The sequence below is a fragment of the Hippopotamus amphibius genome, chromosome 1, assembly GCF_030028045.1.
Source record: "Hippopotamus amphibius kiboko isolate mHipAmp2 chromosome 1, mHipAmp2.hap2, whole genome shotgun sequence".
Taxonomy (NCBI): Eukaryota; Metazoa; Chordata; class Mammalia; order Artiodactyla; family Hippopotamidae; genus Hippopotamus; species Hippopotamus amphibius.
Genome location: NC_080186.1, coordinates 16,706,078 through 16,845,299, shown reverse-complemented (window position 1 = coordinate 16,845,299; position 139,222 = coordinate 16,706,078). Strand labels below are relative to the sequence as shown.

At 55.4% G+C, this 139,222-nt stretch overlaps 3 protein-coding genes across 3 annotated transcripts; 2 read left to right on the top strand and 1 right to left on the bottom strand.

Annotated features, from left to right (window-relative positions):
- Positions 1 to 13,409: 13,409 nt before the first annotated feature.
- On the top strand, positions 13,410 to 14,255 carry LOC130852974 (uncharacterized). Its single transcript, XM_057734063.1, has one exon. The coding sequence runs from the start codon at positions 13,410 to 13,412 to the stop codon at positions 14,253 to 14,255; it is 846 nt and encodes a 281-aa protein (XP_057590046.1).
- A 10,681-nt stretch (positions 14,256 to 24,936) lies between these two features.
- Positions 24,937 to 125,903, top strand: HSPG2 (heparan sulfate proteoglycan 2). Its single transcript, XM_057699025.1, has 97 exons — positions 24,937 to 25,095; positions 59,007 to 59,142; positions 60,492 to 60,536; positions 66,527 to 66,636; positions 66,739 to 66,797; positions 67,099 to 67,259; positions 68,834 to 68,962; positions 69,143 to 69,397; positions 69,489 to 69,608; positions 71,645 to 71,776; positions 71,902 to 72,046; positions 72,140 to 72,291; positions 72,387 to 72,533; positions 73,937 to 74,100; positions 74,612 to 74,791; positions 74,888 to 75,084; positions 75,176 to 75,323; positions 76,041 to 76,168; positions 76,510 to 76,596; positions 76,685 to 76,743; positions 76,912 to 76,979; positions 77,882 to 78,022; positions 78,144 to 78,320; positions 78,460 to 78,639; positions 78,755 to 78,873; positions 79,516 to 79,627; positions 79,798 to 79,911; positions 80,011 to 80,138; positions 80,515 to 80,601; positions 81,103 to 81,152; positions 81,466 to 81,560; positions 81,878 to 82,018; positions 82,409 to 82,600; positions 88,497 to 88,589; positions 88,913 to 88,993; positions 89,246 to 89,476; positions 91,157 to 91,270; positions 92,456 to 92,583; positions 92,722 to 92,808; positions 93,813 to 93,871; positions 94,062 to 94,229; positions 94,383 to 94,493; positions 96,522 to 96,622; positions 96,721 to 96,901; positions 97,990 to 98,115; positions 98,263 to 98,415; positions 98,495 to 98,637; positions 98,963 to 99,098; positions 99,180 to 99,334; positions 99,554 to 99,704; positions 100,440 to 100,609; positions 100,696 to 100,837; positions 101,261 to 101,412; positions 101,589 to 101,724; positions 101,822 to 101,973; positions 103,106 to 103,241; positions 103,377 to 103,528; positions 103,902 to 104,040; positions 104,132 to 104,283; positions 104,885 to 105,020; positions 105,137 to 105,288; positions 105,496 to 105,634; positions 106,251 to 106,402; positions 106,617 to 106,764; positions 107,840 to 107,991; positions 108,405 to 108,546; positions 108,877 to 109,028; positions 109,427 to 109,568; positions 109,684 to 109,824; positions 110,133 to 110,267; positions 110,520 to 110,701; positions 111,270 to 111,465; positions 111,717 to 111,896; positions 112,207 to 112,467; positions 113,632 to 113,836; positions 114,367 to 114,464; positions 114,882 to 115,148; positions 115,904 to 116,013; positions 116,216 to 116,363; positions 116,446 to 116,562; positions 117,199 to 117,310; positions 118,065 to 118,209; positions 118,298 to 118,397; positions 118,524 to 118,633; positions 118,757 to 118,865; positions 119,458 to 119,556; positions 119,963 to 120,184; positions 120,476 to 120,720; positions 121,065 to 121,236; positions 121,329 to 121,451; positions 121,538 to 121,594; positions 123,307 to 123,382; positions 123,471 to 123,549; positions 123,662 to 123,732; positions 123,936 to 124,019; positions 124,431 to 124,534; positions 124,684 to 125,903. The coding sequence occupies exons 1-97, from the start codon at positions 25,033 to 25,035 to the stop codon at positions 124,854 to 124,856; spliced, it is 13,206 nt and encodes a 4,401-aa protein (XP_057555008.1). The 5' UTR covers positions 24,937 to 25,032; the 3' UTR covers positions 124,857 to 125,903.
- Positions 125,904 to 126,272: 369 nt separating this feature from the next.
- On the bottom strand, positions 126,273 to 135,506 carry LDLRAD2 (low density lipoprotein receptor class A domain containing 2). Its single transcript, XM_057734017.1, has 5 exons — positions 135,425 to 135,506; positions 133,055 to 133,492; positions 130,145 to 130,276; positions 126,627 to 126,788; positions 126,273 to 126,502 (listed from the first exon to the last, which is right to left on the bottom strand). The coding sequence occupies exons 1-5, from the start codon at positions 135,504 to 135,506 to the stop codon at positions 126,273 to 126,275; spliced, it is 1,044 nt and encodes a 347-aa protein (XP_057590000.1).
- Positions 135,507 to 139,222: the final 3,716 nt, after the last annotated feature.

The window sequence follows — 139,222 nt, the reverse complement described above, 5'->3', positions numbered from 1 at the left end:
ATACACAGTCACTACACGGGGGCCTGCACACAGCAGGCACTCACTCAGTGCCCTCGAGTGCACACACACGCACACACACACACGCACACACGCACACATTCAGCTGTGCTGGACCCACTGTGGCTTGTCCTCAACTGGTTGCTGACTCACCCATCACGTGGAAGAGTGCATATTCCTGGAAGGCTTTCAGCCTCAAGAAACAGACTCCATTAAAGCCACTCCAAGAAAAAACAAACAAACAAAAAACAAAAACAAAAAAGAAAAAAAGCTACTCCATTAAAAGAGACTTAGGGTCTCTTTTAAGGGTTTTCTCACGTAACCAGAAGGCAGGGGTGGGGGCGGGCAGGTGGGACAGGTGCCGACTGGTTAACTCAGAGGCGCAGCGATGCCACCGAGGACCCAGGTTCTTGCCATCTTTGTGCTCTGCCAGCCTCTGCGAGTTGGCCTCTCCTCTTGGGCTGCCTCCTTCATTGTTCCAGGAGTGGATCTGGAGACAAGGATGTGAATGCAGGTGGCTTATTTTGAAGGTGATCCCAAGAAGCCCGTGTAGGGGGAGCAGGGAGGTGAGACAGGAAAGGAAGGCAAGGAAGTCAACACGGGTGTGTTAGTGGATGACTGGGGCCCGAGCCACCAGGAACCCTGGGAGCCGAGGCCTCAGGGTTTTCCCATCTACGTGTGCAAAGGTTGCATGCATGTCTTCCCACACACATTCGATCACTCACACATATCTCCATCATGCCCAGGGCCTGGTGCGTGAGCACATGCTCAGAATGTGCACCTCAGCTCCCGCATGTACGCACCCCTGAGCACACACACAGCAGAGCACACACACGCCGGATTCACATACACGCTGAGAGCATGCACTCCACCTCCCACCATTACAACAAACAAACATCTCTCAGTCTGCTCAGGCTGCTGTAACAAAATGCCATAGGCTTGGTGGCTTAAACAACAGACATTTATTTCTCACAGTTCTGGAGGCTGGGAAGTCCAAGGTCAAGGTGGCGGCAGAGTCCCCTGTCCTGGTTTGCAGATGGCCGTCTTCTCTTTGCATCCTCCCATGGCAGAGAGCAGAGAGCAAGGAAGCAAGCTCTCATGTCTCTTCTTACAAGGGCACCAATCCCATTCATGAGAGCCCCATTTTCATGACCTCTTACCTCTCAAGGACCCTACCTTCTATAATCATCACATTGGGGGTTAGATTTCAACATATGAATTCAGGGAGACACAAACATTCAATCCAGAACAATCTCTCTCACTGCTTCATACTCTGGCCTTTGACTTTGGCCTAGCAATGGCTAGGGAATTAAACATTTCTGACAAGAATTCCACCCTGAGGAGCCCCTAAAGTGGAATCGTTGGCAGAAGTTGCAGTGCAGGAGTGAAGTCTAGGAGCCAGAGCAGCCCCGCCCTGAGTCACATGGGAACTCTCCAACCCAGGAGGTAATCTCTCAAGTTACCAGCAGGCGATGCCCGAGAGCCACGACTTGTCTTTTTTCCTAGCAGCTTGCCTGGTTTACGTTAAGGGTGTGTTTGTCTCTGGGTGTGTTTGAGGGAGAGGACTGGTCAGAGTTTCCTCATGGAAGTTTAGCTGAGTGATGAGTGTACTCACCACCAATTCTAGGGACAGCCTTACTCAGGCTCCAAAGCCCAGACACAGCACTGATGCTCAATTCATGCCAGATGAATGGATGAGTGGATGCATGGGTGGCTGGGTGGGTGGATGGATTACCGGGGGAATGAGAAAGAGAAGATGACCCAAGAGAAAAAAAGGTAAAAAGAGAGGAATTGAAAAGAAGGATTGACAGCAGGCAGATCAGGATAGGATGGGAAGAAAGAGAAATGCAAGAAAGGTATGTGGCAGGGAGAGGTCAAGGCGAAGTGAGTCAAGGGGCCAGTGTTAAATCCGCCAGCCTTGGGGCCTGGGCCTGATGTGTCTCTTTTCCTAGATGTGGCCCATTGCTGCCACTGCCATGCTCCCCATCTTTCTAGGCCAGTTGGGACTGGTGCCTTCCCCGGGAAGGGCTCCCTGAGCCCATGGTTGGGATCTGCCCCTCTTGCCTTGACACTGCCACATCTGGGCCTCTCTGGTCTGTTGGGCTAAATATGGGCAGTGGAGTCAGACAGACCCAGGTTTGGTTTGAATTCAAGCTCAACCATTGTTGTGTGACCTTGACCAAAATACCTGACCTCTCTGTTCAGTGTCCTCAGCCAGGGTAATAGCAGTAGGTGTCTCACAGGGATTTTTTTTTTTTTTTTTTTTTTTTTTTGATAATTTGAGCAGGTAGGACACTTAGCACAGCGCCCATAGGAAATGCTGAAGAGAAGGTGACAGTTATTGCCCTTGCATTCTAGAGAGTCCCAACCTCAAATGGTCTGTTCCATCATTAAGTTGTTTGCCTCAGTTTGGGGTTCAGGAGATAGTGTCATCAAAGTGAAGAGTGAACACCACTGGTTGTAAGCTCCCTAAAAACAGTCATCTTTGCATAAATCTTTTTTTTTTATTAATTTTTTGACCGTGCCATGCAGTATGTGGGATCTTAGTTCCCTGACCAGGGATCGAACCTGCACCCCCTACATTGGAAGCACAGAGTCTTAACCATTGGACTGCCAGGGAAGTCGACATAAATCATTTTTTGACACGTAAAAAGATATTTATTTCAGTGTTGCTTGAAATAATCAAACATAACTGGAAACTACCTAAATGTAACATTGACAGGAGAGTGGATGAATTGTGGTATATTTGTAGAACGCAGTACTAAAGAGTGAAAATTGTTGTACTCAAGCTCCATGTATTGATATGGTTAGATCTCAGAAGCATTTCATTGGGTAAAAAAAGCAAATTACAGAATAATGCATTCACTATAATGCCGTAACATACATAGCATTTGAAAACACACACATCAGTGATAATGTGGGATACCAACGCATGGGAACAGGTTAAACATGATAGCCAAAACCAGCAGCGATGTGGACGGTGACACCCTCCAAGCAGGCAGGGAGTAGGGTTGGCCAGGGCTTCAGGTGGCTTCGACTGTATCTGTAAGCTGGACTTATTTTTGAGTTCCTTGAACATGGCATGAGGCTGAGACCGTCTCTGCTTTGATCTCCACAACAAATACCATGAAGAACGTGAGCTCGGGGCGGCAGGGAAAGTGCCCCCACTTACCCAGCCTTTGAGAGGCAGAGCTGGCAGCAGTCTCAGGGACAAAGAAGGTGCTGAGGAGCTGGGGCAGAGCAGCTGAGCTCTGCGGGCCGGGCAAGCAGGGTAGGCTCTGGCCCACTGGACTGAGGGCTCAGCCTGGGCCTGGTAGTGGCTTGGGCCCAGGGGAGGTTTCCTGCCTTCTGGCCTGTTTCCTGGTGTTTTCCTGGTGGGGTCAGAGGTTAGGGCTGGAGCCAGTCTTGCACAGGGTCTGTAGCAGGAAGTGGAGGCCTCCAAGCTGGTTCTGCTCCTGTTCCCACAGCCCCAGTCACCTCCCATCCCAACGCAGTCACTCCAGGGATGCAGGCAAGAGGATGGACACCCAGTGAGCTCCAGTCCTGAGGAGACCCCAGGCTTCTCCACAGGGGACCCCAAACACAGACTCCAAACCCTACGGGGCAAAGGTGTCCCAGGACTTGGCCTGGCAGTCATTCATTCTGCCCTTCCTTCCTTCATTCAAATAACTCAGTAAGTACTGGGGCCTGCCCTGGGCACTGGGGAAACAGGGGTGAGGAGACAGCCCCTACCCTCCAGGGGCTCCGTATCTGCTTGGGAGGTAAGACATGTAAATAGACAAGCACCTAATAGACATTCAATATATGTTCAGGCTAAAGTAAATGAAAACTATCTAATAAAATATCGGCACTGGGGACTTCCTTGGTGGTCCAGTGGTTAAGAAACCGCAGTCCAATGCAGGGGACGCAGGTTCAATCCCTGGTCAGGGAACTAAGATCTCACACGCCTCAGGGCAACTAAGCTTGCATGCCACAGCTAGAGAGAGGACCAAATACCACAACGAAGATCCCACGCACTGCAACTAAGACCCAAAGCAGCCAAATAAATAAATATTTTTTTTAAAAAATCAGCACTGGAAGGGCTGCTAGAGACTGGCCCCTGAGGCCCAGAGAAGGGCTGTGATTTGCTCAAGTCACAGAGTGGTCCAAGGGTACAACTGAAGCCAGGATCCAGGACTCCAGATTCCATCCAGGGCTCTTTCTGCTGCATTCCATTCCTGCCTTTTTTTTTTTTTTTAAGTTGATAATTGTGAAATATTTCAGGCACACAGAAAAGTCTAAAGAATAGTACTATGCCCCTTGGGAACCCACCACCAAGCTTTGTCACATCATTCCAGTGGTCCCTGGCAACTCCCTTCCCAGCCTGAACCAGATCCTCTCCTTCTCTCCGGGGACGTGTTTCTTTCACGGGCTCCACATAAGAGCTTTTTTAAAAAGGGGCTGTGAGTTGTTTTCTGACACCAATCAATTCTCCAATTCTCTGACACCCACCGGGTCCCCAACAATTCAGTTCAATTCTAGCACCGTCTCCTTGGTATCTCCCATACGTTACAGGGCTCAGTTCCATAAGACTGCCTCCACTTCGGATACCAGTGGCTGGTGGCCAGGGGCTACCCCTGTACTTTTTTTTTTTTTTTTTTTGCCGTGGTGTGCAGCTTGCAGGATCTTAGTTCCCTAACCAGGGATCAAACCCAGGCTCCCCAGCAGTGGAAGCATGGCGTCCTAACTACTGGACCTCCAGGGGATTCCTTACCCCTGTACTCCTGACCTAACTGCCCATAAACTGGGGGTTCACACCACCCCCTCCTCAGGTTTGATAATTTGCTAGGATGGCTTGTAGAACTCAGGAAAACACCATACTCATGTTTACCAGTTTATTAGAAAGGATTCCAATGAACACAGAGATGAAGACACACATAGGGTGAGGTCTGGAAGGGTCCTGAGCGCACATGGTAAAGACTCAAGGATGCCATTAACGAGAACAACGGGCCTGGAACAGGCTTCAGAGACCATTCATTTCCATCTCCTTTCCAGTTGGGCAAACTGAGGCCCAGGTCATTCAGCACATTAAGAACGCAGCTGGGCCTAGAACCCAATTTCTTCATCTGTCAAATACAGAACAGCCAGTATTTAATGGGAGCTTACAACACGCCTAAGGATCAACCTTCTGGGGCAGGTATTCTTATTCTCCCAGTTTCCAAGTGAGGCAGTCGAGGCTCAGATAAGGGAAGTAACTTCCCCAAAGGTCCTATGTCTGGTAGAACGTGCACAGAGCAGGATCTCAGTGCTGAGCTCCTCTCTGGGAAGACAAAGACTCTACCTCGCAGTGTTATTGAAAGGATCCAGTCATCTAAAGCATAATTACAGGAAGGGAAACATTGTCATCAGCTGCCTGACATCTTAGTGGGGGCTGCAGGAGGAAAGCGCCGTCATGTGGAAGGTGACCTCCGTGCACCCCACCCCAGGTGAGAATCAAGGAAGCAACTTTGTACGGTCAACCAAGAAACGGAAATGTCGACTTTGGCATCAGCAGCCCAAGGAGGGGGAGCCCTGTGGAGGCGGGTGCCTCCGAACGCGGCGGGGGGAGGAGCTGAGATGGAGAAGGGTCTCCCGAGAGCTTCATGGTGGGAGGCCCAGGCCCGGGGAGAAAGGAGGCCAGCAGACACGAAGAACTGAGTGATGGCCGTTTATTCCATGTCAGGCTGTTTTCTGTCCTGTGCTGTGTGTTGTCACCTCCTGTCACCCTGCACCGTCAGTCAAGTCTGTCATAGGTGGTTTGGGGCACGGATGAGGAGGGAGTAGTGGTCACCATGGGGGGGGGGGAGGGCCCAACTTTGCTGAGAGAAGATGACAGTCACAGAAGAGGGGGCTGAGAAGTGGTCCAGAAGCAGGGGTTCAGAATGAGGGGTGACAAGAGACTTCCCTGGTGGTCCAGTGGTTAGGACTTTGAGCTTCCACTGCAGGGGACGTGGATTTGATCCCTGGTTGGGGAGCTAAGATCCCAGATGTCACGAGGCCCGGCCAAAAAAAAAGAAAAAAAGAGTGAGGGATGATAAGAGGCCATAACAGCCCCTTGGGCTTCCTTAGGAGTAGTGAGGAAGGCTCTGAACTTCCCATGGCAAGTGGAATGGAGGTTTGAGCTACTTTATTTGATGATTAAAGGAAAAGGTAACCCCAGAAAGCTGGAGGACCTTGGGGTCCACATGTTATATGTGGAAAACCCTTAGCACAGTGACTCCACTCAGGAAATGTTTAATCTGCAATGATGGCCTTGGAAGCAGTAGGTGCAGTGGTTAGTGGGCAGGCCTGAGCCAGATTGCTTGCATTCATGTCTTGGCCATGTTCTTTTAGGTGAGTTAAGTCACCTCTGCCTTTCAGTTTCTTATCTAAAAAATAGAGGTGGTGTTAACATCTACCTTGTAAGGTTGTCATGGGGAGTAAATGAGTGAATACATATAAAGTACTCAGCACAGCCTAGTAGTCAGGACTTCTCCAAAGAAACAGAATCAATAGTAAATATATATATATATAATAGTAAATATATATATATATAATAGTAAGTATATATATATATAGCAGTAAATATATATATATATATATTTCTTAGTTTTATATGTCTGTGTTTGGGCTACTATTGCAAAAATACCATTGACTGATAGACTGGGTGGCTTAAATAACGTTTATTTCTCACAGTTATGGAAGCTAGGAAGTCCAAGATCAAGGCACCAGCAGACTCAATGTCTAGTGAGAGCTCACTTCCTGGGTCAGAGATGGCTGTCTTTTCACTGTGTTCCCAAATGGCACAAGGTGCAAGGATGCAATCTGGGGTCTCTTTTACAAGGGCACTAATCCCATTCATAAAGGCTTCACCCTCGGTGGCCTAATCACCACCCAAAGGGCCCAGCTCTAAATCCATCACATCGGGGATTAGGTTTCAACATACCAATTTGGGTGGGGGACACAAACTTTTATATATACACATACCCATACATATATACAGCAATATATATAATGCTATGTTATATTACACTATATACTATAGTATATGTATAACACTACTGTATATATATACATATATACACTATATTATTTTTATATTTATATATACATATACACAGTTATTATTAGGTATTGGCTCATGTGGTTATGAAGGCTGATAAGTCACGTGATCCCCTGTCTGCAAGCTGGAGACTCAGGAAAGCTGGTGGTGTAAGATGTTATGGAAAAAACCTGAATGAACTGTTTGGCCAATCCAATAGTTCAAAGGCCTAAGAACTGGGCAGCTGATGGTGTAGATTCTAGCCTAGGTCGGATGGTCTGAGGACCAGCAGTACCAAGGGCAGAAGATGGATTTCCCAGCTCAACTAGTTAAACAGAGAATGAATTCAACCTTCCTCTGCCTTTTTGTTCTATTCAGGCCCTCAACGGAATAGATGGTGCCCACCCAAAGGGGAGGCTTTACGCAGTCCACCAATCCACGTGCTAATCTCGCCCAGACATGTTAATCTGTGTCCCTCACAGACACACCCAGAAGTAATGTTTAACCAGGTATCTGGGCATCCCATGGCTATCTAGTCAATGCATAAAATTTCACACAGCAACACACACAGCAGCTGGGACCCAGGAAACATTCAGTACATACGGATCATTATTATTATGGCTCCATGGGTAAGGAAACGGAGGTTCAAAAAAGTTAAGTCTGGGTAAACAACAAGGTCCTACTGTACAGCACAGGGAACTATATTCAATATCCTGTGGTAAATCATAATGGAAAAGAATATGAAAAAGAATGTATGTATGTATAACTAAATCAGTTTCCTGTATAGCAGAAATTAACACAACACCTATAAATCACCTATAGGTGATTGCAATACTTGTAAATCACCTATATTTCAATTTTTTTAAAAAAGGTTAAGTCATCTGGCCACAGTGACATGGCTTCCATGGTGTGCTAGTGACCTGGGGGCTCAAAAAAGAAAAAACCCAAACCCAAAAAAGCCCTGATTTGTTGCATTTGCCAATTCCTGTGTATAAATGTTCCTACCACGGCTGATTTCAAGCTACCAATGGTTTAACAACGAGTTCACTAGATTCTAGAATATTTCAGAATTGGCTTTTGTGAGCCAGTATAAGCGGGCTCCCACGTACCCCGACAGTGCACTGTGCCTGCCACATGGGGGCCTTTCGTGAACATTAGCTATTACTGCGAGTCCGCTGAGCCAGAAATGTTCCCTGGGCACCTCCCTTACCCACATTTTACAGAACAAGAGATTGAGGTTCAGACAAGTATTGAACTTACACAAGGTCACAGCACAAACCAGGTATTGCTTTCCAAGTCCTCTGTCAGCAAGGGTGTATATACATCCTTATATAAGCCTACACATGACATCATCCCCACCCCCTTTAAAGGGAATTTCCCAGGCCCCATAAAGATGAGAGTCCTGTTCCCTCCCAGGTTAGCTGTTCTGCCTCAAAAGCCCCGAGGCGGCTTGGCAGGAGGGCAGGTCTTGTTGGCTGGGGCTCCTGCCAAGCCACGCCTGCCCCAGCACTCCTCCTGAGCTCAGATCTGTCCTGGCTTGTACCTGCCGCCCTTGGGCTTGGGGAAGTGCTGTTTTGGGAGCTGGTGAGCAGCGGGCCCATATCCTGGAGGGTGTTAGGGGATGAGGGTGTGTGACTCATTGTGCTTTAGATGGAAGGCTGCAGCCGGGGGAGGGCCAGAATCCAGCCCAGGAGAGATGTTCAGCCCTGCAGGCAGGTTGGCCCCAAGCCAGATAAGAGCTCAGGTGAGTCACACCGACAAAAGGTTGGGACAGGTGTCCTTCAGGCAGGGTGGGCTCTTGGCTCTAGCTGTCCCCCTGGACTGAGAGGGACTCACAAGCGTGGCTGCCGAGTTGCTGGGTTTGCTCCTTGTCTGCGATGCTTCCAAGAGCCATGTGGCTGAAGGAACAGGGGACACTCTTCCCACCATCTCAAGGCCGGTGGCGGGGATGGGAGAGGAGGGGTTAATTGCTGGATGGCAGGGGAGGGTGTAATGAGCAGCCTGTGCACTAATGGAGCAGGGTTCTATGGTCTCTGTAGAAGAGGGGCTGTTCCCTCTGTTCTTGGGGAGACCAGGGGGATGAGATGCCCTTAAACTCTTTAAGCCTGGTGTGGGCAAAGGGCCCCTGATGGTCTTGGTGGGGCACAGGAGGAGAGAGGGATGTGGGTAGGACTGCAGGGAGGGGCAGTCAGGTGAGAAGGGACAGAGTGGGAGGGGCAAGGGCTGATGGAAAGCCCCTATTTGCAGTTGGTTTGGCAATGCAGCTAAGGAGTCAAGGTTGGAGGTGGCCCAGATGGGGCAAATGTGGGGGCCGCTGTGGCTGGAGATTGTCCAGGGAGGGGCACGCCACCAAACCAGCATTCCAGGACCCTGGCATCCATCCTGCAGTGCTAGGGGAGAGGCGGCTGGCCTTGGCTGGGGAGGGTGGAGGATGGGTGCTGGACCCCTCCCAAAGCCTCTCAGTTCACAGGGTCACTTACTGAGGCCTCTGAGTGAGTGGGCGGCCTACCCTCTTCCTCACTTCTAGTGCTTAAGCCTGTAGACTCTGGAGCCAAAACATGAGGTTTTAATTCTGGCTGTTGGGTGAGTTTGGGTAAGTCTCTTGCTCTTTCTGAGCCTCAGTGTCTTCATTTGGAAAGAAAAGTACCTACCTCTTAGGGGTGCTGGGAGGATTAAATGAGAGGGTGGATGTGGTGGCCCGGCCCTGACAATGTCAGGTTCTTTGGCACATAATAGGTGCTCTACCACTTCAGTCTCTCAGGGGTGGGGCGGGCAGCTCCCCATACCCTCCCCTTCCTGTGTCCCTGGGCTTGGAGTCAGCTGGACCCCAGCTGGCCAGGCCTGACTCCAGGCTGGGCCCTGAGAGCCCAGGATCTAAGGACAGAACCACCCCTCCCCCCACCAGGGAAGGGGGCCTTTAGTCTCCTTGACCCCACTCTGGCCTCCCAGCCTCTCCTGGCTCTGAAGGCCTCTCTGGCCCCCAGAGGACCTCAGGATCCCCTGGAGTTGGGGAGGCCAGAGAGGGACATTCCTAATCTGATGGGATACAGGCGTTCTGGGAAGATGGAGGAATAGCACATTCCTCCTGAAATAATTGTCCAGGAGCTATTTCCAGAGGCTCTTAGTGCCCAGGCCAGAAATGGCCAGCGATCTCTGCGCCTGGGTACCTTCAGGACAAACAGCGCAGAGGTCCAGCCCTCTTGCTGGCTGTCTGGCCGCCTGCCCGGCCCCCAGCCCAGAACAGAACCAGGCCTGGCTGAGGCCCCACAAAGGAATGGTTGCCGCCACTTCCCTGACCCCCTGGGTTTCCCTACACCCCTCCTCCTCCTTCTCAGGGGTCCCTCTGAGCCCCATTCATGCCCCTGTTTCAGTGGCTATCACCACCCCAGCCCAGGGCAAAAGGCCCTTCCCTCTCAGAGATCATGGCTGGGGAGTGTCCAGCGGAGGCTTCTGTGTGGATGTGCTTTGTGATCTTGCAGCCGATCATTAGGAAACAGCAGATAAACCCAAATTGGAGAACATTCTCCAAAACAATTTGCCTGTGCTCTTCAAAGCAATCAATGTCATAAAAGACAAAGAAAGACTGAGGAACTTCCAGGGTGAAGGAGACCAAGTGACCTGAAAACTAAAGGCAACGTCTGATTGTAAATTGGCTCCTGGATTTGGAGATACAGCTGCCATGGAGAACATCGGAAGGAATTATCAGTAAATTGTGGACTGTATATTAGCTAATAGTGCTGTATCAGGGTTAACTATCCTGTATTTGATAACTGGAGATGTAAGAAAATGTCCTTGTTCTCCCAGCTTGTAGGAGATACACGTTGAAGTATTCAAGAGAAAAGGCTGCTGTTGTCTGCAGCTTACTCTCAAAATAAGAATTATCTCTGTGTGTGTGTGTGTGTGTTTGTGTGTGTGTGTGTAGTCATAAATGTGGCAAAATATTATTAGTAGATTCGAATGAAGAGTATATGGGAGTTCATTATCTTATCATTAAGTTTTCAGGAAGTTTGAAAATTTTTCAAAATAGAAAGTAAAAGTATATTTTCAATACTTGCAGGAAGGAAATGATGGAGGGCAAATACCATGAGATCTCAAAGGCGGATCTTGTTCATTCATTCAACAAATATGTACAAGATGCCCCCTATGGATCAGGCCCCAGCGAGGTGGGAGGGGCACAGGAGTTCTGAAAGGAACTCTCAGGCTCTAGCCCATCACATAGTAGAGACCCAACGCAGGATTGCTGATAACATGAGGAACAGGCGAGAAGGGAGGAAAGACAGTGCTGTTATGTTATGGGCCACTCAAAGGGACAGCACTTTAGGGAGACTCGATAAAAGTTTGCTGACCCAACGAGAAAAGAAAATTGATGCTGACCACAGCCAACGAGAGTTATATCAGGCCCGGCATGGAACTTCCTGACTCTCAGCATAATGAAACACTAGCAAAACAACAGGGAACACTGGAAAACGTCCACCCCAGCCTCACTTTAAAAATAGGGCCCATCTGTCATGGAGAGCTTAATGTGGTACTGGCTCTGAGGCAGGAGCCTGACCAAGATGACCCCTGGAGGCCTCTCTTAGCTCCAGGATTCCATGATTCTATGACATGGCCAGCAGTCTGGAGCGGAGGCATGAGGATATTCCCCAGTGGAGAACAAGAGGAGGGCTAAGTCATCGACCTCCTGAAGGTAGAGAGAGTGGGATAGGGCCCTTATGGCAGATGGGGCCCAGCCAGCCAGGAAGGGAAGAGAAGGGTGGGGCCCGTGGGATCAGCACTCAGTCACCTCCCGTATTTGCAGAGAAGGAGATGGGGCGGTGTTGGACTGGGGATGGAAGAGGCGAGAGTCTGGACATTCCACGCGATTCAGACCCAAAGGACAAGGGCAGCTGAGGGGCCATGGGCTGGGAGAGGGGCAGGCAGCTGTTTTCTGGGTGTGACAGGCTCAAATGCTGCTCCGTTCTCACTAGGCAGAAGTGGAAAATTAGCATCAAGCTGGCGGTAGTGGGGGAGAGAAATCAGGGCCTTCCTTCTGGTAATGGGAGTACTGGAGACCTGACGGACAATGGGACCGGGGGTGGGGCTCCACTGCCCAGGCAGGCCCAGGGACAGGAGGCGGGGTTAGATGGACCGCAGGCTGGTCAGGCCCTAGTTCCTGTGAGGTGCCTACTTCTAGACCAGGAGGAGTAGGAATCCCAAAGCCCCCTTCTCTTGTGGGATGGATAAGGAGACCCCCCTTCATCAGAGAATGAAGCCAAATATCCTGGAAGGTTCTGTCTCACAAGCCCAGCCCCACTGGTAGACTGACATCACCACCTTGCCCTGCTCCTCATTTGGGATTCATAGAGTCAGATCAACTTTGTTACAGGGTTAGCAAGCGCCCCTCTCCATCTGGTTTTCCCCATCGGTGCCCCCATCCAGGCAGACCAGACAACAGGTGTGGTGGGAATTCTTCATCAGTAGACTGCAGGGGAGCGGGGAGCAGGCAAAGTCACCCCGACAATGTGGCATTGTCTTTGAAATGTCATCAGACACACTCCAGATAGTAACTTGGCCCCCACCACTTATAAGCTGTGTGATCTGAGGCAAGTCACATCATCTCTCTGAGCCTCAGTTTCCCCATCTAATAGGAATGGAATAGTAACTACCTCCTTGATTTGTAGTGAGACTTACATGGAAGGCACAAGCAAAGGGCTGGGCAAAGAGAGAGGGCATCCACTGCATTGCTTCTAAGACATATTTTTTAGTATCAGGTTGCATTGTCTAGTGGATGATTAGCTATTTGATGTTACCTCCAAAGAATGTGTGTCTCAGTGCCTGGAATTTCACCATTAGAAATTCAGTTCTTTGCCTTTGTGGTCTTCTGGAGTCCCTGCTTAAAATGTGAATGGGGGGAATTCCCCGGTGGTCCAGTGGTTGGGACTCCCTGCTCTCACTGACGAGGGCCCGGGTTTAGTCCCTGTCAGGGAACTAGGGTCCTGCAGGCCACGCAGGGCGGCCAAAAGAAAAAAAAAAAAAAGTGAATGGGAATTTCAGAATGTGGGCTAGAGCGAAAGGATATGGAGACTGCCCCACCTTTTTTTAGGGAGTCCTCTGTCCTCGATTGTTCTCAGGGTCTTGCCTTCCTCCCCATCTCTTGCCCTTTGTGCTTTGTGAAGAATAGGGTGTCTTTTTTCCAGTTTGAAAATCCCTGGGCCTGGGAGAAGGATGGGGAGAGGGAGAAGGATGGTGTCGGCCCTCTGGAGGCAGAGGGAATGCCCGGAGGGAGGTGGCAGGGAGCTGACCCAGCTCTCTCCTCGCCAGGCCCGGGGAGCCAGCCTCCAGGTGAGTTCTCAGCAGTTCTGTAGCACAAAGTTTTGTCTGCCCAACCGGGACGATGTCTGGATGCCAAGTGAGCCGTTCCAACACCTGCAGCTGCTTGAACCATCCCAAAAATGTGTCCTTTCTGGCCCAGACTCCAGGCTGGTCCCACAGCCCTAGCGTGACCAGGGGTAACAACCTCAAGCGCTCTCGTACACCGAGTGGCTTGGAGGCAAGCAGCAGCCCTTCAGAGCAGTCTGACCACGCCGGCTCCCCCAGACTTCCAGCGAGGAGAATCTGCATGGGCCAGCCCTACAACTCCAAGTGCGTGGAGACGAGCCACTTGGCAACGTGCCCCGAGGTGGCTAGAAAGCCCACTTGTCGTGGTAGACCCTACTGCCTGCTCTGTACAGATCGACCCTCGGGTCCCTCTAGCCCCACCTTCCTGGACCAGCTCATCAAAGGCATCAACTACCTCAACAGATCCACCAGTGCCTTCTATACCAACTGCTCTAAATCATCCCTAAGCCTGCCGAGGCTTGCAGCCAACTACCTGGAACGCGCCGCCAACTCCACCCAACTGGACCACCCGGACCACTCTTTCCCCCGTAGTTACTCCAACCCCAGCACCCGAGTGGCTGCCTTCGACGACTCCTGTGCCAGCACCCGCATGGTGCCATCCCGCAGGGGTGCGCATGCTTTGCAGTGCGTAGATGACTCCGTCGACACGAGCTGCCCTCGCGCGCTTCATAGCAGGAAACTCGCTCCCACGCTGCCGCAGAGGCCGGGGATAAGGCTGCCTGAACTTCCTCTGTTCAGCAACAGGATCTTTTCCCTAGGTCATCTGCCCAAGTTCTGGGAAGCAATCCGCTCGGGCTGGAGAGCCCCCGAGCCCATCTCTAAGCCCTGTAGCTGGTGGTGACATCAACACCAACCGTGACCTGGGCACACGTCCATCAGGCCACAGTTGTGGAAAATAAATTGTCTGTGGCAAAATGTTCCTTCTAAGCCTCTATTGCAGGGGAACAGCCGTTTAGATGGGGGGTTATAAACCGGAGGGCCTACAGGGCCAGGCAGGTGAAAGTGAATGGGTGTGGGGGCTGGGTGGTAGTAGGGAGTGGTGGAGACTGTGGCTGGGTGGAGAGAGAGGGGATACCTGGTCTAAACCCAGCTCTCAGATGGGTGGAAGCCAGGAATCTGATTTTCTGTGTGTCAGGAACAAATTGAAAAACATCCTAGTGTTTGAGGGCTGAACAAAAGTACTTGCAGGCTTAATGTGGGGCCCACAGATCTGAGTTTGGAACCTCTGATTTATACCTTGAATGAGTCACTGGGGAACTTCCTAGCCTCCCTTAGCCTCTGCTGAGGCTGTTCATTCCCAATCCCTGTTCATATTCTTTTTTTTTTTTTTCTTCCAGGATTGTTGTTGATTTTAGCACAGCCCCAAGTGAGCAGAAAGGTAAAAGCAATGTTGATGAGGATGACAACATTGATAGCAAACCCTCATAGAACACTTACTATGTGGCACGTGCTGTTCTATGTGCTTTATATATATTTGTTCTTGTAAAGATGTGGCTTTAATGACCAGGGTCCTGGTGGACGTAGAGAGAACCCTGATGGCTAGTGTGAGATGCGTTGGAACAGGCAACCAGGGATGGTTGCAGGTGGAGGGATGGCCCTTCCTGGGAAATCTCTGAAGAGGGTGGTCTGTGCAGGCCAGGTGAGGGCTGGAAGGGTCAGAATGAGATGGTCCCAAGTTTCTTGGTGGGAACATCTAGGAAAATGTTCCCTGGGCCACCGACGGCTCCAAAGCTTCAGAGACTCAACTGATTTGGGTGCTGAGGAATCAGGCCCTGCAAGGCACCCAGTTATTCACCATCCTTCTGCCTAAGGGACTCTGGAGACCAGATTTTAGACTAGTTTTGCCACCAGCCTGCCTTGAGACCTTGGGGACATCACTTCCATCTCCAGGCCTCTGTTTCCCCTTCTGTAACATGAGTGGGGTCATTTTAATGGTCTCTAAAATCCCTCAGACTTGAATATTTTTGAGTCTCTCCTCCTAGTCCCAAGCCAGGCCTGGAGCTTCCTGAGCTGAGAATTGAGTGCTTCTACCCAAGAATTCAAGTTTCCAGAGTCCTAAGCCATCTTCCCAGGCTACCCAGGGGTTCAGGCTGCAGGGCCTGTTTCTCTCTGGTTCTGAATCTCAGACCCAGTCTTTTCTTGCTGGAGTTCTCCTGTCTCCTTGGAAATATGGGGGCCAATAGCAACTCACAATGTGGAATGGGGCTGACGTTGAAATAATGCAGAACCCAGAGGTCAGCAAGGTTCCATGGCTCTTGGAGGAGGTGGCCTGCTGTGGCCTAACTCTGTGGCCAGAAAGAGAAGGTGGCAAGCCTGAATATCCATGAGATCAACACGGTGGTCCCAGGGCAGGAGGAAGGAAGGAGGCACAGAACCCCTAGGCCATTGAATTCACCTCCACTTTTATTGCATCTCTGAGGACTGGGGAGATCTTCCCTAGGTCCAAAGCTCAGCAGTGCAGCACACTCTTTTCTCTGTCTCTTACACCCCTTCCCTCCCCAGGGAGAAGACTTTGGCCTTTGTCTAGTGGGTCCTCAGGCCCCCAGTGACCCATTCCCCAGGTGAACATTCACAGGAATATAGCTTGTTGGGGTCCATTTTGGCCAAGCTCAAGAGATAGTTCAGGAGTGTTCTGATTCCTGAACCTTCTCGCTGGCCACTCAAAGGCATGGCCTTCTCGCTCTAGGCCCATATTTGCATTAGAGTCATCCTTGACTCTCCTGGAGATGCCCACCTTCAAAACAGTCCAATTTCCCCTAATCAGAGAATCAGACCCTTGCCTAGGACACTGATCTTGTGGTCCCAGTTCTGGCTCACAAGAGGAGCTCAAGTTATTATACTGATGTTGATTACAGGGCTTTGTGCGCAAAAGGTGCTCGGTAACCTTGACTATTATTATCTTAAGAATAATTACAGGGACATCCCTGGTGATCCGGTGGATAAGACTCCGTGCTCCCAATGCAGGGGGCCCAGGTTTGATTCCCTGGTCAGGGAACTAGATCCTACATGCCGCAACTCAGAACCCACATGCCACAACTAAAGATCCCGCCGCAGCAACAAAGATCCCAGGTGCCACAACTAAGACTCGGTGCAGCCAAATAAATAAAATTTTTTTTCTAACAAAAAGAATAGGGACTTCCTAGGTGGCGCAGTGGTTAAGAATCCGCCTGCCAATGCAGGGGACATGGGTACAATCCCTGCTCCAGGAAGATCCCACATGCTGCAGAGCAAAGAAGCTCATGTGCCACAACTATTGAGCCTGCTCTTTAGAGCCCATGCTCTACAACAAGAGAAGCCGCCGCAATGAAGTGTAGCCCCCGCTCACCGCAACATCAAAGACCTAAAGCAGCATCAAACACCTAAAGCAGCATCAAACACCTAAGGCAGCATCGAACACCTAAAGCAGTCATAAATAAATTTATTTTAAAAAAAAGAATAATTACAGTTTCACATACAATGAATGTTCAATAACTAATAATATTAATCATGACAGCCAACATTTATTAAGCTCTTACATATACTCCAAGCATTGTTTTAAGTGTTTCATGTGTATTAACTCAATCATCTCACCAATCCTGTAAGGAAAGATTGTCCCTGTAGTATAGATGAGGAAACTGAGGCACAGAGCCATCAGGTACAAATGATTATGATGAAGATGGTTACAGTTATAGAACACAGTCGTTCTTCAAAAAACAATTGAGGGAATTCCCTGGTGGTCTAGTGGTTAGGACTAATTGCTCTCACTGCTGGGACCCAGGTTTGATCCCTGATCGAGGAACTAAGATCCTGCAATCCCTGCAGTGTGGCCAAAAAAAAAAAAAAAAAAGGTTGACATTCATTATAGGGTACTATGTGCAAAGCAGGCACTCAATAATTATCTTCATGATTACAACATCTTGGATGTAGTAGGTGCTCTATGAATGACAGACTCAGTGCAGAGCTTTGTACATAGAGAGTGCTCAAGTTTGAAGGTTGAAGATTGGATTGTACCCGAAAGGGACAGGATCCCTGCACTGCCCTAGCTGTTACTCAGGGTAGAAACTCACTGCTCAGGATTCTCTCCCACCAGTCACTCAGCCCAAGTCCAGAGAAAATAAGGTTCTTAGTTAGAGAAGGCCTTCTGCTCTGTGTGGCCATGCAGAGGCCACAGGAAGTCCCCCATGTCCACTGTTCAAGCCATGCATCTGCAGGGTCCATGTAAACAGGAAGCAGGGCACCAGCTACAGAACAATGCCAGAGCCTGCTGTGCTGTCCATCTTGTGTACTAAGCAGCCTACGTATCCCCGCAGCTGCGGGTGGCCGAGGAAAGCCCTTCACGCCTGCAGACGTATATCACTGTTATTGAGCACCCACACTTTGTGTCAGGCATGCTGCCAAGGCCTGGAACATGCTCACCACCCTCTGCTCCTTGCAAGGCTAGGTTATAGTACTCATTTTACAGAGGGGGAAACTGAGGCTCAGAGAGAGAAAGTGACATGCCCAAGCTCCAGCAGCTGGTAAATAGCAAACTGGGATTCCACCCCAGGGCTCTGCCCCTCATCCAGTGCCCTTTCCATCCAAACTGCAGTTTCTTTCTTAGTATTTATCAAACAGATTCCAAGAGAAAGAGTGGTAAATCTTGGCCTGCAAAATATGCAGAAATTTAGACAAAGCAAGGATGGTATTTCACCCTGGAGGTTCAGGCTGCCCCCAACACTGGTGTTCTGAACAGGGCAAAATTAACGTCAAATATGTTCGTCCCAGGAAATAATAAACAAAAGAGGAGATTTCCTCAAAGCCCACCCATGGTCTCAATGACTCAATTCACTGGTCCCTGCATCCTTTGGTAACACTGAGTATAGGTGCATGATATTAGAATTCCTTTTGTATATTTAAAAAAACAATCTGATGTGGCTCTTTTCAAACAGGTAATTTGATATCATGATTCTATGATTCTAGAAAATAAATGCAGCTTTTTGTGTTATCAAGGTGTGTTTTGGAGAGACACACTCATCCTATTCCTGACCTTCACCCCATCCTAACCTTTCCTCATCTCTGAACCTAACCCTCTAAGCCTTAGCCCACCCCAGCCCCCATCCCTGAGGCCCACTTTATCCCTTACTATCTCGTCTGCCTGCACATGACTGGTACTGCTTGCTCTACAGAGGAAACAGAAAACTAGGAGTGGGCGACCCCCTTCCCGCCAGTTGCATCCACATGGCCCTCTTTTAAGCTGAAATCTCGAGAGAGGCAGAGCTTCAGATGTGTGCTCTACACGAGTTGGTACCACCATTTTTGGCAAACTCTTTTAACAGCCTCCTGAGCCCCTCCCAACAGGGCAGGAATTTCTCATGAACAATTGAACAAAGCCGGGAACTCGAGGGAGAAGGCACAGGACATTCCAAAAGGATTTCTCTCAAGCTCCAAAAGACAACACGTGGGAACACTGCAGAAGGCTCATAGCCTAGCAAAGAAAAGTTTGAAAGGGACGGAAAATCTGCCCGGTGGGAAGGGCAGTGCAGGCTGGAGGAAGGAACAAGGGGCCGGGGGTCAGGAGGCCTGAGTAGGAGGCCTGCCTCTGTCACTCATGACCCTGCGGAGACCACCCCACCACTCTAGCCTCAGGTTTGTGGTCCTTAAAAACTGAGGGAACTATAAAAATAAACCCACAGGTGCATACATTTCTGCTCAGAGCAATGCCTTATGAATCACAGAGACCTGGAGGCAGCCCAAATATCCAGCGATAGGATAGGGTTAATGGATAACAGTGTGCTAATGAGACATGATGCCAAATAATTATTAGAAAAATTATGTGCAGGGACTTCCCTGATGGTCCAGGGGTAAAGAATCCGCCTTCCAGTGCAGATTCACAGGTTCCATCCCTGGTTGGGGAACTAAGATCCCACGTGCTGAGAGGCAACTAAGCCTGTGCCACAACTACTGAGCTCACACGCCACAACTAGAGAGCCCGCATGCTGCAAAATACAGAGTCCACGTGCTCTGGAGCATGTGTGCCACAACTAGAGAAGAGAAAACCCACAGGCCACAGCTAGAGAGAAGCCCGTGTGCTGCAACAAAGAGCCTGCATGCCCCAGCTAAGACCTGATGCAGCCAAAAATAAAAATAAATAGAAAATAATAAGTAAAAATAAATATTAAAGAATATATATATTACATGCAAAGTCAATATGACTGCTATTCAGAGTTGCTGGCCTGCAAATTGCTAACGATTACCATCTGCAATAAAGAGCTCACACCAGAATGTAAATCTCTGTGCTGCTTCCAAAACAGACCAAGTATTCCGAGAAAAAAAATAGCATCAGCTGAGCTAAACAGAGTGCTTACTGACACAGTTGATTTACACTCTGAGCAAGCTTCTTATCTCGTCTCGGGCTGGTAATACACAGTTTGGGGACTGGCACTGGTCCACAGAGCCTTTTCTAAGTAGCCCTGGTCTTGATTGACACATAGAGCTGTGTTTATGAAAACGTTAAGTGAGAAAAGCAAGACAGGAAATCATCAGCATGTGCTGATCACAGGAGATAAAATGCCCCATGTGTGCCGTGACAAAGGAAGGAAAATGAGCATTTATGGAGCTCCAGCTACGGGCCCCCACCCAGACGTCTTCCAGAGCTGAAGCAGGGGCGTGTGGGCAGGAATGTGAGGGGGTGTATGGAGGCCATAAGAATTCCAGCCTGGCTGGAGGGGTGTGGTGGGGGTGTAGGGGCTTGAGTGACAAATTCGAATTACAGAGACCATGTATGGTCAGCTCAGGAGTCAGGCTCTGAGGCAGTATTTGCAAAGTGTGTTGTGAGAAACACCAGTCTTGCAAGATGTTAAAGGGTTTTTCCAAAAAACAAGTGGGTTCCAATCTCGAATCTGTTGAGGAATGCTGGGTTAAGCAGAGTTGGACAGGCGACTTTACCGGAGACCAGCTCAAAAACTTTCCCGTGCTGGTGTCCCTTGAGATGGCTAAAGTGTGGGAAAGAGTACAGTGTTCTCAAACTTCTTGACCAGGGAACCCCCTTTCCAAGGAGCATCTCAGAGGGCAGGTGATCTGTGAGGCACAGTGTGGGAACCCTCCCCTGTGGGCCCCAAGGAGGAAGCTCAGCAAGAAAGCAGTTGACGATGACGAGGGGTAGTGGGGAAATACTAGGAGGGGGCAGAGGGGTCAAACTTGAGGTCATTTCCAGGAGACTCACTTCTGCCTGGGCAGAGCTGAGAACAACCCAGTGGGAAGCAGAACTGGGAACAGCTGAGAATGTGGGCTCTAGAGTCAGACAGACGTGGACACGAATTCTGGCTCCACCACGCGCTGACTGTGTGACATAGGCAAGCCACTTCACCCCCTGGGCCTCAGTTTCCTTGTCCGGAAAGGGCAGGAGTAAAATACCCTCACTTTGCCTACTGCCCAGGACTGTGATCAAATGAGATTCAATGTTGATCAGACCATGAGGGGAGTTTATCTCTGCCCCAAGTACAAACCAGAAAGGGGACATTTACGCCTTATGCTCTGCTTGAACCAACTTGTTCTTTCATTCAAGTAAAATTATTCAAGGGCCAACTCTGCCAGGCGCCGTGCCCTTCACAGGGGAGATGGTTAGCAAGAAGACAGGAAACAGATAGTCATGCTGTCTGCCTTCACGATGCCTCTTCATGTTAAGTGGTCTTCCCAATTATTGCAGTGGTCAAAAGGGAGGGAGGGAGAAGCACAGGGGAGGGAGGCTGTGGGCAAGCATAGTGAGGGACATGATCTAGCCTGGGAGGACGGGGAGGCTTCTTTGGTGACATGAGGTTTAAGCTGAATCCTAAAAGAGAGAGTAGCAGGGTGAAGTGGGGTGGGTGCCAAGTGAGACCAGCACTTAAGGAGAAGGGATGGCATGTGCAAAGACCACAGTGGGGGAGGCGTGTGGCTGGAGAGCTGGCCAGGACTGCATCTCCCCGCCTTGCATGTCACCCTCCGTGAGCTTACACTGCCTGCTCACAACTGTGTCCTCCCCCCCTCCTTCCTCTTCTCCGCATCAGCTCCTCGTTCCCTCTCCTCCATCCCCACTCCCTTTCACACCAATTTCCTGTTCCACATTCTCACCCAAGTACATATCCTTATCCTGCTGGCATCTGTTTTCCCACACAGGCAGTTGGAATTCTTGTGCATTACAGATATTTACCTTCATTATTGAATGAATGCAGGGCCACAGCTGGCCCATGTGGTGCCTTTGCTCATATTATGAAAGGTACCCACTTGGGGCAGATGTAGCACCGCAACAGGATCCCATTGGCTGTGTATCCTTGTTCAGTGAACAACCTGCCCAACCGTCCACTGCAGTCCTGAATGAATAAAGGAATACAAGATGAGTGAGAAGCTCCAAGGTAAAGAAAAGATTTGGAGTGGGAGTGGGAGCCAGGAGAAGCTGAGTCCTGTCAATTTTGTAGTGGCAGACAGGTGACCCACAAACTCAGATAGGTGACCCACAAACTTTGGCAGGTAGGTAACCCACAAAGACTGTACTCCCCCTTCAGACTAGAGATCCTAGATCAGACTAGATTCTAGAAGTCCCCCAACTCCTGTTTCTCAGAAGTCAAATCGTTTGACTGCTCTTGCCTATCCAAACTCTTATCTAAGGAACCTTGTGTGAGACTTGAGTTGTTTCTCTCCCAAAGAGTGTGACCAGCACCCAGAGCTATGAGTACATACAGTGCGTTTATAGGTGCCTCTTGGGCTCAGCGAGAGCCTGGAAAGCCTTGCCTCTGCTCTTCTTCTAAGCCATATGAGGAGATAGCCAGGCCCTAGACGAAGCAACTTGAGAACATTTACTAAAGATATCAAAGACAGCAAAATAAAACAGAGCTGGCCAAATCCCTTAGTGGGAAGGAAAGGATGCAGAATAAATAGGGGGATGACCAATCCTCAGGGTAGGTGGAGTTACTCTGGAACTTTCTCAACAGGCCATATTTCCAGCCCTCCCCGTCAGTCCAGTTCCTTCCAATTCAGTCAGCTTTACCATCTCTTTCCCCAACTTCTTTTAGGAAGCAAGACTTATAGCTCAGATTTAGTCTTGACCAAATATCTACAAAGAGTTGCCTGTTCTTCTTTTCCTTTGCTTATGAGCAAATCATCCAAGAAGCCAAGGCTCTGGGACTTAAAGGGCCAGAGGTAGGGAACACTGAGGCAGCTCACAAAATCCGATTTGTCACGGATGCTGACCCTCCACGGACAGGCAAAACCTTGGAAAAATCCTGCCACCAAGGCTGGCCACCCGCCAACTCTGAAGTCAGTGGAGTTTTGTAGTTTTCCTCATCACACAGGGAGTTCCCAAGTGCAGGACCGTCCTCCCCTATCAGACTAGAGACCCTTGGGCTGGGGGCGGCATCTGGCCTTCAGACTGAGAGCAGCACTGGGTGCAGAGACTGCTCCTCCATCAGACTGGAGCCCCCTGAGGGCAGAGTTGTGTCTCCCTCTTCAGATCAGAGCTCATCCAGAAACAGTAACAAGAGAAACGACTACCGCTTATTTAGGGCTTACCGTGTGCCCCAAACTGTTCTTTTTAAAAAATAAGTATATTAATTCATTTTACTCCTCATAACAACACTGTGACGGAGGTCTTAACATTAATCTCCTTGTCTAAATGATGAAATGGAGTCTGGAAAGGTTGAATAATGTGTTCAAGATTTGTCCACAGTGAGGTGGTGGAGGCAGGATTCTCCATCAGACTGAGAACAACATGAGGAAAGGGACTATATCCTCCCTTTTCCCTCCATCAGATTAGGAGTTCACCAAGGGCCAAGATCAGGCATCCCTCCACTGTCTACCCCTACCTCCCTGTCTGGAGCAGAAACAGAACTTACACAGCGTCTGGCATCTGGGTTGCAGCCAGGAAGTTGGCCGAACCACTATGGATGTAGTTTCTGCCCCTTACAGCTCTCAGCTGGTCCCCTAGATATGCCCCACAGGGTGGAGAAGAACCCAATCTTTGGAGATGGGACATTTTTCTGGGATGGGAGTCAGGATGCCAGTATTTTCTTAATCCCCCAGGTGCCAGTCAGGATGCCAGTGTTTTCTCATCTCCTAGATGTGAGGCTCCAGAATGCTTGGGAGCCTGCAGGCCCCTATCACAGGGAACATGCCTTCCGGAGCCAGGCCTGGTGCCGCCTAATGAGCTGGGCATTTCCTTCTGACCACAGCTCACCTCATTCCTGGCTGAAAACTCAGCCATGAGTCTCTGGAACCTAGCAACTCTCACAGGAAACAATGGAAACTTCAGTTTTTATTCTCCTCCCTTTATCATTACTCAAAAGGTTTTCCTCTAAGCCACACACACACACACACACACACACACACACACACCCGTTTTCTCTTCATCCATCAGCCTGGGCTGCCCTGGAAATTTTCAGGCAAAAAGGGGACCATGGCCTGGGGAGGCCTGCTGCCATGGTCGTGTGTGCTGTCTGTGAGTCTGTGTCATCAGAGATTGTGATTTACCTCCCAAGCACCTGTGAATGGGCTTTGGCAGTGTCTGTTTGTGTCTGGGCCTGGGTGTGTGAGTTGGTGTGTCCCTGGCACCGGGGCTGTGATTTACATGACTCAAAGTTGGTCTGTGAGTGATTTGTGTGGAAATTGGTGGGTGTCAGGGGTAGTTCAGTTTCATATTGAGGGTCCACTGTAAGGCACTGGGGTAGGTGTGTGAGAAAACTGTAAAAAATGCAGGTGCTATGTATGTGAGAAATTATGTTGGCCTGTGTGTGAACTGTGAGACCCTGCGGGTTATCTGAGCATGAAAACGTCCTTGCGCTTCCTGTCCTGGGATTCACATATGTGAGCGTGTGCAAATGTGACTATGAATGTGAGCAGCTGAGTGTGTGTGTGTGTGTGTGTGTGTAAGTTGTGTCCGCTGCGTCCTCACCTGTGGCGGTGAAGGTTTTCAAGGGATAGAATGATCCTTTGCGTCGGTGAGGACTGTTAGCGTCTGAAAACTGGGTGAAGAGAGTGAGCGTGTGCAAGGGTCCGTGCACCGTGGACGGGCATGTTAGTGCGTGGAAGTTGCGTGTGCAGGTGATCTTGTGAGCCAAAGCTGGCGTGAGCGTGTGCGACCGTATCCGAAAGGGGCCTGTGTGAGCGCGTGCTATTCTGGAGGGTCCTGGAGAGCTGCCCGCGTGGAGTCACGTCTGCGGAGTCTGCAAAGGTGTGAGAGCAGATGGCTTTAGGGAGCCCAGGGTCGGTGGCGACGTGCGGGAGAGGCGTGCACGTGGAAGGAGGGCGGTCCCGGGCGCAGGGCTCCGGCCCGCATCCCGTCCCAGACTCCAGGCCGGGTTTGGCGGGGAGCCGGGCTGGGCCGCGGCCCGCGCGGAAAGGGGGGCTGAAGGCCCAGACAAAGCCCCAGTTGGCTGCGCGGCCGGCGGGGGAGAGCGCAGCCCTCCGTCCGGGGGCGGTCCGGGGGCGGGGCCTGGAGCCGGGGGGCGGGGAGACCCGGGGCGGGGCGTCGCCCGGGGGCGGGGCGGGGCGGGGCGGGGCGGGGCGGCCGCGGGAGGGGTGGCGGTGGCTGGAGCGGGCCGCGCCGTCCCGAGGACTCTGCAGGCTGGTGAGCGGGCGGCAGCGGGCGGGCGCCGAGCGAGCGAGCGGAGCGGAGCGGAGCGGGCCGGGCCATGGGGCGGCAGGCGGCGGGCGCGCTGCTGCTGGCGCTGCTGCTGCACGGGCGGCTGCTCTCGGTGAGTGTGCGGGGCGGAGAGGCGGGAGGCGCCCCGGGCCCCGCTCGCCGCGCCCGCCAACTTGGCGGGGGCGCCGAGGCTGCGCGGCGGGGACACTGGCCCGGGACGGCGGTGCCCGCCGGGGACCCCGGGCCGGCACAGGCCAGCGCCACCCTCCGCCGTGGGGCTGTCCCGAAGGGCACCCAGGGGACCCCGCGTGACGCCGGGGGCGGGGCTGGCCCTGGTGGGAGTCCGTGGGTCGCACGGCCACGTTGCCGAGTCTCCGAGTCGCTCTGGGCATGGCCCGGCCTGCCATTCCTGGGGGCCAGGCGGAGAAACTTCGGGCAGGGTGGGAACTTGGCAGGGCGAGGACACGCCTTTCTGTGCCAGCTTGGAACAGGGGCACTCAGTGGTGATGGGGTCCCTATCCATCCTCACAGGAACTTTACCACGACGTCTGTCCCCTTGGGGAAGCTGGTCAGGCACAAGTAAAGAACCGTTCTGGACACAACTGAGTCTTGTGTGGAACACCCACGGGCCCTGGAGTCCCACAGCCCAGGAATTGAATCAATCTCTGCTCTTCACTGAGCAACTGTGTGACCTCCAGCAAGTTGTTAACCTCTCTGAGACCAGCCCACATGCCCAAGGGGAACTCGGAATACATGGCCTCAAAGTGCAGGACTGGGTGGAGTATGTGCAAATGTGCCTGTTGCTGAGCCAGTTTTTAGTGGACAGTCAGTGGATCTGTTTCCCCAGCTTCTCCCCAGGTCTTCAAGGTGCAGGGGAGGCCCGCCTCTACAGCCCAGTGCCTTGCTCTGAGCTCAGATGGGCCCACGCCAAGGGAAAGAGGACACTTCGCTGGGAGAGGTTCTGAGGACCAAGTTAACCTGAGAAGGGCAGGGAGGGGTCAGTGGGCAGGGAGCTGTTGGCAGATGTGGATGGGGCACATCTGGGGAGCTGGACATGCGTGGTGAATCACAGAGCTAACTCACCCTTTTTCAGGTGGTCCTGGCCCATCCCTGTCCCCTGTTTTCAGAGCCAAGAGAGGGACTTTTCTAAGCCGGCCGGTGTTTACCCAGTGACTGACTCCGTGTCCTCGCCTTGCTGTCTCCCTCTCACCTCTGCCCTCCTGAGTCACTCGTTAACCCTCACCCCAGATCTGACCCCTCACCTCTCTTGCCCCACCCACCCAGCACCTCTCCTCCCCCATCCCCATCAGGGCAGCTTCCTTAATCCTCTGTCTCAGCCTCTCATCCTAACACATCCAGCAGGGCCCATCCAGTTGCTCCCCAGTCTTGACCTGAACTTGCGCTTCCCAACACTGATCTTTACTTTTCCAAAGAGCAGGCACCAACCTAGCACATGGGATGTTCCTTTTCTGACCCTCCCCCAGCTCTGCCCCCCCCCCCCCATCAGGGGTTCTACCGTGGCAGGAGTGGGGAGGGGGAGAGGAGCTGTTTGCTGCGTGTGGGAGGAATTTCCACAAAAATTCCCGGATTGCAGCCAATCCTCATTCACTCGTTCATTCACCACATCTTCTTTGAGCAGCATTCCATGACCGTGAGCAGGAGTTCAGGGTTCATTCATTCAGTAGATACTCGCTAAGCACCTACTGTGCACCAGAGCACCCTGCACTGGGGGATTATGGGTGAGGAAAAACAGGCCCTGGCTGCACTTTCCCAGAACTGAGATGGGTGAACAGGCAGCTCTGATGCTGTGGGATTACAGCCTCCTCAGCAACCACACCGAGGTCTTCATGGTCCCACCCTGGGCTGAGGATAAAGGGCTGGAAAGAGCTTGGCCTCTGGAGTCTTACAGACCCAGGTTTAAATCCCAGCTCTGCCACTTCCTAGCCCTGTGATCTGGGACAAGTTCCTTTCTCTGAGCCTCAGTTTCCACATCTGTAAAATGGGAATGAGAAGTTTGTTGTAAGTTTTAAATAACAGCTGGTGCCTAGCCCTGTGCCCTTGCCAGCCTCGGGCTCCTTCTCGTCTGCCACCCTTTATCTCTCCCGCCTTTCAGTTCAGGTCCGCAAGCCCATAGTGAGTGGGTGCGGGTAGGACACAAGGGGAGGGTAAGGTGGTCCTTAGGAAGCTCAAGACCTCACTGGGGGCAGAAGACAGAGGAAACGGTGGGCTGTGATTAAGTGTGGCAGTACTTTCAGTCCGGAGGAGGTGGGGAGGCTTGCTGGGGGAGGGGGCCAGGCCTGGGTGACTCAGGGCCTGCCTTGGCCTGCTCACCCCCTTTCTTCCTGCCGGGGCCTTGGCCCTTCCTTTCTTGGGACCAGCCCTGCCAAGAGACAGGATTCTTGAGGGTGATTATGGTGTTTTCCAGCGCTGAGGAGGGAAGTCACTGAGATACCTGTTTCCTGCCTGCGCTGGGTTTCCTTGCTGGGGAGGCTGTGGGCAGGCGGGAAACGGAGGAGCCTCCCCTTCCCTCAGGGGCCATGTTACCTCAGCCCTCCCCTTGACACAACTGGCTGCCCTGTCCTCCCCTCTTGCTCCAGACCTGCCTCCGGGAGGGGGTTGTGAGTATGCCCTGGAGAGTGTGCCCTCCGGAGGGAGGGTGCAGGTTGTCCACAGAGGGAGGTGGAGGCTGGTGGGGGCAGAGATGGACCCCCACCCCTACCCCCACGCCCCACCCCAGCTCCTTTTGTGTGGGGAGTCCTGGCCCCCAACTGGCTTGGCCCGGGCCTGTTCTCAGGCTGAGTGCAGGCAAGTTAGGATCTGTGGGCCTGAGGCCCGGCCCAGGAGATGGGTAGAAGGAAGGTGGCAGAAGGTGACTGGGTTTAGGGCTTGCAGTGGGGGGGAGGGCGGTCTTGAGGTGCCAGGCCAGACAAAACAGTACGGGTAGTTCACATTTATAAAGTGCCCACTGTCTGCCAGGAGTGAAGTTTGTCAACACATCCTCACACGTTGTTCCCTCGCTCAGAGCCTCCCTGCACTGCCCGTGTTGCTCGGGTCAAACCCCAGCCCCTGCCTTAATGTAGCCCCCAAGGCCCTACAGATCTGGCCTCCCCAGCTCCCTCTCAGTTCTCTCCTCCTGCCCATTTTCCCCTGGCTCACTCACTCCAGCCACGCCAGTCTTTGTTTCTGGACCGTGCCAGACATGCGCCCACCTCAGGGCCTTTGCATCTGCTGGTCCTTCTGCCTAGAACGCTTGCCCCCCCCAATATCTGCGTGACCCTCTGCCTCACTTCCCTCAAGTCCCCGACGACTCTGTCCAGTGTTCACTGTCCCCTTACACTGCTTTGTTTTCTTCTTTTCACTACCTGATGTGTATTTATTTATGTTTATCTCCCCCCGCCCCCAACTTAAGCCTCATGCGAGCAGGACCTTATATGCTTTTGTTGACTACTGCTGTATCCTCAACACCTGGCAGGTAGTAAGGTAGTAAGTGCTCCGTAAATACGTCTGTTGAATGAATTAATCTGTAACTACTAGTATGGCCCCCATTTTCTAAGCAGAGGAGATTGAGGCACAGGGCGATTGTATAACCTGCCCAGCGACTCACATACACTTTACTTGGTGGTACCACAAACCAGGCTTTGAAGCCACACGAAGCTCCTCACCACCCCACCGGCATCCCAATCGCTTGTAGCAGGCAGGCGGTAGGTGTTGATAAAACTGTCAGCACTGACATTGATTAAAGAACTCAGGTCCTAGGTGGTGCAGGGGCTTCCTTGCGCAAGGAAGAGAGGGTCTGGCTCTGGGGACAGAGGCCCTCAGGATGAGCATTCCTGAGTGTCCACGGGGCCTCCTGGGTACACCTGCCCTGGAGGGAGCCTAGAAAGACTTAGCTCTAGGGCAGTCATTTGTGGATTACCTGTTCATTTGTAGGTTTGTTCATTAATTTCCTCATGAATATTCCCTGAGACCCTATAGGTGTCTGCATTAATCCAGAGGCTTTAAGGCCCAGGCGGGCCAGGCCGGACTCTACCCTGTGTGGAAAGTAAGGAGGAGGAGGGCTAGCCACCCTGCATGGTGGAGGCTCCCCTGGCTGTTCCCTTGGGGCTGAAGGTTTAGGGTGAGTCTGCAGAGGCTTCAGGGCTGCCTGGCCTTGGGGCAACTCTCAGAAGGGAGGGTGAGGGGGCCGCCCAAGATGTGGAAAGATCTGGAGCGATGATTCAGAAACCACTTGGAGGCCAGACATATGGGTTCTGGACCCTCAGACCTCTTGGGACATGCGGGAAGGACTCCCAGCCCTGGCCTGTTGCCCCTGCCCCAGTCCAGTCCCAGCTGTGAGGGCTCGGGCTGGGGGAGGAGGGGGCGAACGTGGCCCTGTCCCCCAGCAGCCTCCCAAGGATCTGCGGAGCCCCCTGCCCTTCCTCCCAGGGCCCACCCCAGCCTTCCCCCCCATCTCACTCCTGCCAGGAAACAGGAGGTTAGGCTGAAGGTCCTGGCCCTGCTGGAATGTTGCCCCAACTCTGGCCTTGGCCTCTTTGGCCCTGCTGCCCCCTCCTGCTCCCAGGGCCTGGCTGGGGCCTGCTGGCTGCCCCAACGCCCAGAGCTGGCTGACTGAAACCCAGAAGAATGTGTGGAACTCGCTTCGCGGGGAGCCGCCAGCTTCACTGCCCAGCCTGGTGGCGTCGGGTCCATGTCAATAGCGGCCTTGAGAAGGGAGTGGCTCGTGGCTGCTGGGGGTGGCTGGGCCAGGGGCACCATCATGAAAGTCCCAGGAACAAGGCGGCTCTTTGAGGCTGGGGAATGTGGGGCCTTCAAGTCTCAGCCACCCCCAGAACCCACCCTCCCCTCCTTTCCTTGATGCCCATCTGTGCCAGCGCTGCAGGGACCTCAGAGCATCCCAGGGTAGGGGGTATCCATGGCATCCATGAGATGTCCTGAGGACCAGCTCCCGGCTGCCTACCAGAGCCCTGTCCCTGAGCCACAGAGGAGGGTGCCCTGTTTCTCTGTTGCTCTGGATTTTAGGATGGTGTCTGGCACACAAAGGCTTGCAGTCTGTGTTGAATGAATGACTGGACAATGATGTATGTGATTAAATAGTCTGTAAACTAAAGTCCCCGAAGTGTTAGACTCAAAATTCATTTCATAAGTATTGAGCATCTCCTAAGTACCTGACCCTGTTCCAGGTGCCAAGTTTGCGGCAGAGAACAAAAATGCCGAATTCCCTTTTCTCAAGTAACTTGCATTATAGCGGGTGCAGGGAGACAGACAATAAATGTAATATGGCAGGTGGCGGTAAATGTTTGGAAGAGAAATTAAAGCAGGGAAGAGGATAGAGAGTGGTCTGAAGGAGGTGAGGGTGTGAGCCCTGCAGGGATCTAGGGAAAGGGCACTCCAGGCAGGGGCAACAGCTACCACAAAGGCCCAGAGGTGTGCTTGGTGTGTCTGTGCGAAGCAAGGAGGCCCATGTGGCTGGAGCAGCAAGGATGAGGGTTGGTGGATGCAGCCAGGGGCTTGACAAGGGAAGATGGGGCAGAGCCTCAGCCACGGGAAACACTTTGGATTTGCTTCTGAGTGAGATGAGAGAGCACTCTAGTTGCCGTGTGGAGAAGACAACGTGGGGCATCAAGTTCAAAAGCAAGGAGGCCGTGACCCAGCCTGGAGACTCGTACCAGGGCAGTGGAGGTGGGAAGACAGGGTTGACTCCTGAGTATGTGTGTATATATATATATATACACACATACACATATATATTTTTTTAGCTTCGTTGGATCTTCATTGCTGCGTGCAGGCTTTCTCTAGTTACAGTGAGTGGTGGCTACTCTTTGTTGTGGCACACGGGCTTCTCAGTGCGGAGGCTTCTCTTGCTGTGGAGCACGCACTCTAGGCGCACGGGCTTCAGGAGTTGCATCCCACAGGCTCAGTAGTTGTGGCACTGAGGCTCCCTAGTTGTGGCTTGCAGGCTCTAGAGCACAGGCTCAGTAATTGTGGCACACGGGCTTAGATACTCCACAGCATGTGGGATCTTCCCGGACCAGGGATCGAACCCACCCGTGTCCCTGCATTGGCAGGCAGATTCTTAACCACTGTGCCACCAGGGAAGTCCCCTGACTATATTTTGAAAGTAGGACCGACAGGATTTGCTGATGGACTGGGTGTGGGGGTGAGGGGACAGAATGAATGGACAATGATGTATGTGATTAAATACAGAAAGAGAGGCATCAGGGATGTCCTTGCAAGCTTTGGCTTGGGCATCGGAAAGATGGAGCTGCCACTGAGGTGGGAGAACTCCAGCAGGCGCAGGCTTGGGAGGAGGGTGGAGAACGGCAGGTGACGGAGGTGGGGGGGACGGCATGGGGGTGGGGACAGTGTTGGACTGCCTCACAGCTAGGGCAGCTCCCCACCCCCACCCCAAGTTGGAGCCTGTGCCTTGGCCCATAGTGGGTTCTTGCTGAGTATACCTTTGTGGGGCTGCAGACACGGATCCCTTGGAACCCCCCAGCCTAAGCTCATAGCTTGTACGTTTATGTGTTTAATTGGAATTCATTGTCTTCCCCATCTGGAATGGAAGCGCCATGAGGGCAGGCGCTCAGTTTTGTTCACTGCAGTTTGCCAGAGGCTAGGCTGCTGGGCAGTAGTGGGGGGACACTTACCGAGTGAATAAATTAATAAATTGAGGAAGCCAGCCAGGAAGGCCCAGACTCCTTGCTGAGGCTTGGGAAGGGGCTGCATCTGGTCCCTGGACAGAGGGGAGCTCTTCTTCCCAGCCAGTGTTCTCTGCTGAGACCTGGAGCATGTGGGACATGCCCGGGTGCCCACCCTGCATTCTTCTTTGCCCTCACTGGACTTGGAGCCCTTTTCTCTGGGCGCTGAGGTCAAGGGAGAGGAGTGGGCTCAGGAGGTCCTGCCCTCAAGTCTTGGCTTGGCCCCACTGGCTGTGTGGCCTTGGGCAAGTTGCTTCATCTCTCTCAGCCTCAGGTCAGAAGTGGGGATCATGATGCCCGTTTCCCGGGTGACTGCGAGGCCAGGTGGGTGCACCTCACACAGTGCCTGGAATGGGAGAGTGTTTGACGGTCAGTGGCTGTAGTCTGGTTCCTGCTGAGGGCACACCCAGAGTGGTGTGACTCGGGGTTCCCAGTGCCCGGCATGACACACCTTCTCCTGATCACAACTGCTGCCATCTGCTGACCCAGGCCCTGCTCTGAGCTTGTTGAGTGAATGACCGACTAAGGGATCCTCCCTGCTCCCTCTGCCTCTCTTTCTCAGTCCGTGAGCCCCGGACGTAACTGCATCTGATCTGTCACCGGCCCCCCCTTCCCCCACTGAGGCTGCAGCTGCAGGACATAGTCCACCCTTCCACCCTGATTGCTCCTTCCTGGAGGGGGAGAAGGGGGGGCACACCCCAGGGTGTGGCCTGGGAAAGCCTGGAGCCTGTGAACATGTTGTCCCCTTCCCAGATGTGTGCAGTTGGTGGGCTCTGAGCAACAGGAGGTGTGGCCAAGTGGCTCCCATGGGTGCAGAAAGGATGTTCATGCATCTTAAGGGGAATAGTGGAGGGGGCTTCCTGGGATTCCATCCCAGCCCCACCCTCCCTCAGGTCCACTAGGGGAGGCAGGACCTTGCCCAGGGAGCCCTGGGAAAACCTGTAGCAGGTCCGTTGCCAGGGTAGTTGGGGTTGCACAGCTTTAAACCCGGCTCCCACGGGCTCTCAGAGCAATAGCAGGACTAAAGGGAAAGAGGCGCGCTACTGCTTAGTAACCTCTCCCCCAACCCTGGGTCTTGGCCTTGGGCTGCTGGGTAGGGACGTGCCCCTTCCCCAGTAGGATGGGTCATGTCCAGGTGTTCCATTTCTTAACATTTGGCGTCTTTTGCCCAATCCCAGGCTGTGGGGCTGGGGAGGCAGCCTGAAGCTGGCAGGGGGAAGACTTTAGAGGCGGCCTGAGGTGACCCCACGGATGCTTCTCATGGGGCGGGGCTGGGAATTCCCAGCTGCCTCTGGCCCCTTCCCAGCCCACCTCCAGGTCCCTGCCCCCACCCCCCTCTCCCCCAGCTCCCCAAACTCACCCCCAAAGAGCCAGCTCTTCCCCCCCCCCAGCTCCTGGTTCTGGCCTCCACTCCTCCCCCTCCCCCGCTGACTCATCCCTCTCCGTGTTTGGCGTTTCCAGTTTTCAAATAGTTGGAAACTGGGATCATGCCTCTTCTTGGATCCCTCGCTGGGCTGAATTCTCTGAAATTCTGGCCTCATAAATCCTAGCGCTTGTGGCCTCTGTCGCTTAACAGCTCTTCTCTCCCTCCTGCTGTTTGCTTTCCTGTGACCCTTCGGCCGGAGGAACAGAGACCTAGGCGTTTCCTGAGGACAGACCCGTCTCTGTCCCCTGGGATGTCCAGGGTCTCCTCCCCAGGGACCTCCGTCACCCAGATCATCAGCCCAGCGCACCTTCTAATTAAAGCTGCCGCCCTCTCTTAGGCAAGCCCTACACAGGGCTCTCTCCAGGCATCGCTGCATATAATCCTTTGATGTCAGCATTATTATCTCCATTTTGCATCTGGGGAAAATGAGGCACTGGGAGGGGGCGTGGCTGGCCCAAGTCATTCGTTCAGTACATGGCACAGCTGGGAGTAGAGCCCAGGTTGTCTGACTCCGCATTTGTCATCCCTTCCTGAGTGGGTCTGGCCTGTTGCAGAGAGAGAGAGAGAGAGAACGATCTGGGAGGACTGGCATAGTCATGACAGGCTGCCTGGAGGAGGTGGACTGGGCTGGCCTTGGCAGAGGGTACAGCAAGCTGCGTATCTGCCATGTGGGCTTATCCAGCTCCTACTTCTCAGACTTGGGTGCCTTTTGCCCCTTGGCCTCCAGCTCAGTTTAGTAATAACACTCTCCAGGGAGGTGGATTTGACTCTTCTTGGGATTGAGACCCTTGGGAACCTGGATCCTTCTCAGTCAGGTCCCAAACTTCTTTGGGGGCCTGTAGGTTTGCCCTGTTTGGAGTTCAGTGGATTTTTGCTGAGTGGGGCCCTGTTCTGAGCCAGCCCTATGCGCATCTCAGTAGTGGTACAGCTGGGAGCAGAATCTATATACAAGACCCAAACTGTCATTTAACATCTTTGTGCAGCAGAGGAATCAAGAATTCCTCCATCTATTCATTTACTCACTCATTTACTGCCTGAGGACCTATTGGGTGCCAGACGTTGTGCTAGTGTTGTGTCTGCATTTTCGGCTTTCCTGCATAGTAGGGGTTGTGCCTCCATTTCCCAGATAAGAAAAAGCTCAGAGGAGAGCAGTGACTTTCCCAAGATCACACAGCCAGGTGCAGAGGAAGGTGGGAGCTGAATCCAGCTCTGTCAGTCCTCCTGGAAGAAATGAGAGTGGTGGTCCCTGTTCTCCAGAGGCTCTGGGCCTTGTTGGAGAGGTAGGGCTCACGAACCGTCATCACCTAGCACATCTCCAGTCTAGACAATAGCGGGTTGTCCGGGAAGGAAAAGGTCAACTTGTCATGAATTCTCTGGAAAGACTTTCTGGAGGAAGTGGGGCTTCAAGACCAAGGAGGATTTGGCTGGTGGAGGAGGAAGGCATCAGGGGCAGGGGTCCAGAAGTTGTCCCCATCGTCCCTAGATTCGCATTGTTGTCAAGTGTGTGAGCAGGAAGGCCCTGGCCTGCTGCTGGAGTCATTAACACTGGGAAAGAATGAAAGGAAGTCACCAAGATAGCTGAGGTGACATGCATTCCAGTCCCTTGCCCTGTAACTGGTCAGACCAGGAGACAAGAGGTCAAGGCATGGGCCTCCACTTGGTTGCCCGCCAACTACTGACCCTCTTCCTTGGACCTCACTTTTCCTACCTACAAAATAGGCTCCTTTCTTGTTTCTTGGACACTTGCCAACTCAGAGGAAGGGGACGTTGAGTTCTTGGAGAAAACTGTTAGCTGGTCCTCAAGACTTGGTGGTAGCTACCATGTAAAGCCCGCCATCTCACCAACCTCATGTCTTCCTTCAGTGACTATCTGCCCATGAGTGCCAGGCCCTGGGCCAGGGAAACAGATGAAGGAGAAGGCTCCCTGCTCCCTTAGACCTTCCTGAAGCCTCACCTGTCCTCCCGTGTGGACCTGGGGTCACTCCTGCAGTGGTCTGCCCATATCAGTTCACCTGCTAGTAAGCTAAGACCCAGGGGCCCTGTGCGTGTCTATGTAGCGGGTGAGCACTAGACCAGGAGTCCCAGGATTCCTGTACTCCTCGCCCTGGAGGGTGTGATCCGGGCATAACTTTCTCTGAGCATAACTTTCCCCAGATGCAAAATGGGACTGTTCACTCACTCATTCATTCAGCAAACATTTGTGGAGCGCCAGCCGTATGCCCAGCCTTGTGTTAGGTTTAAACACGAAGCGTGGATTAGAGGAGCTTCTAGTCTGATAGGAGAGACTAGTCAGTAAAAGGGGAGGGTCATTCAATAAAAGCAGGCTGCATGCAAGGAAGCGTCTTCTAAGAGTGTGGGAGCAGCTTTTCGGGGCCACACGACCTCTGGGAGATAGCTGGGGTCTTTGTGACTTTGTTTCAGCCCCCGTTTGCTATTCTAGTTACCGTCTGTTTCCCTGCAGTTAGCTTGTGGGAAGAGGGGTCTTGGGGAGACAACCCCTCTGGGTCAGGGCAGGGGAGCAAACCCACAGGGCAGAGGGGAGAGCAGGCCGGTTTTGCCATGCGTCTCGGATGAGCTCATGGTTGTGGAAAATGGCGAGGCTTATTTATCCTGAGTCTGGTTATTTTATTTATTTATTTACTTATTTATTTATTTTTGGCTGCGTCGGGTCTTGGTTGCGGCACGTGGGATCTTTCATTGTGGCACAGGGGCTCAGTAGTTGCAGCACGAGGGATTAGTTGCCCCACGGCATGGGGGCATGTATGATCTTAGTTCCCAGACCAAGGATCAAACCTGGGTCCGCGGCACTGGAAGGCAGATTCTTAACCAGTGGACCATCAGGGAAGTGCCCCTGAATCTGGTTATTTTAACTTAGGATGGATGGAAGCTACGGATGGAGCTCAGACTTGAGGTTCTGTGGCACTGAGTGAGGTAAACGGGGAGTAGGCCTGAAGCTCCTGCTTTCCACTTTCCTTCCTCTTCTCACTCTCCCCGCTCTTGCTCTTCTGGGGAGCTGGAGGGAGGCAGAGGTCTACTGAAGCCTGGATTTGATTTGAAGAAATGGGAAGAAAGGGTTAAGTCGGCCTGGTTTCCCACCTCCTGGGTGGGAGGAGGTAGGGAGGGGACAAGGACCGGGATGGCTGGGGCAGGAATGTGTGATAAGATCAAAGCTTCCAGCCTGCCTGGGCCTCACCTAGGTTTCACCTGAGCAATTGAAGGGAATACTCTAAGTGACCTTCTGGGGGAGGGGGTGCAAGTCCCACTCTCCAGCCTTCAGCACTCCAGGAGGCCCTCCCCACGTGCTGGAAGCCCCAGGGGCCACCTTTACTTGGCACATCCGGATCTGGGGACACCCTGCCTACCGCCCCCACCCCCACTTGCTCTTTTACCCCTGGGGTTTCCGGCCGGGACTCGAGGCTCCTTTATGTGGCCTGGTAGCCCCGCCACCTGTTGATTCTGCAGGTTATGCTTTGGGACGGTGTCATGGGCAGTGGGTGCAGCCCTGAGTCCTGTCCTAGCTCCATTACTCATTGCTGTGTGACCCTGGGCCGGGGACTCAACCTCTCTAAGCTTCAGCTACTAGCTGGGAATGGTAATACCATCTTTGCAGGGTTTTAGTGACGATTAGACATCATGTAAATCACCTTCAGCCAGAACAGGCAGTTGATGTATGACAGGAACTATTATTTTGTGATTTTCTTTTTTCTGCCTTCAAGACGGCCCCTGGTACCTTGTCCTGAGTCAACCTTGGGGCTTGGTCTTGTTCTGCCTCCCCCTGCGCTTTGAGGAGGCTCCAAACCCCAGGATCCATCCTCTCGGCCAACCCTCTTCACCTATGGATCTTCATCATTTTGGGAGGGGAGCAGGGCAGGAAGGGTTGTGAGTGAAGAGGGCCCAGATGCTCCTAAGGGCCCTCCAGGCACCTGCTGGGCCACCTGCCCTAGTGATATCAGATTAGGCCTTCCTGGTCCAAGTCACCCCTCCCCTGTACCAGGGGCCTCAGTATCCCAGTGGTATGGCTGGGAAAGTGGCCCCAGAATTCCTCAGGTGGGAAGGGGCCTGGAGCTTTTGGCCCTGGCCCTGGGGGTGCCATGCTCTGCTCTGGTTAATGATTACCCGTGTGTTAAGAGAGCAGGTGAGGGGAGGCTCGCCCTCCAGCTCCTTAACCACTGGTTGCACCTGAGGTATGTCAACACTTGGGTGTTCCCTGCTTTAATGTGGCAGCCTTGCTCTCGGGCACACGGGGTGGTGGGAACAGGGAGTAGGGGCTTGGAATCACCGCTAGACAGGCAGCCTGTGCCCCTGAGTCCTACGGAGAGGCTTAGGGCTCACAAACTCTGGGTGAAATGTGAGCTAGGGTATAACAGGCCCTGTGGTTCGGCACCAGCCATGTGAGTAGACCCTACAGTGATACACCAGGTGAGCAGGCCTCTTCTAGCACCAAACCCCTCCTTCGTTCCTTCTCTCCTGGGCACAGACCCTGCAGAGGTGTCCCAGCTAGAAAGTAGTACATAGTTATGGCTTTGGACCAGCTGGGCTTGGATTTCAATCCCACCTCTGCCACCTCCAGGCTGTGTGACCCTGGGCAAGTCACTGTACCTTTCTGAGCACCCATTTCCTCATCTGAAACAAGAGAATACTAAATCCCTACTTTGCAGGTGTCAGGGAGTCAAGGTGTGGGAAGTATTTAGCTGGGCAGTGGTAGCAATTATTACTATTATAGTTTTTGTTATTAGGAGAAAGTGAAAGTTGAATCCCAGTTTTGGGTAACCAGGACAACACTGGCCCATGGGATGAGCTGGAGGATTTGGGCCAGGGGAAGGCATGGGAAGAGCCCAGGAACACATATGAGAGGGTATCCCAGGAACATGTATGAGAGAGTACCACAAGAGCACATATGAGAGGGCTGGAAGGATGGTGAGAACAGGGCTTTGGCAGGATCTCTGTGTACCCCAGGCCCACCTTGGTCCTCCCAGCCCTCGTTCCTCCCTAGGCTGGGTCCTGAGGCTGGTGCTGGCCAAGAGTGGGGGAGGAGGGAGAATTGTTTATTTTGATAACATTAGGGCATTTTCCCCCCCTGGCAGCTGCTATTTTGAGAGCCCTGGAGAGCAGGGGCTATGGTTAAATTAGGTAATCTTGCTCCAGAAGGAATGTGTGAAGCAGTCAGGCCGAGGCTGCAGGGAGAGGACAGTTGGTTCACTCCATATAAAATTAAACTGCAGCTTGGAAAAGAGCAGCTCGGGCCGCTTTATAAGGCGATGGAGGGGGAGGCTCCTGGACGCTGCCACTGGGGGAGTGGAGGTGATGGCGCAAGGCCTCTCTTGGGGGAGCCTGGGCTTTTGCCCAGAGGCCTGGCTGGCCCAGTAGGGGCCAGCGATGGGGCTGAGGGGCAGGGCTGTTGTGTCCTCAGCTCCAGGCCCCTGGCTGCCACTGAAGCTGGTGGGGATTGGGGTGGTGTGATACATGGGAAGGATGGATCTACAGACATGGCCTCGAATCCTGCTTCTGCCTTGATTTTTTTTTTTTTTTTTTTTGCCGTTTGGCCACACCGCACAGCATGCAGCATCCTAGTTCCCAGACAAGGGATCGAACCTGCACCCCCTGCAGTGGAAGCGCAGTCTTCACCACTGGACCTCCAGGGAAGTCCCCTGCTTCTGCCTTGAGTCCTAGCCTTCTGTGCTTGGGCAGGCCCCTCAGCCTCACAGGACCTCAATATTCCTGGGGTGAAATGACGATTCCAATCCCCTAGGGATGGTTCTCAGGGATTAAATCTCTAGAAGAAAAAGTATAGCTAACGCTAATTGAGCACTGCTGTGGGCAAGGTGCTGTTCTAGTCCATTTTTGTCCTCATAACCCAAAGGGTGGTCCACACACCAGCAGCTGGGGCCTCACCTGGGAGCTTGTTAGAAATGCAGAGACTCAGGCCCTACCCAAACCTACTGAATCGGAATCTGTGCACTAACAAGATCCCAAGATCCCCTGGTGATTCCTGGGCATGTTAAAGATGGAGAAGTTCTACTTTACATACATTGTCTCATTGTATCTTGAAAGCCACCACCATGATGTAGGAATTATCATTTGACAGTTGTGGAAATTGGAGCCTAAAAAGATGGCCAACACAGAAACTCCATCAATGTTGATTTTCTTCCCTGTTCTCCTCCTCCTCCCCCTCTTTTCGTCTGGGCTGGAGTTGGAGAGAAGGATGGGGTGTCCAAGCTCCTAGCAGGACTAGAGAAGGACAAGAGTATCCCTTGCCTTTGAGACTTAATCAGACTCCCTTTTTTCCGTTCGCCCATGGGATGAGCACAGCGGGACCTGAGTTATCTCCCCAGAGTCATTCCACACTTCCTGTCCTTACAGAGAGGTGGGGCCAGGAAAGGGGTTCTCCACTGTGCTTGTGGCCACTGGCTTGGCAGATTGGGGAGTTGAGGGGAGTCAGAGGAGGGGCTTCCCTGGGCTTAGTTAGGGTCACCCCTTCTATCATTAGTACTTTTGGGACTGAGTCAATCTAGCAGCAAATATTTTGAGGAACCTCTACTATGTACCCAGCCCTGGGAAAGTCTCCTAAATTTCTCCCAATTCTGTAGACTCTTCATTATACAGAAAAAAAAAAGTATTGCTATAGTTCATTTAGCACTTACCATGTACCACATGCTGTGCTAAGCACCTGACTTGTATTATCTCTATCTGTTTAATTTCACTGTCAATTTCCTCTATAAAATGAGGTTATTAAGAAGAAAATATTTGTCAAGTGTCTGGCACATAGTGTTTGTCAAATAAATGTAATAAGTACAAATAATCCCCCAACAAGGTGGGCACTATCATTGCCCCCATTTTACAGATGTATGAATTGAGGTTCAGAGCAGGGAAGGGACTTGCCTGTCAGGATCACGGAAGATTAGGGCAGAGCCATAAGCAACTGAGTCCCCAAACTTCTAAGCCACTATTAGAATTCAATTCAATTTAGTAAATTTGTTTATTATCCACTAGCTGCTGCTTGGCATTGGGAAGTGTCTAAAGGTTAAAATATATATATATATTATATCATATATAAATATGATGGAAAAAAACTCGTGTGTGTGTCCCCAAGAAGCTTTGATTCCAACAGGAGAATAAAGACATTTACTCAAGTGGCTATAATTAAGACCACATCTCTAGCCCTCTAAGAGGTAGAAATTAAGTCCTACAAATGTGTGGGGGAGAAAGATGTCTTTGTGGGGGGGTCCAGGAAGACTTCAGAGTGGAGGTGGTAATTAAGCCAGGCATTGAAGGATGGATGAGTAGATTAGATTGGGAGGCATAGGAACAGCATTCAGGGAGGAGGGAACAGCATACATGAAGGCTCAGAGGCAGGGAAATATGCCCTTTGAGAGTGTTGTCCAGATCTCAGGAGCCTCGGGGGGCTGCATGGGGTCCGGGGGGATGAGGTGGGGAAGGCCAAGCCCAGCTGTCTCATCACTGAAGATCCCCAGCGTTCTCAAAGACTTGGTTCCTTAACCAGCTGGGATTAGTCCGTCATCATTCTGCCTTTCCTTCATGTTAAGAAATCAAAGACTTTTATAAATGGCCCCATCTGGTCCGTGTGTGATAACCGCTGACAGAATTTGGGCCAAAGCAAGAGACTTTGTGTCTTGATTAACTGGGCAGCCTTATCGCCCATGCACGTACGACTTCCGTTAGTCTTTGCCAGGGTTGACAATGACCCTGGGTGGGAGCACAGTGGAGGGGCCAGGCCTGGGTTCTGATTTCTTCTGTGCGGCTTACGCACTGTGTGGCTTTGGGCAAGCCTCAATCTCCTCCTTTGTCAAATGGAGATAGCACTCCCTCCAGGCTTGGCTTAAGGATTGGTGACGGTGTAAATCTGCACTGTCCAATATGGTGACCGCCAGCCACATGTGACTGTTTAAATTTAAAATTTAATCAAAGAAAATTCAAGTTTCTCAGTTGCACCAGCCACGTTTCAAGTGCTCAATAGCCACAGGTGGTTCGTGGCTACCTTATTGGACAGTGTAAATACAGAGCATTTCCATCACTGCGGAAAGTTCTGTTGGATAGCACCGGTGCATATAAAGTGCCCTGTGCACTCAGGAGGGAATCACTGCTGTCATTCTCACTGGATCCCTGTCCCACTTTGGAAGCCCCAGTCTGTGGAGGCCTGAGAGACCCCTGGGCCCCGATGGAGGCACACAGGACTGCCCCTCTTGCCACGCTGTGCCACCCCCACTTTCTCCTTGGCGCTGGGGAGGCCTCACTCTCCCGTTGCCTGACTCCACACTTAATGCTGGAAAGTCCGTGACTTGGCTTCATCCAGTCCAACCTTCCCCCCTAAATCTCCCACCCACTCTCCTCAGCCTGTCTCCGCTTAACTCCCCGTTCAGTGGCTGGCATCTGGACTCCCCACGTCCAGCCTCGGAGAGTCCCACTGCCCATTCCCGGGGTGGGGGGAGGAGGCCTCCCCTGGCCGTCCCCAGCTCCCAGCAGAGGTGCTGGCCGCCTGGGCTGCCTGGGCCCCTCTCGGCAGGGCGGAGATGATAGTTTGTTGTGACGGGGGCAGTGGGCAGCCTGCCCGCTCTAACGCGCCTGTATCTGGGCGCCAAGCATGCTGTTTGCACTTGGCTGGGCCTCAGGGTCTGGCCTGGTGCCCACGAGGGCTGGCCTGCTCTGGCACCCCTGGTTACAAGGCGGGTCATGGGCCTCCGCCTGGTCGGGGGCACCAGGAGCTGCTCGTGGGCTGGGGCCTGGGTGCCGGGGATGAGGGGCATGGCCGACACCTGGAGCCGGAGTGCAGGACAGATTCCTGGCTGTGGCTGGACCTTGGGTGCTGAGTGGCGGCAAGGCCCAGGCTGGCATAGGCAGGGTGCAAACTCTCGGGGCATGGGCGGGGAGGGGGCAGGCAGGAGGTCGTGCTGGGCCATTCATGTTGGTCTGGTCTGTATGAGGCATTCACACCTGTGGGAAGGAGCTTCGCGTCTGAGGTGCCAGAAAAGCTGGAGGTCACCTCCTGGCATCATACTCTCCCCTCCCACTTCTTTCAGCCCCTCTCTCATCAGCTGGGAGGTGGACGAACAGGCATTGCTGGTCCATGAGGCTGAGGACATGGAGGCCCAGCAGGAGATGTAACCTGTCTGAGATCACACAGCCAGTCTGGAGGAATCAGGAATTCGGTTGAACACCTGGCATGCTTTTCTCCCACCCTGTCCCTCCTCATGGGAGTTCTGATGGACTCAGTAGCCCCTGGACTGTTTGCTGAGAAGGAGGGCTGAAATTCCGATGCTGCCACTTACTCCTTCTGTGCCCTCAGCCAAGCTCTCTGAGCCTCATGTCCCTTATCCGGGGAACGGGGATAATCATACCACACTCTCAGGGCAGTTGTGGGGATGAGATAACAGGCCTCCTGGATGTTTCCAGAACATTCAAAGGGTACTCCTGCCTCCGGGCCTTCACAGCTGCTGTTCCCTGTGCTCAGAGAGCTCTTCTTTGGGCATGCACCAGCTTTCTTCACACTTCTGTGCCACCTTCCCTGACGGCCTGTGTAAAACAGCAGCCTCCACCCAGCCACTCCCTGTCCCCTCACCCTGCTCCGTTTTCCCTCTCAGCACTTTCAGCATTGAGCAAGTACCGGGTTATGATCCAGCTGCTCTGTGATGGCAGAGAACATGTGTGGCTCACAGTGCCTGCTCACATGACAGCTCTTGGTTATCTTCCCTGCTCCTTCCCCACATTTCTCAGTATCTAATGGCCCTTGCTGTGTGCTCCGCCCTCCTTGGGCTAAGCGACTCACAGCTGAGTTCTGCAGATGTCACAGGGTGCCCATCACGGCCTTGTCGCTTCTGTATCAGAGATGAGGGGCAGGAGGTGCTGCAGTCACTTGCCCAAAGCCTCCCAACTGGCAAGTTGCAGAGCCGGGCCTCCGACGGGGTTAATCCTACCCCAGAGCTTACACCGTGCTGCCTCCTATGTTGGGTTAACAAGATCGGAGCCTTTGTCCAAACTTGGGGCTCAGAATCCATGTTTGATAGGATTGAACGGATCAGGTTTAGGGGTGGCTTTCAACATTTTGAGGTCCCCCTTTCAGCCTTCTCTTCTCCTGTGATCGGTCAGTTACAACCATTCCCACCATCCCAGAACAACAGGGGCCCTTTGGCTGGGGAGCCCCAGAGACCAAGCCGAGGCCCCTGGGGTGGGGCAGGGAGCAGAGGGGGCACCAAGTCCTGGCTGTCCTAGGGCTGTCCAGGGGCAGGTGGACAGGATGTTCCCCCGGGCGGCCGACATTCCTGGTCGGAGGTGGCAGGCAGCGGGAGATTTATCATTTCCGGTAACCCGGTAACCCAAGTCCCTGGGAGGTGAATTCTCCCTGCCAAGGACATGCACCCCTGCTTGCCAGCCCTTCCTGCCATTTCCTCTGCTGGGCCTGTCTGGGGCTTGGGACGGGCCAGAGGAACCAGTTCTCAATCCCAGAGCTTGAGACTGGGGTCTCAGGCCCTGATCAGCCAAAAACAAAGACCCAGCCTGACGCCACCTTCCCAGAGTCTTTACCTGGGTGGCCCAGACCCCAGCTTTGGAGAGGGATGGGAAGAAGGGGGCATCATGGAAGGTGAAGGACCCTGTGTTAGGAGCCAGGACACCTGGGACCTGAGTCTGCCTCTGCCGTCAACTTGCAGGGGGACTTCTTCCTCTCTTCCTCGAGCTGTCACGTCCTTCCTGAGTACCCAGCACTGCTCTAAGAACTCTACAGACATAATCCAACTTCTCCTTATAACAGTGCTGCGGTGGGGAGGGATGCTAAAATGAAGCTCCAAGAGGTCACGTTACCCAGTGGCAGTCAAGCACAGATGGGTGTGAGCTCAGCCTCTCCGACACTGGTTGGACCTCCTAGATGTCCTTACTTCCCCTCTCTGGGCCTCGGTTTCCCCTTCTGATAAGTGAGGCTGTTGGCCTAGGTGATCCCTTCCAGCCCTGACAGCCCAGGACCCAGGAGTCCACTGGAGCCTTTTGTAGGTGGGTTTCTCTTGAGCCCTGTCTAGCCTGTGAGGGCGCAGAAGAGAGATTATTCTCCCCAGGGGTTTCTGAGGAGCTCACTCTCATGGCGTGTAAGGTCTTGGTTGGGAAGGTGTGGGAGGAGAGGAAAGGCAAGAAGTGGCACTTGAACCTAGTCAATGCCAGACGCTGGGTTAAGCTCTTGGGTTGTCCTGCGGAATCTTCACAGCAGCCTTGTGAGGTGGCCATTTTTATACCTGTTTTACAGATGAGGCATCAGAGGCTCAGAGAGGTCAAGTGATTTGCTCAGGGCTGCACAGCCAGGAAGTTGCCAGACTGGAGCGTGTGGTCAACTCTAAGGGGTGTGAGGTGGCATGTGGCCAACACACATTTCCTAGGATGGCTTTGATTTATGAATAAAATAATATAAAGATAGTCTTTCCAGGGACTTTCCTGGCGGTCCAGTGGTTAAGACTCTGCGCTTCTACCACAGTGGGCATGGGTTCGATCCCTGGTTGGGGAACTAAGATCCCACATGGCCATGTGGCACGGCCAAAAAATATATATAGTTTTCCAGAGCACAGTGAACATGTCCTAGAATTTGAAGTCCAAACTACGTCTCCCAGGCTGCTTCTGACATCCGGAGGTGGCCCAAGAATCCTTTGTTAAACTGTTCTTCATGTTTGCTTCGGAAAGTACGGTCCGTGGTAATTATGGGTCTGCAGGAGTTCAGAGGAGCAAGAGCTGCGTGGGCTGCAGCAGACTGGAGAGGCTTGGCACTGCACTGGGAGTGGAGATGAGGGGGCTGAGAGGGGTCTGGGCTGGGGCCCGGCAAGGCTCAGCTCACAGGCTCCAGGAAGGCTCCCTGAAGGGCCTGCAACCCCGGCCATTTGCCGGAAAAACCACAAGGCCTCTCCTAGGATCCCCTTCCTGCCCAGCCCTGCCCACCCATCTCCCCCCAGGGTCTCTGGGACAGCCCAGGCTCCAGGCAAGGCATGTGCAACCCACAGCCCTTTGCTCCAGCCCCTCCACCCTCACCCCACACTTCCCCGGAACTGGGGAAAGGGCTGCGGGGTGGGGCGGCGAGGCCCGCGCCCTGGCCAGGGAGCCCGGCAGGGACTGGCACCCTAGGACCTGACCAATAGGCAGCACGAGGACTGAGATGACCCCACCCCCACCCGCCCTGCTGCAGGGCCCTTGGCCCTGAGGTCCCAGCAGCTGTCAGCAGGGAAGGGTGACAGAGGTGACTTCTCAGCCCGCCCCCTCTCCCCCTACTTGGGCCAGGCCCAGAACTCCTACCAGCTGTTGTCAGCAGCTGCTGAGCCTTGTTCTAGAGCCAGCACTGGGCACCCCATCCTCTCCAGGACATCTTCCCACTGTCCTTCATCGCTGCGGACACTGGAGAGGGGTTGGTGCTAACATGGGGAACACGGTCATATCCCTTAACTCCCTTGATTTTACTAATGACACAAAGGAATAAGAATAAATGCTCCTGTTTTTACGGAAGAGAAAGCATTTCCAGAGAGGCCAAGTGACTTGCTTGAAGTCACACAGCTACTGAATGGCTGAATTCAGGCTCCTGGCTCCAGCTCAGTGCTCACCTCGCTGCCTTTTTCGGGGGTGTTTTTGTGCAGGACTTCAGGGTACCTGGTTTGATTCCCAGCTTGGCCGCTTCATGGTTTTAGCACGCCAGGCAAGCTCCTATAACCACTTGGAGTGGACCTCACATTTTCTTGCTTGTAAAATGATAATAGTACCTACCACTTGGGATTGTTGAGCACCTTAAGTGAGATAACGTAAAGTACTTAGCATAAGGCCTGCTATGGCCCAAGTGCCCAAAATGAGACCTGGTGATGATGTTATCACCAAAGAGTATTAGCCACCTGTGTACTCAGCACTGTGGGTGGTTCTGTGGGGGTTACAGACACATTCCACAAATATTTGTATCAGTCAATAGATATTTATTTGGCACCTACTGTGTGCCAAGTGCTAGAAAAAGAGCAGTGTCAAAGCAGACCAGCTTTCCACCCCGCTTACATTTTCTCCCACGTGGTGGCTGGGGAGGCACAACTTCATGTTAACCACAGAAGCCTCCAAGTACTTTTACACATACTGGTAGTATTATCCACATTTTGCAGATGAGAAAACTGGGGCTGAGGAGATCAGTGGCAGAGCAGGGGCCCGGACCCAGCTCCTCCAAGGGTCTTAGGCAGTGGCCCTGAGGGCTTCCTGGAGGAGGTGGCATTTGTGCAGCATCCCTCGGGGCCTTAAGGCCAGGCAGGAGAGGTTGGGATGCAGCCACCAACCACAGTCTGAGCAGTAACAATTTCAGGAAGGTCTTGCGGAGGTCAAGGCCTCTTGTTCCCTAGGAGTGAGGCCCAGCCAGAGCTTTAAATACGCCATGCAGCCCAGAATAGCCCCCATTGTCTTGGCCTGCAGCTGGGGGGATCCAGGAGAATCCTGAGGGAGGCTGATCTTGGAGGTGGGGAGCGGGAGGAGATCTTCGAGCACTTCCCGATATGATACGGGTGGTGTTTCTGCGAAGACTTTTCTGTTTGGCTCCTGCAGGAAGGCCTGCTTTGTGGAAAGGGTGGAGCAGCTGCCTGGACTCTACGTGAGCAACGTGCAGCCGAGGGGGGAGCCTGGTGGGTGGGGAACTCCCAGAGAGAGGGCCATGTGCCCAAGTGAAGGTGCTCCCTTGTGCCCCAGGGATGTGTGTGCTTTGGCCCACTGGGCCCTCCGCTGTGGGCAGGCCTAGCCAGGTGCCCTCCCCCGGGCCTCCTGGCACCCTCTCCTGCTCTGGCTATTTTGGGCACTGGCTGTGTTCAGACATGGGGACGGGTGGGTAATCCTGCCCAGACCAAGGATGCTGGGGACACTCCCTGGACCTCCATTCCAGCCTCTTGGATCTTTGATCACTATAGCCTCTGCCCCTGACCTCATCATTAAAGGGTCATGGTCAGTGGACTCCAGTGGGATGCTGGCCCCACCAACAAGGGTAAAAACGGGTGCCCGATAAACCTTTACCCTCAGGACATTCATGCTCTCAGTATCAGGAATAGTTGTGCTTCTTCTAAGCAACCGGTTTGTTTTTACCTCCTGGGGCGCGGAATCCAGGGACCGGTCGGGTTTCCTTCTTCCCATTGGCCACTGGAAAGCTTAGAACCTAAGGCGTTGTCACTTTCCCAGATCTCCAGAACTGAGCACATGCTTTCTGCCTACTCGCCTCACTCCAGTCCAGGAGTTGATTTTCTCTTGCTGTTATGTGTACATCTTTGTAAGCTGCTCTGAGTCTTTCTTGAACAGGGTAGCCGGGGAGGTATAAACAGGTAAATGACAGTGCCGAAGATGGTAACCCTTTGCTGGTCAGTTCCCCGAAGTCTGCTCTTTATGGCTTCCTTCTCACTTTGTAATTTCCTCCACAAGCCCTGCTCTCTGTGCTGGCGGGAGTCACAGCCTAGAATTCTAGAATTGTAACATTTCAGGATTTCAGTGTCATAAAATGGCAAAGCCAGAAGGAACCTTTGGGATCATCTAAGCTGAAAACTTTTAAACTTATTATTAAGCAGTGAAACCCTTGTTTCAGTCAAAAACATTAGTATTTTGATTAAACACTATTGTGTTTTGATAAATAACAGCAAACACTTATAGAGCTTTCACCATGTGCTAGTACCATTTGTGGTATTTTACAACAACCCGATGAGGTTGATACTATTAATATAAATTATGCCCATTTTACAGGTGAGGAAACAGAGCAGAGGCACAGAGAGGTGAAGTGATTGCTTACAGCTAACTGGGGACTGAACCAGACATATTATGTAGAAGGTCAGAATATAAAGTGGGAAAAGGTGGAATTTGTTTTTTTATTGAAGTGAGTATTTGGGGGAGGGGGCCCAGACTCTACCTATTCCCCCCCACCCCCTCACCCACTCTCTAAAGTAGCCCCTGCACCTGCTGGGGACAGACTGGAAACCAGTGATCTAGGCCTACTGAGTCATTTGTCAAGGGAGCCTGAGGCCCAGAGAGGGGAAGGGACTTGTCCAAGACATTGGGGTGAGCTGCAAGCCCATTCTCCATGCCTCATGAGCCACCTGCTGCCTGACCACCAGCCCCTGCCACCTCCCCCTGCCCCCAGCAATCCCCTGTCCCTGTCTCTGCACTCAGCCGCTGAGCCCTCGCTCAAGCACTCCGTTCCCTTCGTCTCTGAGCATAGCTACCCTGGGACCTTCTCCTTGGTCCTAGGGCACTAGGAGTGACCAGGTGCTGGGCCACCATCCTTGTCCCCTGTGAGGGACTCATTTTCTGAGAGGGCAGCTGATGGCCAGGGAGGGAAGGGGCAGCTCCTGTCTGGGTTTTCTCACCCCAGGAGAGAGCACATCCCCCTGCCACCAGCTAGCTGTCACCTGGCCCCTTTTTCCTCTGTCAGCACATCTCCTGGGGCCTTGGGGCTTTTCTGACTTTAGGAATCCCCTTTTCAATACCCCTGTGGTGGTGGCTCATGGCTTACATCTAAAGCCTTACTTTGGGAGAGCCAGTTGGCAGCTAGCTGAGGGAAAGGTGGATGTTTGGGGTGGGTGTTCCCAAAGTGTGTTCTGTAGAACCCTAGTCCCATGAGGTCTGCATGAAGAAAGAGTTCCAAATGAAGCACATTTGGGAAACACTAAATAGTTGTTCCCCTCCGCCAGCCCCACCCGCTTCCCTCATCATGGTGTTTGGGACGTCTAGGACTTAGGGAACCAGCTCAGCTTTGTGCAGCCAGCCTTTCCCAGAGGTGTTTGTCTGCACGACCTTCCCCGTCCCTGTCCCTGTCCAGAGTTACTGTGCCCTGGAATGGACATTAGTCATGAGGAAAGGGGGCAGGGAGTGCTTCAAAAGGAAGGGGCCCCTTCTGTTATTTCCAGCTCTGTTGTCCACAGGCCTGTCTTCAACCATGGGCTCGGCCTGGCCCGCCCCTCCTTCCCCTCCAGGAAGCAGATGAGGAAAGCCCTGGGGGCCGGGGGAGCTAGCCTTTTTGGCCGCAGCTGTTGGGCTGCCATTCCAGCCTGTTTTTTCCTGTTGCGGAGGCCCATGGGAGCAAGCAGGAATGGAATCACCAAGGACTGGCTGTCTGGCTGCCTTGCGCAAGGCCCTGGAGCCAGAGCTGCGGGCTTGCTCGCCTCTGAGACCCCCGCCCATTCCCTGGGATGCTGGTCTGGGCAGCGGGCAGGTCTCTCCTCAGTGACCATGGACAGCTTCTTGTCCCCCTACAGATGGGCCTCCTGGCTGGAAAGCTCCAGGCATTAGAAATGGCAGGAGGAGAGCTCAGGTAGAACAGAGTTCCCCGTTTGGAACCAGGGGTCTGGCTTCAAAGTCTTGGCTCTCCCAACTCTGTGGCCATGGGCACGTCACCTTTCTGATCCTGTCTCTTGATTTGTAAACCCCATTCATTTCTTAATTTAACAAATATTATTGAGCCTCTCCTGTGTGCCAGGCACTTTTAGGGGCCAGGGATTCAGCCGTGAGCAAAGTCCCTGCCTTCATGGAACTGACAATAAACATGTAAATGTAGGGTAGAATTTAGGTGGTGAGGTGCTCTGAGGCAAGGTAGGGGAAGTGACAGAGAGCCAGTTATAATGGATTCTGGACCTGGGATGTAGTCAGGGTGGTCTCACTAAAAAGGTGACATTTGAGCAAAAACCAGAGGACGAGGAGTATGTACACCTGGGGGCGGTATCCCAGGCAGGGACACAGCGAGTGCAAAGGCCCTGAGGTTGGAGGGGGCTTGGTGTGTTTGAGAACTGTTGAGACAAATGTGGCAGGGAGTGGGGAGGGCACAGTAGGAGATGAGGTGCAGAGGTGTGTATAAGTATACACGTGTGTGTAGGTAGATCACACAGGACCTGGTTGGCCATAATAAGGGCAGATCCTAATTCTTTGGTGAGTTGAGGGCGGTGTGGAAAGGCCTAACCTAGTCGGTTCAGGTTCATTGTTATTAGTGATGTCTCATTTTGTCAGTAATGTGTGGAACACTCCCCCCATCCTCCCGTAGGACTGGCACTGAGCTAGGGACTTCATTCATAAAATCTGTGTGTCGTGACCCCAGAAGGTGTGGGCACACCCAACCAGGTTGGTGTGGCCTCGAAGGCCCACACACCCACCAGTGTTCCATGGCAGCAGGGCCACCCGGGAGCCGGAGAATCCGAGGGCCAAGCTGGGCTGTGAGCAGGAGGCAGGCATGGGAACACCACAGGCGCTGTTGGCACCAACAGTGCTCGGTGGATAATGTTCAACCCCTGGGAACCTTCTTGCTGGGCAGCCCAGCCCGGGAGCTGCTCCCGCTCGGCCACTCCCACCACACTGGCCCCACCTGGCACATGGGTGGGGCAAGGACATTTCCCGGTAGCCTCCTGCTTCCTCCCTGTAAGCGGCAGGCAGCGCGCTCAGCACCAGGGGAGACCCGTACTTGGGGTGTAGGCGCAGGAAGAGAGTGTGGGGACTCCGGGGGGACCGGGAGAATTGGGCTGTGTGACCAGCACCATGACAGCAGCACGCAAAGGGGCACTGCTGTTTAAGTGGAAAAGCCCATTCAGGGCTGGTTTCCTCTGATCCTCTGCCACCTGGCAGGCTCTGTCCCACTCACCAACCTTCTTCCCGTCCCTCAGCCCACCTTCCTTCTGCCTGGTGCGCACTCTCTCTCCCTTCTCCATCCTACGTAGGCAAAATCATCTTCAAACCCAGCTGAATTGTCATTTCCCCTGGGAAACCCTCCCTCACCTCCTACCCAGCCTCGATAAGGTTGGGGGCTGTGGGGAGGCCGGGGTGGGGGGGCTCCTCTGGGCTCTCCCAGCCCCTATCTTTCCTCTGCAGAGTTCTCTGCACACTGTGTTGTCATCACTCGGTGTAGTGGTCTGTCTCCCCTAGGAACACAGAGCTCCGTGACTGTCTTCTTCCTCATTTTATCCTCAGGGCCAGCACCTATTAGATGCTCAATACGTAGAGGTCAGAGGGACTTGAATTGAACCTTATGGGGTACGTCTGTTTGATGATCCTTTTTTAACAGATGAGGAAGCCGAGGCCACCCAGCTAGAAAGCGGTCGAGGTGGCCTGGAATCGGGGGTGTGCACCCTCTCTGCCCCACTGGCCGCATCTCTCTGAGACTCAGGGATAAAGTGCTCTTGCTTGGCCATGGCGGCAGCAGACCCATGCGGGCCCTCGCCCCAGCTACGGTAGAGGGGCATTCGAGGCAGAGTCCAGGTCAGGTCCACTTGGGAAAGGGCCAGGCTGATTCAGGGTCTTTGGCCACACACTTCCCAAAGCAAGTCACCCCTCATTCTACTTGCCTCTCCTAGCAGCCCCTGGAAGGAGGCAGATAAAGCAGAGTTCTTCTCCCACTTTTACCACCGAGAGAACTGAGACCTGGAGGAGTTGTCATCCAAAGGCACGATGTCCTAGGATGGATTTCAGGGAGTGTGTGATTGATTCAGTTCCCTCTTCCCTTGGGATGAGATGTTATGGCCTCGATTTTGTCAATGGGGTAATGAAGCCCAGCGATAATTCTGGTACATGCTAGGTATGCGATCTTGGGCAAGTCCTTACTTTCTCTTTCTGGACTTTGCTTTCTTTTGTCAAATGGGCTAATTCCTACCTCAGGGTGGTTGGGCAAGTTCGTTCGTTCATTCATTCTTTCACCATGCCACTCAATCAACAGATTTTTTAAAAATATTTATTTATTTATTAATTTAGGCTGTGCTGGTCTTAGTTGCGGCATGCGAACTCTTAGCTGCAGCTATTGGGATCTAGTTCCCAGACCAGGGATCGAACCCGGGACCCCTGCATTGGGAGCGTGGAGTCTTACCCACTGGACCACCAGGGAAGTCCCTCAATCAACAGATATTAATTGAGCACCTACCACGTGCTGTCTGTTCTGAAGACGCAACAGTGATCAAAACATAAAAATCACAGTCCTCCTGGTGCTTTGGTTCACATCGCCTGAGGTGGCTGCAGGTTGCTAAAAAGGGAAGAGTGTCAAGGGGCTTGTCCAAGGCCACATGGTGAGTTTGGAGCAGAGCTGGGACAAGAAGCCCCAGGCCCCGGCTTCCCATTCCCTTGGCCAGTGTTGAAGGCCCTGACTGGGCCTCAGCATTCCCTCGGGGCCCTGGCTGGAATGCTGCCTTTCCAGGTTCCAGGCCATGGTGCAGAGGGCAGAGGTCAGAAGGAGGGGCCTCCTGGCAGGTGTGCCTCTGAGCTAGCGCAGGGGCCCGGCTTTCAAATGGGATTTCTGTTGCCTTAGCTGTGTGACCATGGGCAGGTGACTTCACTTCTCTGAGCCTCTTTCTTTCTCGTATCTGCCTTATGAGGCCGTGGGTTTGCGTGAGATAAGCCTTGTAGAGACCTTATCTCAGCACCTGCACACGGTGAGCGCTTGATGAACCTCCTCCATTCTCCTTATTTGGGAGATCGATGTCCTTCCTGGCCACCTGGCTGACGAAGGTCCTGCCGCCTTGGGAGCCCGAGTGTGGGAAGCTGGCAGGGCTCCCGAGTGGCACGGGCAGTGCAGGCATGCCAGAGGAGGCTGCGGCCACCTCCCTTCCGGCCCGGCGCCCCTCTCAGCCTGCCAGGGGATTAAAGGCCTTTTGGCCTTTGTGTTGGGCCCTCCAGCCCCTGGCAGTTTGCACAACAAAGTGCTGCCCTGACAGATTCCTTCCCCTCTGCCGTCTGCTGCCCGTGGACAGGGTACCCGCTGGCCTGGGGGTGGGGCAGGGCACCTTGACCCTGTATCTGGGGCCTGGGTTGTAGCAGAGTAGGGGGAGCACTCATTGTGGGGTTACCTGGGAGCCTGCATCATAGAGTTGCGGGGGAGCTTGTCTGAGTTTGGGTCCCTCCCTGGAGATTCGGGGGACTTGGGTCACAGCATCTGCTGGTCCCTCCGCTGTGGATGGGGGAGGGGGCAGAGTCTGTGTTGGCAGAAAGTAGGTGGGCAGGCAGCGGCTCGTTTGTCCCCCACCCCCACGCTGTCTCTGGATTTTGATGGGATGAGCTCACTCCAGGCAGCTGCAGGCACCCTGGGGACTGTGGTGCTCAGACCTTCCTGCCCAGCTGGGGCGGTGGTGGTGGGCTCAGCCACGGGGACCATGGGGAGGTGGGGGGGGGTGCATGGGCTGGCTGCCTAAGACATGTGAAAAATGTCTCTGGAGAAGCCCAAAGTCCCCCAGTGCTCCCAGAGTCAACCTCAGAGCAGGCAGACAACTTGAGACCAAGCTTCACCCCCAGCCAGCCCAGGGCCAGACCCTTCCCTTCATCCCAGACCTGAAGGTGACCCTGGACCTGAGCCCACATCATCCCACACCCCCGTGCATCACCTCATCACCTCTCAGCCCTTCGCCTCTACCCTGTACCCCCTGCATGGTACTAATTCTAATGCTTATTGAGCACTTACTGTATACAAGGTACCAGGCTGAGTGCCTTACATGCTTAATCCCATTTACACAGATGACCCTCTCTGAGGCTCGGTTTCCTCATCTGCAAAATGGAAATAACAGTTACAAGTTCACAGTCCCTTAATTGAGACCCTTGGTGTCAGCCATGTTTGGGAACTCAGAAGTTTCCAAACTTGAGAAAGGTGACATAGAGCGTGTGCCAGCTGTGATGTGACATCCTCAGTAGTCTGGGGCAACACCCCATAATCAAACACATTAATATTTGCTACAGCAAAATGTATGACTATTCACCCTCCATGGAGTGAATAAGCTATTAATAGCTTCATGTCAATTTAGGTCAGGACTTAGCACCAAATGAGCTTGCTATAAATCTATTTAAAAAAAAACACCACCTCTTGATTTTCAGAGCTCCTTGGATTTCCCTTATTGCAGATGAGGGATAGTGGCCCTGTAGTACCAGCCCTCCCAGGTTGCTTTGAGGATTAATTGAGGGGGTCCACGCAGTGTTTAAGACAGGGCCTGGCATGGACAGCCCTCCATAGACAATGACCGTTCTTATTGTCATCTCTTCACTGGGCCACCGCCTTCCTACAGCTTTGATTTTAGCAGCACCGGAAACTCTTATCTGTACACATAACCTCTGCAAAACCCACAATCTTCACTTAAAAACTCCTTTTAAAAACCCCATACCCCATATCCTCTATCTGTATCTGTACCTCCCCCTGCACCCCAAACCCCTGCCTTCTGTACCCACCTTCATGGCTTGACCCTTCACCCCCCACACTCTTCCCAGGCATCCTTGGCTCCTTCTGCGTCATCACTCGGGCCAAGAGAAGAAGGCCCGGCCCATATCCCCTGACCCCAAGGGCCTTTGCAGGACTTGGACCTGGAGCTTCGTGTGCAACCTGATTCTCACAGGAGGGCCTGGATCCAACCCAGCCTCTGGGAGTGGGTGCCTCCCAGAAGTCCCCCATCTGTTTGATACCCCCCTTGTCTGGTCCCCCCACTGCCTCACCCTGCAGTTCAGGCAGCGTCTGGCCATGGGGGGGGCACTCTGCCCATACCCCCACCCCAAGCAATTGTTCCCAGCACTCTAGAACAGTCCTTGGCCTGTATGAGTCAGCTCCTCACCTCCTTCCCCCCGCCAGGAACCTGCAGAGTCTGGAAAATCCCCCTCTCTGCTTGACTCCTTCCTCTCTGACCCAGGTCTGCCCTCTGGACCCCTCCTCTCTGGCCCCGCCATCCGGCTCCAATGTCTGCTTGAAATACTGGGTTCCTCTGGGAGGAAGCAGGGCTCCCTCACAGCCGGAGACAGGCTGGAGGGCAGGAAACCTGGGTTCTATTTCTGCCTTTGACGTTGGAGCCACTGACGGCCCTCCTTGGGACCTTAAGCACCCGTGTATGGGTCCAGGCCGTTGCCAGCTCAGGCATCCCATGGGCCATCCTAGGAGCTGGTCCGGTTGGGGATGGAGACTGGCCAGCCCTGGGCTTCCTGGCCCTGCCCACTGCTTGGGCCTCATGGCCAGCCTGGAGGCCCAGCTCCAGCCCCACCTCCTTTCCTGGGGAGCAGGGGCTTGAGGTAGGGAGCTCAGAGGTGCTGGGTCAGTCCTGACTCTGCCAGCCAATGGGGGCCATTCACACCAGCTCATCCGTCTCAGGGGGTCATTGTCCGGGTCAAGTGACACTGAGGCTGAGGAAGTGCTCTGTAAACTGTGAATTGCAGTGTGGTTGAGAGGCTCTGTGGGAGTGACTCTTAGTGACCTCAGTCGATCCGCTTCCTCCGCAGCCTTGGTTACAGAGGCGGTGTGGCGCAGTGGTAAGGGCTTAGCTGTTGGAGTCAGACCACCAGGATTCAAATCCCAGCTCTACCCTGTGCTAGGTCTTCAAGTAGGTTCCTGACTCTGCAGGAGTGGGGCTACCTAACACCTAACACCTAACCTGGGTTAACACCTACAAAATCCTTAAAGGAGTGCCTGGTGCATAGTAAGCACTCGATAAATGTTCGTTCTTTTTATTCCCCAAGTAGACCCTGGACTTTACAGGTCTAAATCCAAAATTCTGTTCTATAGTCAAGTCTCAGGCTCCTTTGGGCTCTTTCTGGAGCTTCTTTCCAGTCTGGCTTCATCTCCCTTCCCAGATGTAAAATACAGCTGCTAAAACCTTTTGATCTTCAGTTTTTCACAAGTGAAGTCTGCTCTTACTGCTTGTCCCTTGCTGCAGGCCTCTTATCTGACCCCAGAGCCTCGGATCCTGGGGTAGGGATTGCGAGCAAAGGCAGGCTGGCACGCAGGCTGGCACGTAGGCCCATTCCCTGGGGTCCCTGGGGTGGAGGGGCTTCTGTCCAGGACCCGACAAGCTCTGGATTCTCTCCTCTCACTGCAGATGTGTGTTCCTAGCATTTTTTCCAAGTTGAATCTCACTTTGCTATTTCCTGTCCAGTCCCAAGCCCCAGTGGCCTCTCCCTCCCTGGGAGAAGCTCTAGACCTTCCTCACCACCAGAGTTTTCCTTTCCAGACAGCGGTCTGGTATTTAGGGGGTGCCAGGAATCTCGGTGCCCTGTGCACACCCTCCACAGCCTTGCTTGCATGGGGAGGGTGTGACAATGATACAAAGAGAGCCCTTCCCAGGTGGGGAGGATCCTGCCCCTCTAACCTCCTCTGCCCAGTGTTGGTGCCCCTGCACCATCCCTAGCCTCACACTCCCCTTAGGTCAATCAGGGCCTGCTCAGGACCCAACCCCCCACGCAATGGGAACATTACCCTCTACCCCTAGCCAGGGGAGGAGGGAGAACGCCTGTTAGGGGGCTAGTCTTGTGGTTCTTAATCAGTGAGTGTCAGAATCCACTGAGCATGCACGACTTTAACCCTCCCGGCTGGGGCGGGAGAGTCTGACTCAGAGGCTCTGAGAGGGAGCCCAGGAATGTAATTTCTCACCAGCTCCTAGAGATTCTAAAGCTTATTCCTGGATGCAGACCTCATGGGCCCAGCCCAGAAGTCCACTGACCACCTAGGGCAGGAATGGGCATTTGTCCAGAGGGAGGGGAAAGACAAAGCAGGAGGGAATTCCCTGGCGGTCCTGTGGTTGAGACTCCATGCTTCCAGTGCAGGGGCCACAGGTTCAGTCCCTGGTCGGAGAACTAAGATCCCACATGCCGCAAGGCATGGCCAAAAAATAATAAAATAAAATATGTGTGAGCTCAAAACTATATACAAAAAAAAGAAGAAACAGGAGGGATTTGCCCATGGATTGTGGGGGGAAGGGGCTTTAGGTCATAGCAGCAGATAAGACGTGGGCAGTGCAGACCTCATACAAGGCTTGGTAGCACTGCAAACACAAAGATGACCAAATGGCACCCAGCCCCTGCCCCCAGGGAGCTCCCAGCCTGGGAGGGAGATGCATATAGACTTCACGGGGGTGGGTGGTACCTTCAGAGCAAGTCATGTTCAGGAAGTAGCTAGAATTAATAGGTGATGACACTTTGTCCATTCATTCATTCAAGCACTTATTGAACATGGGGTGCTGAGAAGGTAGAGATGAGCTCCTCACAGTCCCTGCCTTCAAGATGCTGTCATTCCAGTGGAGGCACAGGCCATTACGGTGTGAGCCCTGGAGGGCCCAGAACCCAGCCGGGGGGGCAGAGGTGGCTGGAAAGGGCAAAGAGTCATGACAAAGCCTCCCAGAGGAGATTTTCTTTTGAGTCATATTTACTGAGCTATAAATTACATATAATAAAACATACCCTTTTTAAGTGTGCCATTCAATAATGGGAATGAGATTTATATAGCCAGGGGACCCTCACTCCAAAAGATTTCCTGTGTCCCTTCCCGGCCAGCCCCACCCAACCCCTGGTCCCAGGCAACTGCTAATCTTTCTGTCATTATAGATTAGACTTTTCCCTGTGGGGTTTCATGTAAGTGAATCATATGGTATGGAGTCTTCTGTGCCTGTCTTCTTTCATTCAGCACAGTGTGTTTGAGGTTCCTCCATGTTTCCAGGCCGATGTGGAATTTGTTCCATTTTGTTATTGAGCAGTTAGAGGGGGTGATGTTTAGCTGAGTGTAGCTGAGTTTTGGAGGATGAATTGGAGTTAGCCAGATAAACAAAAGGAGGAAGGGCTTTTCAGCAGAGGCACCAGCGTGAGAAAAGACCAGAGGCTCCAGGACATGGGCTGTGTGACGTTCCAGGAGTGGGGAGAGAGGAGAATTGGCTGTCTCTTTGTTTTCTTCTCCTCCTTGGCCCTTTCTCCTGCTGCCACCACCTTGTCTAGCCAGTGAGGTCCGGGTTTAGTTTTCATAAGTGAGACTATTTCCTTCTGGCTAGGCTGGGCTCCCCAGATAGGGCTGAGGCCAGGGCAGGGCCTGAGACACTCGCGCCAGGCCATCTGGGGCTGGATGTATGAATCTGTGCACTCTTGTGCTTGGGGGCTCTGGGCTCCCTTGGGCTCTGCTGGGTTTGTTTTCCTCTAAGTTATGTTGTAAAACTCCTTTGAAAACACCTCAATCTCGTCTAAAGGGAAAGAGGCCTTCGTGGCCCACACCCATCCCTGAGAAAGGCAGGGGTCGTGGCTACTGGGGCCCTTCGGCGCCAGTCTGCAGGGTGCAGGGTCTGAGCAGCCCCTCTGTGGAACGGGAGCCCGAGGTGGAGTTTCTGCTGGGCTCAGCTGCAGCCCAAGGTCACGTGGAGGTGACACCCCGCCTGACCTGCCCCAGTTCAGCGCAGCTGCTGGACTCCACCCCCCGCCTCTGGGTGCACAGATGAGCCTGTCAGTGTGGCCGCAAGTGCCAGAGCTGATCTCCAGCATGGCTGGAATGTGTTCCTTGTGGCCTGGAGATTTGGAGGTCAGACCAAGGCAGAAAGAGATGGCCAAGAAGGCTGGGGTGGCGGGGGAGCTGCTGTTGGAGACAACAGCTTCAGTTGACTCCGCTCCATTTCTGCTTCTGTCCCACATCCACTCTGCCCCTGGCCACCCTGCCACTAGCCCATGTCCCCCATCTTTGCTGGCCCGGGTCACTCTTTACCTGCCTGTATCTCCCTGTCTGCTAACTCATGTCCTGGATATCACTTGCCTTCTCCAAAAGAAGAAAAATCATCACTTACCAAACAGATTTTAAGTTTATTGTTGGGAATTCCCTGGCAGTCCAGTGGTTAGGACTCAGAGCTTCCACTGCAGGAGAACTAAGATCCCGCAAGGCATGCGGTGTGGCAAAAAACAAAACAAAACAAAAACAAAACAAACAAAAAACAAACAAACAAAACAAAACAAAAGACACATAAGTTTATTGTCTGTTTATCTGAGGATTCGTTCAGGGGCTAAGGAGATTTGGGGGAACTGAGTCAAAAACAGTGGGTACAGCCCCAGCCTGACTGTCTTTGCCAAACCACATCTGACTTAACCACTAGAGGGCCTTGGGGTGGGACTCTGGGTCCCTCTTGAAGTGAGAAGAGGGGTCCTGGGCTTGGCAGGAGTTGGAGGGCTTGACACAGTTGCTCGTGTGGTGCCCTGCAGGTGGCCCGTGGGCTGAGGGCGTATGATGGCTTGTCCCTGCCCGAGGATGCAGAGACGGTAACCGCCGGCCGGGCTGGCTGGAGCTATTCAGACCTTTCTGATGACGAGGACTTCCTGGCTGATGAAGCCTCTGGAGGTGAGCAGAGGGTTCTGGTGGCTGGGAGTGGAGGGGGTAAGGGTGAAGTTAGGGTGCTTCCCACTGGTCCTTAAAGAGGCCCCAGGATGCTTGCCCAAGGTGGCACCTCAAGAGACGGACTAAGAGAGATATGGAAGCAACTTAAATGTCCATCAGCAGATGACTGGATAAAGAAGATGTGGTGTATATATATACAATGAAATACTACTCAGCCATAAAAAAGAATGAAATTTTGCCATTTGCAGCAACATGAATGGACTTGGAGGGCATTATACTAAGTGAAATAAGTCAGAGAAAGACAAATAGCATATGATATCACTTACATGTGGAATCTAAAAATACAACAAACTACTGAATATAACAAAAAAGAAGCAGACTCAGACACAGAGATCGAACTAGTGATTACCAGTGGGTACAGAGAAGGGAGGCAGGGCAATATAGGGGTAGAGGAGTAAAAGGTACAAACTATTAGGTATAAAATAAGCTACAGGGCTTCCTAGGTGGCGCATTGGTTAAGAATCCGCCTGCCAATGCAGAGGACATGGATTCGATCCCTGCTCCAGGAAGATCCCACATGCCACGGAGCAACTAAGCCCGTGTGCCAAAAAAAAAAAAAAAAAATAAGCTACAAAGATATATTGTACAACAAGAGACATATAGCCAATATTTTATAATAACTATACTTGGGAGTATAACCTTTAAAAATTGTGAATCAAAGGACTTGCCTGGCAGTCCAGTAGTTAGGACTCGGCACTCTCACTGCTGGGGCCCAGGTTCAATCCCTGGTCAGGGAACTAAGATCCTGCAAGCCGTGCAGCACCACCACCAACGACAAAAATTGTGAATCACTATACTGTATACCTGTCATATTGTACAGCAACGATATTTCAATTTTTAAAAAATTTAGAAGAGAAAGAGATGGGCTAAGAGCTGCGTGCATCCTGAGCCCTGGTCCCAGTGACCCCAGGATCCTCCAGTTACAATTGTGTGGCCTGGGCTGGTGGCTGCTTCTCCTCACAGCCCAGGGTGAGCAGGACCTAAGGGGAAGGTGGTGGGCAGTGCACAGTAGAGAATGATTACACCTCCCTACTCCACTTCCTCCCATCCTCACCTAGAGGCGAGTCTGAGCTGGCCCCGCCCACCCCATCCATCCTGGTCCACACCCTCTTTGATGGAGGCTTCCAAGCTGGCTTTTACAGGCCGGTCCACCCTAGGTGTGGAGGGGAGGCACCAGCTGTGTTTTCAGGATCTTCCCCACTGTGTGCCAGGTGCCCAGAACAGTGCTTGACACCCAGTAGGTGCTCAACAAAGATTCGTTGTTGCTGAATACGTCTCTCTTTTGTTTGTAGATGGCGTGGGCAGCGGGGACCTGGGCAGCGGGGACTTCCAGATGGGTAAGTATCTCGGGGCATCTCGCAGTCCCCCATCCTGCCCCCTGGGGAAGCCCCAGAGCAGGTCTTCCCAGCCACAGAGGCACCATCTCCTGAGCTGAGGGCCTTGAGGGCTCCTTGTGCCTACCATGGGGGTGATCTCATGGCCGCTGAGTGACAGTTGTGTGCCTTGGTTGGCTGGTCCCTACAAGGTTGGGTGTGGCCGGGTTCTGTGCCTGCCTGTGCTGGGAAATGTCTGGTTCTGATGGGCAGATTCTCACCTCCCAGGGCGGCTCAGCTGTGGAGTCCTTCCCCAGAGCCCGCCATGGGGGTGACCGCTGCAGAGCAGGGGACCCCAGGCAGGGGTAGGCAGACAGAGGGGCTTCTGTGGCACAGGCATTCAGGTAGGCCAAGAACTGGACCTGGGAGGGAACCTGCCTTAGGTCGGCTCACCTGCTGGGAAGCTGGGGTTCCTGGGTTGGGGAAAGAGGGCTGGGCTGCATGGAGGGAAAGGAATCAGGCCTCCGTCAGCTGCCCAGTCTGCCAGCACTCCAAGTGCACAGCCAGAGGAGAGGCTGGCCCAGCGCTGGGACAGGGGCTCAGAGTCCCTGTTTCTTCCCACCCTGGGATTCTGGGGAGAGAAGGAACTAGCTGGGACAAGGCCCAGCAGCTCCATATGGTTCCTGCTGCCTTCTCTGGGAGCCAGCACGTGGGGACAACGTGATCAGGGCCAAGGCTGGAACTCAGCTTGACGTCACCATTGGGCAGCCCCACGGCATCCAGTGCTGACCACCCCAGCAGGCCGGGGCCCCTCCAGGGACGGGGTTGCCTCCCTTCCGCTGGCATATCAGGGGCTTCCCAATGCCAGAGGGTGGCATCCTGACTGGGCCAATACGGACAGGAGGGTTGGCCCCTGGGTGGCACAGTCCTGCCTGTGACCTCCTAGCACCTGGGACTCAGACACTGCCTGATGCTTTTCCACCTGTAGGTCTCTGCAGGGCGACAGATGCCTGGGAGCTGAGTGGGGCCTGGGTGTGGGTGTCAGGTGGGCCCCATGCACACAACGCACACCCCGGAATGGCCTGTGCTGGTGCGTCTCTGGGAGCTGCCTCTTGCCAAGCCAAGCCTGCCTGCTGAGGCCCTGGTCCAGTCCACCCTGTCCCTTCAGAAACATCTAGGGCCCCCTCCTGGGGGCTGCTCATAGCAGCTCCACTTGCTCTGAGTGGTCCTTGCTCGCCCACCTCCTCCCATGCAAAGCAGCCATGAGGGCAGGGGAAGCCAGAGGTAGTGGAAGGGTGAGAATGGAGAGTAGCTGGGGAGGGCCCAAGGGCAGGGCAGGAGCCTCTCCTTGTGAGTGGGGCTGATCTACGGGAAGATGTGGGACCTTAGGCCCTCCAGGCCCAAACGCTGGCACCAGCCCACTGCCCTTGGGGCAGGTCCAGGCAGCTGGGCTGAATCTCAGCCCAGGAGGCAGCAGATAAGTCTCCCTGATTCCCAGGGTCAGTGTGCTTGCTTCAGCCTTGCCCAAGGGCAGTCCCTCCTCACTCCGGTACGTGAGGGCCATCCTGACCATGCTGCCTGGCCGCCCCTGGCGCGACCCAGCCCCAGACCCTGGAATGTCTGCGATGGCTCCTGCCTCTCCTCTTCCCTCAGACAGGGTTGTGGCTCCGCTTGGCTCTGTGCCAGCCCTGTCTCCCCCGCTCCTACATCAGTGCCCGTCCCGATAGCTCCTGCTTCTGCCTCCCCCGCCTTGGGACCCCTGCCCGCCTCCCCTCGCCCCGTTTCTTTCCATCTTCTGACCATCTCTTTGTCTGTTCTGCTGACAGCCTGTCTACATATCTCTCCTGCTCCCTCCCTCCCCTGCCTTGGGCTGTCTCTTTCCTACTCCATGTGTCTCTGTCTCATTTTGCCTTTCTCCCTCTGTCTCTTGGACTTGCCATCTCTGCTTCCTTGTCTGTCTTTCCCTCTCTCCATTCTGCCTTTGTCTCATCTTTTCTCCCTCGTTCCCCCCACCACCTTCTCTCTGTGTCGCTGCCTGTATCTGTCTCTCCGTGTGTCTCTGTCTCCGTCTCTCTGTGTCTGTTTCATTTCTTTCTGTTTTCTGTCTCCATCTCTCTCTGTGTTTCTCTGTCGTTACCCCTCTCTATCGCTCCTTTTGGCCTCTCCTCCTCCCTGCTGTCTCTGCCCCTCCTCGCCTCCCTCTCTGCAGGCCCTGGGTCACCCCTGGGCCACCCTCCCGTGGCTGGTGTGATGGTCTTGGAACCCGATGAGGAGTCTCCTCTCAGTAAGTGCCCAGCCGTGGGGACTTGCTTTTCCTGTCTCCCTCCCCTTCCTCTCTCCCAGCTCTTCCTCTCACTCCTTTCTCCTTTGTCTTGTTTTCCTCCCCAGCTTGTACTTCATCGCACTTGAGGCCCAGAGGCACCTCCCTGCAGGGTCTGGGGCCAGGCCAGCTGGCCCCACCTTCTCCCCTGCCCCTACCCAGGATGCAGCCAGGTCCCATCCGGGCACACAATCTAAGCTCGGTGGGCCGGGCCCTGGTGTTCTCCCCTTGGGGTGCTGGTTAGGCAGGATGGATGCAGCAACCCCTTGGGGAAAACGTCCTAGACTCTGGAGGTGACTTGTATCCACCTCGAACCTGGCTGATCCTGGGCCACCCAGGGGACCCAGAGGGACTGGGCTGGTGTTCAGGAGCCCAGGTGTGTGGGGGAGGAGTTCTGTTGAGCAGGGACTGGGTATTGAGCGTAGGTGGGGTGGCCGGCTCCGGGGCTGGGGGTGCCGGACAGCTCTGGGCCTCCCGTGCCTCCAGCCTCTGGCTCCAAGTGAGCTGTCCAGATGGGGTCAGATGAGGGCCAACGTGGAGAGGGCCGGCCAGGGCAGGCACCCAGAGAGTCCTCCCACCCCAGGCTGCATCACTCCCTGTCAACACCCTCAGCTCTGGGGGCTGGTTCCTGAAACTCACCTTCTGCCCCAGCCTTCAGGCACCTGCCGCAGCTTGGGGTGGAAGAGGGAGGGTGCTCACCCTGATCTGCCCCTGGTCTGGGAGAAGGCGGGGGTGGGGCCAGGCTGGAGGGTCCAGGCCCTTCCCAGGCCCTAGTAGAAAGGGGCTTTGTGGAGCCTCGGCCCCCTCCCCCGGCAGCGGGCACATTCCTGGGCCGAGGCCTGGCCTCCTCGCCTGTGCTGGGCTGCGGGGCTGAGGCCAGGGGCCGGGGTGGGGGACTCTCAATGGGCCTCTGTGCCAGCTCACAAGGGGCCTCTTGTGGCTGAGCTTGCGGCCCTCACACTCCAGCCCACAGGGCCCCGCCCGCCCGGCACCCAGGAGCCCAGCCCAGCATGGTCCCCGTGGTTCCGCGCGGACAGTGCTGCCCTCACAAGCACCCTCTCTTGGTGCAGGAGTTCACTCCGGCCACTTGCTCGGCTGCCACCCGGATGCCCCCAGGACTTGCTCAGTGAGCCGCAGAGGGGGAGGGTCCCGGCGCAGAGGCGTGCGCACCTGTGGGCCTGATGGACAGAGTGAAGGGGAAGGAGGACAGGTCCAGCCAGGGCCACTCCCTGCCCTGCCGCCCGCATGCTGGTCATCTGTCACTTCTCTGAGCCCACTTCTGCCTCAGGGACGTCGCAGCTACCGTTCCCTCTGCCTGGAATGCTTTTCTCCCAGCTGCCTCCCAGCGCCTCTCTCTCTGCCTTCAAGCATCCCCTTGGAGGAGGGGCCTTCCTGGCCACCCTGGGGAAGCAGCCACCTACCCCCACCCCAGCCCTTGTTTTTTTCCCCCATAGTCCACATAGTCCTTGCCCATTTGTTTTATTTCCTTTCTCCTCCCCCTAGAAAGTGATCTCCATGGGGACAGGAATTGTCATTTATGGAGTTCACTGCTGTATCCCCTGCCCCTAGAACACCGCCTAACGTATTAAAGACCTTCAATATAGATTCGATAAAGCAATGAATGCTTCTCTCAGATGGGAAGAAGTAAAAACAAATCTATTCCTTCAGCTTGTCTTAAGGACCAGAGGTAGTATAGCTAACCCGTGTAGCCTGTAGTGTGCACCAGATACTGTTATAAGCATTTTACATTCACTATCTTATTTCATCCTCACAGCAGCCCCCTGGGGTGGGCACTACTGTTGTCCCTGTTTTATAGATGAGGAATCTGAGGCTCGGGGAGATTAAGTAACTTGCTTAAGGTCACAGGGCAATTCTAAGTTTTAAATAAGTGGCAGTTTTGCTCCAGAGGCTGAGCTTTTAACTGCTAAGCTGTCCTGCCTCTCATATAGTAATAGCTCATATTATATTGCCCCTCTATATGCCAGACTCTGATCGAAGCACTGTGTGTTTGTGTACACATACATGTATGATTCATCTGCAACTCATATTTATAACTTGTATTATGAAGTCATGAACATTGTGAGATTTAATGTGCATAAAATGTGTACAGTAGGTGCTTAATAAACAATAGGTGTACGTGTATGCTCACACCAATCTGCTATGAATTTATTCCACCATCCCTTATTAGGCACCTGCTGTGTGCCAGGCACTATGCAGGCACTGGGGGTACAGGGGTGAATGAGATCCGAGGTTCCCCCCATCGAGTGTATAGTCTAGCAGTAGAGACAGAGGACCGCGGCTTCTGATTCCCCAGCACTTGCTCCGTTGCAGGTGCTGCATCTTCATGCACAGGGAGACGGCCTTGTAAGCATGGGATCATTTGTTCCCCGCAGCAACCCTGTGTGGTAACTGTAATTAATATCTGCCTTTGACCAAAAGGAAAACAAGTTCAGAGAGGTGAGGTCCGTGCTTGAGGTGTAGCTGGCCTCAGAACCCGTGATCTTTGTGATGGTGTTCTGTAAGCCGTGGGTAACCAGGCAGGATCTATGCCTGGTGTGGGGTAGAAGGTGCTCTGACGGGAGAAGCTGAGGGGCTGGGGTCCCCAGAGGAGGGGTCTCTATCCAGCCAGGGTTGAGAAAGGAAGGCAGTTCAGGCAGTCTTCTTGGAGGAGGTGATGGCTGAGCTGAGCCCTGAGGGATGAGTCAGAACGGGTATAAATGGCGGGGTGGGGGGTGGAAGCAAGTCACAGTCACTCCAAGTAATTTCTTCTATTTATTTATTTATTTATTTATTTATTTATTTATTTATTTATTTATTTATGGCTGCGTTGGGTTCGTTGCTGTGTACGGGCTTTCTCTAGTTGCAGCGAGCTGGGGCTACTCTTCATTGCCGTGCGCATGCTTCTCATTGCAGTGGCTTCTGTTGTTGTGGAGCATGGGCTCTAGGCGAGTGGGCTTCAGTAGTTGTGGCACGTGGGCACAGTAGTTGTGGCTCTCGGGCTCTAGAGCACAGGCTCAGTCATTGCAGAGCACGGGCTTAGTTGCTCTGCGGCATGTGAGATCTTCCCAGAACAGGGATCAAATCTGTGTCCCCTGCATTGGCAGGCAGATTCTTAACCACTGCGCCACCAGGGAATTCCCCTCTGAAATAATTTCTGGGCCAAAAAGAAAAAAAAAAGGGAATTCCCTGGCAGTCCAGTGGTTAGGACTCGACACTTTCGCTCCCGGGGGCCCGGGTTCGATCCCTGGTCAGGGAACTAAGAAATTAAGATCCTGCAAGCCTTACAGCATGGCCCAAAAAATGAAAAAACAAAAAAAAAAGAAAGAAAGAAAAAAGAAAAATTTCTGTGCCAGGCCCTCCTCCTCTGGAAGCCACCCCTTCTTACCCAGCCTTCCTCTGAGCCAATGGAGGTCTCCTCTTCTGCATTATCACTTGGTATCTGGATGAGGCCATTTTCCCTGTTAGTTGAAGCCCCTCACTCAAGGGTGGGGCCTCAGCTTTGAGCCCTGGGCAGGCCTGCCACTGTAGCATGTGCTCCTATAGGCAGTGCTGGGCACAGCTGTGGGCACAGGTCAGCCTCCGCAAGAGGCCTCTGGGGACCATCCTCCCATTTCCACACACTGGCCCAGCTGCCTGCGGCCACTGCCTTCCAGGCTGACCCCTCACAGTGACGCAACGCCCCTCCTTTCTGCAGTTTATTTCCGAGCCCTGGTAAATTTCACTCGCTCCATCGACTACAGCCCTCAGCTGGAGGATGCAAGCTCCGAGGAGTTCCGAGAGGTGTCCGAGGCTGTGGTAGACACGGTGAGGTGAAGGGGCTTTGGGGGGGCTCCCCAAGTTTGGCAGGGCAGGACTGAAGGTGGGGTGAAGGGATCTGGAGGCTGATGGTGCCATGTCCGTGTCCAGCTGGAGTCAGAGTACTTGAAGATTCCTGGAGACCAGGTTGTCAGTGTGGTGTTCATCAAGTGAGCAGGGTCCCCTGGGGCAGGGTGGGGGGGCTGGAGGGACTGACAAGGATGGGGACGAGCCCAGGTGCCAGGAGGGGAGGCAGGAGAGGCTTAAGGGGCTGAACCTCTATTGGTAGAAATTCGGGAATTGGTAGGGGGACAATTCGGACCTTAACTTGTCCTGCATGGGGTACAGACTATCCAGGAATAGGGGGACAGTCAAGAGATCAGGCCTGAGCACCAGGCAGGGGGCCAAGGGAGGCGTCAAGACCACGGGCATCTTCCTCACCCTGCTGCCCTGCCCCACACCCATCCCTAGGGAGCTGGACGGCTGGGTCTTTGTGGAACTGGATGTGGGCTCCGAAGGGAACGCGGACGGGGCTCAGATCCAGGAGGTGCTGCACAACATCATCTCCAGCGGCTCCATCGCCTCCTACATCACCTCTCCCCAGGGATTCCAGTTCCGACGCCTGGGCACAGGTGAGCCCATCCTGAACCAGGGGTCTCCTCCTCCAGTTTCTCACACTCATGTGGGCCCCCTTTCAGTGTCCCCACCATGGGCTCTCCTAGCTTGGCCTTGCACACCACTAGGGACAGGGAGCTCACTCCCTCATGAGTCTGCCCCATCAATCTTTATGCAATCTTGGCTTGGGTTGAGCAACGTCTGTTTCCTCCAACATATACTCAGTAGACCCAATTTCTGCTCTTTCTCAATTAACCTTTCTACACTGACAATAGGTAATAATTCCTTTCTTCATACAGTGCTTTCAGGTCCAAAACACTTTTGTGTTTGATAGTAACCAACGATTATTCACTGACTGTATGTAAGGCACTCCTGTTCAGTCCTCACAAGAATTCCTATGAAGTAGATATTTTTTCTCCTGTTTTAGAGATGAGGGCACTGAGGCCCAGCGAGGAAAAGTGATTTATCCAAATCCACATACACAGATAGTGCAAAAAACAGAATGTAAACCAAACCCTGTGTCTGTGCTGGTCTTGCCAGAACCTGTGACGAGATGAGGTGAGAAACACAGCTCAGAGAGAACAAGAAACTAGCCCCAAGTCACACAGCTGTTAGATGTGCAGCCCTGGCCTTCGTATGCTCAGTCAGCCCAGCTTTCTCCTCACTGCACCCTCTGTCTCCTGTTTCAACTCCCTGAGTGTTTTCTTCTCTAGGCCAAACAGTCCCAGTTTATCCCTCAACAGGCTACGGTTCCCAGCCCATCCCAGTGTCCATCTCAGTCCTCTTTCTGGGAAATGTCACCATCCCTGACTCAGTGGAACCCAGGACTGAACAAACTCCATCCCTACCATGGTGTCACCCAATCAGAAAAAAATGGTGAAATCATCACCTCCCTTGTTCTGCACGTAAAACCTCAATTAACATGCCCAAAGATCAAGTTTGTTCTTTGGCATCCCCAGGCCCAGGTCTGAAGCTTGCTGGGGGTCCAGTCCCCTTCTCCCCACTTTTCAATGAGTCCTCCTGGCTAGGGATGATAGGGGACACCTGGCTCAGCCCTGCAGTCCACAGCTCCCAGGTCCTAGGTGGGACGGCTGCTGATCACACCTTCCTTTCCAGCACAGACACCCCCGCCCCCCCCGGCCGCCGTGGTGGCCGCAGGGACACCAGGTGAGAGTGTAAGCCACACCCAGGCCAAGCCGGATAACTAGAGAAGCTAATGGATGGAGGGGAAGGAAGGATGAGGGCAAGATGGCCGGGCACAGCCCACAAGCTGCCCCCCTCCCCTTCCTCTTCAACCTCGCTAGGCCTGGGTGTGGCCTGCACATGTGTGCTGTGGTCGTTGCATGGTGTGGCATGTTAACTGTGTGTGGGTCTGTGCAAGGGGTGGGTGAGGCCACTGCCACATACCCCACGTCCCACGTGTGCTGTGGATGTGTCCACCATGTGCTCTGTGCCCTCGCTGAGTCTGCCAGTAACCACGTGGCCTGACACAGAGCCCCAAAGCCCCCTCCCAGCTCTGCGGTGCCTGTGCCGCCTGTAACATCTTCCGCCCACCTCCCGCTTGCCTCTCTGACTGCCCCCACCCCCACAGTGCCCCAGTTCCCAAGGGCCTGCACCGAGGCGGAGTTCGCCTGCCACCGCTACAATGAATGTGTGGCCCTGGAATATCGCTGTGACCGGAGGCCTGACTGCAGGGACATGTCTGATGAACTCGATTGTGGTGAGGGGCCGTCTGCGGACACGGTGGGCTCCAAGTCAATACGGGGCTGGGCAAAGGGGTCTGTGGGAGGTGGGCAGGGGCACAGGAGGGGTGATAACAGGGTCAGGGCCTGGGGAATGGAGAGGGGCAAGGGGTGAGTGGCACCCCCTCGTGCCAACGCCAAGTGGGCTGTGTCCACAGAAGAGCCGGTCCCCGAGCTTAGCTCGCAGCTCCCCGCTCTGGCAGAGACACCACCTTTACCGCCCCAGCCGGAGGCAGCCATTACACAGGAGCTCCCAGCCACCCCTGCTCCCCCGGCTGTGTTCCCCGAGCCACAGAGGCCCGTGCCCTGTGGGCCCCATGAGGCCGCGTGCCACAGTGGGCACTGCATCCCCAAAGACTACGTGTGTGATGGGCAGGAGGACTGCAGGGACGGCAGTGACGAGCTGGACTGCGGTGAGGGCCAGGCGGGAGCGCGGGTGGGGGTGCAGGGGGTGGGGAGGTGGCCCGCAAGGACCGCTGGCTGAACCTTGCCTGGTTCCCTCAGGCCCCGCCCCACCCTGTGAGCCCAACGAGTTCCCCTGTGGAAACGGGCACTGTGCCCTCAAGCTGTGGCGCTGTGATGGCGACTTTGACTGTGAGGACCGCACCGATGAAGCCGACTGCCGTGAGTGTCCCAGGGTCCTCTTGGCACCCCCTCCCCACTGGCCAGCTCCCCGAGCCCCGACCCTTCTCGGGCAGGTTTATGTGCTATCCCTGGCTGAGGGCTAAAGGCCCTGGGGACAGACTTTAAGATTTATCTCTCTTTGAGCTGGCCTTTGTACCAAGCAGTCTGGCTAGACTACCTATGGTTATTGTCTCTTTATTTCTTTATTTTGTTATCATTCATCTTCTGTTTGTCATATATGCTTGTGTGTGGGTCAGACAAGTGGCTGCGTAGGCTTGATACACCAGGGTCCCTGGTGTATCAAGGAATGGGTTCTCAGTGTACGTGCAAGTCAAAGCCTTCCGCTGATGGGCCTGGAGGTTTTTCATCCAGAGCTGGTTCTGAGTATTTGTTCCTCCATCTGCCCAGCTTTTCATCCATGTAACCATTCAGCCACCCACTGTCTGTCCGTCCGTCCATCCATCTGTCCAGCTTCCTTCCTCCCACCCACCCATTCATCCAGCTATCCATTCATCTGTTGTTTATCCACAAAGCTCCTCATCTATCTACCTATCTAGCCAGCATCCTTCCTTCTGTCCATCTCACCATCCATTCTATCATAAATCCATCTGTCCATCCATCCATTTTTCCAACATCCTTCCTCCCTTCCATCTCTTCATCCATCTATCCATCTATCATCCATCCATGCGTTATCCATCTTGCCAGCTCTCCAGCCAGCCAGCCATTCATACAGAGAGCATCTTTCCTTCCTCCTCTTCATCTGTCCAACCATCCATCTATCCATTGTCCATCCATCTATCTGACATCCCTCCATCTAGTCAACGTTATAGACATTATGACAGGTTAATGGGTGAGACGGGAAAGTCAGAGACCATATCAGGTAGCATCTTATATGTCCTGTCCTTTGACATGAAGCCTGGGACTCGTTAGTCCAAGGTTGAAGATAGTCTTCTAACCATTGCCCTGTGATCCTGGGTCACGTGTCTGAGTGCGTGTTGACATTCCTACTGTCCGCTGGTCCAGCTTCTCCTCCCCGCCTCCCCTCCCCTTCCCTGCTCTGCAGCAAACCCTGGAGAGAAGCAGCCTCGTGCTGCAGACTGGCAGAGTTTTATGACGCCCTCTGTGACTCTAAGCTTGCCTGACAACACGGCCCCTTGGGAGAGAGGAGTAATTGGGGGTTTTAGTTGAAAAGCCCTTCTCAGAGGCCTCTGCGGGGGAACAGTCTAAGGAAGGCCAAGTCCTTGTTGACAGAGTGCAGAACAGAGAACGTGACAGCAGAATGACTTTGGGGGCATGTGGGGTGTTGGGACAGAAGCCCCTGAGGGCGCAGCAGTAGGTGGCTGCCTGCTGGCCTCCTCTCGCTTCCTCCTCTGTGGGCGGGTGGCCTCTGCTCCTGCACCGCTCTGCCCTTTCTGTCCCTGCCTGTGTGGTCTGTCTCAAGCTCAGTCTCGCAGAAGAAGGATGTCCGTTACCATCTACTAGAGGCGCCTAGCTGGGGCCCAGCCCTGGGGCCAGGCCAGCTCCAGGCCTCTGGAATCCATAGATGTCTGCCTCAGCTCAGGTGCCACCCCTGGGCCACTTAGAGGGGAAGAGAGCAGGGAGGTCCGGGCTACGGCAGGCTCTTGCAAGGCCTTTCCAGTAGACAGAACTGCCCAGGTATTACCCGGTGCCCAGAGATACTGGCCACTGGGGCCATGCCTTTGACCAGGGGTCTTGCGCTTCCTTGGTGGCTGAATGTGGGAGGAGCTGCATGACTGTGACGTGTCAGGTATAACTGTCTCAGGGAACACAGGTAGAGTGTGTTTGATGGCTGGCTGGTGACCATGACGTTGTGGGCAGTGCCATGGCAGCAGAGTCTGGGCCTGGTCAGGGCAGCTGTGTTGTCACATGGGCCAGATGAGAGAGTGATCCTAGGGCCACCTGGGGAAGGTGGACAGGGTGTGCTGTTGGGCGTGGGTAGGCAATGGCGGGGGGGGGGGGGGGCGTCCTCCCAGAAGGCAGCGCCCGCTGCCCACACCACCTGGCTCTGCCCCCAGCCGCCAAGCGCCCCGAGGACGTATGCGGGCCCACAGAGTTCCGCTGTGTCTCCACGAACACGTGCATCCCGGCCAGCTTCCACTGTGACGAGGAGAGCGACTGTGCCGATCGCAGCGACGAGTTCGGCTGCAGTGAGCGGGGAGCTGGGGGGCGAGCTCTGGGGCCTGGGCCCCTCCTGCCTGGCTCCTCTGAGCCGCTGCCCCCTCTTCTCCTCCCTCTGCCCCTCCCGCCCCTCACCCCTGCTCCCATCTCCCAGTGCCTCCCCAGGTGGTGACCCCTCCCCAGGAGTCGATTCAGGCTTCCCGGGGCCAGACGGTGACCTTCACCTGTGTGGCCACTGGTGTCCCCACCCCCATCATCAACTGGAGGCTCAACTGGGGCCACATCCCCTCTCATCCCAGGTGCGGCTCTGGGCCCAGGCAGGGGCGGGGATGTGGGGGAGGTGCAGCCAGCAGCCCGGGCCTGACTCCCACCTCTGTCTCGGGGCCCGCCAGGGTGACGATGACCAGTGAGGGAGGCCGTGGCACGCTGATCATTCGCGATGTGAAGGAGGCAGACCAGGGTGCCTACACCTGTGAGGCCATGAACGCCCGAGGCATGGTGTTCGGCATTCCCGACGGGGTCCTGGAGCTCATCCCGCAGCGAGGTACAGCCCGTGGGCAGGTGGGCACTGGGAGTGGGGCTGGAGCCGCGGTTGCCTGCCGGGGACTGGCTGTAGCCCACTCCCATGCCACCCCGCAGGACCCTGCCCCGACGGGCACTTCTACCTGGAGCACAGCGCCTCCTGCCTGCCCTGCTTCTGCTTTGGCATCACCAACGTGTGCCAGAGCAGCCGCCGCTTCCGAGACCAGATCCGGCTGCGCTTTGATCAGCCCAATGACTTCAAGGGTGCGTGGATGGATGGGAGGTGGGCACCAGGCTGCAGTGGGCTCGGAGGGCAGATATGGGAGAGCAGCCTGCCCTGGACACATGGGGCCAGTTCGGGGAGGGACTCAGGGTCGCTACAGAAATGCTGAGCCCTGTGAGAAGAGCACGTCAGGGGAAAACAGACTTTCTTTGGAAAAGCCAAATGCACAGTGGATATTTGCCTGCATTAGGTGACGATGAGGATGGGCTCTGGAGCTGGGTTCAAATCCTGACTCTGAGCCTTACTGCCTGTGTGCCCTTGGCCAAGTTACTATCTTATGTCTCAGTTTTCTCATCTACGAAATGGGGATAAAATATTAATTACCTAGGTTGTTATAAGGACTCAATGGATTGATATGTGTAAGCCACTCAGAACAGTGTTTGGTCCATGGTAAGTGCCTAGTGAGTGGTCCCTAATGGCATCCTCGCCATTCTCATCATCCACATCCTGCAGAACAGAGAGGCACCTGTGACCCCAGAGCATAAGAGCTCAGGCTTTGGCATCTTCCTAGCCCGGTGCTGACCTCCAGGTGCACTAGTTACTGCCTGTGTGACTTTGAGACTCTTGGCTTCTTTGGGCCTGTTTTCCCAAACATAAAGGCAGGCAGTTGGACTCAGTTCTCTCTGGCTCTGAGAGGCAGAATGGCGTGGGCCCAGGCATCAGACGGACCTGGGTTCAAAAACTTTTCCATCATCACAGAAAGTTCTCTTCGATGGTTGGTGCTGCCCTAGAGATCTGAGAGGATGCTGTAGAGAGAATTCCCATGTGTGTGTGCATGCGCACGTGTGTGCATGTAGGAGAGGCCTGGACTAGATGACCCGTTGTAATAATAGTAACAGCTAACTGGTTTTTGAGTACTTTTTGTGCCACACTGTGTTTTAAGCATTTTATATCAGTTTGCTCATTTTAGCTTCCTGTGAAGCAAGCCACTATTACCCCCATTTTACAGATAGAGAAACTGAGGCCTTTGCTCAGACTCACACATCTGGCGGGTGGTGGAACCAAGACTTGGGCACCCATTCTTCAGCCCTGTGTAGCTCTCTCCTGCCCCCTAACAGTCCGTGGATCTATTGGCAAGCAAAGGCTCTGAGAAGTCCTGCTGCAAAAAATCCCCTTGACGTTTCCTTGACCCTGGGGTTCCCAAATGGTTCCCAACCATCATTCTGCAGCATTGGCTTTGCCCAGAGCATGCTTTGGAAAATGCTTCTCCAGAGTTTCAGGAGAAAAAAAAAACTGCTTTTATTTGACTTTGGGAGAGAGACTAATGTTCTCTTTAAATCACACTTCTCCCAGAATTTTCGCATCTCTCAGGGTTACCGCCCCGCAAGGTGGCTGTCTTGGGCAAGCATGTGCATGGCCCTCACCCCTCCCCTCTGCCACCTAGGTGTGAACGTGACGATGCCCGCGCAGCCGGGCATGCCGCCCCTCTCCTCTACCCAGCTGCAGATCGACACCACTCTGCAGGAGTTCCAGCTGGTCGACCTGTCCCGACGCTTCCTGGTCCATGACTCTTTCTGGGCTCTGCCCGAGCAATTCCTGGGCAACAAGGTGAGGGGCCAGGCTGCCGTCTTGGGTGGGGAAGGGGCCGAGCCTCTCCATACATGCCCAGAACCTCCCTGGGCTCTGCTCCCTCTGAGGCTGGGGGGCAGCAGGGCAGTCTCTACTCTGGGAGAGGCGTCGTCATGCCCCAGCACAGCCCCCCGTGCAGTGACTCATCCATTCGGGGCAAGATCTCTGCCCGCTGTGGTCAGGTTGGGAGGAATGCTGACTTTGGAAAGACCTCCTGGACCACTCCTCATGCCTGAGCTGGGCTCAGTGCCCTCCTCTGGCCTCCCTGGGCATCTTTTACATAGTATTATCAGACGCCTCCCCCAAATGGGACTGAGCACCTGAAAGGCAGAGCCCAAGTCCCACCCATCTCCGCTTCCCTGTGCCCAGCTCTGTGCCGGGCACGCAGCACCAGCTACGCAGAGTGAGGGAGGAGGGAGGCGAGCGGACACACGGTGGGCATCAAGTGTGCTCACGGCTGCCCAGCCCTCATCTGCCCTGTCTCGGCCAGGTGGACTCCTATGGTGGCTTCCTGCGCTACAAGGTGCGCTATGAGCTGGCACGTGGCACGCTGGAGCCAGTGCAGCGGCCAGACGTGGTCCTTGTGGGTGCTGGACATCGCCTGCTCTCCCGGGGCCACACACCCACCCAGCCCGGTGCTCTGAACCAGCGCCAGGTCCAGTTCTCTGAGGTGTGTGGGGCCTGATCCCTCGGGGCTGGCGGTGAGGGGGGGTACAGGCTGGGCAGGTGCTGATGCATGACCCGCCTCACCCTCGTCCACACCCAGGAGCACTGGGTGCATGCGTCTGGCCGGCCAGTGCAGCGGGCGGAGATGCTACAGGTACTGCAGAGCCTGGAGGCCGTGCACATCCAGACAGTGTACAACGCCAAGATGGCCAGCGTGGGGCTGAGTGACATCTCTATGGATACCACTGTCTCCTACGCCACCAGCCACGGCCACGCCCACAGTGTAGAGGAGTGCAGGTGCCTGACCCGGGAGACCCTGGCAAAGGTAGGGGAGAAACAGCAAGGCCTCGTGGTTCCTGCAACCACTGTCTTGGTCCTGTCCCCACAGATGCCCCATTGGCTATTCCGGCTTGTCCTGTGAGAGCTGTGATGCCCACTTCACCCGGGTGCCTGGTGGGCCCTACCTGGGCACCTGCTCTGGCTGCAGCTGCAATGGCCACGCCAGCTCCTGTGACCCTGTGTATGGCCACTGCCTGGTGAGTCATGCCAGCTGGCACTTAGATACTGGCTAGGGGCAAGGGCAGGGTGGAAGGTTCAGGTTGAGACTTCCTTGTGCCCACAAGCTTAGCACAAGCCTCCAGAATGACTGCCATGACTGCCACACAAACTATCATGACCTCTGGATGCATTAACAGAGGTGTTATGTCCAGATAAGGGAGGTGAAAGTCCTACTCTCTTCCACTCCAGTCAGACCAAACCTGGAGAGTACTGTGTAAAGCATGGTCCTTAGCAGGGCATCCCTAAGAGGAAGGAGCCTATAAATCATACATTATTTCTTAGGAATGGTGGAGGGAGCTGGGATTGTGGAGCTGACATAAGAGAAGGCTCAAGCAGGGAAAACTGTTCTCTCCAAATCCCTGAAGAGCTGTCAAGGGTAGGAGGAATGGCCTACAGAGGGCAAAACTGGCCAGTGGGTGCGGACTGGGAGAAGAATGTGGGGTTAGGTCAATACAAAGCAGGCATTTGGAACCTTCTATGGGACAGGCTGCCATGTGAGGTGATGAGCTCCCCAAAGGATGGAGCTGTCTGCAAAGCTGTGGGGTTCCAGCCCGATAGGAGAGGTGGACCCAGACAGCCTCAAAGGCCCACCCTCAAGGAGCCCACCTGGTCCAGTGTGGCCCCACAGTGTGGTCCAGTGTGGGGGCAGGGGGCTGCTCTGTAGAACCTGAACCACTCCCTCCCCTTCCTCCCAGAATTGCCAGCACAACACGGAGGGACCACAGTGCAACAAATGCAAGCCCGGCTTCTTTGGTGATGCCACCAAGGGCACGGCCACTGCCTGCCGGCCCTGCCCTTGCCCATACGTCGATGCCTCCCGCAGGTCAGACCCAGCTCGGGATGGGGCAGATAGGGCTGGGAGAGCGGGCAGTGCCACAGGCTAGGGACATCCTCTGGGCAGGGAGGTGGGAGACTGGGGTCAGATCTTCACCTGGTTACTAAATTGTTCTAGGCCCCTTGACCTCTCCGGGCCTGCTTCCTTTTCCCTACAATGGGCCCATCTGGCTTCCTAGTGTTGCTGTGAGGCTGCAGATCAAGAGCAGGTGGGCCTCAGAGCCTGCTGTGTCCCTGCGGAGAGCAGTCACTCCCACAGTGGGACTGCAAGCCCTGGCCTGGTGCATCATCACAGCCCTGCCCCATGTCCTGTCTGCCTGGTACCCACAGGTTCTCAGACACCTGCTTCCTGGACACGGATGGCCAAGCCACGTGTGACGCGTGTGCCCCAGGCTACATGGGCCGCCGCTGTGAGAGGTGAGCGGGAGCCGGTGGGGACTGGAGCAGCAGGCCGTCGTGGGTGGGGACATGTTAGTACCACTGACAACCCTCTCCCCCTCCCCAGCTGTGCCCCTGGATACGAGGGCAACCCCATCCAGCCCAGTGGGAAGTGCAGGCCCACCAGTGAGTATCGCAGCCACCATCCCCTGGCACCTCCCCAGGCCGCCCACCAGGCCCCGGTCCCCGAGTCCAGCACAAACCCCATGGTCCTTGGGGAGCCACCCCACTCTGTCCAGATTTATGTCCATCCCCTTCCCGCCTTCCCTGCCAACACCTACGTTGTGTCTCCAGACCAGCAGATCGTGCGCTGTGATGAGCGAGGCAGCGCGGGCACCTCTGGGGAGGCCTGCCTCTGCAAGGTACGTGTGCCCTCCCCTCCCCCACCCAGGGGCCTTGGGTCCCGGCACACAGCGGGGAGAGGGAGGAAGGAGGCGCCATCCTCTCCCTAGCTCCTTGGCCAGCGGGTGATGGCCTAGCTGCAGGCCGATGGGCCTGGCCAGCTAGTCTTTCCCCTCACGAGAGGTGGCCTGGCATCAGGAAGGAGCACTGGTTTGGGGAGGCAGGTGACCCGGGTTCAAGTCTCAGGTCCTTTGCTGGTCAGTTTTTGTGTGACCGTTGTATCTTTACTGTACCTTTGCTTTAACCATGCTTTCGTTCCGCGTTGATGCCGTGGTGTAGCTGTTAGCGTCACCAATTCACAGTGAGGAGGTGGGGGCTCAGAGGAGGGAAATGGTTTGCATTGAGAGTGGGAGCATCACGTGTCTGCAGAAAAAAGAATGGACAGATTTTGGAATCAGGCACTCCCGATCTTACATCCCAGAGCGGATTAGCCAGCTGAGTAAACCCCATGTAAAACTTCCCATCCCTGAGCCTCAGTTTCTTCGTGTGACACATGGAAATATCACATCCCTCTCAAGGGACTTAGAGGAGTTAAATGAAGTACTGCTTGAGTAGAAATTAGCACAGTGCATGAAACACTCCATTAACAGTAGCAGTAATTATTTTAATCACACTATGTTTCAAGTCTAAAATTTATTCGTGAGCCCCCTAGCAACCAAAGAGAAAAGAGAAAAATGACTGGTTGTATCAGCTCCTGTTAATTGGGAATTGTTGTTCACATGGTGGCCACCCCTCATATGTGTGCTCTTTCCCCGGCTCCCCCTGGCCTTGGGTTCCTGTGTAGAATATGGGTGGATTAGACGGAAGCTCCAGGCAGCCCCTCCCGTGGGCCACCCTGCAGCTCCCAGCTCTGTGCCTGCAGAACAACGTGGTGGGGCGCCTGTGCAACGAGTGTGTCGCCGGCTCTTTCCACCTGAGCGCCCGCAACCCCGACGGCTGCCTCAAGTGCTTCTGCATGGGCGTCAGTCGCCAGTGCATCAGCTCCACCTGGAGCCGCGCACAGGTACCTACATGAGGCAGGTGGCCTGGCGGACTGGCGGAACCACCGAGCCCAGGGCTGAGGGGACCAAGGGCCAGTCTCAGGCCACAGCCCCCTCCCGCCCTCTTCTCCCCACCTCTCCCAGGTGCTGGGGGCCTCTGAGGAGCCCACTCAGTTCAGCCTGACCAACGCCGCCGGCACCCACAACACCAGCGAGGGCATCTCATCACCCACGCCCGGGGAACTGGTTTTCTCCTCCTTCCACAGCCTCCCGTCTGGGCCCTACTTCTGGAACCTCCCTTCACGCTTCCTGGGGGACAAGGTGGGCAGGGGCTGGGGAAAAAAACAGGAATTGCAGGCAGCGTGGTGCCTTTGGAGAAGAGGCGGAGGAGGTGGCCAAAGCAGTGGCAGGACCCGATGGTGGGGGCCCCAGCTGAGCGCCCGTCCGCCGTGTGTCCCAGGTGACCTCCTATGGCGGAGAGCTGCGCTTTACGGTGGCTCAGCAGCCCCACCCTGGCTCCGTGCCCCTGCGCGGGCAGCCACTGGTGGTCATGCAGGGCAACAACATCGTCCTGGAGCATCACACCTCCCAGGAGCCTAGCCCCGGCCAGCCCAGCACCTTCACCGTGCCCTTCCGAGAGGTGAGCAACACCATCCCAGGAGACCTCCGGCGGGGAGGCGGGCAGGCCCCCCGCTCCTGTCGCTCAGGGGTGTCAGGATGTCAGGGGGTGCAGCCATACGCCCTTTCCTCGGCAGCAAGCGTGGCAGCGGCCTGATGGGCAGCCGGCCACTCGGGAGCACCTGCTGATGGCACTGGCAGGCGTCGACACCCTCCTGATCCAGGCATCCTACACCCAGCGGCCAGCTGAGAGCAGGTGTCTGGGGCTGGGGTGGGAGGACCGGAGGGGACCTGGGGGCAGCTCCAGGCTAAGCAGCGCGAGGTGGTGCAGCCAGACTGCCAGCTCTGCCGCCTCCCGGCTCTGCGGCCTTCTTGTGCCTCACCTTCCCCACCTGTAAAATGGAGATGATGACGGTACCTCCCTCGCAGCGCTTGTCTTCGGTTGGGTTCCCGAGAAGCAAAGCCTGAGATGGGGATTCGGGTGCCTGTGACTGATAGGAGAAGCTGGGAGGGAGGGGAAAATGGCCAGGCTAGGAAGCGGTTTCAGGGAAAGACCAGCCTCGGTCTCATCCCCATGGAGCCCTACAGTCATCCTGCCTTGAGGCAGAGGGGACTTTGTACACTGGGTCCATCTGTCATTGGTCACCCAAAGGGAGTAGGATGGCGTGACCTCTCCTGGTGAGGAAGGCTCATTCCCTGGAGAAAGTTGCAGGTATAAGCCTTTCACCAGAGCCCTTGCAGCTGCTGGAGGATGGATGCCCAGTCAGGGAGCTGGGTGGGGCCCCAGTAGCATCACGGCAGGGCTGTTGGGAGGATTAATGAGGTGATAGCATGTAGGACTCCAGGGGTGCCTGGCACCATGCTCGTGCTCATTCCCAGTGGGTCTTGCAACACTCAGGATCTCTGGCATCAGCATGGACGTGGCTGTGCCTGAGGACACTGGCCAGGACCCCGCCCTGGAAGTAGAGCAGTGTACCTGCCCACCTGGGTACCGTGGTCCATCCTGCCAGGTGAGCTCTGGGCCCCCCACATCTGTCTGGCCAGCTCCCTCCTCAGTCTCCCTGGCTCCTACTCCTCTAGCTTGGCCACCTCCCCAAGCTCGCCCCAGCCATCCAGTGGTCCCTACCCAGAACAGGCCCTGCTGAGGAAGTCCCTCCCCCTGTTATCTTCCTGCCCCCAGGACTGTGACACAGGCTACACACGCATGCCCAGCGGCCTCTACCTGGGCACCTGCGAACGCTGCAGCTGCCATGGCCACACGGAGGTCTGTGAGCCTGAAACGGGTGCATGCCAGGTGAGTCCCACCCTCCTTCCTTCCTACCCCAGGGATCTGTGGCCTCCAGGGGCCCAGCCTCAACCCACGGTCTACCCCACCCCACCCCTGCCCTTCCAGGGCTGCCAGCACCACACAGAAGGCCCCAGGTGTGAGCAGTGTCAGCCCGGATACTACGGGGATGCCCAGCGTGGGACACCACAGGACTGCCAGCCATGCCCCTGTCACGGCGCCCCTGCTGCTGGCCAGTGAGTCCAGTCCCTGCCTGTACCTGTCCTTCCCTGAAACGGTCACTGCCCTTTCCCAGATTCCCTTCCTCCCAGGCCCTCCTGAGAGGCAGTGGTTAAATCCTGGCCTTACCACTTCCTCGATGTGTCACTTTGTATGAGATACGCTTCCCTCTCTGGGCCTCCACGTCTTCATCTGTGAAATGAGGATGTACCCCACCTTGGCCCCTGGTGGGAGCGTGAGATGATGCCTTGGAACTCTTAGCACAGAGCCTGACATGTAGCTGGTGCTCAGGACGTGTTGATTTACATGCCCGCTCCTCTTCTCCCTCTTGCCCTGGTCCTGAAAGAAGAGCTGCTGAGCTTTTAACTGGAAATTTGCCCCCCGCACCCGCAGAGCCACCCACACGTGCTTTCTGGACACAGACGGCCAGCCCACCTGTGATGCGTGTTCCCCGGGCCAGCACGGACGTCACTGTGAGAGGTGAGGCAGGTGCGGGCAGGGCGGGGAGCGTGCAGGAAGGGCTGCTCCTGGAGTCAGGCTCGGCCCAGCCCTCCTGACCGCAAGGAACCACGAGCCTCCCAACTCTGCCTCACAAAGGCTCACAGAAAACGTTCAGTTCCTTTACCTGAGAGCCTAAACCTTTAATCTGGCATTTGAGGCCCTCGAGGATCTAAGCCTGCAGTTCACCCCCAACTCCCAACACCCGCTGCCCCAGCCAGGCCGGAGTGTTCCCAGAAAACCCCTCATTCTTGCTGAAAGTCCTGGGTTCGAGCCTGACTGTGCTGACTCACTGGCTCTGTGGCCTAGGGCATGTCCCTGCCCTTCTTCTCCCGCCTGTTTCCCCATCTGTGAAATGGGTGAGTTAGGCTAATTGGTTCCTTCCAGCACTCTGAGGTCATTGAGTCCAATACGGGGACCCCAGCACAGTCCAGGATTCTGTGGTTCTTCTCTCCATTCACCCAGCACTTTCTCTCACCACAGGTGTGCACCAGGTTACTATGGCAACCCCAGCCAGGGCCAGCCCTGTCGAAGTGAGTAGGGTTGGGGAGGCTCCTGGGATCTGGTTACTCTAGGGCTGGAGCTAGGACAGAGGCTTTGTATCCTTCAACCTGGGGCAAGTGACTTTTACCTTTCTGAGGCTTAGCTTCTTTATTTGTAAAACGGGGTTCGTAAAAGGCCCACCCACCCCGGAGGGCTGCCGTGAATGTGTATAATGCCTGCACGTGGTAGGTTGGAAACAAACCTTCCTCTCTCAGGTGGTGAGTTAGATGCCCAGGGGGTAGTGGAAATGGGGGTGCTTGGTGGCAGTTTTGGGGTTCCAGCTGTGGCTTCCCTCCACCTCAGGAGACGGCCAACTGCCAGAGCCGATCGGCTGTGACTGTGACCCCCAGGGCAGCATCAGCAACCAGTGTGACACTGCTGGCCAATGCCAGTGCAAGGTTAGTCCAAACCCCTGCCCCCCATGAGGCCCTGAACTGCAGCCACGGTGGTGCCAGGCCTTCCCTGTCACCATACCCTCAGGGCTGTCCCTGTGCCCCTGCCACCCTTCCTCACAAGTAGGGCCCATCTCTGCCCTACTGCTTGGGGCCTCGTGGGAAGTCAGACAGCATCTGATGGGAGCTGGGGCCTAGGCATGGGGGCAGCAGGGGCTCCCCAGAACTGCCAGAAGTGGCTGGGAAGGCTGGCCTCAAAGGCTGCCAGAGGTGCAGGAGACCCATCGGAGCTCCCCACACCCACCTTTCTATCCATCCTCCAGGCCCAGGTGGAAGGCCTCACCTGCAGCCAGTGCCGGCCCCACCACTTCCACCTGAGTGCCAGCCACCCGGATGGCTGCCTGCCCTGCTTCTGCATGGGCATCACCCAGCAGTGCACCAGCTCCTCCTACACGCGCCACCTGGTAAGAGCCCGTACACTGCCCCAGCCCTGGGGCCTACCGCCAGCCTCTCCTGGCTCATCACTGGGGCAGGGCAGGGGAGAAGCCTGGCCCAGCGGCATCCCCATTGCCTACGGGGACATCCATCCGCATGCCTCCATTACTGCCCATGTAAGCCCAGATCCCAGCAGCCCTCGCCCCCTCCCCAGTGCCCTCCCCATGACCCCATTATTGCTTATGTCAGCACCGATCCCCCTCCGTCCCCCAAATGTCCTCTCCATTCCCCCATTGTTCCTGTCCTAGCCCTGATGTCACAGCCCCCCATTCCCCACTCCAATGCCCTCCCATGCCCCTTCCGCCCCGGGGTGCCTGCCCCAGCGCCCAGGCTGACCCCCATCCTCCCTCTGCGGCCAGATCTCCACCCGCTTTGCCCCTGGGGACTTCCAAGGCTTTGCCCTGGTGAACCCGCAGCGGAACAGCCACCTGACAGGAGGCTTCACCGTGGAACCCGTGCCCGAGGGGGCCCAGCTTACTTTTGGCAACTTTGCCCACCTTGGCCACGAGTCCTTCTACTGGCAGCTGCCGGAGGCATACCAGGGAGACAAGGTATGACGCACAGCGGGGCCCGGCAGACCCTCCCTAATCACCAGCTCTGAGCCAGGCCCCTGCCGAGCCCTGGGGCCAGCAGGGACTCAGATACCAGTTGACCTCAGAGCAGTTTGGGCCGGCGGGGAGACGTCAGCCACGTCATGGTTAAGCATGCAGCCTTTGGGGTCAGATAGGGCTCCGTCCAAACCCAGCCCTGCCGCTTCCTAGCTGGCTGCCTTTGATAAACCTGAGCTCCAGGGCAGCTCGGAGGTTAGAGCTTGCGCCTGGCACATAATAAGTGCTTGCCTGTTAATGATTATTAGCTTTCATGCAGTTAGTCAACAAACAGGTCCTGGGCGAGGCCCTGGAAACACAAGGACAAATGAGACACAGTTTCAGTTTCACTCATTTGCTCTCTCAGGATTCACTCTGGGCTGTCGGCCCTGTGCTTGGTGTTGGGTATTCTTATTAGAGGTCATATTTATTGAGCTCTTACTCTGTGCTGGGCACTGTTGCAAAGCGCTTTTACATGTCATAAATCCCAACTGTATGAGCTAAGTAGAGCTACTGGCCTATTGCATAAGTGAAGAAACTGAAGTGAGAGGGGTTAGGTAACTTGCCTGGCCTCCCACAGCCTGAAGGCAGCAATGCTGGGATTCAAACCAGGTCAGAGGCCGCCCTTAAATACTACACTAGTCAGAGTCTTTGCTCCTCCCGAGTCATGGTCTAGTGCGGTGGTGATGGGGCGATGGTGTTGGTGGGTGCTGTGGGGCGCAGGGTCTTGAGCTGGACTCCAGGGCAGCTGCCGAAATGCATTCTGTGAGCGGTCAAGGCCACCTGGCGGCACCTAGGGAAAGCGGGTCTTGGTATAGGCATCCCCAGCTGGCTAAGGCCAGTGTTTAAGCAGATGTGTCCCCATACCCAGGGTCCCAGGAAGGTCAGGGACACTTAGGAGAGAATGCCCTGTCCTGTTCCCTGGACAGACCCACGTATCCCAGCCTCCTCCCTGGCTACCTTCTAGTCCCTTCTCCTTTCTCCTCCTTTCCTGGCCTCTGTTTCTGCCTCCCTGCTGCCCTGCAGCTCCCAGACCTTTCTCTTTCTCCCTCTGACTCCTTCTCCTGGCATCTCTCTGTGCCCCACAGAGGGAGGCATATTTTGCACGGATGCGACGGGCTCACCAGGTAGGCCCACGATCTGAGTGCTGTGACACTAGTGTGACATGGGCATGGTGTGATCTTGGATGCCCCCAGCCCCGCATGGGGAGATGCCCAGCGCCCCGGGCAATATGGGTCCACGTGGACCCAGGTCGTGCCCAATGGCCCACAGGGCACTACTGTGCCCAAGCCCTGTGATGGCAGGAGTTAGAGCCAGGAGGGGTGTGTGCTTCGTCTACTGTGGGGTCTGGTCCTGGTGCCAACCGTCTGTGGCCAGAGTGGTGGCCAAGTCGGCAGGGAAGCTAACGATGCTAAACCACGTGACTGTACCTGACCCACCAGGTTACCCCAGCACTGCCTCCCAAGCAGCCTGCATTAACCCTCTGGGTGCAGATGGCTCTCCACGGCCTGGAGTTAGCCCCTGTGTGCCAGCCTGGAGAGGGGAGCATGCATCTTTCTCCCCAGTCCGCATGGACCTTTCTGGCCGCCATGTCCATGGGGAGAGGACACTCCCCAGGGCTCGAGCTCTGGAGCTCTGGGGCTGGGGGTGGGGTGGAGGGGACAGATCTGAGCTGGCCTGTGCCCTCTACCCATCAGAACCGCACGTCCCTCTCAGAGGAGCAGTTGCGGGCAGCTGTGACCACTGGGAGGATCCCGGGGCCCCCACAGGGCAAGGGCTGGGCACAGCGGCTGTCACAGGTAACTCAAGGCCTGGCCAGGGACAGGCTGTGTCTAGGGCCCCAGGGAGGAAACCAGAGAGCACAGTCCAAGTAGGCGCTTGGAGCTGAGGCCCTGGCCTTCCTGGGCCATTTTCCCCCAGGCCAGGCCAGGCCCCAGCCTGCTGCCCGGACCACTCCAGTGTTGCCCTCGGGAAACTTTCAGAGCTGTGAGTGGCTTGGGCTGGTACCATGGGCGCACATGGAGTGTGAGGCCCAAGGAGCCGTGTCCCCATCACAAACGCCCCTGGGGCTCCCTCCAGCCCCTCTAGCCTGCGCTTGGGCAGAGCTGTCTGTCCCTCTCTGGCCAGGGGCACCCACTGTATGAGCCTCTCCCCATAGTCTGGGCCCATTCTAGGTGGTTCCGCCAGGCTCATGAGGAGCAAGAGGGCAGCAGGTACAAGAGCCGGAGCGTCAAGCACTGGCACTTGTGAACAGATAGCACGGAAGTGGGCAGCTGGTTGGGCCTGGCACGACCTGGGGGTAGGCAAAGCCTCACGGTGTCCTTTCTGTCCTTCTGCTTCTTTCTTCCGTCCTCCCTCTCCCGGTCCCCCAGGTGGATGAGGCCCAGAGGCGGATGGATGCCGAGATCTGGCAGCTTCTTTCTAGCTTCGCTGCCCGCCCCCACCCCCCTCCCCAGGGGCTCTCGCCCCATTCCCAGTCTGCAGCTGCTCTGCAAGCAGCTCCGCCCTCCTCCTCCTCCTCCTCCTCCTCCTCTGCTTCTCTGTCTTCCTCAGCAGGCTCTCAGGTATGTGCCAAGGGACACGCCCCCCTCCCACCATATTTTCTAGACTTCAGTTGTTTCTGAACCAATTTCACAAATTCTGCCATTTCTGCACACTACTTGGATAATTATTTACTCCAATTTTTTCCTTAAACCAATCATATACCAACTCAATTATGCTAGTTTTACAATTTTAAAGACACATTAAAATAGCCACTAAATTTTAAAATGTTCTCTGGTGTGCCCCATACATCACCTGGGGGTCCCCAAGGGACCCACACTGACCCAAAGCATGGCCAGAGAGAGCAGTTGGCATGTCTGGGTCCAGGCAAGGGGAGCAAGTTGTCCAAAGAATGGGGCCAGGACCTGAACGGTGGGCGCGGGGTGGGGTTTCTATCCCTCTGCCCTCCCGGGGTCTCCCTCTGGGGTCTGTGCTCACCCCCATCGGGACCATCTCTGCCCTCTTGGCCCCCGGCCTGCTCACTCCACTCTCACCGCCTGTCCTTCTATCCTAGTTCTCTCTCTCCTACAAAGGCTTCTCTCTGCTTCCCGAAAGCCTCTATTATTGGCAGCTACCCAAAGCCTTCCTGGGGAACAAGGTAACAAGGATTTTGGGGGGGCGGGGGAACAGGGGTGTCATCAAATCCTAAAATATCAGAGGGCACTTTGTCAAAACCTTTCATGACACAGATGGGTAGACCAAGGCCCAGAGAGGGGTCCACATTCAGGTCAAAGTAGGGCTGAGATCAAACTCAGCTCAGTTCTCACCTTTCAGTGAGCCACAGGCCCCTGGCAGAAGGACTGTCTTAACTGGGAGATGGCACCTCTTCTTTGGTCTCCCTTTACCCTGTATCCAGATCACTGACCTAGCTCTTGGGGCTGCATTCATTTTTTTTTTTCTTTTTTTAATTTATCTATTTTATTTATTGGCTGCGTTAGGTCTTCATTGCTGCACGCGGGCTTTCTGTAATTGCAGAGAGCAGGGGCTACTCTTCATTGCAGTGGGCAGGCTTCTCATTGCCGTGGCTTCTCTTGTTGCAGAGCACAGGCTCTAGGTGCGTGGGCTTCAGTAGTTGCAGCACATGGGCTCAGTAGTTGTGGCCTGCGGGTTCTAGTGCACAGGCTCAGTGGTTGTGGCGCACGGGATTAGTTGCTCCGCGGCATGTGGGATCTTCCCAGACCAGGGCTCGAACCCGTGTCCCCTGTGTTGGCAGGCGGATTCTTAACCACCGCGCTGCCAGGGAAGCCCTGCATTCATTCATTCAAGAAGCGTTAAGTAGTGTGCTCTATTGTATATGGGCGGAATAAGACCCTGGCCTCCCAGAGTTTAATGTTAATCTGATTATCCTTCCTATCATGTTGGCATCACCATCATCATCGTTATTATTAGCACTGCATTTGTATAGTATTGTTCCAAAGATGATTTAGAGTGCCTCTTAAGAATACACACAACATGCAATAAAATCACATTCAGAGAGCAGACAAGACAGTCTGGTCCAAGGGGAAATGAAGATAGGATAGATCTGCTGGAGCCAAGGGTGGAGCTGGGTGCAGTGAGGAGTTAGCAGACATTGAGGCTGTGTGCTCAGCAGGGCCTGTGCTGAGTCAGGGTTTTACCTGGCCTGTGTTACTTTGTCCGCATACTACCTTTCAAGGTAGGTATTTTTATTCCCATTCCCATAGGAGGAAAGTTGGGCTCAGAGAAGTTAAGTGACTTGCCCAAGGCCTTCCAGCAATAGAGCTGTGGACTTGAACCCCAGTCTTAGACTGCAGAGACTTCTCCCTTAGCCACCCTGCTGTATACACCTGCAGCTTGGTCCTGGACATGGTGATGAACTTGCTGGCATCCAAAGAAAACGGGAAACCCGCTGTTTTGTGGTTATCTGGTGATGCCCCTAAAATTCCTTACCTCACCCGGAGCTTGTGGAGAACATCCTTGGGGCCTGTGTAGCCCAGAGCCTGGCACGTCGTCAGTAGGTGTTTAATAAATGTTCACCAACTGAATGAACACAAATGAACAAATGGGCTAGGCCTGACGCAGTGTGGTATTGATCTGAACATCTGCCCTGGCAGCAGAGGAGAGAAAGGAAAGTCCTGTGGGGCAGAGCTGGGGCTCTGGCTGCCCAAGTGGAAGCCCCCAGCAGAAAACATAAGGACGCTTCCAGTTGTGAGCAATAGGAAACCCAAGTCCAGCTGGCTTGTCTGCAACAAAGCATCTATTGGCTCATGCAACTACAGAGCCCAGGGATAGCTGGTATCAGGCATGGCTGGATCCAGGAGCTCATTAGGACTTTATCTCAGTTGGCACTATTCTCCAGCTTCCAATATGACTAGTAAAGGGGGCTTTTCTGTTCCAGTAGAAAGAGCAGAAGTACCAGGTTCACATGTTCATTCCTGATGGAGCAGAGAAGGGGAGTGGCTGAATATACAGATTGGCCAGACCTGGCTCATGTCTCCACTGTAGAGGAGGACGGCCGGCCCCTCAGACCACACAGCCTGCCTTTAGAATGTAGTTTCCTTTAAAGGCAACCAGGACTATGGTTTGCAAAAAAACAGGGGAAATGGACTCTGAGCAAACAAACAAAAACCATCTACCCAGGAGGCAAGAGTTCTTGAGGGGCTACCCTCAAGCACCCTCTACCCCTGCCATGGCTGAGAACTTTTGAACCTTCTGCAACCTCCCTGTTGTGGTCACAGTCATTATCCCATCTGCTTTTTTTTTTTTTTTAATTGGCTGCATTGGGTCTGTGTTGCTGCACACGGGCTTTCTCTAGTTGTGGCGAGCAGGGTCTACTCTTTGTTGCGCTGTGGTGGCTTCTCTTGTTGAGGAGCACAGGCTCTAGGTATGTGGGCTTCAGTAGTTGCAGCATGCAGGCTCAGTAGTTGTGGCTCATGGGCTTAGTTGCTCCACAGCATGTGGGATCTTCCAGGACCAGGACTCGAACCTGTGTCCCCTACATTAGCAGGTGGATTCTTAATAACCACTGTGCCAGCAGGGAAGTCCCACCCCTGTCTGCTTTATGAGAAGTTCCTGTAATGGAAGGGACTTGGAGCTTGTCTGCGGGGATTGTAAGACAATGGGAAATGGGAACCCCCATAAAACAGAATAGAGACTTCTCAGGGTCACTGCCACCAAGTCTGAGACTGTGAAGGAACTGATACATGTCCTGTCATTTAGGCAACCACTGGCCTCTGGTTGGGTGGGGGGGATAGCACAGGTGCAGAAAGGCCTCCGAGCCTCTGTCCTCTCACCTCTCTGGTCACACACACCCCAGAGGAGGACAGGGTCAGGTTGTGATTGCAGGGCTTGCCTCTTGCAGGTGGCGGCCTATGGCGGGAAGCTGCGATACACCCTCTCCTACACAGCGGGAGCCCAGGGCAGCCCACTGTCTGACCCTGATGTCCAGATCACAGTGAGCATGTGGATTCCACGCTGGGCTGGCAGATGGGGAAGGCGGAGGCCAGGGGGCACCTTCAGTGTTTCTGTCCCTTCAGTCTGGCACTCAGCTGGCCTGGCATGCCCCCTCCGGATGCCCATGCCCCCACCCCACCATCTGTTTGGGCACTTGTAGGAAGAGGCCCAGCTACTGGATGATGGGGCAGTGGGCATGTACTTGACTCCTTTGGGCACAAGAGCTTGGGAGATTGGAGAGGTGGGAGGCGGAGATTGGAGGAGGATCCCACTGTCCCCGAGAGCCCCTCAGTTCCCCTCCCAATCCAACCGGTGTCTCCCCAGGGCAACAACATCATGCTGGTGGCCTCCCAGCCAGCGCCGCAGGGCCAGGAGAGGAAGAGCTACGATATAATTTTCCGGGAGGTGAGAGGCACTCGGCCACGCCATGTCTGACCCTCCCCACCCTCCACCCTGCTTTGGAACCTGGCTTTGACGCCAGCTACCCTGCCTGTCACGCCAGCTACCCTGCCTGTCCCTCCCCCACCCTCAGCTCACAGTCCTCAGCCAGTGCCTGGAAGGCAGGAATTGGGGGAAGGGGGGCACTGCAGGAGCAGCACACAAAGCCCAACGCCCTTCACCCTCATTTGCCGTCACCACCCCACCCCCCCAACCCAGGAATTTTGGCGCCGGCCTGACGGGCAGCCGGCTACCCGTGAGCACCTCCTGATGGCACTGGCTGACCTGGACGAGCTCCTGATCCGGGCCACGTTCTCCTCGATGCCACTAGCAGCCAGCATCAGTGCAATCAGCCTGGAGGTCGCCCAGCCCGGGCCCTCGGAGGGACCCCGGGCCCTTGAGGTGGAGGAATGCCGCTGCCCTCCTGGCTACGTCGGCTTGTCCTGCCAGGTGAGTGTGGCAGGACCAGGTGCCGCTGCACTGGTGCAGCTGGATCAGCAAGCGGTCAACTGGGATTCCCATGGCCTGTGGTTACCGTCATAACTTTAATATCCTCGGCAACATGTCATTTATTCTTCCCAACAGCGCTGAGAGATGTGTAATGGTCTCCTTTTAACAGATTTTTTTCAAATGAGGCGCTGAAGGGTGCATGACTTACCCAAGGGCACACAGCTACACTCTGCAGAGGTTGAGACCCATCTCGTGCTCTCAGGGTTGCCTGCCAGAGACAGGGAGACAGAGACACAAATTAGCCCAAAGCAGAGGATGGAAATGCCTCAGCGTGGTGAACAATGTGGGTTGGAGTAGGATTCTAGGCAGGAGAGCAGAATAAGCAGAAGTTCAAAAGGAGGAATGTGTGGGGACATAGCCTGCCATGCAGAAGGGTCACTCCTGGACCTGGAGTGGGTGGAAAGCTGGGGGGTGGGGGTGGGGGGTGCTTCTTCAGACCTGGAGCAAACTTCCCTCCAGCAGGGACTGCCAAGCTGCTAAGGGAGTGTTGAGGTCGGAACTGGGCCCCAGGAAAATTCCTCTGCCCCCAGTGAATGAGATGGATGGGGTGGGGGAGAGACCAGGAGTCCTATAGGGATGGAAGAGCAGTGGGGGGTAGAACAGAGAGCAGACAGTTGGAGGGACTCCAAGAACATCTGCAGGGTTCAGCCGGAGACTGTGAACACGAGGGCAGGGCCTGAGCTGACTGTTCACCACTGAATCCCCAGGCACATAGCAGGCAACCAGTTAACATTTGATGAGTGAATGTGGAACTGGGGAAGGGGGCTCACAGGAGGGGGGCGGGCAGGGCTGTAATGCCAGGTGGGCAGCAGGGAGGTCAGGTGTGGAAACAGCTAGCCCCCCACCCAAGTGAGGAAGTCCCAGTTGGAAGTCCACATCTCTGCAGCTTTACATCTGTGCACCTTTGCCGTGGCCACAAGAACGTTCAAATCCAAGTAGATGAACTTCATATCCCTTGAAGTTATAAAATTTAACACATTTTGAGGACCCCTGGGGAAAGCAGAATCCTTGGTGCACATTTTCCACAGTGAAGCAAAACAGATTCATAAACATCCCTTTGAAATGGTCAGGGAGGGAGGGCCTGGAGAGATTTCAAAGAAGGGGCAGCAAATAGAAATTCATTGTTCTCGGAACCCGTGATTACTCACTTAGGATGTGTAAAAACATCCTTGGTGATATGGGTGCTGCATCTTCCACTTTATTGAGCAAATGTCAACATAGTCATAAAGGTCTTCAAGGACCCATTCCAAATCCAGGTCTCCTGAACTCCCTTTTTCCATTTAGAGGTTACGTTTTTCAATAAAGACCCCGCCAGAAGAATTTTCAGGGATGAAGCCCTGGGGCTGGAGAAAGATTCTCTATTATTACTTCAGTATATCCGGAGTGACTGGAGATACCAGGCAGGATGGGGATGACACAGTCTCAGCTCTAGAGTCTTGGAAAAAGTGAAGATGTAGGAGAGAGGATGCTGGGGTGGAGAGCTAGGCCTGGAATTTCCCTGCCAAGAGCCAATGGGAGTCTAGATGGTGAAAGGGGGGATGGAGGAGAGGAGTTCTAGATCTGCTGGCTCCAGGTGGGACCACATTGGAGACAGAGACTAACTCTCCTCTTTACCCCCAGGACTGTGCACCGGGCTACACGCGCACTGGGAGTGGACTCTACCTCGGCCACTGTGAGCTGTGTGAATGCAATGGCCACTCAGACCTGTGTCACCCAGAGACTGGGTCCTGCTCGGTAAGATGCAAGTAGGGCCAGGGCAGGGGTCAGCTTGTCTGGGCCTGGGTGGGGTATCGGAGCTGGCCATGGGATCGGGAGGGGTTTAGTTTGGTTAGACCCAGGTCCGGGGCGAGGTCGTGGGGCATGTGCTGTGGGCAAAGTGTCTGGACCAGCAAGTCTGGGCATCGAGGGGTTGCAGGCATGGTGGGGTGGCCAGAACTACAGGGTAATATCCTTCTTTGTAAAGAAAACTTTGTGGGAAGTCCCTGGCCGCTCAGTGGTTAGGACTCTGAGCTTCCACTACAGGGGGTACTGGTTCGATCCCTGATCAGGGAACTGAGATCCTGCAAGCTGCAGGACGTGGCCAAAAAACAAAAGAAAAGAAAACTTTGGTTCCTGTTATTTCTTATCATCAAAGTGACACATGTTTTCTGTAGACGAATCAGACTGTCGAGATAACTTAAAAAGAAAGTAAAAATTCCCTGAAATCCTACCATCTGGAGGTAATTACCGTCAACATTAGACTGTGGAGCTCTTTTGCTCTTTTTCTGGGCAAATATTAACAAAGATTAATATACCTCTTATTTTACAAATAAACATCGGATCACTGTGTTTTATGATCAACTTTTTTCATTTACAAGTTCATGACATCGTTCAACATTTCAATACTTTTTTATACCTGAACTTTTCAGAGTGGTGTATGTCTAGCCCTCCAGGGTATGTGGTCAAGGACCAGGTGGTTGACAGAGCCACAAGCTAAATATGGAATGAGGATAATGCTACATTAATGAAAGGAACATGGATCTCTTTGGAGGAAAACAAACCCTACACATGTTTTTACGATGAAGCGCTTATTTGCAAAACTGCCCCCACATACCCACTTGGGTACTTTCCTCTGATATTACAGGTATTTAGGTAGAAAAATGTAAGAAATGCAATCAATATCCTCCTTTTTGATAGCAATTTGAATGAACATTCTCTTTAATTTCCTCAGTTCTCTTTTCATGGTCTGTTTCCAGAGTTTTGCTTTTATAAACACCACTGAGATGAACATCCTGTAGTGAAATCTTTGTGCCCCTCCATGATTATTTCTTTAAGATAAGCTCACAAACTTGGAACTTCCAGATCAAGGGATTACAAAATTGTACGGTTTTTGGCCGATTTTGCCAGATGGCAAGTGGCTGACCTCCTTGTGCCTCGCAGCAATGCCAGCACAACGCCGCTGGGGAGTTCTGTGAGCTGTGTGCACCTGGCTACTATGGAGACGCCACGGCCGGAACACCTGAGGACTGCCAGCCCTGTGCCTGCCCACTGACCAACCCAGAGAACATGTGGGTGCCCTTGCTCAAGGCCCAAGGAAGACCTCCCACTGGGGACTGGAGGGCACTGCACTGACTTTGGGGGCAGGAGTGGAGGGAACAGGGTAGGGAGTGGGCGTCCCATGGTCTGACCTTTGCCCCTTCTCCCAGGTTCTCCCGCACCTGTGAAAGCCTGGGAGCTGGTGGATACCGCTGCACAGCCTGCGAACCTGGCTACACGGGCCAGTACTGTGAGCAGTAAGTTTGCAAATAGGCGAGATGAAGGGAGGGTGCATATGGTAGACTCTTAGGTGAGAGTCCTGGATGATGTTGCTCGGAAAGGTCCCCACCAGGATCATGTCCCTCCCCGGCCCAAAAACCCTTCCAAGATTCCCCGTTGCCCTTGGGACCAGCCCAAGCTCCTTAGGGAGCTTTATCACTCTTCAGTCTCCTCCCGTGTCTGACACCCAACTCTGTACCCGAGCTGCGCTTTGCTTCTTGGTTTCTTCACATTCGGTTTTTTGCATGTGCTGTTCCCTCTTCATGGAATATTCTTTGCCCTCAAACTTCCTGTTCCTGGCCAACTCCTATTTAGCCTTCAAGGCTCAGCTTTATTCCCTTATTCAGCACGATTTTACTGAGCACCTACTGTGTGCCATGCAGTATGCCAAGGAATTGGAAGTAAAGTGAGGAGTAGAACAGATTCAGTCCCGGCCCTAGAGTCTGCCACCTGCAATGGGAGACAAGACAGTGAGTAATCACACAGATACATAGTTATAAAGAGAGGTAAGTTCGCTGCAGACTCCAGTCTGCTCCAAGGGAGTATAGCAGCTCAGCAGTCCCATCCCTGGGAAGCCTCCTGATTCTCAGGGCTGGATTAGTGCCCCCGCACCATGCCCTCCAGCCCCAGACATGCCCCTCGCTCTCATTTACATAGTTTCCATGTTGGTTTCCCAACAAGTCAGTTCCCTGAGAGCAAGGACTTTATCATGTTTGCTGCTGTGCTTCCATAACCTTGCATAGAAGTTGCTTCATTTGTTGAATGAATGTTTCCCTGAATCCAACCTGCTGTCATTTCCTCACACTCCCCTTTCTCAGCTCTCAGAGGCCCTGTGCTGGGGCCTCTTTGGTCTCTGAAGTCCTTCCAGAGCTCTGAGCCTCCTCACCCCACGCTAGACAAAGAGCTGAGCTGGCTCCCCGAGTCCACTATAGAGCGCTGGGTCCCCTGGGACCTGACAGCTGGTCCTTGTTCCTCCTTACAGGTGTGCCCCAGGATACGTGGGCAACCCCAATGTGCAAGGGGGTCGGTGCCTGCCACAGGGTAAGTGGGACCATGGTCTTGAGTTGAGGTGATGGGCACGGCAGGGGACCCAGGGAGTTTGAGAGATACTAGGTCTGGTGAACAAGGTGAAGGGTGGGGCACGCCAGCCTTTGGGAGGGCAGAGATATCTGAGACAATGGTACACGCTCGGGGCCTCCTGCCTGAGTGGCCTCTCCTGTTCCTCCCCCAGCAGACCAAGCCCCACTGGTGGTCCAGGTCCAACCACCTCGGAGCATAGTACCCCAAGGTGGTCCCCACTCCCTGCGGTGCCAGGTCAGTGGGAGCCCACCCCACTACTTCTACTGGTCTCGTGAGGATGGGCGGCCCTTGCCCAGCAGCACCCAGCAGCGACATCAAGGTACACTTGGCCCCAGGCCCCTCAGCCACCCCAGTGGGAGGGGAGGCACAGGCCTGTCCTTGCCCTGCTGAGATCCTGTAGGGACCCACACGCAGGACTGGGTAGGAGAAGGGGTGCATCTGTACTGATGAGCTCCCATCTCCTCACCACCAGGCTCCGAGCTCCACTTCCCCAGCGTCCAGCCCTCAGATGCTGGAGTCTACATTTGCACCTGTCGGAACCTCCATCATGCCAACACCAGCCGGGCAGAGCTGCTGGTCACTGGTGAGTACCTACTCCTCTGTCCACAAGACTGCCTGTCCTGGGCTGGGCTGCAAACCACAGACTGCTGCTGGTGCATTCATCTACCAGAGGGGGTGGTGGTTTCCTGGACGAGGACACTGACCAGGAAGATGGAAAGGGGTGATGAGGTCAAGACTTCTGTTAGAGGCAGAACTGGCAAGCCTTGACTGTGGTCACTGAGGGAGAGAGAAGAGCCTAGGAAGATGCCTAGGGGTCTGGATTCCAGCAGCTGGGCAAATGGAGTGCCATTTACTGAGATGAGAGAGGCTCCAGCAGGAGGGCATCTTCATTTGGGCTCCCCCCAAAGCAGAGGCTGAGACAAGGATTTGTGTGTACATAGTTTATTTGTGGAAATGAAATGAACCAGGGAAGGGAAGGCATCCAATAAACAGTGTGTCATTGAGCACGTTGCCACCTAGAGCAGTTGTTACTGAACGCAGCCAAGGCAGCCCTGGGAAACTCCAAAGTAAAACACGCTCCTTGGAGTCCGCCGCCCTCAGCCCCAGGGTCTAGGGAGCTGGGGTATGTGGGGTCTAGGGAGCTGAGGTATGTGTACAGCAGCTCGTGTCAGTCGCTGACGGGGCCTGTTGCAGGAGCGTCGATTCCCCTGCACTCTGTCCCACCTCACGGGCAGACACGGTGGTCACCAGTGGCCTGAGAAAGCCCTTGTGCAAAGAAATGCAGCGGCTGCAGAAGTCAGGCAGGCAGGTTCTGAAGTGACGGGGGGATGTGGGTGGGGCACCAGCAACGCCTGCCACCAACAGGTCCCAGGGAACCACATGTTTGGTTTGGGACTTGTTAAAGTTTGAGGGGCTTGGGGAAACCCTGGAGTAGGTACATCAGGCGGGCATTTGGATGTGTGAATCTGGAACTCAGGAAAGAGGCCCCAGTCAAAGAAATGAATTTGGGAGCCATCGGCATAGGGATGGGGTGGGATGAAATTACCCAGGAGAGTGTGGCTTGAGGACAGGGCCCAGGACGGAGCCCCAAGGAGCTCTAACTGGAACATGTCAAATGGAGGAGCAAGGACAGCAAGAAAGTGACAGGAAGAGGCTGGGGGAGGTAGTGAGTTGGAAGTCAAGAGGGGAAACGGCTTCCCAGAGAGAGTGGCCGGCCTTACCAGATGCCCCGGGAAAGTCAGCTACGGGCAGAGCAATAACCCTTGGAGGTCATGTTTGGACAGGAGCAGTTTGCACTGGAGGGAAAGGGTAGAGATAGGATGGGAGTGAGGCGAAGAAGGGATGGGAAGGCAGCCAGTGTAGACAACTCCTTCAAGAGTCTTGGCTCTGAACGGAGGCCCAGAAATGGGGCAGTAGCTGGGGGTCGTATGGGGTCAAGGGGGCCTTTTCAGAGATGGGAAATTCTAGAACATGTTTGTCTGTGGAGCAGAATGAGGGAAAGGAGAGGCTGATGTAGCAGGAGAGGGCACAGCCAGGGGAGGGGGTCCTTGGGACGGGCTCCAGCACTCAGGAAGGGGAGTGGGGCGGCGGGAGGTGGGGAGAAGTCTCATCCTTCAGGAACCAGGAAGGAGGGAAGTGGGTAGATTTGGGAACACGGAAAATCCTGACTAATCATTTCAGTTCTCTCAAGAAGCGTGAGTTGAAGCCACGCAAGTGGAAAGAGGGTTCGGCAGGGTGGAGAAGTTGGGAGGAGGTGTGAAATGGTTGTTTGGGAGGATAGACGCTCAGACCAGACAGAGGAGCCCAGCTAGAGTGAAGTGCCAAGTCTTAAGAGCTCACCTGCGGTCTGTGATCACGCACTGAAGCCAGGGGCATCATGGCGTGAGGTGCTCTGATCACAGCCTGCCGGGTGCTCAGTGCCGGCAGGAAGAAAGTGGGTGATGGGTTTTGGCCAGGATGAGGGAGGGAGGTGCCAGGGAGTGGAATGGAGTCTAAGCCAGACAGGGAAGGAAGTGACATCCGGATGCAGTGATGGAGAGAGAAATAAAGTGGCCACAGGACGGGGGCCTGGCCAGCCCCCAGCTCACTGGGGGGCCTCCCGTCCCTGCAGAGGCTCCCAGCAAGCCCATCACGGTGACAGTGGAGGAGCAGCGGAGCCAGAGTGTGCGCCCCGGAGCCGACGTCACCTTCATCTGCACAGCCAAGAGCAAGGTGGGTGGGGCAGAGAGTGGGCACCGGCGAGGATCTGTTTTTTGGGGTCTCCGAGCCCCACCCTGACCCCCACCCCATCTCCCTTGCCCCGCCTGCAGTCTCCGGCTTACACCCTGGTGTGGACCCGCCTGCATAATGGGAAACTGCCAGCCCGAGCCATGGATTTCAACGGTATCCTGACCATTCGCAACGTACAGCCGAGTGACGCGGGCACCTATGTGTGCACTGGCTCCAACATGTTCGCCATGGACCAGGGCACAGCCACGCTGCATGTGCAAGGTACACTGTTCATGTCTGTGCCCAGCCCTGGCCTTCCTCCACGCGCACCAGGACCAGTGACCACGTCCTCGTTCAGCTGACATTTTCTGAACTACAGTATGGCCAGTCCCGGCCTAGACTCTGAAGAAATGGGGTTGGGGTGGGACGAGCTGGAGCTCTGCACTCCTGCCCTCCATGTTCTGTCGGGAGACAGTAAACGTGGGAACAGATGGAGAAACAACGTATTTACACAGATGACCAGTGCTGGGACAGGAGTAAATAGAGTGATAGGGAAGTGAGAAATGAGATGGGAGAAGGGTGAGCTATACTACGTGGGGTGGTCAGGGAGGGCCTCTCTGAGGAGGTGACACCTCAGCTGAGACCTGAAGGAAAGAGAAGGTGTTCAGTCACAGAAGAGCTGGCAGAGGAAGCAGCATGTGCAAAGGCCCTGAAGCAAGAGCATGTTGATGTGTTTGAGGGACGACAAGGCCAGCGTGGCTGGAGCCATGGAAGGGAGGGTGGGTGAGGAACTTGAAGATGTGGGTAGAGGTGAGCACATGCAGTGGGTCACAGCAGGGAATTCATACTTTGTTCTAAAAGCCACGGACAGGGGACTTCCCTGGTGGTCCAGTGGGTAAGATTCTGAGCTCCCAATGCAGAGGGCCCGGGTTTGATCCCTGGTCGGGGAAGTAGATCCCACATGCTGCAGCTAAGAGTCCCGATGTGCCACAACTAAAGACCCAGCTGAGACCCAGCGCAGCCTAAATAAATATTTTTATTAAATAAATAAATAAAAGCCACGACAGGCCTTAAGTGGGGAAGTAACACGATCTTATTGACTTTTTTTTTTTTTCGGCTGCACCTTGTGGCTGGCCGTCTATTAGTTCCCCGACCAGGGACTAGACCCGGGCCTTCGGCTGCAAAAGCACAGAGTCCTAACCACTGGACAGCCAGGAAGTTCCCCACATGGACATTTTAAAGGCTCCCTCTGGCTGCTCTGTGGACAGATGGCCATGAGGGGCTAGTGTGGAAGCAAAGAGAGTGGCAAGGAGGCTGTTGCCATGGTCCCTCCCCACCCTGACCACATACTCTTTCTCCTCCCTTGTCAGCCTCGGCCACCCCGTCCGCCCCCATGGTCTCCATCCACCCGCCGCAGCTCACCGTGCAGCCTGGACAGCTGGCCGAGTTCCGCTGCAGCGCCACGGGGAACCCCACGCCCACCCTCGAGTGGACAGGTGAGGCCGTGGTGGGGATGACAGTCAGGGCCTGGCTCTCCTGGGTGGGGGTGGGCCCGGGGCAGGAGTTGAGGCTGTGGACGTCAACCTCTGGGGGCCCCGGCGATGCCAATCCCGGCGGGTGCTAACTCCACCTCTCCACGTCAGGGGGCCCCGGTGGCCAGCTCCCTCAGAAGGCCCAAATCCACGGCGGCATCCTGCGTCTGCCAGCCGTCGAGGCCTCGGATCAAGCCCAGTACCTGTGCCGCGCCGTCAGCAGCGCCGGGCAGCACGTGGCCAGGGCCGTGCTCCACGTGCACGGTGAGAGGACGGGGCTGAGCGGGGGTGTCGGGAGCTCACGGCGGCCCAGAGAGGTGTTCTCACAGGGCTCTGTCTGCAGGGGGCAGCGGGCCTAGGGTCCAGGTGAGTCCAGAGAGGACCCAGGTACATGAAGGCCGCACCGTCAGGCTGTACTGCAGGGCTGCAGGTGTGCCCAGTGCCACCATCACCTGGAGGAAGGAAGGGGGCAGCCTCCCCCCACAGGTGAGGATGTTCGTTGAGGCCAGGCCCACGGGCTCAGTGAAGTCCCAGCCCTTGCCACCTGCTCCTCCCATCTCCTCTTCTGGTTCCCTTCACTGCCAAGATGGTGCCCTGCGCAGACCTCCCGGTCCGTGCGTCCCAGCAGGTGGCAGCTGTCAGCCTCCTGCTTTGCTGCCTGGCTCCGCCCGCCATGGTGCCCAGCTGGGGCCCTAAGATTGGCACTGAGCTTGCCTCTACCCTTTATGCCCCCTCTGTCTGCCCTCCCTGGCTGGTCCTTGCCGGGCTGCCTCGGCCCCTCGGGCAGCTGACCCTTCTCGCTGTGCGGCAGGCCCGGTCCGAGCGCACAGACATCGCCACGCTGCTCATCCCGGCCATCACTCCCGCCGACGCCGGCTTCTACCTCTGCGTGGCCTCCAGCCCCGCGGGCACCGCTCAGGCCCGGATCCAAGTGATCGTCCTTCCAGGTGCGGGGCCTCGGGGGCTGGAGGAGTGGGAGGGCAAGCCAGGACTCCCCCAAGGGCTACTCACTCCCTCTCTGTCCCCAGCCTCAGTTGCCGGCACCCCACCAGTCAGGATTGAGTCCTCATCACCTTCTGTGACCGAAGGGCAGACCCTGGACCTCAACTGCGTGGTGACAGGGCTGGCCCACCCCCAGATCACGTGGTACAAGCGAGGGGGCAGCCTGCCTCCCCACGCCCAGGTACGAGGGTCCCTGAGCCCGTGGCATGGGACCTGGGGGTGGTCCTTCACACAGCCTGGCACTCTGCACTCTGCACGAGCAGGGTCCGCCCTTATTTCCCTCCCTCTCCTGCTTTCTGTGTGGAGCAGCTCCGAGCCGAGCCAGGCACTGAGGCGCAGAGGGAGTGGCGACTGTGGCCCTCTCCCCATCCTCACATACCTCTGTCCTCACCTGGCCCAGGTGCATGGCTCCCGGCTGCGGCTGCCCCAAGTATCACCAGCTGATTCTGGAGAATACGTGTGCCGAGTGGAGAATGAGTCAGGCCCCAAGGAGGCCTCCATCATCGTCTCTGTCCTCCACGGCAGCCATTCAGGCCCCAGCTACACCCCAGGTGAGGAGCCGGTGGGACCGGAGGGGGCCAAGCCCTCCGACCTCCCCTCTGTTCCCAAGGATAGTGCCTGTGGTCTCTTCGGTGCCATCAGAACAAGAAGAGGCACTCCAAGCAGGCTTTCAATCCTCCGCTCTCTGCAAGGAGAGATGAGGGGACTGAGGGTGGGGACAGGGTGACCTGACTTACCCGGGACCCCATGGGGAGGGTACTGTTTTCAGAATTCATCAGAAAGCAGCAGAGTCAGGGTTGAACACTGAGTTGGGAGTCAGGCTGACCTGGGTTCAAATCCCAGCTCTACCCTTTATCAGCCTTGAACTGGTTGTTTTATCTCTGGGGCCTCAGTTTCCTCGCCTGTGAAATGGGGACCACGACACTGCCGTGTGGTGTGAGTACACGGTGTGCACTCTAAAGAGGAAGTTGTGCCATTATTGTCTGCATCCTTTGGCCCCACCTGGGCGCTAAAGGACTCTGGTTCCCTGCAAGCCAGTGCAGCTCATCACAGATCAAGGAGCCGTGGGTGGGCATATAGGCCTTGAACTCCAAGTTGAAGATCAGAGAGGGAAAGAGGGATCTGGCTGGCCCTGCTGAGGCAAAAAAGCATGGTCCCAGCCCCAGAAAGGCCTCCCATCTGCCCTCCCAAGCTAGGGCCTGGTCAGATCCCGGAGCCCTCTGCTCCAGGGCTGCAGGGCTGGGGCTCAGGAGCCCAGGCCTCTGACCAGCTCCTTTGCACCCCAGTTCCTGGTGGAGCCCCAGCTCCAGGCAGCACCCAGCCCCTCCGCATCGAGTCCTCCTCCTCTCATGTGGCCGAAGGGCAGACGCTGGATCTGAACTGTGTGGTGCCCGGGCAGGCCCATGCCCAGGTCACGTGGTACAAACGTGGAGGCAGCCTCCCCGCCCGGCACCAGGTACAGTAGCCCCCCAGGGCCAGCCTGCCGGAGGGGTTGGTTGGAGCTGCTCCGGCCTCCTCCTGACCCTCCCTGTTTGCACCCAGACCCACGGCTCGCTGCTGCGGCTGAACCAGGTGTCCCCAGCCGACTCGGGCGAGTACGTGTGCCGCGTAGTCCTCCGCTCCGGGCCCCTCGAGACCTCCGTCCTAGTCACCATCGAGGCCTCCGGCGCTGGCTCCATCCCTGGTGAGTGAGTGCCAGTGACAGGGCAAGCTGGCGGGGGCGGAGAGCCTTCCCAGGGGCTGAGGTCCTAGTGACTCCTGTTGCTGACATGGGAAAGCGGGGTGGCAGGAAGCACACATTGGGGCTGGCCACAGGGCCCAGCCCAGGCGGACTCCACTCCTCTGAGTCATCCCCTGTCTTCCCATCACGGCTCATTCTGGCCACGTCACTCATGTTTCTGCCCCTGCCTCAAGTATCCTCATCTCTCCCACTTCCTCACTCCCTTCCGCAAGGCTAGGCTCCTGCCCCAGCCCACCCCTCACAGTTCCTTAGCTGAGGACCTCAAGCTCAGGCCACTAAAACCACAAGGCTGAGCTGACTCCAGGGTGGACAGTTCTTGCCTTCTCTTCTGGGGAGTGTCTACCACCCTTGCCCCTTTCCGCACAGCCCCAGGATCCGTCCCGCCTGTCAGGATCGCGTCCTCGTCCCCCACGGTGGCCGAGGGGCAGACCCTGGATCTGAGCTGTGTGGTGGCAGGGCAGGCCCATGCCCAGGTCACGTGGTACAAACGTGGAGGCAGCCTCCCTGCACGGCATCAGGTACACGGTGTCAGGAGGATGGGAGGGGGCCAACCAGGCCAAGCTGTGGATAGTGGGTTGGTGGGGGCCGCCCCTGAGCTGAGGGGCTGTCAGTTCTCAGTTCAGAGGAACAGGGTAGGGGGTACCTGCTGGGCTCTGGGAAGCCCCCCCTCACACCCCTGCCTATGGCTGTCCAGGTCCGTGGCTCCCGCCTGTACATCTTCCAGGCCTCACCAGCTGACGCAGGCGAGTATGTTTGCCGGGCCAGCAATGGTGTGGAGGCCTCCATCACAGTCACGGTAACCAGGACCCAGGGAGCCAACTTCGCCTACTGTGAGTGGGACCACCAGGCAGGGCTTGGACTAAAAATGCGGAAAGGCGGGGGCAGCTGCAGAGAACTGGACTGACCCGTGACCGTCTTCTCCCCCAGCTCCGGGTGGCACCCAGCCCATCCGCATTGAGCCCTCCTCCTCTAATGTGGCCGAAGGGCAGACCCTGGATCTGAACTGCGTGGTGCCCGGACAGGCCCACGCCCAGGTCACGTGGCACAAGCGCAGGGGCAGCCTTCCCGCCCGGCACCAGGTACAGGACCAGAGGATGGACAGGCCCAGAAAGGGACAAGAGGGAGGCCACTGAGGAGTGGAGGTCAGGGGTGGGGACGGCTGGAGTCTCCTCTGAGACGGGGAGGCCTAGGACACCACTGCAGAGGTGTGTGGGGTAATGGTTAGAACCCAGCCTCCAGGACCAGCCAGCCTAGGTGTGACTGCTGCTTCCTCCACTTGCTCGCTCGTGGCCTTGGGCAAATTACTTAGCCTCCCTGTACCATATTTTCAGCATCTGTAAAATGGTAATAATAGTAGCTACCTTACAGAATTATCTTAAGGGTGAAATGAATTAATTTGTATGCAAAGTGCTCAGAGCGCTGGCACATAGAAAGTGCTGTGAGCTGCTATTACTGTCATATCATTAACTATTTTTTAAAATATTTATTTATTTATTTATTCATTTGGCTGTGCTGGGTCTTAGTTGCGGCACGCAGGATCTTTAGTTGTGGTATGCAGGCTCTCGTCCCCTGATCAGGGATCGAACCCGGGCCCCCTGCGTTGGGAGCATGGAGTCTTAATCGCTGGACCACCAGGGAAGTCCCATTATTAGCTATTATTATTGATATATTTTATAGAATTTAGGATGCCACTGATTGCAAGACACGCCATTGTTTTATATACCTCTAAGGAGGAAAAAAAAAAAAACCCTGCCATTTGTAATTGTAATTCACTGTAAATTGCATCTTGATTGCAGAGACGTTAAAAAGTGTGTCTAGGGAATTCCCCAGCGGTCCAGTAGTTAGGACTCAGCGTTTTCACTGCAGAAGGCCTGGGTTCGGTCCCTGGTCGGCTAGCTGGGATCCCGCAGGCCACGCAGAGTAGCCAAATAATAATAATAATAGTAATTAATAAAAATAATATGCAGGTTATCTTCTCCATCCTATTTTTTTTTAAGTGTCTAAGAATTGATGGAGTGTGGTGTTAGTGTTTGCCCAGTTCCCCGTGGCGCCTCCTGGCCACCCCCCACTCCTGGGATGAGACACCTGCTTCACCCCTGAGCAGGACAGCGCTAAAAGCCAGTTCTCAGGCTCAGAGTGAGGCAGGGCTGCAGGGTATGGGTGCGAGAGTCCTGAGAGGGCCCCCTCTGACCTCACTTTCATTCTGGCCAGACCCACGGCTCACTGCTGAGGCTCTACCAGGTGTCCCCAGCTGACTCGGGCGAGTATGTGTGCCGCGTGGTGGGTGGCTCGGTGCCCCTGGAAGCCTCCGTCCTGGTCACCATTGAGTCTGCAGACGCTGTGCCTGGTGCGTAGTGCCGAGGGGAGCTCCCCACTCCAGCAATGGCAGGACCCCAGAGATCAGCAGTCCCCGCCTTCACTCACACCCTCCCCTCCCCATCTCCTCCCATCTGGGGATTGACCCTCTGCCCTCTGTCCCCAGCGCTGGGGGTCACCCCCCCCGTCCGCATCGAGTCATCCTCCTCACATGTGGCTGAAGGGCAGACCCTGGATCTGAACTGCCTGGTCTCTGGGCAGGCCCACGCCCAGGTCACATGGCACAAGCGCGGGGGCAGCCTCCCCACCCAGCACCAGGTAGGTGGCAGGAAACTAAGGAGGGCCTGAAGGACCCCCGAGAGTAAGGAGCTTTGAGTTCAGACACTGCTCTGCCGCTTGCCTGGCCAGTCCTTTGACTTCCCTGATCCTCAGTGTCCTCGTCTGTCAAATGGGTTCACACTCTCTACCTCACCTGCCCCAGAGGTAGCAAATGCTGGTGCCCCACTTCTTCCCACTGGACCCAGTACTAACCCTTGGGCAAGGGAATTGAAGGGTTGTGAATGGTGGTTCTCCCTGGAAGAGCTTCCCTAAAGCTCCATCTGTCTGGGTCGGGCTGGGAGGGGGCCAGGGAAGGAAGCGGGAACCTGGCTGTGAGCCCCGTGCCCGGCTCTGAGCCTACCTCCCCTCCCAGGTGCATGGCTCCAGGCTGCGGCTGCCCCAGGTGACTCCAGCTGACTCCGGGGAGTATGTGTGCCGCGTGTTCAGCAGTTCGGGCACCCAGGAAGCCTCCGTCCTCGTCACCATCCAGCAACGCCTCAGCCCCTCCCGCAGTGAGTGTCTCAGGGGTCATAATACGCAGGCTGGGAGGGCCCCTGCACCCTCAGTGGCTCCCACACCCTGCCTCCCATCTTGCCCTCCCAGCCCAGAGTGTGGTGTACCCCATCCGCATTGAGTCCTCCTCAGCCTCCCTGGCCAATGGACATACCCTGGACCTCAACTGCCTGGTGGCCAGTCAGGCCCCCCACACCATCACCTGGTATAAGCGTGGAGGCAGCCTACCCAGCCGGCACCAGGTATGGAACCAGTGGGCGGGGAGGGCAAAAGCTGGGGTTGCCGGCCCTGCCGGGAATCAGGAGGAGCTGTCAGCAGCCCCTCTGTGCTCATTCAGTCATTCAACAAACACTGAGTGTTCTTGCTGGACGGGCCCTGGACCAGTGCTGAGGATACAGAGATAAGTCCCATTGACCTCAGTTGGATCCTGTATAGAACATTCTTTGATTCTCTCACTTACTACATTTCCCTGAGAACCCGCTCCAGGCCAAGTCGTACTCCTGGTGCTACGGATTCAGATGGAATGAGACTGCTGCCTGCCCTCAGGGAGCTCACAGGCTAAAGGGCAAGGCAGACACGCCACGTGCCAGCGCTGTAACAGGCATCCCCGGGGAGGGGCTCCGCGGGCTTTCCGCAGGGCTGACTGTGAGGACAGGACAAAGCCTGGAGGCACAGTGCCCCCAGCCCAGAGCCTCAGGAAGGCCGCTGAGGGAAGTCAGAAGGAGGCCAGGGTCGGCGCAGCCCCGGGCAAGGCAGCGAGGCTGCTGGAGTCCAGGGGCGGCAGCAGCAGTGCCTGAGACGGGGAGGTGCTGCCCCCACCCTCTGCCACCTGTTCCCCTTCAGATCGTGGGCTCGCGGCTGCGGATCCCTCAGGTGACGCCCGCGGACTCGGGCGAGTACGTGTGTCACGTCAGCAACGGTGCCGGCTCCCAGGAGGCCTCACTCATCGTCACCATCCAGGGCAGCGGCTCCTCCCACGGTGAGAACTCCTAGGCCGGAGGTCTAGGCAATCTGGTGTGGAAGAGGCAGCGAGGTCCCAGGCACTGTCACTGTTGTCTGACTCCAGCTGTGTGGTCCATTCCTCTCTGTCCCCAGTGCCCAGCGTCTCCCCACCAATCAGGATCGAGTCCTCGTCCCCCACGGTGGTTGAAGGGCAGACCTTGGATCTGAACTGTGTGGTCGCCGGGCAGCCCCAGGCCACCATCACGTGGTACAAGCGTGGGGGCAGCCTTCCCACGCGACACCAGGTACAAAGTGGAGCCTGGCAGCGGGGTGGGCAGTGCAAGGACAGCCCCCACCCCCCATGGGCAAAGAACCCAAAGCATTTAGCCGGCAGTCCTCTCTCCTGCCCTGGGTAGACAGAGGGTAGCCTCAGCCGGTCTGACGGAGGAGGCCTGAGCCAGCCGGTGAGCCCTCGGCTCCTGGACTCCCTCCTTCCTCATCCGCACCCCTAGGCCCACGGCTCCCGCCTGCGGCTGCACCAGATATCCGTGGCGGATTCAGGCGAGTATGTGTGCCGGGCTAACAACAACATCGACGCCCAGGAGGCCTCCATTGTGGTCTCAGTCTCCCCCAGCGCCAGCAGCCCCTCCGGTGAGTCCGATGAAGACCCGGGAGGGGACTGGGAAACGCAGGCACCAGTGTTTCCCGGGGAGAAAGGGCTCTGTAGTCAGAGCCCTCAGACAAGGGTGGAGGTCCAGCACGAGGGCTCAGCAGAAAGGTGCCCGGTTCACATCCTGCCTGCACCACTGGGGGCCTTGAGGGAGGGAGTCTTCCCCCCTCAGCTTCCGTACCGTCATCAGTGAAGGGGGGATGTCGCTCATTCCAGCCTCACAGAGCTGTCCAATACAGTGGCCACTAGCCATGCATGGCCATTAAACTTTGTTAAAATTCTAAATTCACATCTTCCTGTTTCAAAAACAAAGTGCTCAGTAGCTGCACGTAGCTGGTAGCCACTGCCTCGGACAGTGCGGGTTAATAGAACATTTCCACCATCGCAGAAAGTTTGTGCATTTTGTGAAGGCTAAATGAGTTGATGCACATAAAGTGCTTAGAACAGTGCCTGGCATACTGTAAGTGCTTAGTAAGTGTTAGCTATTATTACTACCTTGGGAGGGTGGAGGTTTCTACAGTTGAGGCTCCCGCCAGCCCCGTTGTTTCCAAACCTGACTACGACCAAAACCCCAACTTGCTGTTTCTGTGCCCCCAGTCCCTGGCGGGGCCACGCCCATCAGAGTCGAGTCGTCATCTTCACACGTGGCCGAAGGGCAGACCCTGGATCTGAACTGTGTGGTCCCCGGGCAGGCCCACGCCCAGGTCACGTGGTACAAGCGCGGGGGCAGCCTCCCCGCTCACCACCAGGTATGGGAGTTGGGGGCAGGACATAGTGGGAGGGCTGCTGGGTGTGGGGGCCCTGGCTAGGGACCTGTCCCCCGAGCTTTGCCCAGGAAAGTGGGCCTGGGAGCCCCTGTGGGGTGCAGGGCCTGCCTGGGTCAGAGGTTGGACTCTGGCTCCAGCCTTCAAGGATTCCGAGTTCCATCTCATTCTGCTCCTCTCCTGCCCTGTCCCTGCTCAGACCCACGGCTCACGGCTGCGGCTGCACCAGGTGTCCCCAGCTGACTCGGGCGAGTACGTGTGCCGCGTGGTGAGCGGCTCTGGCCCGCTGGAGGCCTCAGTCCTGGTCAGCATCGAGGCCTCTGACTCTGGCACTGTTCTCGTCCCTGGTGAGGATCCCTACGGTGGGGCGGGGAGGCTGGAGGAGGGAAGAAAGGAGGGGCCCGGCAGGCCGAGGTCGGGAGCCAGGCCAAGCGGGCTTCATCCCTAGGGCCTGAGAGCACGGGCTTTGGAGTCTCCCTTGTGTGGGCTTGAGTCCCAGCTCCTCTGTCCACGCTCTGAAATGTTACACGAGGGACTCCTCTCTGTGGGTCGCTTTCCTCACCTGTAAAGTGGGGCTAGTAGAGCTCTTGCAGCAATTACACAAGTTCCTTAAAGTCCCTTAAAGGCTAGAACTGCACCTCTGGGGTCTGAGAGGATGATTTAAGGGGGTGCCCTGATTAAACATTCTTCATATTAATAGTGGTATATTAAGGAAAAAACAGCAACACGTCAAACCTGTCATGATTGCATGGAAATCATTGCCTGTAGTGGGGCTGTGTATTTAAGGGTTTTCTTAAGTGAATCAACTGAAAGGAAAGTGTAAAGGAATTAATAGCACAGGGAGCACTTGGCCGTAGCAGGTATCGTGATAACAGTACCTGAACTGCTAAGTAATGAACGTGATACGCACATACCAGGTGCTGGGCCCTGGTATTCTTACAAATACTAACTCATTTCACTCTCACAATAACCCTTTGAAGTAGATATGATTGTTCTCTGTTTTACAGGTGGGGAAACTGAGGCACAGAGAGGTGAAGTAGCTTTCCAAAGATCACACAACTCATAAATGGCAGGGCTGGGTTTGGAACCCAGGCAGTCTGGCCCCAGAGTCTGGCTTCTTAGCCACATACTGTTCAAGTTTGGGAAATGTTAGTGATCTGTGTGGAGCTGCCTGGCCCTGAGCCCGGGCTGCCAGTGGCGCTGGGAGCACCAGAGATGGTGGGGCCATGGTCTGGGGCGGGGCTGGGAGAATGAGGGGCCTCTGTGCCCTAAGCTAACCCAGCTGCCCCAGGCCTCAGGGGAGGGGTAAGGGGGGAGTCAAGGCTGTTTCCCCGTGGCCCCTGGTGTGAACACCTGGGCACCCAGGGGCAAGGGCTGAGGGCACAGGGAGTCCCAGCTCACCGACTTCTTCCCATGCCCCAGCCCCAGGAGGAACCCCACCCATCCGCATCGAGACCTCCTCCTCCCATGTGGCCGAAGGACAGACCTTGGATCTGAAATGCGTGGTGCCTGGCCAGGCCCACGCCCAGGTCACGTGGCACAGGCGCGGGGGCAGCCTTCCCGCCCGGCACCAGGTATGGAGCCTGGAGAAAGCAGGATGTGGGCACTCTCACCTCACCTCGTCCCCTGCCCGGGAGGGAAGGTAGCCCCAGCATCCAGGGCTTCAGGAAAATGGCGGCAGGAGATCACTGGGAGTTGGGAGGTCAAGAACAGGCTGGGCATGGTAGGGCCGTCACTGGCTGCCCAGCACCTTGGTGTGAATTAGAAAAGGACAACTCTTACGCGTGACACTGGACTGTCTCCTGCCAGAAAAAATGTAACAGTAAACATACTCCACAATGTGTAATATCAAAGGGGGTCGCCTTTGGCAGGAGGCAGCGTCCGCAATGGTACATGACGGTCCTGGGGTCCAGGTATGAGAGCGCTGGGGCATCTGAGGGCCTTGGCCCCCAGCTTACTCTCCCCATTCTCGCCCCGCCCCGGCCAGGTCCACGGCCCCCTGCTGAGGCTGAACCAGGTGTCCCCTGCTGACTCTGGAGAGTACTCCTGCCAAGTGACCAGCAGCTCAGGCACCCTGGAGGCTTCTGTCCTGGTCACAATCGAGGCCTCCAGCCCAGGCCCCATTCCTGGTGAGTGACAGGAGCAGTGGGCGGTGCTGGGGCACAGGCTTGGGGGCCCCTTCCTGGCCTTGCTCCTCCTGCTCCCCAGCAGGGCTCTAGCCCTCGGCTCCAGAAAGGTCCTCCAGCCCCTTTCCCAAACACTGGGGACCAAGGTCTCACCATAGCATCTTGGTCCCCAGGGGACAGAGGCCGTTCTTAGGTCAGTGGCGCTCAGCCATGTCAGTCGCTCTCAAGCCACTGCACCTCCAGGAGGACCAGCTGGTACTCCCTGCCACCACCTTAGGTCTCTGCCTGCACCCTCAGGGCCTCACCTTTCTCACCCACCCATTGTGCCCACAGCCCCAGGACTGGCCCAGTCCATCTACATCGAGGCCTCCTCCTCCCACGTGACTGAAGGACAGACCCTGGACCTGAACTGTGTGGTACCCGGGCAGGCACACGCCCAGGTCACATGGTACAAGCGTGGGGGCAGCCTCCCCGCCCGGCACCAGGTACAGGGGCCAGGGATGGGGAGGATTCCAGGGCAAGCAAGGTTGGACCTGCAGTTGCCGTCTGCATCCCAAACTCCTTCATACAAACCCCGGCCTGCTTGGGGACCCCAGGGGATAAAATACTTCAGGGGGAGGCGTTCACCAGCCTGGGAGTCAAGAGACCTGCATTCTTCTCCTGGCTTTGCTGCTGAATCATCTCCTGCGCCAGTTTCCTCCTCTGTAAAGGGGATGGATTGGACTTGTAGGAATTCGTGAATGAAGCGTCCTCATCCCCACCAGCTGGAGCCCTGAGCTCCTGAGACCCAAGGGGGCACACGGGCACCAGCACAGCCGGGCTTGGGGACTTGCCCTGTCCCGAGTGATTTGGCACGATGGCCACCCCCTCCTCACTCTGACAGACCCATGGCTCCCGGCTGCGGCTCCACCACGTCTCCCAGGCTGACTCCGGAGAATACGAGTGCCGCGTGGTTGGCAGCTCAGGCCCTGAGCAGGAGGCCTCGTTCACGGTCACGGTCCCGCCCAGTGCAGGGTCTTCCTACCGTGAGTGAGGCAGATGCCACGGGCAGGGGGAGGCAGGGAGACCCTGGAGCGAAGGCCGAGGGTGGGGGACGTGAGCCTGTGCAGCCCTGTGGAGCACCCTCTGCCCCCTCCCCAGGCCTCAGGAGCCCTGTCATCTCCATCGACCCGCCCAGCAGCACCGTGCGGCAGGGCCAGGATGCCAGCTTCAAGTGCCTCGTCCATGAGGGGGCGGCCCCCATCAGCCTTGAGTGGAAGACTCGGAACCAGGAGCTGGAGGGTGAGCCAGGGGGCAGCGTGGGGGGGCTGGGGGTGGATGTGAACGCAAGACGACCACCCCTGGCGGCTGGGCAGAGGCGACCCCGGCACCAAACACCCTGTGTGACCCCAGGTAAAGCCTCTCTGGATGGTGAGAGGACTGGACCCGGCAGCCTCCAAGGACTCATTTCTCAACCATCTGTGACCCTGTTCGCTGGATACACCCAGACTGGAGGGGTCAGGGGCATGGGTCACTGGTGCGCCTACTGGCAGCGCCAAGGCAGCAGGACACCCTCACTGACTGTACCCTTCTTGATGTCAACCCTGCAGACAATGTCCACATCAGCCCCAACGGCTCCATCATCACCATCGTGGGCACCCGGCCCAGCAACCACGGTGCCTACCGCTGTGTGGCCTCCAACGCCTACGGCGTGGCCCAGAGTGTCGTGAACCTCAGTGTGCACGGTGAGGGCCTTCCACCCCCTCGGCTCGGCCTTTCTGCGCCCAGCCCCGATTCCAAGCTCAGAACCTCCAGGCTTAAATCCCGCCTCTGCCACCGCCTCCCTCTTGGGCATTCTCCCTCTCTGAGCCTCAGTCTCTACATGGGTGCAGTGGGGAGACTGGTGCCCACCGGCAGTTACTGACAAGGGGGCCATGACCGTGCACGTGAGCCGCAGAGCCCTGCGCCTGTATCAGTGATGTTATCCGTCTGTGCAGGGCCCCCTACCGTGTCTGTGCTCCCCGAGGGCCCTGTGCGGGTGAAAGTGGGAAAGGCCATCAGCCTGGAGTGTGTCAGTGCTGGGGAGCCCCGCTCTTCTGCGCGCTGGACCCGGATCGGTGCCCCCACCAACCTGGAGCAGCGGGCACACGGGCTCATGGACAGCCACGCAGTGCTGCAGGTAAAGCGTGGCTTCCCCTGGTCGGAGGCCACGGGGTCTCATCTCTGGATCTGAAGCCCAGTCAGGGCCCATCCTTGAGCAGAATCTTGGAGGAAAGAGTGGTGGATGGAGAGATGGGTGATGAATTGATGGAGAAAGGAAAGGATGGGATAGATGATGATGGGCAGATTGGAAGACAGTCAGGAAGAAAGGAGGAAGGTGGAAGAAGGAAGGGGTAGAAGGATGGGTGGTTGGGTGGGTAGGTGGGTGGATGGCTGGATGGATGGATGGTTGGATGGATAGATGGGTGGAGGAGTGGATAGGTGGGTAGATGGGGGTAGATGGATGGGTGGAAGGATCGGCAGGTAGATGAGGGGATGACATATGGATGGATGGAAAGATGGGTGGGCGGATATGTGGATGGATAGACGAATGGGATATCTTGAGTGTGAGCCCTCAGCTGTGAGCTAGTCAAACAGGAAAGCTAAAAACAAAGGGATGGGGAGAGGAAAGAGGTAAAACGAAGCTGTGGGCTGATGCCAAGGTCTCCCTTTGGTGCTGCCATAACCAACATCCTTGCTTCTTCCAGATTTCATCAGCTAAACCAGCAGACGCGGGCATCTACGTCTGCCTCGCTCAGAACGCACTGGGCACAGCACAGAGGCGAGTGGAAGTGATTGTGGACACGGGCACCGTGGCCCCAGGCGCCCCCCAGGTCCAGGTGGAAGAAGTCGAGCTGACCGTGGAAGCTGGACACACGGCCACCCTGCGCTGCTCAGCCACAGGTGTGGACGGGCGCTGGGACCCAGGGCAGGTAGAGCAGCGGGCCCTGGGGCCTGAATTTAGACACAAGAGACCTGAAGATGATGTCATGCTCAGGGAAGGGGCTTTGCTGCCGGCAGTCTCCCAGTGATGGCTGAGGTGCCCACTTAGGACCCCCCATGAAGGAGCAAGCTCACCCAGGTCCCTTCCTGACCACCCCACCCCCCAGCCAGTCCTGGGGCAGCTCACCAACCTCTGCCACTCCTCTCCACAGGCAGCCCCACGCCCACCATCCACTGGTCCAAGCTGCGCTCCCCGCTGCCCTGGCAGCACCGGCTGGAAGGTGACACGCTGATCATCCCGCGGGTAGCCCAGCAGGACTCGGGCCAGTACATCTGCAACGCCACCAGCCCCGCCGGGCACGCTGAGGCCACCATCGCCCTGCATGTAGAGAGTAAGGCCCTTGTCCACCCTCCTTGGGCTACCCTCTCTGCACCGCACGGAGGTCTGAGTGCTCCATCCAGGCTACCCCCTGGACAGAACCCCAGGAACCCCATCTGGAGGGTCGCATGCACCTCAGGCCCCAGAGCCTGCCCTAACCTAAAACCCACGTCCCCTCCCGGGAGCTTTGCTTCCCTCATCCCCAGTCCCCTGGGCTCACCGTTCAGCTTCCCTGATCCTTTGGCACATCACTGGGACCCAACACCTGCTCCCATCCTGACCTCTGCTCTTGGCCGCCCTGACCTCTGTGTTCCCGACCCCAGGCCCGCCGTATGCCACCACGGTCCCGGAGCATGCCTCGGTGCGGGCCGGGGAGACGGTGCAGCTCCAGTGCCTGGCTCACGGGACGCCCCCGCTCACCTTCCAGTGGAGCCGTGTGGGCGGCAGCCTCCCTGGGAGGGCGACCGCCAGGAATGACGTGCTGCTCTTTGAGCCTGCGGCCCCGGAGGACTCAGGCCGCTACCGCTGCCAGGTCACCAACAAGGTGGGCTCGGCTGAGGCCTTCGCCCAGGTGCTAGTCCGAGGTGAGCAGCCCCAGCTCAGGCTGGATAGAAGGGGTCAGCTTTCCTCCAGGCACTGCTCTGAACCCTTTACTTACCCCACAACTGGTGCCTGGGGACCCCCCCCACCTTGGGGGCATGAAGACCCCCCCCATCACCCTAGCTGGAATGCCTTCCTTTCCGCTGTTCTCCAAGGCCCGAGGCAGGCCTGCCTCCTCCAGGAAGACCCCCGTCACTGTGTTCTCAACAACTTTAGCTCTCGCTGCTGCATCCCTCCCTTGGCATTGACCTCACACTGCCAGGGGCTGTGTCCATGAGTACCCCAGCCTGCCTCTCCTGCCAGACTGAGGATGCTCAGGGCAGGGCCTAGACCTGGTCATCTCCGCAGCCCTGGGCTTGTCCACCACGGCACCCAGAACAGGCTGTGTACGTGCTGGACAGTGACAACAGTGAATGGGTGACAGGGCAGCACCCACCCCCGGATGCCCAGGGTTTCAGTAGCTCTCCAGGGAATCCAGCATCTCCGTGGTCTTCTCCAGAGCCTGGACTGCAGGGAGCCCGGGTCCTGGGGTTCAGTGCACAGCTCCATCACTTGATGGTTGTGCAACCTCGGCCAAGTCAGTGAGCCTCGAGCCTCCTTGTCTTCATCCTGTAAAGCAAAGAAGGCAGTGCCAGCACATTGGCTGACTTAGGAAGATACACATACGTAGAGCCCACGGCACCTAGTAGGCACTTTGGTAAACGGTGATAATATGCACTCGACCTACGCTCCCATCCATCCCCTGCACCTGGGCATGTAGGTACCTTCCCCTGGGATCCTCCTGTTTTAGACTAGAGCCATGATGGTCTTTGCTGTCCTTTCTTCAAATGTCTGAGTCTTTCCAAGATCGACCTCTCCCGCTCTCGCCTTGGGCTGCCCTCTCCTCCCGAAGGCCAGGAGCTTGTGGAAGCGCAGCCCAGCGCTGCACAGACTCTTATTTGTGTTGGTTGAATGACTGCACGAGTGAGCAGATGAACGAATCTGCCAGTGAGAGGTCTTTTTTCCTGGTCAGAGGCGCAAACAGGAGAAGAACATCCTTTGAATGTTAGGATGGGGGTTTCCTGGGTCCTGGAGGGGCATTGGGGATCTCTCTCTCTCTCTCTCACACACACACACACACACACAAAACCTCATATCTGTCCCCGCAGGCCCCTCCGGCTCTCTCCCTGCCACCCCCATCCCAGCAGGATCGACGCCCACCGTTCAGGTCACACCTCAGCTGGAGACCAAGAGCATAGGGGCCAGCGTCGAGTTCCACTGTGTTGTGCCCAGCGACCCGGGCACTCAACTCCGCTGGGTCAAGGAAGGGGGCCAGCTGCCTCCTGGCCACAGCGTGCATGATGGGGTGCTCCGGTGAGTGGGGGTGGGGGTGGAACTGAACTTGGGCACCCCAGCCCAAAGCATGCAGTGGGGCTGTTAGATTCCCTGTCTTAGTGGGCTTAGCATGAAACAGTGGCCTTGGGCAAGTCACTTCACCTCTCTGAGCCTCAGTGTTCTCAGCTGTACAGTGGGTTATGTGAGACCTAAATGAGATCACCTGAAACACTTAACAGTGCTTAGCATATAGAAGGCCTTCAGTAATCAGCGGCCCATATTCATGTTATTGTTAAAGCAAAAAGAACAAGCTCTGAGGCCAGATATATATGACCCAGATCTTAGCTCTGCTACTTGATAACTGTGTGATCTTGAACTCTAGACCACAACGTCTTGGTCTAAAGTGGGGGTGGTGACACTTGCCCTGCCTACCTCCCTCCCTGCCCTGGTTTTGGGGAGACTAGAGGTTTATATCACGTGCTGATCCCTGTCGGCTTTTAACTCCCACCCAATTGCAAAGTATTCTCACCGTTTTTATTCACTGATGTCTTATTATTGTTTCTTCACAGAATCCAGAACTTGGACCAGAGCTGCCAAGGGACATATGTTTGCCAGGCCCATGGACCATGGGGACAGGCCCAGGCCAGTGCCCAGCTGGTTGTCCAAGGTAGGAGGGTGGCTTCAGGCTTCTGCTAAGAGCAGGGGACAGAGATGAAGGGCACAGGAACCATAGTCCCCAAGAAACCCCTTAAATGTGTACAAATAAAGAGAATTATTCGATTGTATCTTGCTTGCCTCTAGCATAGAGTAAGGGGGCTTGACAGGTATTACAAGGGAGAGAGGAAGAAGGGAGATGGGCGGAGTGCGTGGGTGCTCAGACAGGCCAATGAAAATGACGGTGGGTGCACAGGTGTGTAAACGAATAAACAAAAGAGCACACAAGCGAGTGTGCTAAGGAGTGGATGCACAAAAAGATGAATGTCTCGGGCCCCGGCGCCCACCTTTTCCGGGGCAGCCTGCGGCCTCTGTGAGCCCAGGCCCGCAGCGGGCTGGCCTCACCCTGCTCTGCCTCGTCCTGCCCCAGCGCTGCCCTCGGTGCTCATCAACATCCGGACCTCGGTGCAGACCGTGGTGGTCGGCCACGCCGTGGAGTTCGAGTGCCTGGCCCTGGGCGACCCCCAGCCTCAGGTGACATGGAGCAAAGTGGGAGGGCGCCTGCGGCCTGGCGTCGTGCAGAGCGGAGGCATCGTCAGGATCGCCCACGTGGAGCTGGCCGACGCGGGACAGTACCGCTGCACCGCCACCAACGCCGCGGGCACCACCCAGTCCCACGTGCTGCTGCTGGTGCAAGGTGAAGGCTGGCAGGGATGCCCACGGGGCCGGGGAGCGTGCAGGGGCTGCTCACGCGCCGTCTCCTGCCCTCCCACGTTACTCCCCCTTCCCGCTCCCTTGGGGATTTTCAACGTGGTGTATTTAGGGAGCAGATTTGATAACGAGCGAGTGCAGCAGGGGATAGAAGTGAGTGTTCCTCTGGGGCAGCTGGAACTTGCAGGGAAAAGCTACACCATGGGGCATCGAGGGGAAATCAGTTAAGGAGTCCTCACCTGCTGGAGCGGCTGCTCTGATGAGGGAGACTTACAGCCAGGTCTGATGGCAGAGACAACACAAACTCAAAGCAGACATAAAAAATAGTAAAACATGGGCAATGGAGGATGCCGGGCAGGCATAATCTGTATGTTCTTCAAAGGCTATTCCTCTTCACCCCAAGCACTATGACTTGACCCCGAACTGACGCACACTGCCCTAGCACCACTTTTTCAGGTCCCCAGAGGGCTGCACAATTTTCCACCCAGGTGTGTTGAGGTTCAGTCTGCGGTGTCAGTTGGGCCTGTCCCTGAGCCCAGGCTCAGCCTGGTTCCACCTGTGCAACCAGGAGTGAATGGCTACTAATTCCCTTTAAACCACAGTTTCCTCAGCTGTGGAATGGGGATATAGTGCCTCCCTTCCAGGGATGGTGTGAGGATTAAACGAGTCAGGGCACAGGCTGGGCTCACAAACAGTAGCTGTCATGAGGTTGATGGCCTGTGCCTCCTCCTCCCCTCTCAGCCTTGCCCCAGATCTCAACGCCCCCAGAGGTCCGTGTGCCCGCTGGTTCTGCAGCTGTCTTCCCCTGCATGGCCTCTGGCTACCCCACTCCTGACATCACCTGGAGCAAGGTAAATGCTGGGCAGGGGACCAGCGGGCGTGCTTGAGGGCCAGGGACCAGGTTGTCACCATCTTGGTGCCCCCGGGACCTGGCCCAGGCTTGGCACAGAGTATGTGCTCTGCATCTGAGGGTGGGCCCCCAGCGGGGATGGGAGACAGGCCCCGTGGAGGTGCGCGCCAAGGCCAGGGTTCAAAGTGCCGGTGTGTTTGCAGCTGGATGGGAACCTGCCGCCCGACAGCCGCCTGGAGAACAACATGCTGCTGCTGCCCTCGGTCCGGCCCCAGGATGCAGGCACCTACGTCTGCACCGCCACCAACCGCCAGGGCAAGGTCAAAGCCTTCGCCCACCTACAGGTGCCAGGTGAGACCATGCACCCCGGGATCGGCAGTGCCTCACCCACCACCTTGTGGGTGTCATCTTGAACTGTGCTTTCTGCCCGCAGAGCGGGTGGTGCCCTACTTCACGCAGACCCCCCACTCCTTCTTGCCACTGCCCACCATCAAGGATGCCTACAGGAAGTTTGAGATCAAGATCACCTTCCGGCCCGACTCGGCTGATGGTGAGCGGGAGAGGAGCTGATTGGGGGGGCCCGGGGCTGGGGGTCCCCAAAGTCACTGCCATCGGGGTATGAGCCCTGGCAGCCCCCTGTCCTCAGCCTTCCCTGCCCCAGGGTCCCCAGGACAGCCGGCCCACCCCCCCCCTGGCTCTCTCCTGCCTCCTCTTCTCCATCCCCCTCTGTGATACCTGTGCCCAAGTCTCCCCCAGTCCCTCTTCGGTCCCCATCTCCCTACTCCTGTCTCTGCTCCTTCTTCCTTCCCCCATCTCTCACCCTTTCCTCCTCCTCTCTCTCTCTTTCTCTCTCTCATCTGTCTCCTCCCACTTCTTACGGGTCTCTGACTTTCACTGTCCAGGCCTCCTTCTCTACTCGGGTGAGTCTCTGCCTCCCTCTCCTCCTTCGGGTAGACCCTACAGTCTAGGTGAAGCAAATTCAGCTTTCTAGGGGCTCTCAGCAAGCCCCTTCTCTTTAGGGCCCCATCCTGAGCGTGAGACACCCTGGCTTTGTGGGGTGTGCTGGAGGGAGGGACAGCAGTTAGCGAGGGGAAAGGCTCACAAGCTTGGGCCATTCATCCTGGGGCTGGACAAACAGGGAGCCCGTAGCTGGACAGGAGGCCCTAACACAGCCGTGCCCGCCCAGGGATGCTGCTGTACAATGGGCAGAAGCGGATCCCGGGGAGCCCCACCAACCTGGCCAACAGGCAGCCCGACTTCATCTCCTTCGGCCTCGTGGGCGGGAGGCCCGAGTTCCGGTGAGACCTTTGCCCTCCCCATTTATAGGTGAAGCAGGGCTGGGGGACTAGATTGCAGGACTTCCGTCAGGCACACACCACCTTGGACTGAGTTGTACGAAGGAGGTTCTAGAAGAAGGAGATGTGGCTGTCGCCCCCGGTGACCTCCGTTCTGCTGGAGTCAGCCCAGTACACCAGCAGGGTGGCAGAGGAAGCGGCCTCAGACTTGCACAAAACTGCAGCAGAAGTACCCAGCGTTGCTGAGTGCGTCCTTCCAGGGTGGGGCTGCTGCAGGCCAGAATTCATTCATTCATTCATCATTCATTCATTCGTTATTCGCTGAATACCATGTGCCAGGCATTGATACAGAGAGAAACAAAACAGATCAAGTTCTGGCCCTTGTGGGAACGTATATCCTAGTTGGGGAAGACCAGCCACAAACAAGGAAGAAAAGAAACAAGATTTTGAGGGAGGAGTGCTCAGACGAACAGTGAGGCCAGGTGCTAGGCTGTAGGGCCTGGAGCCAGGGGCTCTTGGAGCCCCGGAGGCTGCTCTGGACAAGCTCCCAAGGAGAGTGTGGGAGGAGGAGAACCCTTGGGGAGGGGCAAGGGTGGGGTGAGCTGGGGGTGGGCGTGGAGTGAGAGCACAGGCAGGGACAGGAACTGGAGCAGGGAATGGCATCAACACCGTTGCCCGGCCTGGGCTTCCTGCCCGGCCCTTCCTATAAACCCCGTATGCGCTTCCCCTGCCCTGGCCCTCCCACCCCATGGAGCAGGTTTGATGCAGGCTCGGGCATGGCCACCATCCGCCACCCCACACCGCTGGCACTGGGCCAGTTCCACACGGTGACCCTGCTGCGCAGCCTCACCCAGGGCTCCCTGATCGTGGGCAGCCTGGCCCCGGTCAACGGCACCTCCCAGGTGAGACCCAGCCCTGTTCCTCTACTCCCAGCCCCTTCCCATCGCCGCTCAGCCTCCATCTGCCATTCCCAACCTCCCCCCTTCCCAGGGCAAGTTCCAGGGCCTGGACCTGAACGAGGAGCTCTACCTGGGTGGCTACCCTGACTACGGCGCCATCCCCAAGGCGGGGCTGAGCAGCGGCTTCATAGGTGAGCCCCCTCCCCACCTTCAGCCCTGGCCAGGCCTCACCTGGCCGGCACTGCAGGGCATGGGATGGGGCTGGGCAGGCCTCCCAGCACCCCCACCTCGGTTCACCCTGCCTGCCCGCCCCCCAGGCTGTGTCCGGGAGCTGCGCATCCAGGGCGAGGAGATCGTCTTCCACGACCTGAACCTTACAGCGCACGGCATCTCCCACTGCCCCACCTGCCGGGATCGGCCCTGCCAGGTAGCCCCGCACCGCACACTCCTCCCAGCCGCCCCGGCCACTGCCCTCAGCTGCGGCAGGCCCCACGTGGAGTCGGGGAGGGCCAGAGTGTTCTCAGCCTGACTTCCAGGGGCTGCTTTGCAGAATGGGGGCCAGTGCCAGGACTCAGAGAGCAGCAGCTATGTGTGTGTGTGCCCGACTGGCTTCACCGGGAGCCGCTGTGAGCACTCGCAGGCCCTGCACTGCCACCCAGGTGTGTACCCCACCTTCGCCATCACCGCCACCCCGGGCTCTTCCCTCTGCCCGTTCCTACACCTTCATACCCACCCCCACCCTAACTGTACTCACCACACGCCATCCGTCTTCCCAAGTACTTACCACCCTTCCTGGATTCTGACTTCCATCACCGCCACCCTGCTACCCACTCTGCCTTCCCTCTCTGCTACCCAAGCACTCACCCCCCTCACTGCACCTAGACACTCCCCCTAGCCCAGTCACTGCTCCCCGGTAGCTACCACCTTCCCATGTTACCGAGGCACTCACCCCACTACCTGCCACCCAGGTGCTTGTCACCCCCACACTGTCATCCAGGTCCAGTCTTTCAAGAACAACAGAGAGAGTGACTCGTCCACTTCCCCCGTTGCTCTCTCCCTGCCCAGCCTCCTCCGGCCCCACCCTTGCCCGCATCCATTCCTCCTCCCCAGTCTCCCGATGCAGCCCTCCCAGGCGGGCCTAGCCCTAACTAGCCCAGGCCCCAGGGTGCGATAGCTGGGGCTCTGGCACCAGGACCCCACCCTCTCCCAGGCTACCTCAGTGTCCTCCTCACTGGCCCGTGTGTCCCCCAGAGGCCTGTGGGCCCGACGCCACCTGTGTGAACCGACCCGATGGCCGAGGCTACACCTGCCGCTGCCACCTGGGCCGCTCAGGAATGAGGTGTGAGGAAGGTGAGCGAAGCTGGGCCTGAGAACCCCAGGGATCCCAGTAAGGACGGGGGAGAAGCTGGACAGGGCACTTTGAGGCCATGACAGGTCCTATGGATGATAAAATTCGTCCAGAGCGACAGGGCCTCAGGTCACCTGGCCAAGCGTCTGCCCAGCCTGAACTCACATGTGAGGGGCTCAAAGGGGAATCCCATCTAATTGAAGATCCAGCCTGGTCTGCAGTGCTGGGGGCAGGGTGCTTCTAGCTTGCTGCAGGCATTGCCCAGTTGGTCCTGAGCCTCTGGGACTGGAGGATGGGGTGGGCAGGGGCCTCAGAGGAAGGCTCATAGTGGGAGCCCTCCCGGGACTCCGGCATCCCTCCTGTGACTCCGGCATCCCTACTGCCCCCGCTGAGCTGTGGCTGCTGCAGGTGTGACGGTGACCACCCCCTCCCTGTCGGGCACGGGCTCCTACCTGGCGCTGCCTGCTCTCACCAACACGCACCACGAGCTACGCCTGGATGTCGAGTTTAAGCCGCTGGCACCCGATGGGGTCCTGCTATTCAGTGGGGGAAAGAGCGGGCCTGTGGAGGACTTCGTGTCCCTGGCGATGGTTGGCGGACATCTGGAGTTCCGCTACGAGCTGGGCTCAGGTGAGCGCCGACACCAAATACAGATGGGCTGTGGGCACCGAGCTCCATGCCCCCCTTGGCCCTCCATGCCCCACGGAGGTGGGGGGAATAAGTTCTGAAGTCAGACCAACTGGAGTCCCCTGCTCTTCACGTCCCTTCTCTCTGTGTGACTTGAAGCAAGTCCCTAGACTGTTGGGTTCCTCTAGGACACAGGGAGGCTGAAGGAGGCTCCCTGTCTGCTCAAGTTCCTGTAGGGGGCGGGACGGGGCAGGGGGCCATCCGTGGGCCAACCCTGCCGGGCATCCTCCCCAGGACTGGCCATCCTGCGGAGCTCTGAGCCCCTGGCCCTGGGCCGCTGGCACCACGTGTCTGCAGAGCGTCTCAACAAGGACGGCAGCCTGCGGGTAAACGGCGGGCGCCCCGTGCTGCGCTCCTCGCCGGGCAAGAGCCAGGGCCTCAACCTGCACACTCTGCTCTACCTGGGCGGCGTGGAGCCGTCCGTGCAGCTGCCCCTGGCCACCAACATGAGCGCTCCCTTCCACGGCTGCGTGGGCGAGGTGAGCAGCTTCCAGACGGCAGGTGGAGAGGGCGGGGTGATTTCCCTCCACCTGCAGCCAGCCCAAGGCATTTGGGACCAGAGCCTCCGTTTCCTCCTCTGTAAAATGGGGATAATTGCACCTGCTTTGGAAGGCTGTACTGAGAAGGGACTGCACTGATGGATGCTCCCGGCACACAGTAGGCACTCGACTTTGTTCCTCCTCCCCTGTGCTAGAATGCCACGTTCCTGCTCAGGTTCCAGCCTGGGTTCCCAGCTACCCTCTGCTGCAGTCTTCTCTCTACTGGTACCCCTGTGCCTCTGCCTCTTCATTCTTCGCGTCCCTCAGTGTCCATATGCCCACAGGTGTCAGTGAACGGAAAGCGGCTGGACCTCACCTACAGCTTCCTGGGCAGCCGGGGCGTCGGGCAGTGCTACGACAGCTCCCCGTGTGAGCGCCAGCCTTGCCGCCATGGTGCCACGTGCATGCCCGCGGGCGAGTACGAGTTCCAGTGCCTGTGTCGAGATGGCTTCAAAGGCAAGGGAGCCTGGCCAGGCCGGGAGGGAGGGGCGTGGGGCGGTCAGTGGCTGCTCCAGCCCACGCCCACTCCCCTCTGCGCTGGCCCACAGGAGACCTCTGTGAGCATGAGGAGAACCCCTGCCAGCTCCGTGAACCCTGTCTGCACGGGGGCACCTGCCAGGGCACCCGCTGCCTATGTCCCCCAGGCTTCTCTGGCCCACGCTGCCAACAAGGTAACCGCCCTGGCTTCTCTCCGCCTCCCCCTTGGGGCCCTGGGGCTGGACACAGCCCACCGACTGGACCCTGCCTCTCCCCACAGGCTCTGCACATGGCATAGCGGAGCCCGACTGGCATCTTGAAGGCAGCGGGGGCAACGGTACGTACTTGGCCGTGACCAGCCAGAGGCGCTGAGCGGGCTTGTCCCTCCCAGACTTTGGGTCTCTCAGCCCCTCTTCCAACGACCCCACCCCTCCATCCTGGCCTCTAAACAGAACAGGCCCAGGGGAGAGGCTCCCTGGGCACAGAGTGACAGAATGAGAAGAGCACAGCCACACAGAGCTGGGTCCTGCCCTATGCTTACTGGCTAGTGACCTTGGGCAGGCCTTTGAACCACTCTCACTCCCGTTCCCTCCTCTGTATTCATGCCTTCCAGCAACAAACAGGTATATGTGCCCATCCTTGCCCTGGGAGCATAAATATAAGATACATAAGGCAGGACCCTCATTCACAAGCAATCCACAATCTATTTAAAAGCAATGAGAATGATAAAATGAATATCTATTGAACATTTACAGGCCCTGTGCTAACTGCTTTATTGAGAAATATCTTATTTATCACTAATATAATAGGAGAGGTAGTTGTATAGTGGATAAGAGCCTAGGTTCAAATTCTAGCTTTGCTGCTTACTAGCTGTGTGATTTTGGGTGAGTCGCTTAACCTCTCTGTGCCTCAGTTTCCCCATGTCTAAAATATTAGAAAGAAGTAACATCCTTCCACAAGGTTTCAGATACAATTTTGTGTGAGTGTAAAATTCTTTAATGTATTTAAAATGCTAAGGACAATGTCTGGCCCAGAATGGGTACAGAATGTTAGCTTTCGTTAATATTATAGCTAAGTCACAGGGTTGTTACAAGGATCCAGTTAAAAATTACATTTGTAGCTGGATGTGAAACTTCCTGCACAAGTAGGTGCTTGGTAACTGGTAGCTGTTAACTTCATCCGCTGGTGGAGGGTGGCAAAGTGTCCCCTACCCTGGTAGCTGCCAGGCCCCAGGGACCAGTGCTGGTGTGGGATGGGTTTGAGCAGGTAGGGTTGGGGATGGTAGAGCCACACACACAGTGTGGCTGAGGCAGCCAAAAGCTCTGGGCTGCCATCCAGGCTTCCCACTTCCTGGGCAATTCACTCACCCCTGAGCCTGTCTTCCCGTCCGTAAGACGGAGGGAACACAGGGGTTCAGAACTGTTCGTGCGCCGCCAACCTAAGTGACCGGCTGCCCCAATTTGCTTAGGACTGAGGGGCTTCTGAGGATGTGAGACTTTCAGAGCTAAAACCAGGACAGGGCCAGGCAAGTAGGGATGGTCGATCACCCTACCTGGACCCTACTGACTGCAGAGAATGAAATACATAGGATTTCAAAGGAAACCAGTTGTCCCGAAAGAAGGTTATTGAAGTATTTAAAATTTTTTGCTTCTTTATTAATACATTAAGTAACAAGATCTCATATTAGTCCCAACAGCTGCCACAATTGCAAAGAGCATGAACAATGTTTCAAAATATTTGCAACTCCCATAAAGCATAAGGAAATCTTCCAGTGGTGACCGAGTCACAGGCCCTGCTACTCCTTCAGTGTGTTGCCTACCTGCTAACCTTCAGGGTGAAGTGAGCGAGGCTAGAACTGTAATGCTTTCCCAGCCAAGTTCACAGGCCCCTGAATTCTGCCCACAGCCCCCTTGAGTCTCCAGGGACTGCAGGTTCAGGGCGCCGTAGTAGTGCAGGTCAGGATGAAGGTGGGAGTCAGGGGCACCGATGCACGCTGGGCGTTCCGTGCAGCTGACCAGGTGTCCCAGCATCGGCCCCCTCCCCCTACAGATGCCCCCGGGCAGTACGGAGCCTACTTCTACGATGACGGCTTCCTCGCCCTCCCTGGCCGCATCTTCTCCAGGAGGTGAGACGGGTGTTGGGAGAGTCTGTGGGCCCCGGGTGGGGAACGGGAATCTGGGACTTCTGCCCCTCACCCACTTTCCCCACCACAGTCTCCCCGAGGTCCCCGAGACCATCGAGCTGGAGGTTCGGACTCACACAGCCAGCGGCCTCCTGCTCTGGCAGGGCGTGGTGAGTGTGGATGTCAGGGTTCCCCGCCTCCTGGTGGCCAGAGAAGTGGGGGAGAGGAAGGAGGAGGCCACAGCTGTCAGGGGCCCCCAGAGACCCTGTGCTTCTCTGGCAGGAGGCGGGAGAGTCCAGCCGAGGCAGGGACTTCATCGGTCTTGGGCTTCAGGACGGACACCTTGTCTTCAGGTGGGTTCTGGCACCTGACCCTTCCTCTCCCTTCCCTCACCCCCCCTTACCCTTCAGTGGTGTCCTCTCCTGTCAGTCCCATGCCCCCCCCACCACGAGAAGCTGTAGCTCCCAGTGCCTCAGCCACACACCACCACCGCCATCCCACACCCCCTCCCGTCCTGCCCCCTGCTCACACCATTCTTGGGTCTGTGTGAGTGCAGCTACCAGCTGGGCAGTGGGGAGGCCCGCCTTGTCTCTGAGGACCCCATCAACGATGGCGAGTGGCATCGGGTGACAGCACTGCGGTAAGGGAGCCATGCGGGCACTGGAGCGAGGGGTCCAGAGTTTTGGACTGGGACAGGACGCCCCCCACCATGCGCAGGGGGGCAGGCATTGAGCTCTGGGGAGTCAGAACTTGAAGCCAGGGTCCGGTGGAGCCCACCATCCAGAGCACAGACTTCCAGGGCGGGACAGAGCTCCATGGAGGGGTGGACAGGCTAGCACCCTAGGGGGTGGATGAAACCTGGGTGCGGTGCTAGGAAGCTGAGTTTGTGGCGTCAGATCTCTCATCTAGGAGGGAAGTGGGGAGGAAAGAACTCAGGGAGCAGGGGGCAGACTTCTCTGTCTGGGGTCTCTGTAGCAAAGGGAGGGGACCCTTACCGGGTTGGGAAGGACGGGGAATCGGTGGTGAGGGGCCTGACCCTGTTGCACCACAGAGAGGGCCGGAGAGGCTCCATCCAGGTGGACGGAGAGGAGCTGGTCAGCGGCCAGTCCCCAGGCCCTAACGTGGCTGTCAACGCCAAGGGCAGCATCTACATCGGTAAGTCTTAAGCTCAGGCCTCGGTGCAGGCCTGGCGCCCGCTCCTCTGGGCAAGGGAGGGACTGGGGCTCGCACAGAGCTAGAGCACAGGGCCTTCCTCGCCTCCACCTGCTGGAGCTGACAGGCCCCGCCCTCTCCCTTCCCCGCAGGCGGAGCCCCCCACGTGGCCGCGCTGACCGGGGGCAGGTTCTCCTCGGGCATCACGGGCTGTGTCAAGAACCTGGTGCTGCACTCTGCCCGGCCTGGCGCCCCACCCCCACAGCCACTGGACCTGCAGCACCGCGCCCAGGCGGGGGCCAACACGCGTCCCTGCCCCTCATAGGCACTGCCTGCCCCACACGGACTCCCAGGCAGCGCCTCAGCCCCACAACGTCGACTATATTATTATTAATATTATTATTATGAATTTTTTGTAAGAAACTGAGGCCATGCCACGCTTTGCTGCTACTGCCCTGGGCTGGACTGGAGGGTGGGCCTGCCACCCCCCAGACAGAAACACACCTGGGCAAAGCCACAGGCTGCTGGGCAGGGCAGGTTGCATGGGAGCAGGTGCCTCAAAGGGTCACCAGGACTTGGGGTCAGGCACGGTGGCTGAGCAGGCTCAGAACTGCCCCCACCTGTAGAGCCCCCCAAGGTGGTGCTGGACTGCCCATTTCTTCAGCCCTGGGGCAGCCCTCATTTCTACAGGAGCCAGCCTCGGCTTCCAGCCTGGTGCCTCGCCAGCTACCCGGAGCAGAGGGCATCGCAGTGGCCTCCGCCACCCTCCTCTGGGTTGGGAAAGCTCTTTAGTGCCAACTGTGGAGCAAAAGGCAGCTCACCCCTGGGCAGGCAGCCCCCACCCCGCCAGCCCACGTCCCAGCCCCCTCCGCCTCCTCCCAGCCAGCCGGGCCTCCTGCCCCTGGCAGCCTCCCCCCTCACCAAGCCCACCTGGCCTGCACCCCCCCACCCCACACCTAGCCCAGGGCCCCTGCCCTGAGGGGCTGCAAGGGAAACTCCACCCCAACTCTTACCAGGAGCTGCTACAGGCAGAGCCCAGCACTGAGAGGGTCTCCCTGACCGCACCAGGCCACGTCCCCCCACGGATCTGGAAGTGAAGGCCCAGGGGACTTGCGGGGAGGAGGGCATTGGTGGTCAGAAAGAGTTAGTGCCTTGGGTGGGGGAAGCCAAGACTCACGACTGGGAGGGACAGGAAGGGGACATGACAGCCCTGCCCCATCTGTGGGAGCCTGAGGGCCCAACTAGGGGCAAGCGCCCTCCCCACCAGCAGCCCCCAAATGTGGGGCCAGGATGCCTGGCCTCTGTGTCCTACAAGGGACCCTCCTGTGGTCTTTGTCTTGATCTTTCTTAATAAACGGTGCTATCCCCGCCAGGGCTGTCTCCTGTGTCTTTGACTAGGGCTAGACTCATGGTACCTGAGGATGGGCCAGGATGGGGCAAAGCAGGGCAGGTGAGATCCGGGAGTGAAGCAAGACAGATTCAGGTGAGCAAGGCCCCTACTCCCTGCCCTTCACTGATCCAGCAGTGCCAGCCACCATGCGAGTTGCAGGGTCAGCTGTCTCCTGTGGCCTTCACATGCCCCTGTGAGGCAGGAACCATCCCGTTTTCCAAAGGAGCAGACTGAGTCTCGGAGGGTTATGTGATCTGCCCAAGGTTAGACAGCCCTGTGGAGAGTGGGGGCAGAACCCAGGGACTGTCTGACCCAGAGCCCACTCTCCTTGCTCTGTTGCCCCCTGCCTCCTCAGGGATGGGCCCCCTGACCCTGGAAGGCTGGCTCACTCAGCCGCAGCCCCCCGGGGGCCACCTGGCCAGGACATGTGTAACAGGTGGTGCAGCTGAGGCAGAGACCACGGCCACCAGCACGCCAGGCCAGCCGACTGGAGGAGCAGCAGCACCAGAGGAGGCCCACGAGGAGGCCGGCAGAGGCTAGAAACAGCGAGGAGGCCAGCGCCACCCCCCGCAGCCGGGGGCCTGTAGAAAGAAAGAGTCCACTCAGGCCCCAGCCTGGGCCTGCTGCCCCCACCCATCACTGGAGAGGGACAAGCATGATCTCGGTGGGAGGAGTGGCAGCGGGTGGTAACCAAGAGCCCTCTACCTTCTGGAGCTGCATCCTGTCGTGCAGGGTCCCGGCGTGCTGGGGGGCTCCTCTCAGCTGCAATCCCCAGGGGGCCCACAGACCCGTGAGCTGGGGAAAGAGTCAGGGGCCTGGAGGGACCATCATCCGTACTCCCTGCCTGGCTGGGCACCGGAGAGGGACCTGCAGTGGGAAATAACAGCTCCAACACACTGAGATCTGCCCCTTCCGGGGTGTGATTGTGTCTTATGTAATCCTCCCAAAACCTCTTAGCGCGTATTAGTATTTTAATTTTACAGATAAGAGAAGTGAGGCACAGAGAGGCTACGTCACTTGCCCAGGTCACACAGCTGGAAGCGACAGAGGTGGACTTGAACTTACAGTCTAGCTCCAGGGGCTGGGCTGGATGAATGGAGCTGCTTCTCAAGGAGTATGTACCTGTACTGAGTATTTTCTGTGCACCAAGCACCATGCTCTCTCTGCGCTGGGCCCTTTACCCACAGGACTTCACTTGAAGTTCATGACAAATCTGAGAGGTTAGTTTTATCATCCCCAGTTTACAGATGAGGAAACAGAGGCATAGAGAGGTTCATTCTTCCACTCATTTGACAAGTAGTTTTCGATCAGTTACTACTATACCCCAGGCATTGCTCTAGGGACTGGGGGTGTGACAGTGAGCAAAACAGACAAAAATGGGGGCTGCCCTGGTGGTGCAGTGGTGAAGAATCTGCCTGCCAATGCAGGGGACATGGGTTTGATCCCTGGTCCAGGAAGATCCTACGTGCCGTGGAGCAACTAAGCCCGTGTGCCACAACTATTGAGCCTGCCTGCCACAACTACTGAAGCCCACACACCTAGAGCTGGTGCTCCACAACAAGAAGCCATGGTAGTGAGAAGCCCACACACCACAATGAAGCATAGCCCCCGCTCACCGCAACTAGAGAAAGCTCACGTGCAGCAACAAAGACCCAACAGAGGCAAAAAAAACAATAAAATTAAAACAAAAAAATACACAAAAATGTCTTCATGGAGCTGGCATTGTAGTGTGAGGCAACACAAAACACAAATGTCAAGTGGAGATAGGTGCTGTGGGGAAAAGTTAAGCAGGGAAAGGGACAGGGCGTGTTGGTAAGAGGAAGGTTGCTATTTTTCTTTTACATGAGGTAAACTATACAAAACAAAGTTTACCATTTTAACCATTTTTAGGTACATTCTGTAGTATTAAGTCCATTCATATTGTTGAGTAGCCATTAATACCATCCACTCTCAGAACTCTTTTCGTCTTGTAAAGCTGAAACTCTGCAGCCATTAACTCCCCAGCTTCCCTTCCCCAGCCCCTGGCAACCATCATTCTGCTTTCTGTCTCTGATTTTGAGCACTCTAGGTGTCTCATGTAAGTGGAATCATACAGTATTTGTCCTTTTGTGACTGGGTTATTTCACTCAGCGTAATGTCCTCAAGGTTCATCCATGTCGTAGCACGTGTCAGAATTTCCTTCCTTTGCAGGGCTGAACACTATTCCATTGTGTGGACATACCACAGTTTGTTTAGCTGGTTTTCTTTCAATGGACATGGGGTTGCTTTTTTTTTTTTTTTTGGCCACATGCGGGATCTTAGTTCCCTGACCAGGGGCCAAACCCCATGCTCCCTGCAGTGGAAGGGACCACTGGACCACCAGGGAAGTCCCAGGGTTGCTATTTGTAAATAAAGGGGTCAGGAAAGAGTTCACTGAGAGGGTGAGGGTTAAGTAAAGACCTGCAGGGCCAGGGTAGAGGAGCTGAGGGAGCAAGCAGGTAAGTGGGAGGTGACCGGCCAGGTCGCAAAGGGCCTGGGGGCCCCTGGGAGGCTTGTGTGGGCTGAATGAGGAGTGTGGAGGGTCCTGCGCACAGGAGTAATGCCATCTGACAGCGTTTTAAAAGGCTCCTCTGGGGAGTTCCCGGGTTGTCCAGTGGTTAGTACTCCACCCTCTTGCTGCTGAGGGCCAGGGTTCGATCCCTGGTCAGGGAACCAAGATCCTGCAAGCTGCGTGGTGCAGCCAAAAAAAAAAAAAATTCTCGCCTGGCAGGAGAGCTTAACTCCCCACTCATGGGTGGGCTGCAGGTGGTGACTTCTTCCCAAAGAGGACAATGTGAAGAGAGGAGGCAGAAGGAGTAACAGCGGAGAAACCTGACAAAAACGGCCTCAGCCCAGTGACCAAGGCCAACATCAACATCCTTGGATCATGTTGGGGAGTGATCGCGTTGGTTGGGCCTGGTGTGCCCTTGACCTTTGTGGTCTCCCTTCTCATAACCCACGACCCCAGTCTTATCATGAGGGAAACATCAGATTAATTCTGATAACGCTGATGGCTTGGTTATGGGCTGAGAGGGAAGAGGAAGGAAAGGATGACAACCATTTGGGCCTGAGCAACTGGAATTCAAAGCTGCCACTGGGTGGGAAGGGGACACGGGTGAGGAGCAGGATGCAGGGCGGGCTGTGGATCGTGAGTTCCATTTGGGGCAAGTTAAGTGTGAGACCCGCCTACACAGCCACGTGGAGATGCTGAGCAGGGCAGTGGTTACGTAACTAGAGTTCAAAGACGAGTCCAGCTGGCAATATGGTATAAAGGAGACCGTGCAGGGAATGGGTGCGGCAGATGGAGGAGAGGACATAGAGAGCGGGCCTCTGGGCATGGAGCATAGGTCAGGGAGGAAACGAGGAGCCTGAGGAGTGGCTGGAGAGGGAAGTGTGTGGGGTCCCGGGAAGCTGGATTTCACCCCTCAGCCAGGTGCATTTTTGCAATGAACAACCTGTTCAATAGGACAAGGCAGGGACTTCCCTGGTGGTGCAGTGGTTAAGACTCCATGCGTCCAATGCAGGGGGCCTGGGTTCGATCCCTGGCCAGGGAACTAGATCCCAAATGCATGCCACAACTAAAGAGCCCGTCTGCTGCAAATAAGACCTAACGCAACCAAATAAATAAATAATAGGACAAGGCAGCCCTGATGGGGGCGGGGGTGGGGGCAGGGGGGGAGGGGGTGGCAGCTCCAGGTTCCCAGGAAGGATATCAGGAGTGACCTAGTCTGGTCCCCTCTGTCCATCCACACAGGTCACTCCTGGTTATGTCACTCTGTGATCTTGGGCTAGTCATTTCTCCTCCCTAGGCCTCAGTCTCCCCATCTATAAAATGTGGGAGTCAGACTGGAGCAATGATTTTCAAAGTCTTGATGGTCAAACTCAGGTCTCTCAGTAGGACATCAGTCAGCCAGGGCCCAGCCCCTCCCATCCAGTTAAGTAGAGCATCTCCCTCTCCTTGTGATGTCCAGGGCCTCTGCAAGGCTCCATTTAGGAAAAGCTTCCCCCACTGAAATGACATTTTGAAGCAGCTGGATTCGATCACCTCCAGCATCATTTGAGCTCTAACGTCCTCTGGTCCTCAGGCAGTCTGATCTGAACAGATTCCCCACTGCTTTGTTTCCCCTTATCCTCTCCTGCTGCACCCCAGCCTCCAGCCTCTATTCCAACTGCTCAGCAGGACCTAGGCTACACCCGTCACTGACCTCTGCAGTCGGCTGGCGGCCAGGAAACCTGGTCACTGCCATCACCACAGTTGTCCATGCCCCAGCGATCACACACCAGGCTCGGGGGGATGCACCTGCCGTTCTGACATCGGAAGTAGGCACCACAGGATCCTGGGGTTGAAAGGGGAGGCATGAGATGAGGACCCTGGGCACCAGGGGATGTGTGGTCCTATAGTGAGGGGCTGTGAGAGGTGTGAGCAGGAGAGGCTATTTCCATGTGCATGCAGATAAGAGTGGATGAGACAGGTGTACAATCATAAAGATGATGATGGTGGGGGTGTTGGCTAACATTTATTCAATTCCTATTCCAGGCCAAGCAGGGTTCACATCCCAGCTCATTAAGTTCTCACAATAACCCTGTGGGGTCCATACTATTATCAATCCCATTTTAGAGATGAGAAGCCTGAGGCACAGGGAGGTTAGGTCACTAGACCAAGGCCACACAGGCTGTATCTAAGCAGCAGGGTAGGAATTCAGCCCCACGCTCATGAGCACTGTGGCCCCCAGCGTGTGCGAGTGTGTGCACGTGTACATGGATGCAGCCTACGGTAGCCCAGCGACCTGAACACGCCAAGCACATCCCGGCTCGTGGCACTGCACCCGCCATCAGCCCCACCCGTAACTGCATGGCTCGCTCCCCTCAGGTCGCCACTCAAATGTCATCTTGTCCGAAGGCCTGCCCTCACCTCCGCATGAGAAGAGCACACCCTCCCTCCCCCACCGCCCCTGTATCCTGATTTGGGTTCCTCTGCAGCACTTATCACCTTATGGATTTGCTTGCTTCTGTGTTTGTGGTCTGTCTCCCCCACTAGAATGTCAGCTCAAATGGGCTCTTCGTTCACTGCTGCGTGTATCCCTGGAGCCTAGAACAGCACCTGGCCCACGGCAGGTACTCAATATTTGTTAAATGAATGAATATGCACACAGGTGAGAGGAGGGTATGATTTGGTGCACAGGGTAAGGCAGACAGGTTGGCTTACCCAGCACCCCACTCTGCAGAGAAAAGCTGGTTCAGGCTGGACTGACAAATACCATGGCTCAGAGCTGGGCATGGGAATCAGAGCATTCCATTCCTGGCTCCGGGAATGGACATACGGCCCATGTGATTAATCAGGTTTGGCCCCAAGGACTTTTGCTAGAACCATAAGAAATGCTCACCTTTATTTCATTAAGGTGAGAGTTATAAGGGGGATTGTGGGCTTGGAGCTACAGGGTCACCTTGCTGCCAAGCAGAAAGAGGAGCTGCCTGAGATGGAAGCCAAACACACCCACACAAGGCAAAGAGAGAGAACAAAGAGATAGAGCCCAGGTGGCACTACTTGAACTCTTGGATCCAGCTATACCTGAATCAACACCTTTGCATCCCAGTTATAGGAGTCCCTATATTTATAGGGGCCCCTATAAATTCTCCTTTGGCTTGAGCCAACTCAAGTTGGGTTTCTTTCATGTGCAGATTAAAGTGAATGTTCTAATATATAGAAGATGTGTAGGTGTAAGAGTGAATATCTATGAGAGAGAAAACACAAACAGTAATGTGGTCAAAAGTAATCCAAGGAAGCCAGAGTTGTGATAGGGCCTCACCACTGCCACCTGCTTTTCAGAGTCCAATCCTGCTAAACACAGAGCAGCTGCAACATGCTTGGCTTGCACCTTGCAGGAGGGCAAGGCCAGAGGGAGAGAGGCAGGGAGGGAATGAGGAATGGAGGGATAGAGGAGGGTATTGATTTCCAATTAGCCAGTGAGATCTGTTTGCCAAACAACATACTAGGACCCTTGGCACTGGAGCCAGGAAGGGGACCCCAGGCAGCAGCAGTCATGGCCCCAAAGAGGCATATGAGATGGCAGGGGGCGCTCACTGACCAGCTCAGTTTGAAGGGCTGTCCAGGCCCTGGTATGTTGAGGTCTAGCCCCTGGTGAGCCCGTGTTGGCTCTCAGAGCCCGCCAGGTTCTTGCCTCGAAGCACTCACAACCCCATGTTTAATTCTCCAGTCTGGATTATGTTGCCAGAGAGGGCAGTGATGCTTCTCCATGGTTTTGGAAACGTCTCAGCTTTGGCAGCTCATCTGCTGTAACATCAGTGAGTGTCTCCAGTCCTGGGGAAAACTGCTGGGACTAAAGCCTTGACTCAGTTTGAATGGAGGACAAACTCTAGCAGTTAAAGCCCAGCTGCCCCATCTGTGAGCTGGGAGGCCTGCGGCACTTAACCTCTCCAAGCCTGTTTCCCATCTGTACACATGAGGATAGGAGCACTGGTCCAGCAGAGCTGCTGTGAGAACAGATGAGATCTGGCATGCGAAGGGCCAAAGGCGATGCTCAGTATGGGATTATGGTTATCAGTTCCCTTTCCTTGCCTAAGTGTCTCTGTCACTTACAATCACCGGACCCCTAACTCTCGGCCCCTCTGCAGTCATCTGAAGGGCGGACCCAGGACAGAGAAGCCAGTGTGTGAACGTGCGAGTGTGTGAGTGAGTTGCATGGAAGTGTGCAAAGTGATACTGCATGTGACGAGGTGTGTGTGCCATGAACTGTGTGTGCCAGTGTGCAGTATGCGAGGCACGTGGATTGTGTGCTGCAGTGTGTGTGAGGCAGGTGTGTGTGCCCGGTGTGTGTACCAGGTGTGAGTTGTGCAAAGGAACAGCGAGTGTGAGGGGGGTGGGTGCTGAAATGTGAGGTGTGTAAGTGTGCAGGGATCGTGTGGGAGGGGGAGTTGTGTGTGAATAGGTGAGGGGCCTGGTCCGTGCATGCATGGAAGTCAAGTTTATGGCGCTGGCTTTGGGGTCGGGGCCGACCATTTCTGCAAGCCCCTGACCCTGCCGCCAGGGTCCACTCCCTCCCCTCTCCCAGGACCAGCCCCCTCCAGGTCCAGGCCAGCAGCCCCACCCAACCCACCCAACCGGAAAGAGGTGACTTCGCCCACGAAGTCCACGCGGGGCTGGCGGCCTCTGGTGACCAGGCGCAGGCCCAGGAGGTCCCCGGAGGACGCCACCGGGGCAGGGATGGTCAGGCCGCAGAGCGGGGCCCCCAGGGGCCGCGGCGCCCCCGGCGGGCCCTCGTAGAACTGCAGGTAGGACCCGGGGGCGCAGGGGTCCTCCGGCGGAGCCGGGGAGGAGGCGTTGGGCGCCGGAGGCGGCGGGGACGCCGGGGTCAGGCTGTAGACCAGGAAGAAGCGGAACTGGAAGCGGATCCTGTCGCCGGGGGCCGCCGCCCGCATCCAGAGCCCGCAGTCGGTGTCCGGGGCCACGAAGTAGAAGCGGCGCGACGCGGAGTGCGAGCGCAGCAGCAGCCCGTCCCCCTGCCACGTCCGGCCGCACAGGTCCACCAGGTCGGCTGCAGCGAAGAGCATGGACCCTGGAACCACGCGGCCTGGTTCCAAGCCTGGCCCCGCCCTCTGCCTGCTGTGTGACCCCGAGTGAGTCACTCACCCTCTCTGAGCCTCAGTGTTCTTGGGAAAATGGGGCTGATTGGGCAATGTCAGAATTTTTATGAGGATTAAAAAAACGTAATTCGGGTCCTCAATCTCATATTCAGAAACCCTAGGATGTGTTTCAGAATCTTCCAGATTTTAGATAATTTGATGCAGTCCCAAATGGAGTCGGCCACAGCCCTCCACAATCAAACACATTTTCTAGAGCAATCGCGAAACCCTAAGTAGGACAAATAAAGACAGTAAACAACCTCCTGTCAGTTCAGGTCAGGTGTTGCCAGTTAGTTAAGAACAAATTTTGGTTTTCAGAGCTTTTCATATTTTGGAGTGTAAACTAAAGGATTATGAGTTCAGTGCTTAGGACAGCACCTGGCACTTAATGAGCATTACAGAAGTGTTAGTTACTATCTTATTCAAGGATGGGGGAGACACAGTTGGGCACCTGCCAGGCCAACAGCCATTCTCTATTTCTCCTTGCTGAAAGAACCTTCATTCCCCTCAGCTATCAGGGAGCAACATGCTAGCCCCTGTGGTCATTGGCCTAAACCAAGCCTTGTAATCCTAATTCTGTTTGCCAGGATTAGGGATTAGTATGTGACCTGATTCTGGCCAATAAGATTTAAGGAGAGGTTTGCTGAAGAGAGATTTTCCTCTCTGATTTAAAAAATAAGAGAAAGAAAAAGAAAAAAGAAAAAGGAAGACCCGTGTGATGAGGAGCCCCATTTTCTTCCTGCTTTTGAAAGCTATTGACTGAGGATGCAATGTCCAGAGCTGCAGCAGCCATCTTACAAGGATGAGGTCATGATAATTATGGCAAAGCCTTGACACAGTTAAGCTCCTGAATTACTATTTCTAGAATTACCTGTGGCCACTCTTCTTAAGTGAAATAATAAATGTCCTTATGATTTAAGCTCCGTTTAGTTTGAGATCTGTTGCTTCCAGCCACAAACCTCCTCACAGGTACAGGGTTGTTGCAAGGATTAATGAAGTAATGTGTAAGTACTCAAACCATCCGATTTTTGTCAGGATAGAGAGAGAACAGGAGGTGGCTTTTCTGATGCATGGTAGGGGCACCAGTGGTGCTTGAGGACAAGCCAGGATCTGGGTCTTTGAGGGTGAAATTCTCCATCAGAGCTCAAGATATGGAAGCATCTTCTCATATCTTTGCAGATCTACTAAAGCCAGAACCTCCCTCGGAGGCACACAGGACAGAGGGAGGTTTAGAGAGTGAATGAATGAGCACCTTCTATGTGCCCGGCACTGTCTGTGTGTCTTTCATGCTTTATCTCACCTTACATACACAATAATAATAGTCGCTTAAGGGGCAAGGTTCTGTTACTCTTCCCATTTTACTGCTGGAGAAACTGAGACTTAGAAAGTAGAAACAGTGATATCAAGGGTAGAGTGAGTGTGGGAATTCTCTGGTGGTCCAGTGATTAGGACTCTGCGATTTCACTGCCAAAGGTGCAGGTTCAATCCCTGGAAGGGGAACTAAGATCCTGCAAGCCACGTGACGTGGCCAAAAAAAAGTAGAATGAGTGTGTGAACACAGGGCCATCTGACTCCGAACCCCACAGTGTTTCCCACTGCAAGACCTGAGGGCTGCCCCACCCGCCCCCAGACACCTGCTTCTGGGTGACTTGGAGCTCCAGCCACCCAGAGGGGCTAGGGTAGACTTGGGGGTGCCAGACAAGACCAGGCTGAGGGTTGTCCTGTGTTCCCCAACTCAAGGGATCCCAGCCCATCAAGATGAATGCTGATTGGGGAAACACAATCTCTAAGGGTGGTGGAGCCCAAATCTCCTGTCTGCCCCAGCCAAGCCCCCTCAGACTCACCTGTGTGCAGAGCAGACACAGTCAGGGTGGCTGCCCCCAGCAGGAGCAGCCTTTGGGGCAGCTGCAGAGGACAGGCTTCCATCCAGGCCCTCCTGTGCCCAGTGATGGGGCAGACCTGCAGAATCTTCAGTTTGGGGTCTTTGGGGAGACTAGGATGTAGAGGCCTGGCTAGGCCAGTGGAGGGGTTAGCAGGACACAAGGAGCAGGAGAGGCAAGTACACCGGCTCCTCTGGTCTCTTCAGGGATGTTTGCACTCCCCGTTCCAGATCCTCCTTCAGATCAGGATTGTGTCTAGGGTTGCCATGGAGATTTGGGGCTGGGGCTGGAGTCTGGGGAGAGAAGGCGGGGAGGATGTCTGCTCATCCCCTGCCAGACAGGAACCAGGAAACTCAGATCCGGTTCAGCCACAGGGCTTCTGGGAGGGGGACCTGCAGCCTCAGAGAGCTGCTGCCTTCCTGGAGAAGTTGGCATTTTAGGGCTGAGCTTAAGGGAGGCCCAGGGCACCAAAGGGGCCTCTCTGAGGGCCTAGAGAGGCAGCAAGTGGTGTAGGAGCACTGGCCCAGGAGTCTGCTCTATTATGAAATATTCCTGCCCTCAGGGCTTTTGTCCTCACCACTCCTCCACCTGGAGTGCTCCTCTCCCATGGCGGTCCATGGCCAGCTTCTCCAGGTCATTCAGATTTCGAGCTCTCATATCACCTGCTCAGACCACATTTCCCTGACCACTTCTCAGTCTGAATTAGTGCTGTCCCTCATTGTCACTCAGTCACATGTCCCTGAATGTATCTCAGCACACACTGGAATTACTTTGCTTATTTATATCTATCTTGTCATATGTATTGTCCATTGACCCCACATACACACAGCTAAAATTGTGTTCCGTGAGTGTCTTGTCATTCTCTGAAGCCCTATGTCATAGCACAGGGCCTGGCATAAAGCAGGCATCCAGGAAATAAGAGCAAATGACCTCCCTTTTTTCTGGATTTTACTTCCCCACGTGTACAAGGAAGGGCTTAGGCCATTTCCGTCTTTTTCAAAACCTATAACTAGTAGAAGCATTTTTTTCAAAAGATATTATACATGGAACTGTAATATATAGAACTGAAACTTTTTAGGTCTCAGTTTGCTGATCTGCAAAATGGAGTAATGATAGTTCCAACTTTGTAGGGTAAGTAACTTGATACAAGTGGGGTACTGAGACTATTGTCTGTCACATAGTAAATTGCCCAATGCATGTCAGGCTGAATGATGATCCTTAATGTCATCATTATTATTTAAATAGAGATTTAAATAGAAATATTAAATTTCTATGTTTCAAGTAGTCCCCACCTCAGACTTTGAGACACGACCTCAGAGTCTGAAGACTCTACGGGAAGGTTAAAACCACTGGCCCTGCTTCTCTCTAAGGCTTTCCTTTCTAGAGCTGACATTTGATGCAAACTTGATACCCCACTGTGTATGTTGTCCAAGGCTAGGCCTTGGCAGACTCCTTCGGCAGGAGTGGATTTATCATGAAACTCATGAAGCTTGCACATCAGAATATATTATTTGCATGGGATTATATATTTTTATAAAATTTACAAAAGTAAGGTATTTCAGGGACTTCCCTGGTGGCGCAGTGGTTAAGACTCCACGCTCCGAATGCAAGGGGCCTGGGTTCAATTCCTGGTCAGGGAACTAGATCCCACATGCATGCCACAACTAAGTGTTTGAATGCCGCAACTAAGGAGCCCGCCTGCTGCAACTAGGACTTGGTGCAATCAAATAAATAAGAAATAAAATAAAATAAAAAGATATTTCAACCACAGTCAATTCAGATCACTGTCTCTTTCCACCCCAATCTCCTCCTTCACACCTCTCTTCATGTCAGATGACCACAGGCATTTTTGAAATCTGGCTAAGGGGAGGTGGCCTTCGGTTTGGGTTTGCAGAGGGTATAATTATGGGGTCTTAGCTCCTTCCAGGTATAGTTTTATTACTTCTAAATGCCCTGGGACTTCCCTGGAGGTCCAGTGGTTGAGTCTCTGGGCTTCCACTGCAGGGGGCACAGGTTTAATCCCTGGTTGGGGAACTAAGATCCCGCATGGTAGGCAGTGCAGCTAAATAAATAAATAAATAAATAAAAGAAACCCTGTACCTGTCAGCAGTTTTTCCTCCCTCCTCCTTAGTTCTTCCTCCCCTCAGCTCTAGTCAATCACTAATTTAAAATAAATAAATAAATAAATAAATAAATAAATAAATAAATAATCTTACTAATAATGAATTGCAAAGCTGAAGGAAAAAAAGCCTAAATGATCACTAATAAAAAACTTATTTTGATCAATCATGCTAAAGGTAAGACTGAATTATCTTTCTAGTCCTATCATGGAAAATATCATAGAGTGTTGTCACAGGAGGGATAAAAGGGTGTGCAGCCAAAAAAAGTAAGGAAAAGCGGGTCATAGAAGAGGGTCAGGCAGTTGGTTGATAAAAACAGGCTATTATTTTGAATATATACTGTTCATGGTATTTGTCAGGTTTTTAAACTTTAAAAGTTGTTGGACATGGAAGCAACCTAAGTGTTCATCGACAGATGAATAGGTAAAGAAGATGTGTGTGCGCGGGGGGGGTGCGTTTGTGTGTAATGGAATATTACTCAGCCATAAAAAAAGAATGAAATACTGCCATTTGCAGCAACATGGATGGACCTGGAGGTGCTCATACGAAGTGAAGTAAGTCAGACAAAGACAAATACCATATAATATCATTTAAATGTGGAATCTAAAAAAAATGATGTTGATACAAATGAACTTATTTACAAAACAGAAATTGACTCACAGACACAGAAAACAAACTTATGGTTACCAAAGAGAAGGGGGGGAGGGATAAATTAGGAGTTTGGGATTAACATATACACACTACTATATAGAAAATAGATAACCAACAAGGACCTGCTGTATAGCACAGGGAGCTATACTTAATATCTTGTAATACCCTATAATGGAAGAGATTCTAAAGAAAAAGAATATATATATGTATAACTGAATCACTTTGCTGAACACCTGAAACTAACACAACATTGTAAATCAACTATATATCAATTAAAAAAATTTTTTAAGTTATTGGGATTTCATTGACTATAAATAGAGCAGCAAATAATATTTCATATGTATTGACCAAGAGCCAAGTTAAAGTAGGCAAACTGTCTGGGTGTAACCAAGCACTGTCCTGTGGGGCTTTCCCAAGACAGACCCCTGTGTCCTCCACCTGCCTCTTGGCTGTAGAAAACTTTGACCTCCTAGGCCTTCCCCAAATTCCAAAGAATAAATTTAATCAGAAGAAAACAGTCAGGCAAGACAAAATAATAACAGTTTAGTCATTAAACAAAGTCAAGAGCCTTTTGTTCCTCCTCAAGGGCTGCAGATAAAATTCTGAGCCATATGCTTTGAGCTACTTTTCAGGCACTGAAACCCCTACCAGGTGGAAGAAGTTAGCTGTATGCTGCCCACAAGCACATAGACCCCAGACCATTGGAACCAGAAAGTGGAGGAAGTTAACTCCTGATTACCTCACCACCAACCAATCAGAAGAATGTCCACAAGCTGATCAGTCACCCCACAACACACCACCCTGCTCTTTAAAAACCTTCCCCTGAAATCCACTGGGGAGTTCTGTCCTTTTGAGCACTGGCCACCTGGACTCCTTGCTTGGTGCCCTGCAATAAACAATGCACTTTCCTTCACCACCACTTGGGGTCAGTAGATTGCCTTTACTGCTTGAGGACAAGCAGACCCAAGTTTGGTTTGGTAACGCTGAGGTG

Excerpts from the sequence above, each read along its gene's own strand:
- HSPG2 (XM_057699025.1), top strand. The coding sequence starts at position 25,033 with ATGGGGCGGCAGGCGGCGGGCGCGCTGCTGCTGGCGCTGCTGCTGCAC. Across the intron at positions 82,601-88,496 it reads AGGCATACCAGGGAGACAAG|GTGGCGGCCTATGGCGGGAA; the intron begins GTATGACGCACA and ends TGCCTCTTGCAG. Across the intron at positions 100,838-101,260 it reads CGGCGCTGGCTCCATCCCTG|CCCCAGGATCCGTCCCGCCT; the intron begins GTGAGTGAGTGC and ends CTTTCCGCACAG.
- LDLRAD2 (XM_057734017.1), bottom strand. The coding sequence starts at position 135,506 with ATGGAAGCCTGTCCTCTGCAGCTGCCCCAAAGGCTGCTCCTGCTGGGG. Across the intron at positions 130,277-133,054 it reads AGTCACCTCTTTCCGGTTGG|GATCCTGTGGTGCCTACTTC; the intron begins GTGGGTTGGGTG and ends TTTCAACCCCAG. Across the intron at positions 126,789-130,144 it reads GCCGCCAGCCGACTGCAGAG|GTCCCTCTCCGGTGCCCAGC; the intron begins GTCAGTGACGGG and ends TTCCCACTGCAG.
- LOC130852974 (XM_057734063.1), top strand. The coding sequence starts at position 13,410 with ATGTCTGGATGCCAAGTGAGCCGTTCCAACACCTGCAGCTGCTTGAAC.